The sequence below is a fragment of the Vicia villosa genome, linkage group LG5, assembly GCF_029867415.1.
Source record: "Vicia villosa cultivar HV-30 ecotype Madison, WI linkage group LG5, Vvil1.0, whole genome shotgun sequence".
Classification (NCBI taxonomy): Eukaryota; Viridiplantae; Streptophyta; class Magnoliopsida; order Fabales; family Fabaceae; genus Vicia; species Vicia villosa.
Window position 1 is genome coordinate 80,272,529 of NC_081184.1, and position 144,179 is coordinate 80,416,707.

The window sequence follows — 144,179 nt, forward strand, 5'->3', positions numbered from 1 at the left end:
TTATACACACATTATCAACATTATAATTATATTGTCACAACATCACCACTGGACCAAAATGAACAATGTCATCATCAATAACTCACCAAAACCAACACCGAATGATATATTCGATTTCAACACCATCCACAATTATATCACACATAATTATATCGACATGTATTCAATTCTATCATCATCATTATTCAATTACATCACATATATTCATGTCAAAACAACACCCAAATCAAAATGAAATCCAAGTGGCTACACCACCTCAATAACACATTGTTACATTCCCACATATATGTACACAATGCATTAGTCCATTCATTAAATTAAATCAACATTTAAAATAAAATAGGGTCACTTCCCATTTCATCAATTCGTCACATAAAGCTCTAAATTAGCTTTGCAACGCTCAAAACGGCACTCAAAACGGATATACGGTTTGAAAGTTATGCCCCTCAGAAAATTTGTCAAAAATTGGAAGCTATGCGTCGACGCAAACCCCCTTCAGGTTGACGCATTGAATTTTCTGTCTCCCTCGGGTATGCGCATGCTGACCCTATAGGTCGACGCATTCTGTCACCCAGGTCGACGCAAACTGATACTTAGGTCGACGCATCTGACGCTTAGGTCGACGCATTCTTCGCGGATGCAGAACTTTTCTGCGATTTTAACATATTTCTTCTCCCAATCTCATCCAAATCGCACCAAAACGGTCTCATACCAAAAACTCATCAATTAGAATAACATAATACAAATATAACACGTTTTAGAAGTCATCTATCACCAAACCATTCATCAAATTCATCAATTGCATCAAATCAACATAAACAACCTAAATTCCTCAAAACCCCAAAAACCAAAACATGCAATCGAACCAAACAACAATCCCAATCAGTTCACTACCCCTGATTATATAATAATCACTAACCCGAAGAGTCCCCCCTTACCTTTGATTTAAATCTTCTAAGGTCCTCTTCTTTCTCTTCTTCTCCTTTTCAGGTATCTTCTCTATTCCTCAGACGTTGCCCTTTTGCTTCTAATTTCCCTTTTTCAAAATTCCTTTATTTTATGAAAACATGAAATAAATTATGTCGCGGGGAAAAATCGTTGTCTTTTTTTCGAGATGAGACACCTGATGCCTTCTTTGGGATCGAGTGCTCAAAAAATGATTTTTCTTTTGTTCCGACCAAACTTTTTATTATTTCCAAAGTAGGAAAAGGAAAAAAGCTGCAATAACCTAAAAGTGGGGGGAGAGATCTTGGGTAAGAGGGTTGGTTATACGAAGGGAAGGTATTAGCACCCAACGTATCTATAGTACTCTATAGGTTTCTTTGCTTTGTTTTTCATTCCATATTATTGAGAGGTTCTGGTGAAATAGGTGGGACCTAAGGTGTTTGTTTGATTATGCTCGCAAAGATCATCGCGATCCTCTGCATACATATCCCTTAGAGGGAATCAGAGCATCTGTAGCTCGGGGTCTACGGGTGCTAAGGTTTGAGTGGTTTTTTGTGTTTTGTTTTGTTTTGCTCGCCAAGGATCGACCTTGTGCCTACGTATTCTCAAAGGGATGTTGAGAAAGTCAGAGCAATCGTAGTTCCCACTTATGCTAGTGGAAGCAAAGGATAAGAGACAAATGTCATCTAAATGTTCGATGTATCTAATCTATATCATCACATACATCTGTTTGATTTTTGTTTGAAAATCTTTTCATTATAAGCCCTGGGCCATGCCACTTATGGCGCTTAGAATGATAAAGATGTTTTTGTTTGTTTAACCAGCCTTGTGGCAAAAACTTTCAATGAAGTCAGCCTTGTGACAAAAAGTTTTGATTAATCAGCCAGCCTTGTGGCAAAAGTTTCAATGAAGTCAGCCTTGTGACAAAAACTTTGATTAATCAGCCAGTATGGTGGCAAAACGGTTTGATTGATTAGCCAGCCTTGTGGCAAAAAGAAGTTTGATTGATTAGCCAGCCTTGTGGCAAAAAAGTTTGATTGATTGATTGTTTGTGATGATATAGAAGAGATACTCCTATCATAGAGATGAAAAATGTCTAATCTCCTAGGGTATTTGATTTGGATATTGGGGATGCTTATAAGAAGCCCGTGGGTCCTTGTACGAAGCCCAAGAGGAGGCTATCCGAGGGTCCTTGCATTGTAAGCCCAATAGGAGGCTATGGGAGGGACAATCCAGGGTCCTTGCATTGTAAGCCCAAGAGGAGGCTATGGGAGGGACGAGTCGTTTGTACAAAGCCCAAGGGGAGGCATGGTATAGTTGGTTTGAGCTCTTAGAGCGATTTCACCGGGAAACCATACTCTTTGTCCTAACCTAAACTAGGGAGATTCTTTGCACGAAGCCCAATAGGAGGCTATGGGGAACCTAGTGTTATACTAAGTTGAACAAGTATATAACACAATCACAAATATGAACAAGTACGAACAAATATGAACAAGTACATGAACAAATATGAACAGTTATACATATATGACAAAATGTGTGTATATAATGGAGTTTATGAAGGAAATATACCTGTAAGCATGATCCATTTGTATACACGGGGCTCGGGACTCATACTCGGGGAAAGGCCCTTTGAATTTATTCAAAGCTATGTAAACAGGTATTCACAAAGGGGCTTGGGACTTATACCTACATGGAGGCCCATGGTATTTTTGGGAAGATTTAAAGAAAACCTTCATTTTTGATTTGTTATTCAAGGTTAAAAAACAAACTGATCGAGGTATGTACAAAAAAGTGTATGTACAAAAAGGATGTACGATGAAATACCTAATTTCATGTACGGGAATGGGACTTATACCTATGTGGAGGCCCATGTTTTATTTTACAAAACATGGTTGATTGTTTTGTAAAGAGACACGAGGTTTCGTTGTTTGAAAACAGTTTGAAAGTTTGTTTTGAAAGAAGTTTTCTGTACAAAGGAAAACTGTATAAAAAAGGAAAGGGACTTATACTCTCTAATACTCGAGAGGCCCATGTTTTATTTTCATAAAACATGGTGGATGGTTTTGAAAAAAAGATGGTGAGGTTTGAAAAACTGTTTGAAAGTTTTGTTTTGAAAAAAGTTTTCTGTACAAAGAAGAACTGTACAAAGAAAGAGGAAAGGGACTTATACTCTCTAATATTCGAGAGGCCCACATCGCTTTGAAAATCAATTGATCAATTAAAAAGATTTAATCAATAGTTTTCTTTGAAAATCAAAAAGAAATGGTTTATCGTTTTTGAAAAGAATCGCGATCGCTTGTTTTAAAATGGTTTGAATTTTGAAAGGAGTCAAATTAATCAAGATAAACAAAAAGATTATCTTCAATTAACACTTAGATGATTAGGGTTTGCTCAAAAAATATTTACAAGTGATTAAGTTTGAAAATCAAATGAAAAATAATATTTAAAAGTATTAAAAATACTTAAAAACAAGTCATTTTAAACCTATTTAAAAATGTATCAAATAAATATTTTTTTGATGATTTTTTTTGATATTCTTAAAATATACCTATTAAATAAGAAGTGTAAAAAAAAAGGAGTGAAAATAATGAATTTTGATTGGTTAAATAATTAATTGAAGTTGTGAAGAAAAAAGAAGGTTTTTAGTGATAAAAAGAAGATTTTGACCTTGGAATGGTTTGAACCCATGACTTGAGTTTGAAAGGTGAAAAATAAAACCACTGGGCCACCTGCGTAGCTCAATTATATTATACCTTCATTTGTTTTTATTTTGAAAAAAGTTTGTAATAACAGTTTTTGAAAAAACAAGTGAAAATGAGAGTTTTGAGAAAATATTGAAAAAAATGGTCCCAAGGGGACTCAAACCTGGGACCTTGAGGCGAGTGAGAGTCTTAGAGGCAAGCTGGCAACCGCTGGGGCGGTGATACATCCATTATCCTAACTCATTTCATTTTATTATATAATAAACAGAAATTTTGAATCTTTGAAATTCCCACTTCATCTTCAACCTCAAGACAAACATCCATGGTTGATTTCGGGTTTCTTTGTTTCTCAACCAATTTGAAAAATATAAAAAGCAAACTTGTTCAAATTTTCACCACGAATTCAACCATGTCAATTATTATAATTATAAATCAAAGATGAAGGAGAATTTTGAGAAATCCCAATTGAAAACCTAACTAAAAAAACTCATGTATCTCATGGCACGATTGATTTTAATTGGAATTGAGGATTCAGAATGCTTGAGTAACATGATATCTACATCTTCCTTTTCAAAATTTATGTTAAAGAGACATGTATTAGGATATCAAAGATTTGAAAACTTACCTCTTTATGTGAAAAACCAGTTCGTGTTTGAGGACTTCCAGGTTCAAAGTAACGATCAAAAAAGCTTACCTGGACCTCACTGAGTGTGCTCCAACTCTTGGCTTGCTTCGAAACTCTTTGATTCGCTCCAACCAAGTCAAGTTGCAGCCACTGTTTTTTTTAATGGAGGATGAAGATAATGATGTTACAGTAGTTATTATAAGGTTTTTTTCAACTCTAATTGATGTATGGAAGGTGTTGGAAGTGTTAGTTTTGGCTATGCAAGAGTGGTTTTTGGTTTTGGAAGTTAAGGCTCAATTTTATGCAACAATGGAGTTTTTGTGAGGATTTCGGTTTGGGCTGTGTTTATGATGATTCAAGGATTCAAACAACTTCTAAATGGTGTTTAGAAAGTGCTTGAATGACACCAAGAGTTAGAGCTTCAAAGGTTTGGAAGTTGGAGCTCTAACTCCCTTGAAAAAAGAAGAAAACTTGCAAAAAATGAGTGAATGAGAGAAAGCAAGTCTTGGCAAGCTTTTGGTGTAAGTTTTAAGTGAAATAGAAACCTCTATTTATAGGCAAATATTCTGATAAGGTGAGAGCAAGGAATGGCTTGGATGGTTTGCAACTTGAAAATGCCATGATGAATTTTGTGGAAAAAGATGGCATGGAATATTTTTTCAATGATTACAAAGCTTAACCATGGTTAAGGAACTCAAGTGCCATAATATTCTCTCCAATCTGATCTTTTATGATAAGAATCTTGCCCTTTGGAGTTGCAAGAGGTCATTGTATGGATCATAGACTATATAGTGTTGAAACTTGGTGAAAATGGTGTGTAACTTTAAGCATAATGACCTCTAATGACAAAATTCAAAACCATAGCTCCACTCAATATTTTTTCATGCTCTTGGACATTTTGGAAAGCTCATATTAGACACTTCAAAACCCTAGTTGAAAGTTTCTTCAAGACCTTTAAGGAAATGGGTGAAAAAAATCCATGAACTTTGAAGAAAATGAAGTTTTAAGTGAAATTTTCAAAAGATACCAACTTTGAAGCTCCATATCTCTTAAATGGTTGATCTTATGGAAAAAAATTATATGTGTCAAAGTTGTTCATTGGATCAAAATCTACAACTTTCATGTTGGAAGTTTTTTTCAGTTTGTAGGTGAAATTTTGAGTTATTCCCTTCCAAAGTTTTGGAAAAAACCATTGAAAAACACTTAGAATTTTTCTAAGTATGGAAAGTCAAACTTTTGACTTTTTGATTCTTGATTGATTTTCTTGATTTTTCTTGATCAAATGACTTCATATATCATATATTGATTATTTAAAACTTCAAAAGTCATGGTTGACCAAAAAACCCCAAAAGTCAATGGTGATCTTGTACAGTTGACTTTTTCAAACGAATCGCGTTTCTGGAGATTTCAAATGAAACAGGCTATCCTCACCAAATGAATGTTATGAATGGATCTCATTGAAGCATTAGAGGATATTGAGTCATGGTTTGAGTTGTGGCATCATGTCCTGATTAAAAAGTCAGTGGTTCAGTGAATTAGTTCAAAAAACCCTAATTGTCGACCTGATGAAATTGATGACTGTGGATCTTGAATTGAGACACAATTTCCATTGTATATTGTCATAGGGATTATTTGAAGATGATTGAAACCTTTGATTGAATTCCTGGGGATTTTTAGGGTTTCCCAAATGTGATCCCTGGTTTCAGTCCCTAATAGTTCAAAACCCTAATTTGATGATTTGAAATTTCACTGTTGATCAATCCTTGTGTAGGAGATGTCATGAGCCAATAGATTAGGTCAAAATGATGTACTTGGGGTCTTGAGGTCATGTCCCAAGTCATTAGGTCAAATCCTGAGCAAAAATCAGGGGTATACTATCTTCAGTCAAAACCCTAATTTGGTTGATTCAAAGCCTTTGAGCTTGTTGAAATGAATCTCTGAGGACCAAATGTTGATTGTTGATGAAGATGATTCATTTGAGATGAAGGGAGAACAAAACCCTAATTGATTGTTACTTGTACTGATGAGTGATTTCCTGATTAAACTCTGCTGAGTCACAAGTAGCAAACACAAACTATGCAATTTGTTAGAGATGCAAATGATGCATATGCAAATGATATGAGGTGGTATCTTAGGTCAAAAATTGGGGTATGACAAATTAGTAATGGGCTCACTCACTTAGCACCCCCACATTACTAACACAACCATTTGGCTCAACGACTAACATTTTATAATTTCCCAATAATTCCAATAAAAATACCACTAATCCAAGAATTAATTTAAACTCCAATTAAATTAATAAATGTAAAATATGGGGTGTTACAACTCTCCCCCACTAAAAGAGTTTTCGTCCTCGAAAACATACTTGCAGTGAAAAGTTACGGATAGGAGTCCTTCATCTGACTCTCCAGTTTCCAAGTAACATTTTCCTAGTCGATCCTCAAAATTCATTTGACATAACCAACATAAAGCATGCCTCATGCATTTAATCTCTTCCCTTACGTCGCATTCGACCAATCCAAAGGTGTACCACTCACTATATCTCCAAAAAGGTTAACAATAATAGAACATTGAGGTACAACCCTTACAATGCACCCAATTACCGAATAATATAATTACAAAACCATGGTATGATCACACCTGATCAACACTGCAGTAATGTATTCCATCTAATGAACGCACCACCCTTAGACACACTTTTCTATCTGAACGGTAAAATAATACTTACACTTATCGCCAATTGCTTCCTTCAAGAAACTAAATAATGATATTCTTATACCATTGAATTTCAACTATCTAACTCCTCTCAAGTCACACTAGCAATTACCCAACACATTTACATTTAGCTTTTGCTGCACTATTCTGATTTCTCGTTACAACCATCATTACCAATTAGATTTCTGAGTTTTACCCAATTATGGCTCTCTCTACTCATTCATTCAAGAATCATTCTTTACCACCCATGGTACTAATTTACCACTCAGTACCGCTTACTCGCATTCAAAAACAAATCCTGGATTTACTTCCTCCATTTAAACATCCCAACCATCAGAACGAGTACACATAAGTAATCATAATCACATTCATCGACCTCAATATACCATTGCTTACAAAATAGCTCAAACTGAGTTCCACTCTTCTCGAAGAATTAAATCAACTTCGTCCTTCATAGAGTATGCTTCATCATTATATCTGGAATCTAAAATAACACCTTACAACAACACAAAATTATTATAGCATCATATAGTATCAACTCATAGTCTGAACTTCGCCGAATACATACTCGTTAACTACATACAACCACAATAACATATTCATCATCACGACAATTGTTCAAAAGGTTTCTCAGTCTCTGGTACAACACCCTTACATCCAGTAGATCCTAAATCCAACACATAGATTAATACATGCTCTCTACGTTGGCTCCTGACATATTAATTCCTCACTGCCCACGAGTAGTACTCATAACACTACTCCACATCACACTTTCGATGTGCGACTCTGATTACCCGTATTAAGTCATTTGTCCATCATGTTGCAATCTCTCATATTCACCTCTTCATAAGTTTGTACAACATGGCGAGCGATTATTCTCACGGTTTAATATTCATCATTACTTATACCATTAAGGTAACAAACAATTTCATCCCATCCATATGATTTCGTCTACTATCAACAAGAGATTAAGGGTGATCAAGTCCTCAATTTGTCAATAGATAGCCGACAACCATATTTAAGCATAAATTGTCGTTACTACATAATAGTGTCCTTTCTGAGTTTGCACTCAAACTCATTAACATCGCCATAGTCCAATAATTCACTGCGGTGTCTTCCTATAGAATATTCTTTCAAAGCTCTAAAAACATCAGGAACACAAACCCGGTCACCAAAACACATTATACTATGCTCGTCGATTCTGAATTCACCGTCTTTACCTTGGTAATTCAAAGTCAACTTATCGATCGACTCAACATCAGTTGTCTGACCTTCTCTAATCTCGTCAAGAATACCACTAGTAAGCTTTAGCATACCCAATCTAACACATTTAGGAGTACCTTTGCATACCAACTCAAATATCAGAATTGTTCAATCAAATCCAATTCTCGCACTATTAGCATAGGCACGTGTAAGAACGTCTTGCTTAACGCATCAGCAACTACGTTCGCTGTACTCGGATGGTAATTTAGTTTAAAATCATAATCTAACAAAACTCTAACCATCTTTGTTTCCTCATATTAAGCCCTTTCTGATCAAAGAGGTACCTCAGACCCTTATGATCACCAAACACTTTGAATCTCAAACCAGACAAATAATGTCACCGCAACTTCAAAACAAAACCATGGCTGCCAACTCTAAATCATGAGTCGGATAATTCCTTTCATGCACTTTGAGTTGTCTTGACGAATAAGCTATTACTTGCTGACTTTGCATCAATACACCACTCCAACCCATCAGTGACGCATCACAAATACAACTTCAATCGTTCTAAAGTTTAATTCACCTTTACTACTAATTCAGTCCTCACTAAGATCTATCGGCACTCAAATCATCTTTATGACCGAACATCTCATCAACTTATTCATCATCAACATGTTCTTCTCAACTTTGTTTTGAACAATCGCAGTAGAAGGCATTCTTATTCAACAAATTTCACGCATCCATAATTGACTTCAGAATATCTACTCATAGGGTCACTCTACTGTATTTATAACTCTCCCATAAGGTAGAATATAACCTCTCCTCCTTGTAGGTTCAAACGGCACACTAATTCGACGCTCGGAACTCAAGATATGAATTTTCCAACATCGTCCGAAATGCAATATCGACATCATGCAGCAACACTCTATAAAATATCTCCAAAACTCCTCGAATGGTACATTTAATTCCTAAAATTTATTCTCAACCAACCTTTTAATTATTCCTTCAATCCGTTCAACTCTGACTCTGACATCCCGTACAGTACCAACAAACAAGTCTAGTTCTAAGAAAAAGCGTAACCGCGACTTCGCCTCTTTCCAACATCATCCTGTCACAATTAAATATGTTATAACTTCTGAAACCATTTTTATAACAAAGCTCATCTCTTTAGCTTTCCGACGCTTCAAACGGAACTCAAATCGGATGTCTAGAGCTCCAGTTATGAATTTTCGAAATTTAATAACGATTCAGTAATTTTCCTGCGCTTTGCTTACGGAAATTCTGCTCCAAAACTCATCCTCTTCAAATCAATCACATTCTAAACAGACCCTATCATATCTCTTCGCTTCCAAACTTCTATTAACTTGAGCAACACATCCCATCTCCGAAGTTCAATTTCTGCAACATCACTAAACCAAATTCATGTACGCCATCATCAACCTTCTTATCCTTGAGATCATACTCGTCTCTTCGCATTACTCGCGCTTCAAAATTTTCTCAACAACATCGATAACCTCTACCATCATCTCAATTACTTACTAGTAATCCTACGCCAAGGTCTACAACAATACTTTCTTTAATCACCGCTTCAACAACGACCTTTCACATAGGGCTACTCACACGACAACATCACAGTCCATCAGTAGCACTTGAAGCATCACAACTTCAAAATTCCATTATCCAGAAAGAACCATCATCTACTCTAAGACACTCCAACTGAAATAACAACCACAGTCTACAGCCCTCGTTACATTCACTTCAGAAGCATAGATTCTCCCCCACTAGTTTCAATCCCACTTCTGCAGGCAAACAATTAGAACACACTAAGTACCGACAGTGTTTCACACACATGACGCATACCGAAAGGAAAAATTAACAACAAGACTCTGGTCACAACGACCGACTATGCTCTGATACCACTATTGTAACACCCTCCTAAACCCCGCGACAATTAAATAAATATTTCAGAGTACATGAAACAAGGGTGCCACAATTCAATTTAAAAACAAACATCATATGTCATTGCCATGCATTCACTGAGGGAATTCAAAATAATTCATCATAACTCATAAAATAATCTCATGTCAACACAGCGGAAATCCAACATTCGGATGAGTATAACATCTTTAATACCACATCCCATAATACAACCAAAATCATAAAAATAGAGTTATTAAAACATGAACCCTAAGCTAACATTCCCCAGTGTTACAATTATCAGAGCATGATACTTGACGCTAAACTAACACACTGACTCATGAGCTAATCCTCACCAAGTCGAAAGCCGCTATCTCCAATATGAAAATGTCAACATGTAAGGGTGAGTCTTATTCGAATTAATAAGTATTATACGGTCATAAGTAATAAAACATCATAGCATTATCATTCACCCAATCAAAGCATGTATTCAGATTTATAACAACTGATCAAGCACCAAAAACAAACACATCACCAAGTATATTACACAATCGTTTGGTCATACTATATTATCATGCACATTGTCGCACGCTCGCGAAAAATGAACTGAGTCGCCACCAATATATTTATCCCATAAGGGAAAGGAATATCAGGAACCTAGCAAAGGAATGAACAAGGTTTTGCGACCAGAGAATCAAGGTACGGGAGTCAGTTACGCAAGGGGAAGGTATTAGCACCCCTCGCACCCATCGTACTCGATGGTATCCACCTATGTTTGTTTCTATCTAAAGGATGTGTACTATGTCTATGTCTATATGTGAATGCATGCAAAAGAAATACGAGGAAAAGAAGGAATATTTACAAATGTACTCGTTTAAGCCCCGCGACTTGATGCCTACGTATCCTTTTCAGGAATCAGAGCGTCGTAGTTTGGCTCACGATTTTCTGTTTGTTTTTGTGTTTTTTAGTTGGGCGGAGTTAACGCTCGCGCTCTTACATAAGGGGACAGCCTAGGATGCAATAGAGCGGAGATAACAATGCCCTTAAGAAAGGAGAGAAAGAGAGAGAGTTTGAGTGTTTCGAGGAAATCCCTTAAGCAAGGGAAACTCGAGTTACTCTTTGGTTGGTGTTTTTTAGAAGTTGGGAACTTACGCCTGAATGGGACCCTTAAGCAAGGGAGATCCAAGCACTCGAACATTCCCTTAAGCAAGGGATGTTTCAAGCTTCCATTCCCTTTTTAAGAATTTTCACTTTGATTATTAGTGTTTTAAGTATTTTCTTTGTATTTTTTAAAGGGGATTTTATTTGAATATTTTTAGATGTTTTAGTGTTGAAAAAAAAGGAAAAAGAATGAAAGTGGGGGACTAGCCTAATTTCTAAGCCTAGTGTTATTCTACTTCTAATAGAAATGAGGAAGAGGTTATTTTTGGTATTTCACAATACGTTGAAAAATATTCACAAAAGGAAAATAAATAAAGTCCAGATTATTCACAAAGATATTCACAAGCAAAGGTATTTTCATTTATGTGAGAAACTAATTGTGAATTAACACTAAGACTATTCATTTTTATGGTCTATCAATCAATTAAAAACCAAAGGAAACAACAACTAAAAATTCGATTAAAAGAAAATAAAATTTCAAAAAAATTAATTGAGTGAAAAATATTATTTGTCATTTTTGTTTAAAAGAAAAATGAATTAATTGCAAAAAGAAATAAAGGAAACAATTTCTATTATTTGTTTTTGTTATCAGCATAGGGGGGTAGCAGTAATTTCAGAATGAACTAAAATCAAATAGAATGGCAAACATGGGCCTAAACAGGGGGTGTGGGAATAGCAAGGCGCCCAGGCCTGATCCAATAACAGGTGGTGCATTAGCAAAACAGGGGTGTGGTCCTATAATCGTTATGGGGCCCAAGCGCATGAGGCCCAACGTTATCACTAACTACCTTTTCATCCATCTTTCATTTCCATCATTATTTCATTTTATTATACTATGATCTCCATTAAACGTGACACAATATTGAAAATAACAAGAATAGTGTATCAATGGGTCACATTATATTTAAGTGACTAAAGACAAAAGGAAAGCTCTAGCCAATCAGAACGTAACACCTCACCAGCCAATGATTTAATCATGTAAAACAAAATCCAAAAAAGGAAACTGTCAGCCAATAACCGGACGCCACGCAGGCAACCGGAATCAAAACAAACAAAATTAAACCCTGTCGTCGGAAATCTTCCGATCATCTTCTCCGACGGCTCCGCCGGAGCTCGCAACAAAATGCGCCCAAAAATTAACGAACCATATACAGTTCCGCTCGATTTTTCACGTGGATTATGAATCCGGACTTAGATTCCTCTGAATCTTCCTCTATCATGAAAATCAAAACGAAAACGAAAGCCCTAACTAGTAAGACTTCCATTAAAAGGTTATGCTTCTACCATCAATCATCATGACACATAGAAACCAGATGTGCAATTCAAATACTCATAAGAACATCATCTCATACAAACTGAAATCATCTCAAAAATCCAAAGAACGAATGCAAATACGTATGAACCTATGGCATGTTATCTACCATGCTGCAAAGGGATTCAACGAAGCTAACCTGTCAATCTTGAACCTATGCGATTATCCAGGAAATTCTACACTTCCGGTTTGGATCTTGACGCATCTGACGAACGTGAATCCATGGCGATGATGTTGAGCAATCCTTCTGCAACCTCGATCGGTATGAAACAGACTCACAGATCTCCTATAGCGAAGAACTAGATGTTGATCACGTAATCATTGCGAAAGAACCACGAGAAGGATACACACGTGAGGATTCTCGATGATGATGATGATAGTGACGGCACAATAAATATTGAAGAGGAAGGGATCTCTGAGAAATAAACCCAGAGATCCATGGTGATCTCGAAGCTAAGCTGAAGATGATGATTCCTTGCAATGGCAGAGACTTTGTTCCTTGAATGTGATGAAGATCGTGACTGGTTGTTGAAGAAGCTTTTGCGCTTGTACATGAAAGTTGAAGATGATTTAGTTGGTTATGGAAGTTAGAAAACAGTTAGGGTTGTTGGAAGAAGATGAAGTGAGAGAGAGGAGAGAGTGAGAAGAGAGAATGACGTGAGTGATGAGAGGAGAAAGAGAATGGGTAAGAGAGAATGTGAAACTGAAAAAATAAGAGTGAGCGTGGATTCATGGAGGTTGTGGCTGCTCCTATTTATATGGTTAGTGTGAGATGAATGGAGGTGATTTCTTGAATATGGGATTTGGAGCATAGGCTTGCAACGAGTTCTTTTAGTTTTTCTTGGTGTGGGACATGGCTTATGGTGTGGTTTTAAATGAATGAAGTGCTGCAACAAGTTCCTCTTCCTTTGCATGGATATGCATGGAGTTTTGGGAAGCAAACTGGCCCCATATACTCTCTTCATGCATAGATATCTCTTGCCATGGGTCATCAATGGACTTGTTCTTGGGCTCATTAAGAAGTGCACATGGAGTGGATGAGGTTTGATGTTGGGAGGATTGATAGACAAAGCCTATAACTCATTCAAAAGCTGCTGGCAAGATGATGAGATGCCCTTGAGTACTATCTGCGCGCATGCCTCATGCTTTTGGCGAAAGTGCAGTCTTGGTGGTGGAGTGACTTTACAGCTTTGTAATTTGCTCCACACATGTCCAAAATTAATGATACTGGGCTCAATAGATAGAGGACATGGCAAAGATTACCTCAATACCAAGCTCATGCAAAATGAAGACTTGTGGGGGAAGAAAAATGCCTTGAGATTTGGCACACCACGTGTTTGCTGAAATGCATGCTTGTGCCCTGGAAATCTGCCTTGGCTGCATGCAGGATTTGGTCAGTGTTGGGGCACAACTTTGGAAGCTTGCATCTCACTCAATATTTGTTCAATTGTCCCAATTCTTGTTTCAATGGATAGAGGAGATGGCAAAGAAGGGAATGATACCAAGTTTGCATTCATGGCACTTCTGTAGAGTTCTAAAAATGGCTGGAAATTTGGCATGCCATGTGTTTGTTGAAATTCCAGGTCATGACCTGACTTGTGACTTGGATCCTGACTTAAGTTGAATGGATTTTCAGGAACTTCACACCATTTTAACTCTTCATGCAAGCTTCAAATGAAAAAGTGTCCAACTACAAAGTTGTTCTCCTCCATGAGAGGAACAACTTTGATGTTGGAATTTTCTTCAAAAACTGCCATTTGCCACGTGTAATCTAGTGCTGAAGTGGACTGCTCGACAAGATTTAAAGCATCAAAAAATTTTCTAAGTGTTGAAAACTTGTCTTTTTGCTATTTTGGCAACTTTTTGTCGAACTCCCAATTTTGTCCATTCTTCGACTTTTCTTGATTAATTTTCCACCAAAAGTCAATATTCGAATAATTCTTCTGATTTTGACCCAAAAGTCAACTGTTCTGATTTTTCCGACTATGGACGAAATTCCCGATTAAATCTCCTCCAGTCAAATCCAGTCAAACAAACACATCCACATAGTCAGTATGAGAACTTTTTCACACATAGAAGCCATTCCTGATTGAATGTTGACTAGAAAGTCAACTGGTTGACTTTGGTCAAAGAAACCCTGATTTAAGGAACCAGATGATTTGCAAGCTTGTACCCTTCAATCAATACCTTGCCACAAAAGTTCTTTCCTACTGGTCTTTGGTTGATACCAATGATATGAATGCATGGGTATGGATTATGACCTATGTGATGTATGTACATGAATGCAAAGCCTAAGCCAGTTAGAAGTTGAAGGGTAGGACAAATTTGGGGTATGACAGCTGCCCCTATTTAATCGTCTTATACTCGAAGGTGAGATTGGCGCCAGCCTTTCGAACATTCGAAGTAAAAGAAGATTAAATACCGAACACCAGAAATTTGTCCCGAGGAGATGGAGTGGTCTTTATTCTTTTATTTTTGTTTTGATATCTGCTGGGGAAAGAGAATTTTTGTTTTTCTGATGGAAATATTTACACTGAGTCATTGGATGAATGGTGAGAGCTTGTAAGGTAGCCCAAGGTGCCAATACAAGGTTCTCAAAGGAAATGTTTACTACATGGAAGTGGTCGGAGCAGAAGTATGTCTGGTGGGAAGGTAAGATAAACAAGTGTTTTAAAGGAGATACAGACGAGTATCGACAGAATGACACATACGAGCATCCAAAGGGAGATACAGACGAGTATCGAAAGAATGACACATACGAGCATCAAAAAGAAGATACAGACGAGTACCAAAGGAACGACACATACGAGCATCAAAAGAAGATACAGACGAGTATCGAAAGAATGACACAGACGAGCATCAAAAGAAGATACAGACGAGTATCGAAAGAATGACACATACGAGCATTAAAAGGAGATGCAGACGAGTATCGAAAGAACGACACATACGAGCATCAAAAGGAGATACAGACGAGTATCGAAAGAATGACACATACGAGCATCAAAAGGAGAGATACAGACGAGTATTGAAAGAATGACACATACGAGCATCAAAAGGAGATACAGACGAGTATCGAAAGAATGACACATACGAGCATCAAAAGGAGATACAGACGAGTATCGAAAGAATGACACATACGAGCATCAAAAGGAGATACAGACGAGTATCGAAAGAATGACACATACGAGCATCAAAAGGAGATGCAGACGAGTATCGAAAGAATGACACATACGAGCATCAAAAGGAGATACAGACGAGTATCGAAAGAATGACACATACGAGCATCAAAAGGAGATACAGACGAGTATCAAAAGAATGACACATACGAGCATCAAAAGGAGATACATACGAGTATCGAAAGAATGACACATACGAGCATCAAAAGGAGATACAGACAATTATCGAAAGAATGACACATACGAGCATCAAAAGGAGAGATACAGACGAGTATCGAAAGAATGACACATACGAGTATCGAAAGAATGACACTTACGAGCATCAAAAGGAGATACAGACGAGTATCGAAAGAATGACACATACGAGCATCAAAAGGAGATACAGACGAGTATCGAAAGAATGACACATACGAGCATTAAAAGGAGATACAAACGAGTATCGAAAGAATGACACATACGAGCATCAAAAGGAGATACATACGAGTATCGAAAGAATGACATATACGAGCATCAAAAGGAGATACAGACGAGTATCGAAAGAATGACACATACGAGCATCAAAAGGAGATACAGACGAGTATCGAAAGAATGACACATACGAGCATCAAAAGGAGATACAGACGAGTATCGAAAGAATGACACATACGAGCATCAAAAGGGAGATACAGACGAGTAACGATAGAATGACAGAGACGAGTGTTTGAGAAGCTTGGTAGATGGACTAACTGGGGATTGGGATTTAGTCTTGAAATGATTTGCCAGGATGGAAGGCAAAGGATACGCAACACGGGGGTTGGATCTGAAAAATTTTCCCGTACGAGAGAAGGAATCACGGAGACTAGCGACGACTAGGCTCGCCAATAAGATGACAGTAACCACGGGGGATTACGGGGATATTGATGCTTACGAAGCATAAGAATTACATTAATCCCTCAGGCCAAAGGCGGGGTGTAATTCTTCAAGAGTGGCAATCGTTCGAATCGCCACACACCAAGTATGATTATTCAAACGATTGAAAAATGAAATGGGTTGAATGCCCACCCTCATTCGCACTCTAATTTTTGCGCGGCACACGGGAAATAACCATGACAAGACTAGAGACGACTAGACTCGACAAGAAGGCGATAGTAACCACTCGGGATTACGGGAATATGGATGCTTACGAAGCATAAGAACTACATTAATCCCTCAGGCCAAAAGGCGGGGTGTAGCTCTTCAAGAGTGGCAATCGTTCGAATTGCCACACACCAAGTATGGTTATTCAAACGGTTGAAAAATGAGATGGGTTGAATGCCCACCCTCATTCACGCTCTAATCTGCACGCAGCACATGGGAAATAACCTCGGAGACAACGATTCTGACGAAGAAAGACATTGCATCCGATCCATATTGGAGAGAGAAAACGAGACTTCTTTTGGGGATTAAGGATACCAGGTATCGGCACCGTGGCTTGAGGAGATTTGTAATGTATTAGCAGATATCAATCAGAGTTTGTAAGGACAACTTTTTATGTGGGGAAGTATCATTGTCTCGATTGAATGTTGATTTGTATTATCTGGCTTATGCTTTGTATGCATGTTTGAATTTTTCTATGGCGTAATGATCCGCTTTGACGGATATGCTACGCTTTTGAGGATGCAATGTTATATGCAGTGAACACTATATGCAAAATGCCAAATAAAGGCATTAATGAGGTAAACACCAGGGAGAATCCCCTTAGTGTTAAGGACCATGTGGAGGTGCCAATAGATATTGGACTTTGATTTGTAAGATGCACCTTCTTTGTCTTGAAGAACAATTTCTGACTTCTCACCATGTGCCACTGCTTGGAGGATCTTCAGCTTGAGGAGATTCCCTCGATTCACCATATTGGGGATGAGAAATCCAGAAAAGAAGCCCAGATGGGGGAGTAGGACAACTCCTAGGAGAAAATAAACTCCTATGCTTGAGAAATGGAACAAACTCTCGGGAGAAATAAACTTCGTGCTTGGGGAGAGACCAAGTTTCCAGGAGAAATAAACTCCTATGGTTGGGGAGAGAACAAAATAGCTCAAAAGATTATGCCCCAAGCTTCACGACCCATGAAGGAAATTGCCCTAGTGGATCATTGGAGAGATTTGTCAAATCTCGACGTGATTGCCCCAGATATGCTGAATTTGAGAGAGATTCCTCGACCTGATTGTCCCATATTGAGCAAAGCTTGAAGAGATTTATCGACATGATTGCCCCAGATTGATGGAATTTGAAGTCAAACAAACATGGAAACAACTTTACCACGCTCAACGGAGTCTTCAAACTCTTCCCCTCAGGGTACTCAAAGAAAGCATCAACTATTCATGCCCAACGGATTTCTTTAGAGAAACTGCCCCTTGATGGTCAACATTTGAAATGATTAGCTTTTACTCCTCGGAGTTCTCAAGTCTCTTGTACTTTGACATGGTTAAGTTGCTCACTGATTCTCATCATGGTAACTTCCTTGATGTTAAGCACATATTTTGCATGCAAAAGAATGTTAATTCTAAGAATGATGATTCTAATGCAAAGCCTATGTTAGTCTTGAAGTTGTAAAACGTTTTTATGAAATGAGGTTGCGACCTCTCATGACCGAATCACTAGTTGACACAACCTCGATTTTTGCATATGGAAGATAAATCAAGCATACGATACCAACATGGATATGTGTCTCGCTTCATTGGGAGTCAGTTAAACACTATCTCTTTGGAATGCGCTTTCAAAATAAACCCTACTTCAATTAGGACTTTTAAGGGTTGTAACTTGGCCAGGTTCACGGTTTTTGGAAACAAAGGATTTTTAGGCTCAAAATTATTTGTACCCACCCCCTTCGTGATGTTCTCCATTCCTATGTTCAGTTAACTCGACACGAGTGTTCATCCCTCACAAGGAATTTGAAATGGTTGAGGAATCAATGAGGTTCTTTGGACATGGTGGTCGCTCACCTTTTATTCTTCTGATTCATTGTCACACGACTTTGTTCTTGCTTGGCAATTTCATCGTCTTTTTTCTTTTTCCATTTTCTTTTCATTTTTTTTTATTTTCATTATTTTTCGCCATTTTTTTTTGCTCTCATTTTTTTGAACAAGTCGTGTGACCTCGCATAGTCTTTGATTCGTTGGAGGTGATTGCGACTGCCTCACTCCTTTGATTTGATGAAGGATTACCATTGTGGTATCGTTATCTCTTGATATCTTGATGAAATAAGGATAATCATTGCGGTTTTGACATTCCTCAACCTTTTGAAGGATAACCATTGTTGTATCCTTAGATGCATACCCTTTTGGTGAGTTTTGAACACTCGATCAAGTCAAATGACCACTACCCTGCCCCAAGGTCAAAATAAGGGTTTTAATGATTAGAAAAGAAACTCCTACTTCAAGGCTCAAAGGGGTTGACGAGGGTCTATCTCCCTTATATCTCCGGTGTTTGGGGATTTGAAACAATGTCTGTACATCCTCAGTAGGGTTTTATTCAAAAACACACGATTAGAGATTTTGCATTTTTATTTTTCATCATTCTCCCTCCACTCTTTGCCTAAGCAAGTGAGTAGTAAAGTTGGTATCGTAATGCCAAAAACATTTTTATGAGTGAAAACGAATGGGTTTCTTCAAGACAAACATAAACAATGTATTGTGATTTTCAGTCAGAAATTAACAAGCTTTTACATGCTAGCAATGCTTAAACAAACAATGAAATGTGACAAATGAGAATGCAATAAAGAAACTAAATGAATGCCATTGTTGAGGAGACTTGACTCCGTCTAGACTTATTGATCTTGAATACTTTTTGCAGTTCTTTCCAAACACTTCAGATTACTCCAAAAGAGAACTCCAACGAAGTCACCCATGAGTCGTAAACTTTTGCCTTGCTTTAGGGATTCGAGCAATGCGAGTGATGCAATGCTCAAGATAAAAGTACGTCTTGCTTATCCCTCGTGCGGGAGCCCCAAGCATAGTTGCTAGAGTAGTAATCTCCATCATAAATGGAAAGAATCTTGCATGGTAATCAAGCTCAAGAGAGCTACTTGTGGTGAAGAAGACCCAATATTCGAATCTTAACCAATTGAAGTTCCGACGGATAGGGAAGCGAATGGGCATAAGGCGATAAAACCACATCAATTTATTTCTCATCATCATTTTTTTATCTCTGTTAACAAGCGGAGGCCACTGAGAAGGAAATCCTGAGAAGAGACAACTGAGATATGAAGTGAAACCTTGAGAAAGAGAAGCATTGTGTAGAATACTCTTGATTACCATTTGGAAGAAGATTCTGACGAAATCACCTAGGAATTTGTAGTGCTTTAAGGGATTCGAGCAATGCGAATGATGCAATGCTCAAGATAAGAGTACGTCTTGCTTATCCCTCGATCGGGAGCCCCAAGCAACTTCCACACATGTACAAGAGATGATTACCTTTTTAGCTTCAATATCCAAACCATTCGGAGTGAGAGTAAATGACCCTTGGAATTCTTGATATCAGGCACTAGGCTCAAACCAACAAAGTATAAGTCGATGGAGTCACGACCTCTTATGACTTTCAACCTTTTCTTCAAGAGGTGGAATCTTTTTTTCGACTTCAATAATCAGGAACTTGAAGACTTCCATGATGTGAACTCTCTTTACCAAGAATAGGAATGTCAACAATGAATTTGGCATTTAAGGAACTTTCCTTAATTCTTCTTGTCTAAGAGAAAACACTTGAATAACCTCCATATATTGATTCATGTCAGTCTACATTTTTGTTCTTATCCCATTTAAAAACCCACAGAGTTGTTCCAATATCAACATTTGAGCATGTAACGGTGAGAAGTCAATTGTGTTGATGAAGTCAGAATTTGAATAGAAAAGGCCCCCACAAGTTGCTGATAGAACCATGAAATGCGTGATAGTATGAATGCATGTTTCATTTATGGTGAATCCTAAAGTCTTTCCACACACTTTCCTTTTTCTTTTTTCTTTTGGAATCCAAGCTTTGTTTTATATAGAATATCTTTTCTTTTCTTTTTTCTGATTTTCTATTTCCTTTTTTCTTTTTCTCTTTTTTTTTTGGAAATAAACTTTAGGATCCCCCACAAATGAAGTGGATAAAGCAATGATGTTATGCAATGCAAAATCATGGGATCAAGGTCCATATAATTTTAGTAACCACTGCACAATCCTCTGAATAACTGATGTGAAACCTCTGTACAGGCTAAATGTCACAGGATCAAAGGTTCGACGCCTTTTTTGAATACCCGAATAACAAGCACCATGAGAACAGACCAAATAAAGGTCTGACCTCAACTATGATGAAATAATGGTATGTAGTAGTCAAGGTTTCTTGTCCCACCCCAATCTCACAGGTATGTAGTCTAGACACGGACAGGTGGTCCCTAATGGTCACTAGGGTCTACAGTTCCCATGGGGTACAAAGTGTTTGAGGCAACAAGCGTGCCAGACACAGTGTTCCATGAAAAAACCTCGCCCAGTTGTGGTACCTCATGTTGAACTCGATCGTAGCAAGAGCCACGGGAGTCAACATGAGCATCCACGCTAATCATATGTGTCACTTGGCCTGGGTAGTGGGCCTTTTACCTCAAAAACCCCCACCTACAAAACAAAGCAGAAAAATATGTGGCCCCCACGGGGACCCATAATATAGTCCAGATGCATGATGTGCAAGCAGAAATAAACATGATATGCAAGCAGAAAATAAACATGCAAACATATATACAAGGTATAGACATAAAAAAACAAATAAACACCCAATAGAATAAAACAACCAAAGGCTAGGATCGACTCGCTTAGGTATTCCCCAGCAGAGTCGCCAGCTGTCGCACGCTCGCGAAAAATGAACAGAGTCGCCACCAATATATTTATCCCATAAGGGAAAGGAATATCAGGAACCTAGCAAAGGAAGGAACAAGGTCTTGCGACCAGAGAATCAAGGTACGTGAGTCAGTTACGCAAGGGGAAGGTATTAGCACCCCTCGCGCCCATCGTACTCGATGGTATCCACCTATGTTTGTTTCTATCTAAAGGGTGTGTACTATGTCTATGTCTATATGTGAATGCATGCAAAAGAAATACGGGGAAAAGAAGGAATATTTACAAATGTGCTCGTTCAAGCCCCGCGACTTGTGGCCTACGTATCCTTTTCAGGAATCAGAGCGTCGTAGTTTGGCTCACGATTTTCTGTTTGTTTTTGTGTTTTTTAGTTGGGCGGAGTTAACGCTCGCGCTCTTGCATAAGGGGACAGCCTAGGATGCAATAGAGCGGAGATAACAATGCCCTTAAGAAAGGAGAGAAAGAGAGAGAGTTAGAGTGTTTCGAGCAAATCCCTTAAGCAAGGGAGACTCGAGTTACTCTTGCATAAGGGGACAGCCTAGGATGCAATAGAGCGGAGATAACAATGCCCTTAAGAAAGGGGAGAAAGAGAGAGAGTTTGAGTGTTTCGAGGAAATCCCTTAAGCAAGGGAAACTCGAGTTACTCTTTGGTTGGTGTTTTTTAGAAGTTGGGAACTTACGCCTGAATGGGACCCTTAAGCAAGGGAGATCCAAGTACTCGAACATTCCCTTAAGCAAGGGATGTTTCAAGCTTCCATTCCCTTTTTAAGAATTTTCACTTTGATTATTAGTGTTTTAAGTATTTTCTTTGTATTTTTTAAAGGGGATTTTATTTGAATATTTTTAGATGTGTTAGAGTTGAAAAAAAAGGAAAAAGAATGAAAGTGGGGGACTAGCCTAATTTCTAAGCCTAGTATTATTCTACTTCTAATAGAAATGAGGAAGAGGTTACTTTTGGTATTTCACAATACGTTGAAAAATATTAACAAAAGGAAAAGAAATAAAGTCCAGATTATTCACAAAGATATTCACAAGCAAAGGTATTTTCATTTATGTGAGAAACTAATTGTGAATTAACACTAAGACTATTCATTTTTATGGTCTATCAATGAATTAAAAACCAAAGGAAACAACAACTAAAAATTCAATTAAAAGAAAATAAAATTTCAAAAAAATTAATTGAGTGAAAAATATTTTTTGTCATTTTTGTTTAAAAGAATAATGAATTAATTGCAAAAAGAAATAAAGGAAACAATTTCTATTATTTGTTTTTGTTATCAGCATAGGGGGGTAGCAGTAATTTCAGAATGAACTAAAATCAAATAGAATGGCAAACATGGGCCTAAACAGGGGGTGTGGGAATAGCAAGGCGCCCAGGCCTGATCCAATAACAGGTGGTGCATTAGCAAAACAGGGGTGTGGTCCTATAATCGTTATGGGGCCCAAGCGCATGAGGCCCAACGCTATCACTAACTACCTTTTCATCCATCTTTCATTTCCATCATTATTTCATTTTATTATACTATGATCTCCATTAAACGTGACACAATATTGAAAATAACAAGAATAGTGTATCAATGGGTCACATTATATTTAAGTGACTAAAGACAAAAGGAAAGCTCTAGCCAATCAGAACGTAACACCTCACCAGCCAATGATTTATTCATGTAAAACAAAATCCAAAAAAGGAAACTGTCAGCCAATAACCGGACGCCACGCAGGCAACCGGAATCAAAACAAACAAAATTAAACCCTGCCGTCAAAAATCTTCCGATCATCTTCTCCGACGGCTCCGCCGGAGCTCGCAACAAAATGCGCCCAGAAATTAACGAACCATATACAGTTCCGCTCGATTTGTCACGTGGATTATGAATCCGGACTTAGATTCCTCTGAATCTTCCTCTATCATGAAAACCGAAACGAAAACGAAAGCCCTAACTAGTAAGACTTCCATTAAAAGGTTATGCTTCTACCATCAATCATCATGACACATAGAAACCAGATGTGCAATTTAAATACTCATAAGAACATCATCTCATACAAACTGGAATCATCTCAAAAATCCAAAGAACGAATGCAAATACGTATGAACCTATGGCATGTTATCTACCATGCGGCAAAGGGATTCAACGAAGCTAACCTGTCAATCTTGAACCTATGCGATTATCCAGGAAACTCTACACTTCCGGTTTGGATCTTGACGCATCTGACGAACGTGAATCCATGGCGATGATGTTGAGCAATCCTTCTGCAACCTCGATCGGTATGAAACAGACTCACAGATCTCCTATAGCGAAGAACTAGATGTTGATCACGTAATCATTGCGAAAGAACCACGAGAAGGATACACACGTGAGGATTCTCGATGATGATGATGATAGTGACGGCACAATAAAGATTGAAGAGGAAGGGATCTCTGAGAAATAAACTCAGAGATCCATGGTGATCTTAAAGCTAAGTTGAAGATGATGATTCCTTGCAATGGCAGAGACTTTGTTCCTTGAATGTGATGAAGATCGTGACTGGTTGTTGAAGAGGCTTTTGCGCTTGTACATGAAAGTTGAAGATGATTTAGTTGGTTATGGAAGTTAGAAAACGGTTAGGGTTGTTGGAAGAAGATGAAGTGAGAGAGAGGAGGGAGTGAGAAGAGAGAATGACGTGAGTGATGAGAGGAGAAAGAGAATGGGGAAGAGAGAATGTGAAACTGAAAAAATAAGAGTGAGCGTGGATTCATGGAGGTTGTGGCTGCTCCTATTTATATGGTTAGTGTGAGATGAATGGAGGTGATTTCTTGAATATGGGATTTGGAGCATAGGCTTGCAACGAGTTCTTTTAGTTTTTCTTGGTGTGGGACATGGCTTATGGTGTGGTTTTAAATGAATGAAGTGCTGCAACAAGTTCCTCTTCCTTTGCATGGATATGCATGGAGTTTTGGGAAGCAAACTGGCCCCATATACTCTCTTCATGCATAGATATCTCTTGCCATGGGTCATCAATGGACTTGTTCTTGGGCTCATTAAGAAGTGCACATGGAGTGGATGAGGTTTGATGTTGGGAGGATTGATAGACAAAGCCTATAACTCATTCAAAAGCTGCTGGCAAGATGATGAGATGCCCTTGAGTACTATCTGCGCGCATGCCTCATGCTTTTGGCGAAAGTGCAGTCTTGGTGGTGGAGTGACTTTACAGCTTTGTAATTTGCTCCACACATGTCCAAAATTAATGATACTAGGCTCAATAGATAGAGGACATGGCAAAGAGTACCTCAATACCAAGCTCATGCAAAATGAAGACTTGTGGGGGAAGAAAAATGCCTTGAGATTTGGCACACCATGTGTTTGCTGAAATGCATGCGTGTGCCCTGGAAATCTGCCTTGGCTGCATGCAGGATTTGGTCAGTGTTGGGGCACAACTTTGGAAGCTTGCATCTCACTCAATATTTGTTCAATTGTCCCAATTCTTGTTTCAATGGATAGAGGAGATGGCAAAGAAGGGAATGATACCAAGTTTGCATTCATGGCACTTCTGTAGAGTTCTAAAAATGGCTGGAGATTTGGCATGCCATGTGTTTGTTGAAATGCCAGGTCATGACCTGACTTGTGACTTGGATCCTGACTTAAGCTGAATGGATTTTCAGGAACTTCACACCATTTTAACTCTTCATGCAAGCTTCAAATGAAAAAGTGTCCAACTACAAAGTTGTTCTCCTCCATGAGAGGAACAACTTTGATGTTGGAATTATCTTCAAAAACTGTCATTTGCCACGTGTAATCTAGTGCTGAAGTGGACTGCTCGACAAGATTTAAAGCATCAAAAAAATTTCCAAGTGTTGAAAACTTGTCTTTTTGCTATTTTGGCAACTTTTTGTCGAACTCCCGATTTTGTCCATTCTTCGACTTTTCTTGATTAATTTTCCACCAAAAGTCAATATTCGAATAATTCTTCTGATTTTGACCCAAAAGTGAACTGTTCTGATTTTTCAGACTATTGACGAAATTCCCGATTAAATCTCCTCCAGTCAAATCCAGTCAAACAAACACATCCACATAGTCAGTATGAGAACTTTTTCACACATAGAAGCCATTCCTGATTGAATGTTGACCAGAAAGTCAACTGGTTGACTTTGGTCAAAGAAACCCTGATTTAAGGAACCAGATGATTTGCAAGCTTGTACCCTTCAATCAATACCTTGCCACAAAAGTTCTTTCCTGCTGGTCTTTGGTTGATACCAATGATATGCATGCATGGGTATGGATTATGACCTAAGTGATGTATGTACATGAATGCAAAGCCTAAGCCAGTTAGAAGTTAAAGGGTAGGACAAATTTGGGGTATGACACACATGAATGACCGACACTATGCATGTGGTACCATACATGGGCTAAACCCATCCAACTGATCTTTTCCTCATCAAGATACAGTCCAACCGACACAAATTCCACACAATGGGAATTATGCCCACCATTTGATCCACAACATCACCGGGATCCATCACCAAAATGCGTATGAATGAATGCACACATATGACATACTTACAACATCACCGATCCGATGAATAACTTTGTCTCACATAACTCCACATAGTTATCACCAACAAGTATATACATGTATTATGCATGATTCAAAACAAATCAATCATCATCATACGATCAAAACAATCACCACATGTTCATGTTATACACACATCATCAACATTATAATCATGTTGTCACAACATCACCACTGGACCAAAATGAACAATGTCATCATCAATAACTCACCAAAACCAACACCGAATGATATATTCGATTTCAACACCATCCACAATTATATCACACATAATTATATCGACATGTATTCAATTCTATCATCATCATTATTCAATTACATCACATATATTCATGTCAAAACAACACCCAAATCAAAATGAAATCCAAGTGGCTACACCACCTCAACAACACATTGTTACATTCCCACATATATGTACACAATGCATTAGTCCATTCATTAAATTAAATCAACATTTAAAATAAAATAGGGCCACTGCCCATTTCATCAATTCGTCACATAAAGCTTTAAATTAGCTTCGTAACACTCAAAACGGCACTCTAAACGGATATACGGTTTAAAAGTTATGCCCCTCAGAAAATTTGTCGAAAATTGGAAGCTATGCGTTGACGCAAACCCCCTTCAGGTCGACGCATTGAATTTTCTGTCTCCCTCGGGTATGCGCACGCTGACCCTATAGGTCGACGCATGTTGTCACCTAGGTCGACGCAAACTGATACTTAGGTCGACGCATCTGATGCTTAGGTGGACGCACTCTTCGCAGATGCATAATTTTTCTGCGATTTTAACATATTTCTTCTCCCAATCTCATCCAAATCGCACCAAAATGGTCTCATACAAAAAAATCATCAATTAGAATAACATAATACAAATATAACATGTTTTAGAAGTCATCTATCACCAAACCATTCATCAAATTCATCAATTGCATCAAATCAACATAAACAACCTAAATTCCTCAAAACCCCAAAAACCAAAACATGCAATCGAACCAAACAACAATCCCAATCAGTTCACTACCCCTGATTATATAATAATCACTAACCCGAAGAGTCCCCCCTTACCTTTGATTTAAATCTTCGAAGGTCCTCTTCTTCCTCTTCTTCTCCTTTTCACGTATCTTCTCTGTTCCTCAGACTTTGCCCTTTTGCTTCTAATTTCCCTTTTTCAAAATTCCTTTATTTTATGAAAACATAAAATAAATTAGTAATGGGCACACTCACTTAGCACCCCCACATTACTAGCACCACCATTTGGCCCAACGACTAACATTTTATAATTTCCCAATAATTCCAATAAAAATACCAATAATCCAAGAATTAATTTAAACTCCAATTAAATTAATAAATGTAAAATATGGGGTGTTACACTTGCTATCCGCAACATTTCTTTAAAGTCAGTTCTCCCACCGTGTTACAAGGAGTATCTAAGAATTTCCTTGATCTGGTGCAATCATAAAAATGCAAGGTCGGACGTTAAGTTAACGTAAAAGTGTTGAAAAATAAAGTCGGGATCTCACTGGGGTTTTCTAACTTCTCCATATGTAGAACTTTTGCAGGTTCAAGGACGCCATCATGACAGGAACTCACTGGGGCTCCCCGCCCTATCTACAATAAGATACTCCCAAATTCAAGGGGTGGAACTAGTCGAGAACCAATTGGGGCTCTGATTCGGAGTCTCCGACCTCTGCATAGATAATTCTTCAACCTTATGGGTCTCGAGATCGTGGGACTTGTACATATCCTATAATTATTTGGACCGGGTGCCCAAGTCGGATGTGCCGAGCAACGCTAAGAAGTAGTAGCAGTCGACCGGCTACTAAAGCGTCTAGAAGTCGGAAATTGGGATGACAACCCAGAGTTATCGTGGCCGGTTCAGAAACAGAGGAATCAATGGTCATAAGACTTTACAATCCATTGATTGAGTCGGTTACATATGATTAATAAGGACGTTACAAGTATTTATGGACCGTTACAAGCGTTACAAAGCTAATTAATGGTCATTAGACCATGGACTTCACTATAAAAAGGTTTCCCGACCGAGGGATAAGCAAGACACATTCTATCTTGAGCTTGCACCATTTGCATTGTGTTGCTACCGCAAAAAAAAAAATAACAGAGTCACCATTAATATATTCATCTCTCGAAGAGAAAGGAATATCAGAAAATCCAACTAGAACAAGAAAACGGTCTTACGACCAAAGAAAAGGGTATGGGAGTCGGTTACGCAAGAGGAAGGTATTAGCACCCCTCACGTATGTTGTACTCGACGTGATCCGCCTTTGTTTGTTTTCAAATCAAATGGTGTATCTGCTTAACTTCTTACTTGCTAAAGGGGGAATGCAATGCATGAATAAACTAAGGTGTTTTAATAATTATTGTGCTCTCTAGAGTTTCCTGAACTCTATGCCTATGTACCTCCATATTGAAGTGGAGAAGTCATTGCACCGTAGTTCTGCTCATTATTTTCTCTGTTTTTTATTGTCTGTTGTGTGCTTTTTAGTTGAACATTTACATTCGTATCTTATAAGAAGCTCGACCTTTAGAGAATTATGCAGGGGAGATAGGAAGGAAATAACATGCTCTTAAGCGCTGTAAGGCAAAAGAAAAGAAAGAGTGTGGTTTGTGTTTTTATTGGAAAAATACACTCAAGTGACTCCCTTAAACAAGCGAGACTTGAGCTTCTCTTCCCTTTTTATGAGTTTCAACATTTATTAGGCATTTTATTAAGGATTAGAGATTTAGTTTTTATATGCACATTGGGGAACATACAAAATAAGGGGATCTCTTTCCTAGTGTTATCATACAATGATCCCTGCCTTGTCCAATTGCTTATTGTACCAAACAATGTCCTTGGCAACATGTCCCATTATTCTATCAACCCATCTCGATGTGTCCTTAGTATCAACTAAAGCACCACGATTGGGAAGATGTGATTTGAACCATTGTCACAACAGGGGAGCACAACATATGACCAACCCTCCTTTCTGGTTTTTCTTGTGATGGGCATAATGATAAACATCGCCCTAAAGTGTAGGTGTAGCTCGGTGAACTGACTTTTATATTTTGCAAACAAATTTTGTGGTGAGCAAGAGTCGCCACCGACTTTTATTTTGTCCAATTTTAGGAAAGGTAAAAAGTACAGAAAAAGACCTTTTAAAAAGAAAACAGGCTCGGGGGGTAAGTTATGAAAAGGGAAGGTGTAATCACCCTTTTCATCTGTAGTTATCTGCGGGCTCTTAGTTTGCTTAGCTCATGTTTGTTTTCTTTTGTTTGAAAAGATTTTTTTGAATAAAAGGACTTTAGCTTAAAAGCGTAGCCTTTGTTTTTTTGAAAGGAGTGTGAAAATAGTTTTGTATTTGAGCAAGCAATCTAAGAGTACTACCCTGAAAGTTGGTCTTTTTCTATGCTTTTTAAAGTTCCTAGGACTATCCATACTATATAGAAGTAGGTAGTCCTTGTTTATATTGGACATGCGGGTCATCGAAAGGGCATTGTATGGTCGTTGAAGGCAACAAGTAGAGGTACCTTTAGCAATTTCGAATGGAGGATCGTCACTTTTTCGTAGGCAACAGTCGCGGGTCATCGAGGGACTTAGTGACGATTTTATATTGAGGGACATTTGTTAATGGGCACCTCTACATTTCGAGGGACACGACCTTATAATCGAAGGCAACCAAGAGGGGCGTACCCTAAGGGCGAGTGAGTGCAAGTGTGTTGGATTCGATTATTTAATCTTGAAATTAGCGAGCTAACGTTCAGTTACTTTATCTTTCCATACACACCCTAATTAGCATACATCTAAGCAGTTAAGTGGTGCAGAAAGTAAAAGCGGAAAGTAAAAATCCTAAGCTATTACATGGCTTTGGGAGCGATACATAATAAGGAGGTGCGGAAATTAAAAGTCCTAGTTAAAACTATTACATCCCATGAGCAAGTACATAAAGTAATAAAATGCGAAAAATAATAAAGTATATACGAATTAAAATGTCCACGAGAAAGTCTGAAGGCCTCAAGATAGTACCTCAAAAAAGAGAAAATGTTAGTAACAATGTATAAACAATAGACGACAAAAGTATTAACTAAAATTGACGAAAGAAAGTCTAGAAATTCAAATTAAATTCTAACAAATTTTTTGGGTATTTTTTATATAAAAAATTAAACTAATTAATCTAATATTATATATATATATATATATATATATATATATATATATATATATATATATATATATATATATATATATATATATATATTTTAGTTTTTTTTTAATAGGGAAAGTGCAATCTAAATATAAACATCTAATAAATTTATTTTATTGTTATTGTTATTATAAGAAATAAAACTAAACAGAGCTAGACATAAACTAAATTAAATGGGCTAAAAAAGTAAAATGGGGTGCAGTTAGGAATCTGGGCGTTGGGCCATCTAATTGACAATGGGGTGCAGTTAGGAATCTGGGCGTTGGGCCATCTAATTGACAACAGGCCCAAAATAATTTAAACAAACAGGCACAGGGGGGAGACAATTCGTTACTGGGTGGTGCAAAAGAGAATTAAATGGGCTGAATTCTGTACCATGGCCCAAGTAAAAGAAAAAAAAACTAAACATGGGAGAGTGTGGTCTGCCTCCCTCCTTCTCAAACTCAATCCGCCTCTTCCTCTGTATCATTCAGGTTCTTCCATGATTTCAAACTCAAACACAAGAACGTATTAAATCTCAGCATCATCACCGAACCAGTCCAAGCAAGAGGATAACAACAAAATCAAAACTAATGATACACATCAATGAGGACAAATTCCCATGGCATATGAAGATACTACAAACACTCAGTTCGAAAACAATAGTGAAGAGCAGAGAAAGTTACCGATCTGAAAGGAAATCACCGCCGTGGAGACAAGCTCGATTCCGATCTCGTTCGTTGCTGCTCCTTCCTTCCTTCGCGATTCAATCAGTGCGCTGCTCCCTTTTTCGTTGCATCGATGTTGGAAGGCGGATGAGATCCTGGGGAGGCCAGAAAGGAAACACGGTTGTGCGATTTGTTAAAGATCTGGATCGGATCTGCTATTGCGTCGGTATTTTCAACTAGTTTCAATTCTCATCTTCTTTGTTTCTGCAAGAGAAATAAACATTAAAAATGAATCAGACATGAAGTTTGCTACTGATGAAGGTCATTGGTTTACAAATCGGTTTCCATGGCGCGAGTTTGCAAATTGGATTTGAATTCATTCATCTCTTTTTTCTATATCTGTAATCAATGAAAAAACAACAAGCACTATATTATTTTTTGTTTTGAACTTTCTCAGATTCATGAATTTTAATGTCCAATGTGTGTTCTTAATGTAATTATTATTTAGTGTATGTACAATGAAAAAATTGTATGGAAGGAATTATTGGAAGAAAATCTAAACTAGTATATGTTATGTAGAAAAAAGTTCATGTTATGGTAAGAAAAAAAAATGACAATAAAAAAGGGACACGGTAATATTAGAGAAGTCAGTACAAATTAATATTTTTTGAAAAAAAGTTATGTTTTATATCGTTTAGAATAAAACATAGAGAGCCTCATCCTTATTTATTTATTTTGTTTGTTTTTGGTTAGAAATTGATCTAGAAATTCATTGTCCAAAACAAAGTTTTAAAAACCGTAGAAAGTGTTTGTGAAAAGCTTTTTAAAAAAAAATTTGAATGAGATTGTGAGAAATTGTAAAATTATGGATGATTGTTAGAAGATTGTTGATCAATTGTTAGTGAAGAATGAGGATGAGAGGTGCCCTATTTATAGACTGAGAATTAGGTTAAAACCATTCCTAAAAAGGAAATGATCCAACCCAAAAGCCCATGGACCTTCCTTGGTGACCAAGATTAAGAACCTGAACGTACTTGTGTCCAGGTGCGTCCGGGTGCAAAAAAAGATAAAAAATAGTTAAAAAAACATAGAAATGTACCAAGCGGGAATTGAATCCGTGACCTTCTGTTTATAAGCCTTTCATTCTTACCAATTGTGCTATGTTATTGATTTGAAATAAAAATCCAATTGAAAGTATATGAAGCATCGACCATCATTTTCTATTTATTAAAATATAAGCAATTTAAGAGTAAACTACAATATTTTTAAAATAGACTTTAAATTGAATATTTATAAAATTCAGGATGTCAATGTAAATGAACCCGAGATTTTATAAAATCCAATTCTTGAAATAGTTTTGAAAATTTGAAAAGTGTGGGCAAATTTTGGGGTACAATAGTAGGCACTGGATTTTTCATGATGAAGATGTGGATGACGCTCATATCAATGAAATCCACAATATTTGGAAACATCACTATGCCATAGACCCCCAAAGCCAAGAGAGATCTATATTTGTCTCATTCGTCATCTTTAGCAGCGGAGCACGCCTTTTCAATCAAGAATTTCAGATGAAAACCAAAACATTTCCCTTTCTCAGCAATGTTAGCTTCCACCACATATTTGCTCAAATAAAGAGCAGTTGAAATCTCAAGAGAGGTAGGAGCCTTCAAGGTGCCATAATAGGGTATCTCATCCTTAATAGAGATGTCTAGGAAAGCATAATACACTTCCAGGGTAGGAACCAAGTGGTATTCAGGGAAAGTGAAGCAATGAAGAGAAGAATTGTAGAGTGGGAGCAAAGTATGGACTTTATCCCACTTTTAATTGGAGCAAAGTTTGTCTATCCCTTTTGATTCCTTCATTTTTAATTGTTGAGCATGTGAGTAGGCAGACAACAACCTCAGAAGGGGTTTTGGAAGAGGCATCAATCATAGGACCAATGATAGAATTCTTTTCTTTCCATCTTTGCCAATTTCTATTATGATTATCTTTGTGATGAGAGGAGTGTCTTGGAAAGCCATAAAATCTGAAGCAAAAGGGTTTGATATGACCATACTTTCCACAGAAATGACACTTCCACAATCTGGACTTAATTCTAGTTTGACCTTTTTGTGGCTGGGCAGGATGTTGGAACATTTGGTCTGACATTGTTGATTAATCCTTCTTTTTAATAAAGGTATCTTTTGTCACACATGTTCTCCTTTTATTATTTAAGGACTGGTAGTTAAAACTTATACCAATGAATTTTCTACCTCTTTCTCCAGTTTGAGAAACTTTATCTAACATTCCACATTTACTAGTTATGCTTTCAAGTTTGGAAGATAGAAGATTTACCATATCATAAATCTCAATATTTGTGGCTAGGAGTTTTTCTTTTTCCTCTTGAAGTTGAGTCAAGTCCTTTTTTTATGTTTCACTTATCTTGCAAACTTCTTTAGTTTTATCACAAAGATCTTTGTAGGAGATAGCTAACTCTTAATAATATAGGTCTTTATTACAAGAGTCTTCATCAGATTCATACCTCCCTGTTAGGGCTATGGCCTTTTTTGCAACTTCTCTATTATTTTTTTAGAGGATTATATGTTGTGACTCTTCCTTGATCAGTATTGTCCCTTATGATGTTTTATACATTTGGTCTAGTCTTTACTTTATTTAATAGTTGATTGAGCTCATTTCCTAAAAGTACAATAGCTATTGACAATCCTTCATCAGTGTTCATGTCATATTGATATTTTTTCATTTTTAGTTTCGGAAGTTCTAAAGCTATTATCTTTCTCCTTTTCAGTTCTCTCAATTATTATCATTTCAAAGGTGTGAAGTGACCTAATAATTTCATTAACTCTCATGTTGTTAATGTCTTGAGCTTCTTCAATGGAAGTTACCTTCATGTCAAACCTCTTAGGTAAATACCAGAGAATTTTTCTGACAAGTTTTACTTCAGACATATTTTCTCCCAAGGCGCTAGATATATTTGCATTTTCAAGAATATTCATATGAAAGTCCTGAATGCTTTGATCATCATTCATCTTTTGGTTCTCAAATTTGGAGGTGAAAAGTTGAAGTTTAGACATCTTAACTTTTGATGTACCTTCATTAGTTGTTCTGAGGATATCCCAAGCATCTTTAGCTATAGTACATGTATTAATTAATTTGAAAACATTCTTGTATACTCCATTGAATAGAGCATTCAAAGCTTTGGAATTTCCAAGATCTAGTTTATCATCCTCATCAGACCAATCTTCCTCTGATTTTAATGACACATTCCCATCTTTGTCCTTTATAATGGGATGTGTTAGAACAAGATTTGTTCTGATCAATATCCTTGTTTTGATGATAACAATGTATATGAATTTTGTATAAGACAATGTGGTACTCTAATCCTTTGCATTTTCCATTTCAGGAAAATATATAAAGAGTATGCACAATTTAGTGCTAAGAAGCACTGACTCATAAGGTTCAGGATTGCAACATCAGAACATGCTCTCGCAAGACATCAGAAGATGGTCAAGCAGAATCAGAACATGGTCTATGAAGCATTAGAAGAACATGAGATCATAAGCAGAAGCACTGAAGTTCTTATGGTATCACGCTCAAGCACTTCAAATTCAAAAGACAAGAAGATGCTCTGCACCAAGCTGTGACTCTGATTATTCAAACGTTGTATTCACAAATCTGAGATCAGAAGTTAGTACTAGATGACAGGCTATTAAGTCCAATCTCTAACTGACAAAAGGAACGTTATAAGCTACAAAAGGCAAAGTCAGTAAAAGCAGGAAAAGCATGGCTCGAGGTAGTTGACAAAACAGTGAATGCATTAAATGCAAAGCTGTACTATTCACGAAATAAATTAAATGAAACTCAACGGTCATCTTCTCAAACGCCTATAAATATGAAGTTCTGATCAGAAGCAGTAACAACAACTCTTGCAAAAATACTAAAACGCTGTTGAATTCAAAACTTACGAACTTCATTTTCAACCTCACAAACTATTGTAATATTTAGTGAGTGTTAAGCTTAGAACTTCAGAGAAATATCACAGTTGTGATTATAGCTTTTTAAGAAGCAACTCGTACTCTTGTAAAATTTTATTTTTACATTGATTGTAAAAGGTTCCTAGAGTGATTAGTAAGATCAGTAGACTCTAGAAGACTTAGAAGTTTCTAAGTGGTGATTTCCTAGAGTGATCAAGTTGTGATCGGTATACTCTAAAAGACTTAGAGGGTATCTATGTGGAAAACCATTGTAATCAAGAATGATTAGTGGATTAAATCCTCAGTTGAGGTAAATCACTTTAAGGGGGTGGACTGGAGTAGTTTCGTTAACAACGAACCAGGATAAAAATAATTGTGTTCATTGTTTTTATCTTAAGAGTTTTTAAAGTCACACTTATTCAAACCTCCCCCCCCCCCTTTCTAAGTGTTTTTCTATCCTTCAATTGGCATCAGAGCACCGGTTCTAGGTGCAAGCACTTTACCATGTTAGAAAAATATTTAGGGAGAAAAACACTAAATCAATATGGTTGATCCATCAACAGTTGCATCAACTGCTACACCTATTTCTAATGATAAAAGCAACAATGGAAATGGAAATGGATATTCTAGACCACCAGTATTTGATGGTGAAAACTTTGAATACTGGAAAGATAGATTGGAAAGTTACTTTCTTGGTCTAGATGGTGATTTACGGGATTTACTTGTGGATGGTTACAGACATCCTGTAAATGCTAGTGGAGCAAAGATGTCATGACAAGAAATAAGTGATGATCAAAAGAAACAATTCAAAAATCATCACAAGTCAAGGACTATTTTGCTGAATGCTATTTTTCATGCTGAATATGAGAAGATATCAAACAGAGAAACTGCCCATGACATCTTTGAATCCTTGAAGATGACTCACGAAGGAAATGCCTAAGTCAAGGAGACAAAAGCTCTTGCATTAATCCATAAGTATGAAGCCTTCAAGATGGAGGATGATGAAAACATTGAAACAATGTTCTCATGATTTCAAACTCTAACTGCTGGATTAAGAGTGCTTGACAAGGGATATACAAAGGCTGATCACGTCAAGAAGATCATCAGTAACTTGCCCAGAAGATGGGGCCCAATGGTGACTGCATTCAAGATTGCAAAGAAATTGAATGAAGTCTCTTTGGAAGAGCTGATCAGCGCCTTGAGGAGTCATGAAATAGAGCTGGATTCTAATGAACCTCAAAAGAAAGGTAAGTCTATTGCTTTAAAATCTTTGAATAAAAAACGCATTGACGCTTTTCAGGCGGAAGAAGAAGATTCTGAAGAGTCAGAATCAGAAGAAGAAGAAGAAGATGAACTGTCCATGATCTCCTGAAGGGTAAACCAACTCTGGAAGAGTAAACAAAGGAAGTTCAAGAACTTCAGAAGTTCCAAAAAGCCTGAAAGAGGAGAATCTTCTAGACTCAGAAGATCTGACAAAAAGAAGGTCACGTGCTTTGAGTGCAAGGAGCCAGGACATTACAAGAGTGAGTGTCCAAAGCTTTAGAGGGAAAAGCCCAAGAAGAATTTTCGAAAGAAGAAAGGCCTTATGGAAACTTGGGACGATTCAGATTCATCAGAATCAGAATCAGAATCAGACTCTGAAGATGAGCGGGCAAACATTACGCTCATGGCCACTGTTGTTGATGAATTAGAATCTACATTAGAATCAGACTCAAGCTCTGATGAGTTATTTTCTGAACTATCTAGAGATGAGCTATTTTCCAGTTTAACTGAAATTATGGAAATCAAGGCTAAGCTTAGTATCAAATACAAAAAGCTGAGAAAGCTCTTTGCATCTGAAACTAAGAAGCTTGAATTAGAAAATTCTGAACTCAAAGAAATTTTTTTAAAACTATCCAAATATGTTGAGTCATCTTCTAGTTTAGAAAAGTCTATTCCAAGCATGAATAATATTCTTAAGGAATATGACTTGAGTTTCAGGAAGTTCTTATCTAGAGGTATTGGAAGAAGTCAACTTTCCTCTATGATATATGCAGCTAGTGGAAACATGAAAGCTAGCATAGTGTCATACCCTAATTTTGACCCCCTTGAGATGTTACACTTCCAGTTTTTTTTCTTTCATTAACCCAAGACAAGTACTCAGGGCAGTCACTTGTTACTCAACTGGAGATGTGCAAGTACAAAAGAGTTCAGGCCAAGGACCAATCAGTATGGTATTAATCTATGATGCAATCACAAGGTTCAAATGATTCATTCATTCACATATGATTGATTAGACACTAGTCATCAAGACTCAAGTTTGCTCGGATCACCAGACTAAGGTTTTGAGCCCCTCAAGGACTAAAATCAGGGATCACATTTGGGAAACCCTAAAAAGCCCCAGGGCATCACTCAAAGGATTCAATCATCTTAAAATGATCCATATGGCAATATCCACTGGGCATTACACTTCAATTCAAGATCTACAGTCATCAATTTCATCTGGTCGACAATTAGCGTTGTTTGACCTAGTTCACCTGGGCAGTTGACTTTTAATCAGGACATGGATCCAAAACTCAAAATATGACTCAAGAACTTCTATTACCTCAATATAATCCATTCATATCACTCATTAGAGGAGAAGGACTTGATTCATTACCAAAGTCCAAGGTTTCAATTCCTCAAGAAAAAGTCAACTATACAAGATCATCTTTGACTTTTGGGATTTTTTGTCAAACCATGACTTTTGAAAGTCAATATCATCAACATATGATTATTGAAGTCACTTGACCAAATAAAATCAAGAAAATTCATCAAGAATCAAAAAGTCAACAAAAAGTCAAACTAGTGCATTTTTGACCTAGTTCATGGATCTCAAAATTTCACCTACACAACTCAAAAAACTTCCAACATGAAAGTTGTAGATCTCATAAAATAAAACAACTCCTTACATAGCAATTTTTTTCAAGAGATCAATCATTTGAGAGATTTAGGATTTGGAAGTTATAGGTCATAAAAACTTAGAAAAAATTCTAAGTGTTTTTGACCTAGTTTTCTTCCAACTTTAGGCCCATTTTTCACAAATTTCCCAAAGGATTCTGAAGGAACCCAAAACTAATGAATTGAAGTATATGTTAAGGGCTTTCCAAATTATTCTCAACCTTATTAAAATTCATTTTGAGCTAGGAGTTATGCTTGTTCAAAGTTGGCCTCATGAAGTAAAATTATAGGTCATGTGCAATTTGAAACTTTGCAAACTTTGTACCAATGCCTATACCAATTGATGCTACATGACCCATAATACATCTTCAAACATACCATGCATTCATTTTCACCATGGCATAAGAATTGAAGAAGATTCCCAAAACAAGAACATGTGATTATGTAATGATTACATTTGAGAAATTTATGGCAAATGGATGAATCATCAAAGGAATCTTCTCACAAACCAATTAGAGCTCATTCTGCATCAGAAATGTTCCCTAAGATCATATGGAATAAATGGATAGGGAGCTAAACTCGTTTTGGCCATCATTGCATTTTGGATATTCCTTGAATTCCTTCATGGCCAAGAAACCAAAACTCCCTCATTAAGCAAGCTCACTCCCTCAATCTGTACAGAGCCATTTGCCTATAAATATAAGTGCTATCCTTCATATTAATCACACCAAAGAAACTCAATTCCTTGCTTTCTCCTTCTCTCTCCCATGCTTATGGTTTTTCAAAGTTCTTTGGCAAGAAGAATCGTTTTCTTCAAACCAGAGCTCTTCTTTGGAAAGTAAGCATTCTAACATCTCAAGGGGGTTAATTTGAGGTGATCCAAGCACCTGGATCACTTCTGGAAGAGGAGGAACACCATTGTTGTTTTCATTTTGGAGCTCGTGCAGTTGGAGGTCCATAGAGCAATTCAGAAGGTGTCAAGCAAATCCAAGTATCCAAACATGTTCCTTAGGGTGTGGTGAAGCTATCCAGATGGTCGCAGCTCATCTGTAACTACAAATCCATCATCCTCCATGTTCACTTGAAGCTCAATTTGAAGGAGTCGAGTTGGGAAATTCAGAAGGATTCAAGTCACAATAAGTATTCAGTCAGCATCACTGAGTCCCCAGGAAGCTTTTAGGATCACTCACACAAGCCCAGGTGTTCCTCATCATCCTCACGACCTCCATTTTTAGAGGTATTTTTTCAGACTCTAACCTACTTATTCAAGTACTCTTTCTCATATATCTCGATACCAGTTTGTTCAGCATCACTAGAGGATCAAAAACCCTCTACTCTCATGCAATTATTCATCATCATCATTATTTAATTTTATTTTTGAATTTTAGGGTTCTTCACGTATTTTGTTTAATTAAGTAGATATAGTTAATATAAATTCATGTTAGTTATATATCTGGAATCGTGAGTGAATTTAGAACAAGTTTACTCTTTACATCTCTGAAAATGGTTGAGATTTGAGAGAGTTGGAAATTCAAAAATGGTGGAGCTTGAGGTTGAAGACGAAGATGGTGAAGCGCGCCATTTTCAAATTCTCAGGGAAGAGTTTAAAACATACTTATTGCAAGGTGTATCCTAAACGAATACATCGTTTAGCTCACTTGGTCACATGCGCTTCTTGCCTCTCTTGCCACAAAGTCCGGGGTTCGATCCCCCCCTCAGACCTTTTGTTTTTATTTTCCATTTTAACACGCGTGTTTCACATATAACCAAATGGAGTCCCTCTTTAGTCACACTGAGCGTGTAGCTCAGTTGGCTTTGTTTTGTGTGGTAACCATAAGAGCGTGGGTTCAAGCCTTGGTGGAGACAAATCCTTATTTTTTATCACTTTTCTCACTTATTTTCTTCACTACTTCAACTAATTAATTCACCCCTCAAATTAAACCATTTTTGTTTCATTTTTCACACACTTATCACTTAACATATCTATTTTATGAATAACCCAAAAAATCACAAAAAAATATTATTTATTTGACATATTTTTTAGGTTTAAAATAACATATTTTTAAGTATTTTAAAATACTTTAAATATAATTTTCTCTTGATTTTCCAAACCTAATCTCTTATAAATATTTTTTGTGATAAAATCCTAATCATGTAGGTCTTAATTAGGTATAGATTTTGTCTTTTCCCTAATTAAGTTGACTTTTGTCAATTTTCAAAACTATTTTCAATCTCTGATCAAACAGACAATCTTGGTTTTCAGACAACAAAACCTTGTATCATTTCAAATCATTTTCAAACAACTGTTTCTTATAAACAGTAAATCATTTCTTTGGGCCTCTAATAGAGTGTAAGTCCCAACCCCTTTTTATTTTATACAGACAATAAAACTGTTTACCACAACAGTATATCATTTTCAAACAACTGTTTCTTATAAACAGTAAATCATTTCTTTGGGCCTCTAATAGAGTGTAAGTTGTCGCACGCTCGCGAAAAATGAACAGAGTCGCCACCAATATATTTATCCCATAAGGGAAAGGAATATCAGAAAACCTAGCAAAGGAAGGAACAAGGTCTTACGACCAGAGAATCAAGGTACGGGAGTCGGTTACGCAAGGGGAAGGTATTAGCACCCCTCGCGCCCATCGTACTTGATGGTATCCACCTATGTTTGTTTCTATCTAAAGGGTGTGTACTATGTCTAAGTCTATATGCGAATGAATGCAAAAGAAATACGGGGAAAAGAAGGAATATTTACAAATGTGCTCGTTCAACCCCCGCGACTTGATGCCTACGTATCCTTTTCAGGAATCAGAGCGTCGTAGTTCGGCTCAAGATTTTCTGTTTGTTTTTGTGTTTTTTAGTTGGGCGGAGTTAACGCTCGCGCTCTTGCATAAGGGATCGACCTAGGATGCAATAGAGCGGAGATAACAATGCCCTTAAGAAAGGAGAGAAGAGAGAGAGTTTGAGTGTTTCGAGGAAATCCTTAAAGCAAGGGAAACTCGAGTTACTCTTTGGTTTGTGTCTTTTAGAATTTGGGAACTTATGCCCGAATGGAACCCTAAAGCAAGGGAGATCCAAGCACTCGAATGATTCCCTAAAGCAAGGGAGATCCAAGCTTCCATTCCCTTTTTAATGATTTTCACTTTTTATTAATGTTTTTTAGGTGTTTTCTTTGTATTTTTTATGGGGATTTTATTTTGAATATTTTTAGATGTTTTAGGTTGCAAAAGAAAAAGAGAAACTAGCCTAAGTATGAAGGAAATTTCTACCTAATGTTATCGTGGTCTCTACCTAAGGTTAGTAATAGAAGAACATGGAAATTAAAGTCACATCATGAGCAAAATTGAGTAAGGATACAATGGTACAAACTTATACACAAGCATGAAGTAGCAAGTCAAAACATAGTGCAAAAATGAATTAAAAATACTACTATTTTTATTGGTTTTTATGGTAGAGAAAATGAGTTCTAATTTGAACAAAAGAAATTAAAATGATTAGTCTAAAAACTAATATTTTTTATGAGTTTTGTGGAAAATTAATGTCAACAATTACCTAAAAGAAGTAGCAAAAAAACCAAGTAGGAAAACCTAAACTATCTATTAAATGTGAATCAGAGGGGGGTGTGAACTGTAATGAAGGGTGCAGATAGTGATTGGGCGCCTCGGGCCTATGAAGATGGCCCAACAACATGTTTTTGTTTCAGATTCTATGCCAAAAAGTGGCGTGATTGGGCCAGTGGGGGTGTATGATGCAATTCGGTGGCCCAGGGAGACTATGGATCACATTCAAGTTTTATTCAATTAATCACCAATTATTCAGACTAATGACAGTTAGTATTTGATTTTATCTAATTGATCCTAATTAAATCTAATAAAATGTCGATTAACAAATCTTATGCTAATTAATTAAACATCAAATTGAAGAAAATAAAAGGGGATTAGGGTTGAGTTTTATGACCTTTCGCCTTCCACAGATTCGACTCCCTCACTCTCGCTCTCTTTCTCTCGCTCCCTCCGACGGCGGCGCGGTGGTGGTACGGCGAAGAAGTTCGTCTTCTCTGACTGAAATCTTGGTTTCTCATCTCCGATTCAAATTCGTTCGATCCTCACGGTTAGAGATACTTCGGCGTTGCTTCACCGACGCAAATGGAGAGAAAATAACAGAGATGGAGCTCCGGCTAGCTTGGCGAAATAAACGCGCATTCTTTAGGTAAATTTCAACCGCTTCAATCTTCGCTCGTGTTCTTCCTTCCTCTTCTTCTTTGAATTTTCTGTTACTGTGAGCGTTGAAGCGATGATGATGACGTTGATTGTTTGCTGTTGAAAATGCAGAGGCGATGAATGTTGATGGAGAATTCGTTCAGAGATGAGTTGTTGCGTTTCTGCAGAGAAAGCGTAGAAGATTGAAGGAATGGAACGTGAGGATACATTTGCTGGAGACCGTTGCGATGGAGATGATGAAATCGTCGTGACGAATTTCTCAGGTTGCGCAGGTTCTCTTTTGCTGATCTTTTCCTCTCTATTTTCTTCTTCTTCTTCTGAACCTCTCTTTTTTGGTTTCTGTTAGATTCAATCGGGGAAGAAGCAAGGACATGGAGTGTTGAAGGATGGGAAGTCATCAATGGTAGAAGAAGATGAAGGTAAGTGAAGGAGCGTTGAGGTTTGATGAATGATGAAGGTTTGAGAGTGTGAGAAGTGAGGTGAAGATGGTGATGAGAGAATGGAGAAGGTGAAGAGAAGGAACTGAGATGGAAGAACCGTTCTTTGTGAAGTGGTGATGGTAATGAAGCGGTGAAGAAATGGAGAAGGTGAAGAGAAGGATTGAAGAAGCTCAAGTTATATAGAGGTTCAAGGAGAGTCCAGGTTCATTCTAATTCTCTTCTTCTGCTTTTTCTGTTATGGTCTGTTAGATGTGTAACTGAATGTTAGGTTAGTTATGGATTGAGTTTGGTTCTGTTAGTTATGTTAGTTGTAGGTGGTTAGAAGCTGTTAGGTGGTTATTGACAGTTAGCTGAGCTGGATTTTAGTTAGAGATGGTTTTCAAATTCTGTTAGTTTGTTATGAGGTAGTTATAGGTTGCTTGGGTTCTATTTTGGTTATGGACTGTAAGTTAAAATTCTGTTAGGTGTTATTGTTGAACCGGACTATCTCCTTTTTAATAAGATGTGAATTGATGAATGTATTGTATGTACTGAGTCTGAATGAGACTGAAGTTTGCTTCATGTATGTGGGATTGACTGCATGTGCATTGACCTGAGCTAGTGTAAATAGATGGCATCGTAATGTGAATTTTACACAAATTTTCTGCTTAATTTCTCTGCCTTGGATTCACCTTGATCTGTCCATGAGCATAAACTGATGTCGGTTTTCCTTTTTTGAATGTGCTGCAGACTTTGTGATATAGAATTTGACTGCTGCAAGGTTACCACAAGTCGATTAAGGCTTGTCGTGTGGCTGTTAATGATGGCGGATTCCCACGAGCTGATGTGCTGCATTAACTTGGAGTTTGGATTAAGTTTTGACAGGTTGGAATCCATTGATTAAAAGATGAATTAGTGATAGGTTTTTAGATTCCAAGGTTTGCAGAAGAGATCATTCAAATATAGGTTCAGTGCCTTGACTGACATTCTCAGCCCAACTTGAATCTACAGCAGGAACTCTCTTGGCAGTTATAGCTAGATTTTGCTCTTGTTTATTTTTCTTTGTATCTTGATGGTGAATGTATGGAGTCAAGTGAGTGTATGTGTATGTATTTGTGGTTGTGAATGGAACTGTTATGAATTGTTAGAAACTTGTTTTCTCTTTCTGTTTTTTCGTTAATGAACCGGATTGGTTTTGCTGATTCCGTTTGTTAACCGTTAGCTTGAATCGGTTTTGTGAGATGGTTTCTGAACCAGTTTATTTGGGTTAATATGCAGGTCATGGTCAAGGTTAGCAAATACATGGTTTTGTTCTTTTGGTGCAAGGCTCTTAGCATGGAATTTGCTCGAAGCAAAATGGAAGCAAAATGATCGAGCACAAAATTGGCATGGAGAGTTAGGTTCAGGGGTCAAAGGGTCATGGGTCAGTTTGACTTTGGTTGACTCTTTGACCAAAAGGTCAACAGTTGACCAAAAGTCAACTATAAGTCAAATGTATCTCCCTTTTTTTTTGCATTATTTTTTTTATGTACAAATGTAATTCCACTTTGTATGGGCACACTCCTTTTGTAAATCCATTTTCCAATTGACTGAACTTGTAATACGCTATTTGTATAGAATTAAAGTTAAGATGTAACTTGTATTCTCCTTGAACTCAACGAAAAATTCATGATCTTCAACGGGTGATGGTTTTTTCTGTTTGTTGCCTTAACCTCAAGACTCATCCATTAATTTGGATACCCATCTTTAAGAACTTACAAAGGAGAGCAAGCAACCCGCATCGATAAAGAAAAGACCTTTTGATCAGTAGCTTGTAATGAACCCCCACAGTTCAAAGTGAACCACAACCAAATTAGTGAGCACAAACTTTGAAGGTTGATTTGAACCTTAGACCCTTGAAACCTCTGAGTACCAAGTTCTTAGGGGAATAAACCCTAGATCAAGAACCTCGATCCCATGCCAAATTATTAGTTGATGATGCATGATTTATGTTAATGACCTAATGAAGGTATGTACATGAGATGAGAAGTCTAAGCCAGTTAAGGGGTAGGACAAATTTGGGGTATGACATAAGTCCCAACCCCTCTTTTATTTTTTCACAACAGTAATCATTTCAAATTGCAAATCTTTATAAACTGTTTTCATAACTGTCAACCAGTACTGTAAAGTACTGGGCCTCTATTAGAGTGTAAGACCCAACACCTATTTATTTTCATAGTTTGTTTTCCAAAACTGTATTTACAAAATCTTCTCTCTGTTTTCAAAACATTCTTCTGGTATTTGAAGGGCATTATTCCCGGTGAAACTCTTCAGATACTTATGTGACCTTTGTCCATCTTCACTTCTTCTATTTTCAAAAACCTTTTAACTGTTTATTAGAAATATTCAACTGTTATCAATAAAATTGCTAGTAAGGCTTTGTACATACTCCTTCAGAGGCCTCCACTCCATCCAGGTTAGGCTTTACAAGCTTTCAATTTACAGTCTTTATTTAAATTACTGTCAAATATAGAACTGTTTATATATTATTTAGAACTGCGTTTGAGTGTAAACCCTAGGACAGTTAAACTATATATATTATAGGAATATGGCCTAGGAATGAGAATGTCTTCTCGGTGAAGGCTCTTTCCTAATTAGAGATTTGTAGTTCAAACCCTCAAGATGATTTATTCCCGGTGAAACATCTTGAAAAAGCCTTAGAATAAAAATAGGACACATCCACCCAAAGAGGAATTATTCCCGGTGAAACCTCTTACCCATTTTCTTAAAGCCAAAATAAGTTTAAAACCACATAGCTTTCTCTTGTGCTATAACAAGGACCCTCGATGACCCTCGATTAGCCCCCTCTTGGGCTTTGTACAAGGACCCCCAGGCTTCTTAAAAGCATTTCCAGCTTCCTCTTGAGCTTGTATACAAGTACCCATCAGGTTTATTATAAACATAGGAACGGGTCTTTAGTCACCTTTTAGCCTATCCTGGTGAGTTTCTTCCACTTTAAACCAGAATTTAAACAAGCTAAGATTGTCTCAATCTTATATTGTGTAAACCTTTTGGAACGAGAGACATGGACAGTCTCTGTCACCCTTATCTTCATTAATTCCCTTAGCAAAGTCTAGGATCTATGGTTATCTATCCTCAGTCAGTGTCAGCTTTCATCTTGGGCTTTAAAACAAGAAGTCTCAATAAGATAAAAATTTCTGTTGAGTCAAAACCCCTGGAAACGGTCAGCCTTCAATCATTCCTTCATTTTAACAAAACCCTTGGAAAGGGTCAGCCTCCAAAATCATTCCTTTAAATCCAAAATCCTTGGAAAGGGTTAGCATCCAAAGATCAGTCTTTTAATAAACCATTTCACCAGCTGAGTCTAAAATCCCTGGAAAGGGTTAGCCTCCAAAAACAATCAGTCTTTTTATAGATAAATCCTCCAACAGAATAAAACTCCCCAAAGAGTCAGCCTCAACCTTGGGCTTTATACAAGGCATGAACCAATAACTTCCCTGTTAAGAGTCAGCCACAACCTTAGGCTTCATACAAGGCACAAAATAGAGTCTCCCTAAGTAGAGTCAGCCACAATTCTGGGCTTTGTACAGAACACCAAATATCCATCAAATAAATGCTCTCCAGCTAGAGTCAGCCTCAATTCTGGGATTTGTACAGAACACTAAAACTCTTTAGTTTAAATCCATCCCTAGTGGAGTTATCTCCCAGAGTCATTAAATCAATCAAAAGCCTCAAGCTTGGGCCTCATTCAAGCCAGCTAAAAATCAAATCTTTCAAACAGTATATAGACATAGCTCATCTTCATAGGTAGGTATTTCTCCTATCTCACCACAAACAAACAATCATTTCAAACAATCATTTCAAACAAATCACCATTTCAAACATTCTCCCATTTATGACTCGTGAAAGGCATGCTCTAGCCAAATCCCAAACTTGTACAACCCTTTCCCTAATTTGGTTGAGAATCTTTCATTTAAGAGGCATGTTGGATGTCATACTTGATCAACCAAGTAGGCTCCCTCTCTTAATGAAACATTTTAGCTTTTCTGTCACTTTAAAAATGTTTGTGGTGGAATAGTAGAAATACCTCTCTGTAAAGATGATTTCATGTCTCTTTACTATAAACAGAGATTTAATTCAAGCTTCAACCTTGAGCTTCAAGCAAGGCACCAAAAATCATTAAAATCCCTAATTAGTTCCCCGAACTACATTAAGCTCTGACTTCCATTAGGGATATGTAGGTATATGAGGTTCACAAGGAATCTCAGCGAGCTAACAAAATACCAAAAATAGTCAGTTTGTCTGTCTTTCTTTTAAATCAATTTCAATTCTCTCTCCTAACACAAAGGAGAAACTTTCCCAATAACAAGCAACAAACACAATCACAATGGCACAGAGAAGGTTCCCGTAGAGTACTACGGATATGTAGGGTGCTTAAACTCTTCCCTATGTATAATCGACCCCCCGGACTCCATAATTTCTAGTCTAGGTGAATCCCCACACTTAGAAAACTCCTAGGGTTTATTTGAGATCTTTTTCCCCTTTCCTACTCGTTAGGCTAATTAAAAAGTTCGTGTGATATAGTAGGAAGAACTGAAACAAAATTCATCCCGCCACGGGCGGATTCTCCTTCCAAATTTCGCGTAAGGTCTAACGTGCCGTCCTCCCAAGTGAAAAGGGGAGGTAAAGAAAACAACACCACAAGATAGAAAACAATTTTATTTTTGTTTTTGGCAGAATTCTTGTTGCTGGGTTTTTCGTTTGTTTTTTTTTCTTTTTGCTGTGCTAAATGCCTCATCATATACCCAAGCGTTAGGGTTTGTAAAGTGAAATCTGAAGAGTTTTTGAAATGAATTTGGAATCAGTTTCATGGACCTTCTTGCAAGCTTTTGTGCTTGTCCATTTTGGTGCAATTCTTGGCATGTTTTGAACAGCGGGTTGCAGAGTGTTTTTGGACATATTTGCTTGTTTTGAGATAGCAGGGATTTGTGCAGAGTTTTGGACTGTGGTGTTTGGCATGGTTTAAACCAATTGCTTGAAGTAGAAAACGTGAGAAGAAGGACCAGCTTAGACTAAAAAGAAGAAATGGGCCATACACCATAATAGATTCTATTCAATTTTCTATTTGTATAAAATAAAATAATAAAATATAATAATACTACTAAATAGACAAAATAAAACTAAATTATTAAAACATAATTATTCTTTTTTTGATATTTTTTTATTAAAAAAACTATGGAGTCTAAAAAACAAAAACTCTGAAATAATGATAAAAATATGAAATGCAAGCTATTTTTGCCGTCTTTAATAAAAAAGTCAATTTTTGAATATGAATGTGGCATGCCTAAACGAACGAAATGCGTAGGGCAAAAATTGGGGTGCGACAGATGCCCCTATTTAATTATCTTGAGCCTGACGTCAATGGCAGAAAGTAATTAAATACAAAAGGATCCAAATTTTTGTCCTTCATATGCAAATGAAATGCAATGCATGGACTTTTTTTTTTGTTATTTTGAATGCAATATTATATGGGATGGACGTTGAACTCGGTGGGGAATATAGCGCCACAAGAGACTAACTGTTGACGGAGAAACTTGGAAAAGGGGGATAAAACTCTCGGTAAGAAAAGATAGTAGGAACGTCTAAGGGTGGCATTAGACGACATCAATAATCAGATAAATTCGAGAGTGGTATTGAGGTGAAAACACTTTACTAGGGATTGTAACATCCAATTACTCAATTTTGGATGACAAAAAAATGACATGACATCTGATGACTGGCTTTGGATGGCGGTGAAAGATTATGACATCCGATAACAGGCTTCGGATGACAATGAAAGATTATGACATCCGATAACAGGCTTTGGATGGCAATGAAAGATTATGACATCCGATAACAGGCTTTGGATGGCAATAAAAAATTATGACATCTGATAACAGGCTTTGGATGGCAATGAAAGATTATGACATCCAATAACAGGCTTTGGACGACAATGAAAGATTATGAAATCCGATAACAGACTTTGGATGGCAATGGAAGATTATGACATCCGATGACTGGCTTTGGATGGCAATGAAAGGTTATGACATCCGATAACAGGCTTTGGATGGCAATGAAAGATTATGACATCCGATAACTTGCTTTGGATGGCAACGAAAGATTATGACATCCGATGACTTGCTTTGGATGGCAATGAAAGATTGAGACATCCGATGACTGGCTTTGGATGAAAGAAAGAATCAAAACGTCCATAGAATAGCATTGGACAGAAAGGTGGTCAGACGGATATACATCTGCTTTGGTAGGTTCCAAGTGAGTTGGACTTAGATCTCAAGGTAAGATGTTGATAACAACGGGACCTCGAAAGAATGTAAATGAGTATGAATTTTGCATGATATTGAATTTTCTATGCATGATATGTGAATGATCAATGTAATGCAATCGGTTACGACAACTGAAGTAGACTCTTTTGTGAGGGAAGATTGGAACACTGATTCCTCAACACGAGAACATCGCCAACTCTGTTATGTCACACTGATGATCCCTTTGAGAAAGACTGATAAACCTCTTAGGGATCGCTGAAGAAAATTGCCCCTGATTGACTGCTTATTAACTGATCCTTGCTTCAGTTCTTGAAATGAATGTTGGTAATACTTGCCCCCGGTATAACTTTTGAATAACAGGATCTTGAAGTAACGTGCCCCTGATAAGATCACTGATCAAGTTTCTCAACTGTTTCAACTTCCTTGAAAGATGAGTGCTTACTTGCAAATAAAATGTTCATTCAAAAATGGAAATTTTAATGCAATGCTCAAAGCATATTTTGAAATCAAAATAATTTATTGGAACGATGTTATCGTAAAGCAAATGAATCAAAGATCCAAACAGAATGTTCTAGAGATTCAAAGCGAGGGATGGAGAAAAAGGTATGGTAAATCAAACAATTTGCAAAAGTCTTTAGGAGTCAGGTTAACGCAACCTTGTTGTAGTATGCTTTCAACATAAACCTTGCTTCAATTAGGTCTTTTGAGGGTTGTAACGTGGCTTGGTTCACGGTTTTAGAAACAAAGGATATAGGCTCAAAGTATATCTATACCCACCCCATTCTTCGTGATGATCTTCCAATCCTACGTTCAGTTAATTCAAATTATGCATTCAGGTTCCAAGAGGCTTTCGAAATTGCACCTATACATGTGATGATGACTTATAAGTCAAGGGAATTTTTGAGATGGCAGTCAGTTCTTCCTTTTGATAGTCACAACGTTTTATTTTCGTCAAGGAATTTATTGACTTCTCTTTTTTGATTTCTATTATACCTAACTTTTGCCTGAACTGTCTTTATTTGAATATTACAGTCAGTGGGATGCCCCAATTTTGCCTAAGTCTCCTTCGTAGGTTTTGACTTAGCGGGATTTTTCTTTGATTTTTTTTTTGATATTGGAAAGATATTGACTGCCTTGATAATTATTAATGATAACCATCTTCGTCAATTTTGATTGAAATCCTTGTTAGAAGGTGTATTTAATGATTCTCTTGAAATTGAATGCATAAATAAATTAACTGAGAACTACCCTGCCCCAGATTAAAATTGCGGGTTTTTCATACAGAAAGAAACACCAACTTCTAAGCTCAAAGGGGCTGACTAGGGATTAACTTCCTTATTTCTCCAGTGTTTGGGGATTGAAACAATGCCTGTACCTCATCAACAAAGTTCTATTTGAAAGCATACAATTCAACAATTTGGGTATTTTGTTTTCATCATCCTCCCTCCAAACTTTGCATAAACAAAAGTTGATAAAGAAAATGAACAAGGGATATATTTTTGTTTTATTTTTAAAGATAAAGCATAAAGATAAACATAATGGATGTAAATGAATTGACTGAAATATGTAATGCTCATTTCATTAAAATTAACATTCAAGAACAACCAAAGTACAAATGCAGTACACAAAATAAGGAAATTGCAAACAAAAGGAAAACAAGGCCTAGTGACTAATTAGTGACAAGGAGGAGCTACCCTGTCTGAAACACTTGGCTTTAGGAAGGTAGCTTGTCAATCTTTGTCTTCAGCCACTCTTGTCATGCTCGGGAAAAGGGTTCTTGACAACATTGGGATTGATATCCTTGAAATAAAGCATCTTGGTTCTCATTAATTCCTGTACTCTAGCCTTCAGTGCAAAACAATGTTCCAAATCGTGACCAGCTGTGTAACACTCCATTTATTTTCATAATTTAATTTAATTAAATTAATTGAATTATGAGGAATTAAGCAATTGGGCTGGAGTTGTGGTTAGTAAGGGAGGGGGTGCATTGGTAGGCCCTATTACTAATTAAAATAATTTTATTTTATTCTTAATAAAATAGAAGGAGTGGTAGAATAGAGAAGGTTACAGTATTGGGAAAAGAAGTTTGAACGTGAAAAGAGAAGAGGAACGGAGAAGTGCGACCGAGGAAGAACGAAGAATCAACCTTCAAGTAAGGGGGGACTCTTCCGTTTATCTTCTATTATGGGATTATAGATAATATGATAGAATTGATCGTGTTATCCGTACCAATTGGGTTGTGCTTAGGTTGTAGAAATGTTAGGTTTTGGGAGGATTTACACGTAATGAATATGCTGATTCGTGTAATGATGTTATTTGGATGGTTTGAATGTATTATAATGTGCTATAATATGTGTTTGTTGTACTGTATGCGAAATCTGATTGGAATGGGTTGAATTGGTAATGATTTGGTGAAGGAAGGGTAAAATCGCAGGCTGTTTTCTGCTATTCGGAGCGCTGGGATTCGCCAGTTCGCGCCGCGTCCAGGAGTTGGCGCCGCGAACAGCTTGGCAGAAGGCCAGGAAGCTTTGTTGCGCTCAGTACGCGCCGCGAGCATATGACCGCGCCGCGAGGGCGTAGTTTTTATTCGTTCCGCGCCGCGAACCTTTGTTTGCGCCGCGAAGGCGTAGTTCCTATTCGTTCCGCGCCGCGAACCGTGTGTGGCGCCGCGTGCTGTTAGTTGTTGCGACTGTCCATTTTGAAAAGTTTTAAAGAGGTGTAACTTTTAAACCGTAAACCGGATTTTGGTGCCGTTTCGAGTACAGTGAAGCTAATCAAATAATTTATATACTCAAATGGTATTTTGAGTTGTGGCTTGAATTATTTTTAAACACTCGATCTTATTTGTTTGTGGTGGGATATGTTTATAGGTACACTAATGAATGTTTACCTGTATGATGTTGTGGTTGTAACTGGTGTTTATTGTACATGTATTGTTGGTATGAAATATGTGTCTTATTGATGATTATGACATTAATCTATGTATGTGGGTGATGAGCATGTTATGGTTGATGCATGCATTCATAATCATTATGTGGCTGATCCTTGACGATGGTGGATCAGTGGTAGCTAATTCCCATTGTGTGGAATTAGTGAGTGGGTGTTACCGTATCCTTGACGATGGTGGGTCGGTGAGTTGGGTTATCCCAGATTTTGGTACCACATGCATGTAGTTGCATTGCATTAGGCTGTTTTGCTATTATAACATGAATGGAAGATTGTCCAATGTTATAATATGTGTTAATCTGGTTATTTGCTTACTGATTGTATGGTTTGAATCTGATCATAACTGTGATTGGGTGTATGGCATGTGAAATGATATTTTATTATCTATATCTTATAACATTAGTTAAATGTGAATGAGACTCACCCTTACTGTTGTTATTTTTCAGATTGAGGAGTAGCTCTCGTACTTGGTGAGGATTAACTCGTCAAGTAGTTCGTTAGAGTCAGTTGGGTCCGTGTCATGCTCTGGTCGTGTAACACTGGGGGCGTCGTTTAGAATTATTTGTTGAACTTTTTATTTTGGATGGATTGTTATGTTGATGTTTTAAGTCTGTGACTTGGCTGTTTGTTATTCAGATGTTAAAGATAATTCCGCTGTGTTAAACATGATGATCTGAATAAATTTGGTTGACGTTCTCTTTTATGGCATGACATGAGTATTATTGTTAATTATTTGGAAGTTGTAATGCCCTTTTCATGTTTACTCTGATTATTGTGTATTATTTATGCGGGGTATTAGAAGGGTGTTACAATAGTGGTATCAGAGCATTGTCGGTCGTTTGAGTCAGAGTCTTAGTGTCGGTTAATCCCTCGTATGCGATTAGTGTAAGGTGGACACTGTCGATACTTCTTGTTCTAATAGATATTGTTTGATATTTAGCAGAACAATGGCTGGAAGAGGAGGAAGAAACGATGATGCTATCGCTGAGGCTCTGGGCATGATTGCTGGTGTGCTGGGAGGGAATGCCAATGGAGCTGGAATTGGTGCTGACAGGCAGCTGAATAGTTTTCAGAGGAACAACCCTCCGTTGTTCAAAGGCACTCACGATCCCGAAGGCGCCCAGAAGTGGCTGAAAGAGATTGAAAGAATCTTCCGGGTGATTGATTGTGACGAAAATCTGAAGGTGAGATATGGGACTCACATGCTGTCTGAAGAAGCTGATGATTGGTGGATGGCTAGTAGGGACGAACTGCAAGCTGCAGGTGTTGCAATCACTTGGGCTGTGTTCAAGAGAGAATTCTTGCGGAGGTACTTTCCTGAGGATGTTAGAGGCAGGAAAGAGATTGAATTTTTGGAGCTGACACAAGGTAACATGACTGTGCCAGAGTATGCGTCCAAGTTTGTGGAGCTAGCAAAGTATTATGTCCACTACAATAATGATGAGGCTAGTGAGTTCTCGAAGTGTGTTAAGTTTGAGAATGGTCTCCGCGATGAGATTAAACAGGGTATCAGATACCAGAGGATTCGCAGGTTTGTCGATTTGGTTGAATGCAGCCGAATCTTTGAAGAGGACAATATTAAACTGAAGTCGTCGCACTCTCGCGAGTTAGTCGACAGGAAAGGGAAAAAGCATATGGATCGTGGTAAGCCTTATGGTAAGGGTAACCAGAAAGCTGGAGGCTGGAAGAAGCCTAGTGGGGGAGACTCTAGTGCCCCTATTAAGTGCTTCAAGTGTGGAGAACCTGGACATCGCATTCACGAATGCAAAAGTGAGGAAAAGAAGTGCTATAGATGTGGAAAGGCAGGTCACATTGCTATTGAGTGCAAAGGGAACACTGTAACTTGTTTCAACTGCGGGGAAGGAGGTCATATCAGTCCTAAGTGTCCTAAGCCGAGGAAGAATCAAGCTGGTGGTAAGGTGTTCGCCTTATCTGGTTCAGAGACTACTCCAGAGGATCGGTTAATTAAAGGTACGTGTTTTATCCATGGCACTCCTTTAATTGCAATAATAGATACTGGGGCAACTCACTCGTTTATTTCATTGGATTGTGCTAAACGACTGAATTTGGAAATATCTGAGATTAATGGAAGTATGGTCATTGACACTCCTGCGTCGGGTTCAGTGACTACTTCGTTCGCTTGTTTGAACTGTCCAATTGATATTTTTGGTAGAGAATTCGGAATGGACTTAGTGTGCCTTCCGTTGGAACAACTTGATGTTATCTTGGGTATGAATTGGTTGCAATTTAATCGGGTTCATATCAATTGTTTCACGAAGACGGTTATTTTTCCTGAAGATGTCAGTGTTAAGGATTTAGCGATGACGGCTAGACAAGTGGATGAAGCAATGAAGGACGGGGCTGTCGTGTTCATGTTAATTGCATCCATGGAAGTGAAAAAGAAAGCGGTGAGTAGTGACTTACCGGTAGTATGTGAATTTCCAGAAGTCTTTCCAGAAGATGTAAGAGAATTGCCGCCAGAGAGGGAGGTAGAATTTGCTATTGAACTAATTCCTGGAACTAATCCTGTGTCGATGGCACCTTATCGTATGTCGGCATCGGAATTGAATGAGTTGAAGAATCAATTGGAAGATTTACTTGAGAAGAAATTTATTCGTCCTAGTGTCTCACCGTGGGGTGCACCGGTGTTACTAGTGAAGAAGAAAGAAGGTTCAATGAGGTTGTGTGTGGATTACAGACAACTCAACAAGGTTACTATCAAGAATCGGTATCCCTTGCCGAGGATTGATGACTTGATGGATCAACTAGTTGGAGCATGTGTGTTCAGCAAAATTGACTTGAGGTCGGGATATCATCAGATTCGGGTGAAGACGGACGATATTCAGAAAACAGCATTTAGAACGAGGTATGGTCATTACGAATATACAGTGATGCCATTTGGAGTAACCAATGCGCCGGGGGTTTTCATGGAGTATATGAATAGGATCTTCCATCCTTTTCTGGATCAGTTCGTAGTAGTATTTATTGATGATATTTTAATATATTCTAAGAATGAAAAAGAGCATGCGGATCATCTTAGAGTGGTATTGGAACTATTGAAGGAAAAGAAACTTTTTGCAAAACTGTCAAAGTGTGAGTTCTGGTTAAACGAAGTGAGCTTTCTTGGGCATGTAATTTCTAAGGATGGTATTGCCGTTGACCCAACGAAAGTAGAAGCAGTGTCTCAGTGGGAAGCTCCGAGGTCAGTTTCCGAAATCCGTAGTTTCCTTGGTCTGGCGGGTTACTATAGAAAGTTCATTGAAGGTTTTTCAAAGTTAGCATTACCGTTAACTAAGTTGACTAGGAAGGGTCAAGCGTTTGTTTGGGATTCGAAATGTGAAGAAGGATTCCAAGAGTTGAAGAAGAGGTTGACTAGTGCGCCGATCTTGATTTTGCCGAATCCGGCGGAATCTTTTGTTGTTTATTGTGATGCTTCGTTGTCAGGATTAGGAGGTGTACTGATGCAGAATCAACAGGTAGTCGCTTATGCGTCGAGACAACTCAAGGTGCATGAGAGAAACTATCCGACTCATGACTTAGAGTTGGCAGCAGTGGTATTTGTGTTGAAGTTGTGGAGGCATTACCTATATGGTTCAAGGTTTGAAGTATTTAGTGATCACAAGAGTTTGAAGTACCTCTTTGACCAAAAAGAGTTGAATATGAGACAAAGAAGATGGTTAGAATTTCTCAAGGATTATGATTTTGAACTGAATTATCATCCGGGTAAAGCAAATGTTGTTGCCGATGCATTGAGTAGGAAGTCCTTGCATATGTCTATGCTTATGGTGAGAGAATTGGATTTAATTGAGCAATTCCGAGATTTGAGTTTAGTATGTGAAGACACTCCTACCAGTGTTAAATTGGGTATGCTGAAGCTGACTAGTAGTATTCTTGAGGAAATTCGAGAAGGTCAGAAGACTGATGTAGAGTTGGTTGATAAGTTGACTCTGATTAATCAAGATAAAGGAGGTGAATTCAGAATCGACGAGAATGGTATAATGAGGTTTGGTAATCGTGTTTGTGTTCCTGATGTTGCCGAATTGAGGAAGAGTATTCTTGAAGAAGGACATCGTAGCGGATTGAGTATTCATCCTGGTGCTACCAAGATGTATCATGACTTAAAGAAGCTGTTTTGGTGGCCTGGAATGAAAAAGGAAATAGCTGAATTTGTCTATGCTTGTCTGACTTGCCAGAAGTCGAAGATTGAGCATCAGAAACCGTATGGATCTATGCAACCGTTATTTATTCCAGAATGGAAGTGGGATAGTATATCTATGGATTTTGTTTCAGGTTTGCCGAGGACGGTGAAGAATTGTGAAGCTATTTGGGTTATTGTAGACAGGTTGACAAAGTCTGCTCACTTTATACCAATGAGAATGGATTACCCAATGGAGAAGCTGGCTCAATTGTATATTGACAGGATAGTGAGTTTACATGGTATTCCTTCGAGTATCGTGTCAGATAGAGATCCAAGGTTTACATCCAGATTCTGGGAAGGTTTGCAGAGGGCTTTGGGTACTAAGCTGAGATTGAGTTCTGCTTATCATCCGCAGACGGATGGACAGACGGAAAGAACTATTCAATCACTAGAAGATTTGTTGCGTGCTTGTGTGTTGGAAAGAGGCGGTGTTTGGGATAGTTATCTACCCTTGATCGAATTTACTTACAATAATAGTTTTCACTCGAGCATTGGTATGGCTCTGTTTGAAGCTTTGTATGGTCGGAGGTGTAGAACGCCTTTATGCTGGTATGAATCTGGCGAAAGTGCCGTGATTGGACCAGAAATTGTTCAGGAAACGACAGAAAGGATCAAGATGATTCAGGAGAAGATGAAGACTTCTCAGAGTCGTCAGAAGAGTTATCATGATAAAAGGAGGAGGACACTTGAATTTCAAGCAGGAGATCATGTGTTCTTGAGGGTGACCCCCACAACTGGTGTTGGTAGAGCACTGAAATCAAGGAAGTTGACTCCGCGATTCATTGGTCCGTTCCAGATTACGGAGAGGGTGGGAGAAGTGGCGTATCGTATTGCGTTGCCACCGACGCTTGCGAATCTGCATGATGTATTCCACGTATCACAGTTGAGGAAATACATTGCTGATCCATCTCATGTGATCCAAGTCGATGATGTACAGGTAAAGGACAATCTGACAGTTGAAACTTTGCCTATGAGGATTGAAGACCGAAGGCTGAAACAATTGCGTGGCAAGGAGATAGCACTGGTCAAAGTAGCTTGGGGAGGACCAGCAGGTGGGAATGTGACTTGGGAATTGGAGAGTCAGATGAAGGATTCCTATCCAGAGTTATTTGCCTAAGGTATGTTTTCGAGGACGAAAACTATTTAGTGGGGGAGAGTTGTAACACTCCATTTATTTTCATAATTTAATTTAATTAAATTAATTGAATTATGAGGAATTAAGCAATTGGGCTGGAGTTGTGGTTAGTAAGGGAGGGGGTGCATTGGTAGGCCCTATTACTAATTAAAATAATTTTATTTTATTCTTAATAAAATAGAAGGAGTGGTAGAATAGAGAAGGTTACAGTATTGGGAAAAGAAGTTTGAACGTGAAAAGAGAAGAGGAACGGAGAAGTGCGACCGAGGAAGAACGAAGAATCAACCTTCAGGTAAGGGGGGACTCTTCCGTTTATCTTCTATTATGGGATTATAGATAATATGATAGAATTGATCGTGTTATCCGTACCAATTGGGTTGTGCTTAGGTTGTAGAAATGTTAGGTTTTGGGAGGATTTACACGTAATGAATATGCTGATTCGTGTAATGATGTTATTTGGATGGTTTGAATGTATTATAATGTGCTATAATATGTGTTTGTTGTACTGTATGCGAAATCTGATTGGAATGGGTTGAATTGGTAATGATTTGGTGAAGGAAGGGTAAAATCGCAGGCTGTTTTCTGCTATTCGGAGCGCTGGGATTCGCCAGTTCGCGCCGCGTCCAGGAGTTGGCGCCGCGAACAGCTTGGCAGAAGGCCAGGAAGCTTTGTTGCGCTCAGTACGCGCCGCGAGCATATGACCGCGCCGCGAGGGCGTAGTTTTTATTCGTTCCGCGCCGCGAACCTTTGTTTGCGCCGCGAAGGCGTAGTTCCTATTCGTTCCGCGCCGCGAACCGTGTGTGGCGCCGCGTGCTGTTAGTTGTTGCGACTGTCCATTTTGAAAAGTTTTAAAGAGGTGTAACTTTTAAACCGTAAACCGGATTTTGGTGTCGTTTCGAGTACAGTGAAGCTAATCAAATAATTTATATACTCAAATGGTATTTTGAGTTGTGGCTTGAATTATTTTTAAACACTCGATCTTATTTGTTTGTGGTGGGATATGTTTATAGGTACACTAATGAATGTTTACCTGTATGATGTTGTGGTTGTAACTGGTGTTTATTGTACATGTATTGTTGGTATGAAATATGTGTCTTATTGATGATTATGACATTAATCTATGTATGTGGGTGATGAGCATGTTATGGTTGATGCATGCATTCATAATCATTATGTGGCTGATCCTTGACGATGGTGGATCAGTGGTAGCTAATTCCCATTGTGTGGAATTAGTGAGTGGGTGTTACCGTATCCTTGACGATGGTGGGTCGGTGAGTTGGGTTATCCCAGATTTTGGTACCACATGCATGTAGTTGCATTGCATTAGGCTGTTTTGCTATTATAACATGAATGGAAGATTGTCCAATGTTATAATATGTGTTAATCTGGTTATTTGCTTACTGATTGTATGGTTTGAATCTGATCATAACTGTGATTGGGTGTATGGCATGTGAAATGATATTTTATTATCTATATCTTATAACATTAGTTAAATGTGAATGAGACTCACCCTTACTGTTGTTATTTTTCAGATTGAGGAGTAGCTCTCGTACTTGGTGAGGATTAACTCGTCAAGTAGTTCGTTAGAGTCAGTTGGGTCCGTGTCATGCTCTGGTCGTGTAACACTGGGGGCGTCGTTTAGAATTATTTGTTGAACTTTTTATTTTGGATGGATTGTTATGTTGATGTTTTAAGTCTGTGACTTGGCTGTTTGTTATTCAGATGTTAAAGATAATTCCGCTGTGTTAAACATGATGATCTGAATAAATTTGGTTGACGTTCTCTTTTATGGCATGACATGAGTATTATTGTTAATTATTTGGAAGATGTAATGCCCTTTTCATGTTTACTCTGATTATTGTGTATTATTTATGCGGGGTATTAGAAGGGTGTTACAAGCTGCACCTTGATGGAAAGGGCAATGAAGATCAGATCTAAAACCTTCTGGGAGAGGATTTCGAGGAGTGAAAGCTCTTGTTGTAATCAGACCTCTCTGGAACATTACATGATATAGCTCAGTGTAAGTCATAGGAATAGGATCATAGTTAATCCTATTGCGATTTTGATTTTGGTTAGCAGCTTGAGGTTTAGGAGCTTCAACATGCATCATTGGAGTTGGATCAAAACGGCGAGGCCTTGCATGATTTTCAAATCATCATTCAACTGTTTTTCATAAACAGTAAATCATTTTCAATGGGCCTCTAATAGAGTGTAAGTCCCAGCACCTTTTTCTTTTCTTACTTTGTTTTCAAATACTTTATTTACAAAATCTTCTTTCTGTTTTAAAAAATTCTTCTGGTATTTGAAGGGAATTATTCCCGGTGAAACTCTTCAGATACATATGTGATCTATGTCCATCTTCACTTCTTCTGCTTTCAAAAACCTTTAATTGTTTATCATAAATATTCAACTGTCATCAATAAAATAACAAAAACGCTGGTAAGGCTTTGTACATACATCTTCAAAGGCCTCCACTCCATCCAGGTTAGGCCTTTATAGCTTTCAATTTACAGTCTTTATTTAAATTACTGTCAAATATAAATTGTTTATATATTGTTTAGAACTACGTCTGAGTGTAAACCTTAGGACAGTTAAACTATACATATATTATAGGACTTTGGCCCAGGATTGAGAATGTCTTCCCGGTGGAGGTTCTTTCCTAATTAGAGATCCTTAGTTCAAACCCTCAAGATGAATTATTACCGGTGAAACATATTTGAAAAATCCTTAGAACCCAAACTAGGACACATCCACCCAAGAGGAATTATTCCCGGTGAAACCTCTTACCCATTTGCTTAGAGCCAAAATAAGTTCAAAACCACATAGCTTTCTCTTGTGCTATAACAAGGACCCTCGATTAGCCTCCTCTTGGGCTTTGTACAAGGACCCACAGGCTTCTTAAAAGCATTCCCATCTTCCTCTTGAGCTTGTATACAAGGACCCATAAGGTTTCTTATAAACATAGGAACAGGTCTTTAATCACCTCTTAGCCTACCTTGGTGAGTTTCTTCTACTCTTGAAACCAGACTTTAAACAAGCTAAGAATATCTCAATCTGAGTATTGAGTACACCTTTTGGAATGAGAGACATGGACAGTCTCTGTCACCCTTATCTTCCATAATTTTTCCTTAGCAGAGTCTAGGATCCATATTTGTTTATTTTCAGTTAGTGTCATCCTTAATTTTGGGCTTTAAACAAGAAGTCTCAACTAGATAACCTTTCTGCCATAAAATTCCCTGGAAAGGGTTAGCCTCCAAGATCAATCCTCTAAAGTCATAATTCCCTGGAAAGGGTTAGCCTCCAAGATCAGTTCTCTAAAGTCATAATTCCTTGGAAAGAGTTAGCTTCCAAAAATTCAATTCTTAAAAAGATAATCTCACCAGTCTCAGTCAGTAAAAGATAAAATCACCGGTAGAGTTCACTTTAGGCCAACCACTCAAACAAGTCACCAATAGAGTCAATCTTCGAACCTGGGTCTTTCATTCATCAATTCCTGTTAACAAAAGCACAATTCCTCAGTAGGGTTAACCTTTAGGATAATCCTCAACAAAGTCAAAATCCTCTCTGAGTCAAAGATCCCACACTGGTAGATCTTTCCTTTTTTAAGAGTCAGCCTCAACGTTGGGCTTTGTACAAGGCACATACTTCCCCTTTGAGTCAAAACCCTTATAGGTATTCCCCTATCTATAGTCCTCCAAAACCTTGGGCTTTGTACAAGGAAGAAAATAGTGTCTCCCCTAGGGAGTCAGCCACAACCGTGGGCTTTGTACAAGGCAGATAATAGAGTCTCCACTGTGAGTCATTCCCCATCAAGTAGCCACAACCTTGGGCTTTGTACAAGGTAGATAAACATCACTTCTTGTTTCAAAATATTTCTAACCTTTAGGATCTTTTCCCCACTGAGTCAGCCACAACCTTGGGCTTTGTACAAGGCACAAAATAGAGTCATCCATAGTCTTCAAACTCATTTTCCTCAGCAGTCAGCCACAACCTTGGGCTTTGTACAAGGCAAAAAACAGAGTCTCCCTAGCTAGAGTCAGCCTCAATTATGGGCTTTGTACATAACACAAATTTCTTCAGTTAATTCCCAATAAAGTCATTTTCTAGAGTCAATAAAATCAATTAAAAGCTTTAAGCTTAGGCCTCATACAAGCCAGCTAAAAATCAAATCTTTCAAACAGTAGATAGACATAGTTCATATCTATAGATAGATATTTCTCCTATCTCACCACATTCAAACAAACAAACATTTCAATTTCAATTTCAATTTCAAATTTAAACATTCTCCCATTTAGGACTTTGAAAGGCATTCTTCGAGGCAAACAAACCCAGACTTGTACACTTTCCCTAATTTGGATGAGAATCCCTCTTTCATTCAAGAGATACGTGACTGGCATACTTGCAAACACACAAGTAAGGTCCCTCTCTTTAATTAAATGAATTCAGCTTTTCTGTAACTCTTTCAAAATGTTTGTGGTGGAATAGTAGAAACACCTCTATGTAAAGATGATTTAATGTCTCTTTACTATAAACAAAGATTTAATTCAAGCTTCAACTTTGAGCTTCAAGCAAGGCACCAAAAATAATTAATTTCCCTAATTAGTTCTCCGAACTACAAAAAGCTCTGACTTCCATTAGGGATATGTAGGCATGAGGTTCACAAGGAATCTCTGCGAGCTAATAAAAAACCAAAAAATAGTCAGTCAATCTGTCTTGTTTTTAATTCAATTCAATTCTTTCTCCTAACACAAAGGAGAAACTTTCCCAATCAATCAGCAACAAACACAAACACATAGACACAGAGAAGGTTCCCGTAGAGTACTACGGATATGTAGGGTGCTTAAAATCTTCCCTATGTATAACCGACCTCCCGGACTATAGAATTTCTAGTCTAGGTGAATCCCCACACTAACGAACGTTTTAAACTTCATAGAAAGAGAGAAACGGAGAAAGGACTTAAGGATCTATGCCATGGATTACGGAAGAAAGAGAGCTAGGAAATACACTTTCAAAATTCCTAAGGTCGAGGAATTGGAAAAGCTTGGAAAACAGGTGGTCAACCCCCAGGCTTTCAAGGAGAAGTATGGAAAACTTCTGCCTCTTCTCAATACCAACATTGTGGATGGGGTCCTTCCCACATTGGTACAGTTTTACGATCCAACGTATCACTGTTTTACCTTTCCAAATTATTAACTCATGTCTATGTTAGAGGAGTATTCTCGTCTGATTGGAATACCCGTGTACGCGCAAGATCCGTACTCCGGTTTGGAAAAGAATCTTGACGATATCATCATTGCTGCAACTACTCACTTAAACGTAGTCGACATCATAACTCATATGGTGAGTAAAGGAGGAATTCAAGGATTGCCCTCCAAATTCCTATTGGATCAAGCTCGGTACTTCGTCAGCATCTAAGATATGAGCGCTTTTGAGGAAATGTCGTCAATACGGCTATCCCATGAAAAATATACCAAGTAGTATTCAATTGGGGGGTCTCTTCTTCAAGAAGATCGACGATCATGGTAACATGCTGAAGAAGGAAATTGTCCAAGCCTGGCGTCTTGTTCACACAAAAGGGAAAAGATTGTTAGGAAAACATCTTTGCATCTCCCTGGATCCTTATCTTCAATGGGTACGCGTCAGGGAATTCTGTAATACCCCAAATTCTATAATAAACAAATAGGGCATATATTTGCGTAAATCAGAGTAGAGAAGCATGCATCTCACGAGGGCGTTACACATAATTCAAAATAAAACAAACATTTTATCTTTAAACATGCAATGGTTATTTCCAAATAACACGGGATTTAAAACAACATGCAAAACCACAACGAAATAATCATCTCATCAAATAAATGGAAAAATAGGATGATTCCCATACATCATCCACCATGTCTCAACATCTTGGCTCAAGGCCACACATTAACCAAAATAACATATTCAAATACCAATACAATATGAGTAAACAAATATCTCATAATATCGAGTCATAAACCATAAAACCCAACTCCCATGTGTTACATATGACCAGAGCACAAGTGACTACTTAGTCACGACACCCTACTAGAGATCTTAATCTCGACGCTAAGCCTCCTTTGAAGCATCACTATCCACGAAAATTGCACGTTACCAACAAAGGATAACATTCAAACAGAAGGGTGAGAATTAAACTTCTTATAGAAAATATAATAATGGGAAATGTAAAATACAATAAGAATACATTTCAAGAATTCATCACTCTTCTCATAAACATGCATCATATGCAACTAATCAATATTCACATATTCATGTCATACAACCTAACTCATTCAATTCCATGTAATCATACATGATTCCTAAACAATGTACATAATCATATTTCAACAACATATGGATTCTAAGTACATATAATTTCACATCTACATCACATATGTTTCAAATCACATATATCACAATTATAACACAATAATCATTCATATCAAATGAATCACCAAATTCACTTATCACATCTTATACACACATAACTATCACATAATTGCATACGTTCAAACATCACATAACACCAATGTGACTCAATGCAAAACATGTGACTCTATGCATGTGGTACCCAATGTGAAGCCAACGTCTCACCGCTTTCGATTCAATATCTAGAATCCAAGCCACGCTCCCGATCCGAACAAGATCAAAGCCTACACGCCTATTTCCAATTAAGGATCACGTCTTCTACGCCTGTTCCCATTCAAGGATCAACGTCTCTTACCATGTGAACCCAAGTTTCACCACTTCCACTATAAAGTCTACCATGCTATGAATGTATGTACAATTACCAACAATTTATGCAATTAAGATTATCTCATCAATCTTAACTTACCGCATACCACAATAATCCAACTCTATGAATTATCCGTCAATTGTACATAACATTCACAACACAATTAACAATTACAACAAGGCATAACAACCATCATATATCCAGTCACAATCATCATGAATATATTACCACACATCTTACCAATAGTTGTTATTCATCACATACCAAAACGTAACGCACATAAAAGTATTTACATGTATTCAATCCACATCTCAATACATACACAATTAAATGATCATTATCTACAAGGCACATTCAAATAGTATATATATATATATATATATATATATATATATATATCCCAACACATCATAGATATCACATCACTTAACACATCTATGAATATTAGTCACAAGTAATTAATTCATAATGCACACATAAGTAATCACATGTTATCCATATATTAACATAAAATTTAAACCATTCCACATCAACTAGCCTTTAGCAACCAATCACTTAATTCACGGTTATCATCTCACATAATACATCCATGAACATTGATCATGCATAATTCATCTATAACATACACATATAATTAAATATTATTCCAAATTATCATCATAATTAATCAAACAAGTGCCAATCCATTCTATTATATCATATAGACAATTATTTAAGCTTCAATATGCTTCAAACGATACCTAAAAAGTAGTTACGGATCAAAAGTTATGATATTTTAAAGTTTGGAAAATTCTGCCTACAACAGGGTCCGCTCAGCGGCCATCTAGCGGGCTTAACAGTAACTTTCAATCTTCGCAGCTCCGCTCAACGGCTGGGGTCCGCTTAGCGGCCGTGCGATTATGCAGAAAAACTCAACAACATACAGAACTGCGAAATCACACACCCACCACTCCAAATCACTTCCAAACATCAATAAACCTCAAATACAACCAGTATTCATCATTATTGAACAACATATATCATCAAAATCATGTTTAAGAAATCTACAATTCCTCTTCTCTTGTTCTTTCTCCTCTCTTCTCTTCTTTCTCTTCTTTTCCCCAAATTGTGTTATCTCTAAAACTCTAGTTTTCTCTTCTTACTATCTTTCTCTTAATGGGCTTAGTTATGTTATTACTTACCCATCCAATTATTAATTAGGCCCAATACATAGTATACTACTAATATCCTAATTATATCATAAAACATAAATATGCATATAATTCGATATTTCAATTAATTAGTAATTCCACATAATAATTGAATAAACAAATAATTAACAAAACACATAAATAAGCTAATAAATAAAATATCTAATAAAATCGGGTTGTTACACATACAAGCTCAGGATTCCATATCAGCGTCAAGAACCTATTCCCCTAAGGGAACCAATCTTCCTTTTCTCCACCGATGTTGAGAAACTGCAAGCGGCATTAATCAAGGTATGCCAAGAAAGGAATGCTTGGAGAAACAAGTATCGAATCGTCAACACGGAAAACGTTGAGATTTAGAACATCCTAAGAAGGAAGGATGAGTTACTTGAAGTGCTCGATTGACAAGTGACACAATCGTCACTTTCTCATCATATCCCTCCTGCTTCCTGGATCATCGATCATCTCACGTCAGAGAATGCTCAGCTCAAGAAACAGAAGAAAATGTTAGAACGTGAAGTCGGCTCTTCGTCAAAGTTTTAGAGTCCTTTCTCTCCGTTTCTCTGTATTTCCCTTTTCAAAGTGTGTAAAAAACGGCATTTTCGCTTAATTAATAAAATTTTTGATGTTTCATAACGTAATTATGGTGTTTCCTTGAAAATATTAACTTAATTGCACATCATGCTTTGCTTTAGTCGTACGCACTGACACGAGAATTGTCGCGGGTCTAATCGTCATTTTCCTTTCTCCAGAAAGAGAGGAGGAGAAGGAGTTGATCAAAGACATTCAAGCTGTCTCATTCATACAACACTCATTCAGGTCGCAAGAAAAGAATGGACGACTTAGAGCAAGAGAATGGAGAACTCATAGAAGAGCTTACTGCTCTCAAAGATGTTGTTGAAAGGCTCAATAGTATGGTAGAAGCCTTGGTGGTTGCACAGAACTGACCAACGCTAGAAGAACCACAAAGGACTGTGGTTTCCGAGATGGTTTCTACTCCTATTCTTCAGTATACCATGCCACCCAACCAACCTTGGGGCATGCCGTATAACTTTATTCCTGACAGGTACATATCCCCAGTTTCTGAAGTTCCAAGAGTTACAACGGATATGCATCCACCGGAGGGTTACAGACCTCTAGAAATTAAAGTTCCAAGAGCAACGACAATAGGTTACGCACAACAGAATACTGAGATACCAAGATCTGCTGTCATGGCTTCTCCACAGCCCATTATGCATACGTTTCCTCCACCGGGTGGACAAGTATATCATCACGCTCCCAGTGAGGACGCTGGCGTGTATGAAAGATTAAACGAGTTCCAGGAACAGTTTCTGCAAATGCAAAAGGAACTCAAGACTCTTCGAGGATAAGATCTATTTGGAAAGAATGTTGCAGACCTCTGTCTGGTTCCAAATGTTAAGATTCATTACAAATTAAAAGTACCAGATTTCGAGAAGTACAAAGGGAATTCATGCCCACAAAGTCACCTCGTGATGTACGCTCGAAGGATGTCAACTCAGACTGATAATTAACACTTACTCATTCATTATTTTCAAGACAGCCTGACTGGTGCTGCACTCAAATGGTACATGAACTTGGACAGTTCAGAGATTCGTACTTTTCAAGACCTCGGAGAGGCCTTCGTCAAACAATATAAGTACAATCTGGATATGGCACCCGACAGAGATCAACTCCGGGCCATGACTCTAAAGGATAGAGAAAGCTTCAAGGAATGCGCTCAGAGATGGCGTGAAGTTGCTGCTCAAATTTGTCCACCACTTAAAGAGAAAGAAATGATAAAAATCTATCTCAAGACTTTGAGTCCATTCTACTACGGACGAATGGTTATAAGTGCTCCCAGTGACTTTACCGAAATGGAAAACATGGGCGTACATTTAGAAGAAGCAGTTCGAGAAGGACGCTTGAACAAAGAACCAGAATCTTCTATTGGTCCTAGGAAGTATGGAAGTTCTTTCCAAAAGAAAAAGGATCAAGACGTTAGCAATGTCTTGCACAAAGCAAAGAATAAATTTCAACCTCAAGTTGCTACAATAACCCCGGTTGTTAACTCAGCGCCAGCTTATCAACCCCAGGTTTCGCAACAACCATTTCAGCAAAGGTCACAACAACCTTAGCAGCAGGTTCGACCTCCAAATTACAACAATCAGGCACAAAGGTATCCTCCCTTTGACCCTATACCAATGCGGTATGCGGAATTATTTCCAAAACTACTGGCAAAAGGACTCATTCAGACAAAGAGTCCTCCAAATCCTGCATATGAATCATCACCTTGGTTCAAGGCTGACCGATCTTTTCCCTATCATCTGGGAGCACCAGGTCACAACATTGAGAACTGCTTTAGTTTCAAGGCCGACGTTCAAATATTAGTGAAGAGTGGAATGCTATCCTTCAAAGATAATAATCCTAACGTCCAAGCAAATCCTTTGCCGTAGCATAAATAAGCTTCAATGAATCTGATAGACCAACACCCCAACGTCATTCAAATCTACGTACGACATTCATCAGATAGGGGAAAATCTCGTCAAAATGCACGCTAGACAAGCTGGGTACGGCCATGTACCACCTCACAACTACTTCACATGTGAAATTTGTCTAAATAATAATCAAGGATGTGCTGAAGTTCAAGCTGCATTACGAGAACAAATGGACTTAGGATGGATTCAACACATCCGAGTCAAAACTGAGTACGACGTCAACATGGTTCAAGGATGTTTAGGAGAATACAAGATCTACAAAGTTGAAGATCTCGAAGGATCAGTAGTCAGGTTCCATAAGACTTTAAATGGACTTGCCTACCTTGGAACGGATTTCCATCCTTATAGTAGATGCAAAATTTGTCGACAAAATTCACAAGGATGTTTGCCCGTTCGCAACGACATTCAGGAACTGATGGATGAAAATATCATTACGGTTGTTGCCAATAGAGAAGATGATGAAGTCTTTACCGTATCTCCTCAAATTAATCAAGTTGAACCAATGCAAGTCAAGTATGACAGCAGGAAGACAGCAATTTCTCTGTTAGTCATCCACTTACCAGGTCCTGTACCGTATGAGTCCAGTAAGGCTATACCATACAAATACAACGCTGCATTCATTGAAAATGGTAAGGAAACACCATTACCGTCTGTTGTCAACATTGCTGACGTTAGTCGAGTCACTAGAAGTGGACGAGTGTTCAACAGAACAATAAAAAATGTGGAGAAACCTTCGAAAGAAGCACCACATAGGCAAGACAATCATCCGACCAATGCTGTTCAAGTGAAAGAAAATGATGAAATCTTGAAATTAATCCAGAGGAGTGAATACAACATCGTAGACCAGCTGCTACATACTCCGTCTAGGATGTTTGTTCTCTCCCTACTACTGAGTTCTCAAGCTCATAGGGAAGCTCTACAGAAAGTTTTGGAACAAGCTTTCGTAGAACCAAGTGTTACCGTGGGGCAATTCAACAACATCATTGCCAACATCTCCGAAGGAACTAACCTGAGTTTCTGTGACGAAGATCTTCCTGAAGAAGGAGTGGACAATAACCTTCCACTTCACATCTCAGTTGGCTGCATGAATGATACACTCACAGGAGTCCTAATAGACAATGGATCCTCTCTCAACGTCATGCCGAAATCAACATTGTCAAGATGATCCTTCAAAGATTACCTGCTAAGGGACAGTCACGTCATCGTCAAAGCATTTGATGGATCAAGGAAGTCAGTTTTTGGAGAAGTAGATCTTCCCATAACTATTGGACCTCAGACCTTCTAAATCACTTTCCAAGTTATGGATAACCCGGCACAATAGAGTTGTTTGTTAGGTCGCCCATGGATTCATGAGGATGGGGCAATTACTACAACACTTCATCAGAAATTGAAGTTCATAAGAAATGACAAATTGGTAACCGTATATGGAGACCGAGCTCTGATCGTCAGCAATCAGTCATCATTCTCTGACATAGAACCAAAAGAAGTCGCCGGAACTAAATTCCAATCACTTTCCTTGGACAAGGAAAAAGGAAAGGAGAAATCAGCGTCAATCTCTTCCTACAAAGATGCAATCCAAGTTGTAAAGGATGGCGCTACCAGTGGTTGGGGGCACATTGATATTCCTACCAACAACTAGAACAGAACAAGAGTTGGATTCTTTCCGACATCATCAAAGGCTATTCTAGGAATTGAGGTAGTTCTTCCAATTCAAGAAACTTTCCACAGTGGAGGTTTTCTTCAACCTGTTCAACAAACATTCAATACCATCGGTACAGAAATCACCGATGAAGAGGAATGGCTATCCTACCTTCACAAAGTAGGATACGTCTCCCTACTAGAGTCTGATTCACCTTGCTGTTATCCAACTAGAGGATCTGAAAGTAAGACTCAACCAAGCAGTGACGAAGTTACTAACAGCTTCGCCACCAGAAGTCATGGTTCATCAGGAGAAGTTCCTACAATCCCCGAAGAAACTAGGGATACATTGGGAGAACCAAGCGGAAAGTTCGACTACATGGTGAAATACTCCGCTCCTAAAAGTTCAAAAATTTCTCTTGAAGATATTGTTCCGACTGGATGGAACATTGATTATGAGTAACTTACTCAGCCAAAAGAGATATATAACCCTTGCTATTCATCATCATCGACTGGTGAAGTCATCATTGAGGATTATATCCCCAAGTCACCCACAGAGGCTACAGATTTAGAGTTTACATACCTAGTCAATGCCATCTTGGGAGAAGAGCAAGACCAAAATAAAGAGGAGGATGATCTCAAAAGTGTCTTCGACAACGAGTCTCTCCATTCAGAAGATTGGAAGTTTCCTCAAAAGAAAAACCGAAATACTCCACTTGCAAATGGGTATTCTCACACCGCTCAGTCCGTTGAAGTAGAAGAAGATCGTCTGAGTGTTGCAAAGACAGTGGTTGGTAAATCAAGATCTACCACAGGCCAACTTAAGCCTAAGGTGCCAGATTACCTAGTGCACAATGGGGCTCACCACTATTGGACAGATGTTGAAGTTTTGACTGTTGTTCGCACTCCTAAGTAGGAACTATCACCATTATTTTGTCCTCTCACCATAGCCCAGGGTGAAGAGATGTTTCATAGGGCTTTGCATTTTACTATTTCTTAGGAAAATGTCCCTCTTTGCTTCGCCCAAAGCAATAGAGTTTTGTTTTATAGGGTCTTTGTTTCATGAAATGACCGTCGATAAATAAAAATGTCATTTAGTTCCTTCGTTAGTTTTTCCCTTTTCTTTTTTTCGGAAATTGGTAATCCTAAAAAACACCCTTAAAAAACATCAAAACATTCCATTAAATGCATACACCGAGTCTTCCCTCGTTGTCTAAATAAAACTTATCACACATATGCAGATTAATCATAAAACACCCCGTTGAAACGTACGATCGTATGACTTCTCCAAGCTTTGGGTTTCCTATATTCGAGGCAGAGGAAGAAGACAAAGAAATATCAAAGGAAATTTCTCGGTTACTTCAACAAAAGGAAGAGACCATTCAGCCATACAATGAGCCTCTAGAGATTATTAACCTTGGTTCCGATGGAAACAGAAAAGAGGTTAAGATTGAAGCTTCGCTCAGTTCAGAGATCAGAAAGAGTTTGATACAGCTACTCAAAAAATTCTCAGATGTCTTCGCTTGGTCGTATCAAGATATACTAGGGTTAGATACCATTATATTGTAGTATCACTTACCATTAAAACCAGAATTCCCTCCGGTCATGCAAAAATTGAGAAGAACTCATCCGGAGATGGCCATGAAAATCAAAGAGGAAGTTCAAAAGCAAATCAACGCTGGTTTCCTCGTCACTTCAGAATACCCTCAATGGTTAGCTAACATTGTTTTCGTTCCTAAGAAAGACGGAAAAGTCCGCATGTGCGTCGACTACAGAGATTTGAACAAAGCTATCCCTAAGGATGACTTTCCTTTACCACATATTGACATGTTGGTTGACAGTACAGCAAAATCCAAAGTTTTCTCATTCTTGGACGGATTTTTGGGATACAACCAGATCAAAATGGCACCTGAAGACATGGAGAAAACAGCTTTCATCACCCCCTAGGGCATGTTCTGCTACCGCATTATGCCTTTTGGAATAAAGAACGCAGGGGCAACATATCAAAGAGCCATGAATACACTTTTCCACGACATGATGCATAAGGAAGTGGAAGTCTATGTGGACGATATGATTTCCATATCAGAAGATGAGGAAGTTCACATACAGAATGTGACAAAGTTATTTCAATGCTTACAGAAGTTTCAGCTTCGCCTGAACCCCAACAGGTGTACCTTTGGTGTCTATTCAGGAAACTCCTTGGTTTCATCGTCAGCAAACGAGGAATTGAAGTGGATCCAGACAAAGTCAAGGCAATTCAAGAAATGATTTCACCCAGAACCGAGAAACAAGTTAGAGGATTTCTTGGACTTTTGAATTACATCTCGAGATTCATATATCTCATGATTGCAACTTGTGCTCCAATTTTCAAACTTCTACGGAATATCTTCTCGAACCACTCATCTTGTCTCCTCCACTGGAAGGAAGACCTTTGATAATGTACTTAACCGTCTTAGAAGATTCCATGGGTCGTGTCCTTGGACAGCAAGACGAGACAAGAAGAAAAGAGCATGCCATCTACTACCTGAGCAAGAAATTCACTGACTGTGAATCCCGCTACTCCATGCTTGAAAAAACCTGTTATGCTTTGGCCTGGGCTGCCAAACGTCTCCGCCAGTACATGATTCGACATACTACTTGTTTGATCTCCTATATGGATCCAATCAAGTACATCTTTAAGAAGCCTGCCTTAACTGGGAGAATTGCCCGTTGGTAGATGTTGTTATCAGAATATGACATTGAGTATCATGCTCAGAAAGCCGTGAAAGGAAGCATCCTAGCTAAGCACCTGGCTCACCATCCATTTAATGGTCATGAATCAACCAATTTTTACTTTCCGGACGAGGACGTCATGTACCTCAAGATGAAAGATTGTGACGAGCCACTACCAGACGAAGGACCTGAGATAGGATCCCAGTGGGGCTTAATTTTTGACGGAGATGTTAATGCTTATGGACGAGGAATTGGGGCAATCATTGTTACCCCTCGAGGTACCCATATTTTATTTACCGCCAGATTAACTTTCAAATGCACAAACAATGAGGCCGAATATGAAGCTTGCATCATGGGTCTCGAAGAAGCCGTGGATCTAAGAATTAAACACTTGGATGTATACGGAGATTCTACTTTGGTCATCAATCAAATCAAAGGAGAATGGGAAACACGCCAAACTAGGCTAATCCTTTACAAAGACTAGGCGAGAAGATTGTTACCATTCTTCGACAGGGTAGATTTTTATCATATTCCTCGTGAGGAAAATAACTTGGCTGATGCATTAGCCACACTTTCTTCCATGATCAGGATAAATCATTGGAATGACACTCCTGGGATCGATGTTATGCGCCTGGATAGGCCCGCTCATGTTTTCACTGTAGAAGCAATCATCGACGACAAACCGTGGTATCACGACATCAAAAAATTTCTTCAAAGGCAATAGTTCCCTCTTGGGACATCAAAGAAAGATATTTTGTACAAGAGAAAGTTAGCTGTCAGATTCTTCCTGAATGAAGATTTTTTGTACAAGAGAAATTTCGACATGGTTCTGCTTAGATGCATTGACAAGAAAGAAGCAGAAACACTCATGAGAGAAATACATGAAGGTTCCTTTAGTACTCACACCAATGGACACACCATGACAAGGAAAATAATGAGAGCAGGATATTATTGGCTGACGATGGAGTCAGATTGCTACCAGTATGCAAAGAGGTGTCACAAATGTCAGATCTACACCGATAGAATTCATGTGCCACCATCTCTTCTCAACATACTCTCTTCCCCTTGGCCTTTCTCCATGTGGGGAATCGACATGATTGGAATGATCAAGCCAAAATCTTCCAACGAACATCGCTTCATCTTGGTAGCTATAGACTATTTCACCAAGTGGGTTAAAGAAACTTCATATACAAACGTTACAAGACAAGTTGTCGTCAGTTTTATCAAGAATCACATCATCTGTCGCTACGGTATTCCTAGCAATATAATCACTGACAATGGGTCAAATTTGAATAACAAAATGATGAAGGAGCTTTGTGAAGAATTCAAGATTGAACATCACAACTCATCTCCTTACAGACCAAAGATGAATGGAGCTGTAGAAGCAGCTAACAAAAACATCAAGAAAATCATTCAGAAAATGGTCATCACTTACAAAGATTGGCATGAAATGCTCCCATTTGCTCTTCATGGTTACCGTACATCTGTACGTACTTCGACTGGAGCAATTCCTTTCTCCCTTGTATATGGCATGGAAGCAGTCCTACCCATAGAGGTTGAGATCCCATCAATGAGAGTCTTGATGGAGGCAAAACTAACAGAAGCCGAGTGGTGTCAGAGCAGATTCGATGAGTTGAACTTAATCGAAGAAAAGCGCATGACTGCTTTGTGCCATGGACAACTATATCAACAAATAATGAAGAAAGATTTCGACAAAAAGGTTCGACCTCACACAATCAAGGAGGGCGACCTTATGCTAAAAAAGATTCAATCTTTCCTAACAGATTCTAGGGGCAAATGGACTCCCAAATATGACGGCCCATACGTGGTCAAGAGAGTTTTCTTAGGAGGAGCCTTAATTCTCGTGACTATGGATGGAGAAGAATTCACCCGGCATGTGAATGTCGACGCAGTCAATAAATACTTCGCCTAAATAAATAAAAGAACAGCTCGCTAAGTTGAAAACTCGCAAAGAGCGACTTAGGCAAAAAAGAGCGTCTTGGTGAATCGAAAACCCGAAAGGGCAATTCAGGCAAAAGTTAGAGACATAAAAAATATATATAATAAATCCCGGTAGACTTAAAACCCGAAAGGGGTAGTCTACGCAAAAGTTAGGGATATATGGCAAGTAACTGTGTTCAAGACAAACTTGATCATCCAGAAAATCCATAGCAGAGTATTCATCATCAGTAGGTCATCTTCTACGAAGCATGAATACAAAACAATTCAGAGTGGAAGGGAAAGATAATGGTCGTCACGTTTCATCGTAGCCCTTTTCCTGAAAATTACCAATTTCCAACTTTGTAAATACTCCATGGAATCAAGCATTTGGCTGATTACCATTCCATAAATAATAATTTGAGCCTTGTGCCTTTTCTTTGCAATCGAGTCTTACTCAATTTCTTAAAATGCATTTTTAGGACTGATAGTCATTTTTCTTGAAACAAACGTTTTCAAAAATGAATTTACTTGCAAAATAAAGGTGAAAATTTCTTTCTGAGGCTTACAAACAATAGGAAGAATGCAAACAGTTGCTCCAAGAATGGTTGAGACTCCGGGGATAAATTTCCCCATGAGGTTGCTTTGCGAACATCTCCCAATAACGAATCTTCACTTCAAGTCTTGTCACTTCAAACAGTGGACAACCAGTAACCCGATACCCCCAACGGAGTGCAAACTTACAAGAAGAGGACATCTTCTGATCAACAAAATTTAAGTCGTATCATAGGATTTCACATCCGCGACAATTCTATTCACATTCATTTTACCTTTTATAATCTTCATAACATTCATACATTCTTTACGGATCATATCACATGACTGCATAATTAGCATAGTCTAGTTAGGCTTTGATCCTACTATCGCTCGAGTCACTTGGACATCTGCTCAAGTTTCCCCTGCGAGTCGTGAAAGAACATTCTTCTTCATGATGACGGTTCATACACTAGGATTCTCCAGCAAGTCAGCAAGCGGTAATCTCCCTCAAAGAAATTGTTTGTTCTCTATTGTTGATTGTTCCCAAGCAAGGTCGACAAATGGTAATCTTACTCATGAAGATAGTTTGTCCACTTTTGGGATTCCCCAACTGGGATGCTATGACAAGTTGATAGTTGGCAATCTTCTCCGGAAGATAGTTTGTACGCCTTCGAATTTCCTCACAAAAGTCAGCAAATGGAAGTCTCTTTCAACAGAAGACAATTTGCTCACTTTCTCCCAAGCGGAGGTAACGGATGGCAGTCTTCTTCAAGAAGATAGTTCGTTTTAAGGATCTTTATTTAAAGTCAGCAAATGGCAGTCTCTTTCAGCAGAAGATAGTTTGCTCACTTTCTCCCAAGCGGAGGTAACGGATGGCAGTCTTCTACATGAAGACAGTTCGTTTCAAGGATCTTTATTTAAAGTCAGCAAATGGCAGTCTCGTTTAGCAGAAGACAGTTTGCTCACTTTCTCCCAAGCGGAGGTAACGGATGGCAGTCTTCTTCACGAAGACAGTTTGTTTTAAGGATCTTTATTTAAAGTCGGCAAATGGTAGTCTCTTTCAGTAGAAGACAATTTGCTCACTTTCTCCCAAGCGGAGGTAACGGATGGCAGTCTTCTTCACGAAGATAGTTCGTTTCAAGATTCTTTATTAAAGTTGAGCAAATGGCAGTCTCTTTCAACAGAAGAAAGTTTGCTCCCTTTCTCCCAAGCGGAGGTAACGAAAGGCAGTCTTCTTCACGAATACAGTTCGTTTCAGTATTCTTTATTAAAGTTGAGCGAATGGCAGTCTCTTTCAGCAGAAGACAATTTGCTCACCTTTTTCCTAAGTAGAGTCAACGAGTGGCAACCTTCTTCACGAAGACAATTCGCTTTGTTTAGGAATTCATCAGCAAAGTTGACAAATGGCAGTCTCTTTCAACAGAAGACAGTTTGTTCACTTTTAAACTTCCCGGCAAGATCAACAAATGGCAGTCTCTTTCAGCAAAAGACAGTTTGTTCCCCTAGCGATTGACAAATGGCAGTCCTTCTCAAGAAAGACAGTTTGGCTGTTTAGTACCCAAGGATTAGGCAAATGGCAGTTCCTTTGCAAGAAACAGTTTGCCTGCTTCCAGGATGTTTCATCCCCACCAAAGTTGACAAATGGCAGTTTTTCTCCTGAAAAATAGTTTGTTAACTCCCCAGCAAAGTCAATGAATGGCAGTCTTCGTCAAGAAGATAGTTCCGACTCCTCCAGCATAAGTCGACAAATGGCAGTCTTTCCTAAAGAAAGACAGTTTGTCTTTTGATTAAAATACCCAAAGAATAGATGAATGGTAGTTCCTTTTACAAGGAGCAATTTGTCTAATTATAGGACGTTAATCCCCGTCAGAGTCGACGAATGGCAGTCTTCCTCCTGGAAAACAGTTTATGAACTTTCCAACATAAGTCGATGAACGACAGTTTTTGTTTCGAAGACAGTTCATCCGCTTTCAAGTAGAGTCATTAGCTCCTCAAAAAGACGCAAGATCTTATGGCTTTCTTTGAAGATATCACATTAAAGGAAAGTATGATGAAGTTTCTTATCATCCATCAAATGGCATCTCTCCGACAGACATAGGCGAGAAGTTTGATGAGGAAACAAATCCTTGGAGATTTTATCTTTATCTGAGATATTGTCCAAAATTTACAAGCAGAATCCAGTTTTGCGTTTAAAACATCCAGAGCTAGAGGAGTTTGTTTACCTTTTTCTAAGTAGTAAACACTTAGTTGAAGAAGATGAATCGCACATTTTACATTGCCATCCATTCACCAGAGTTCGCATGAAACATTTCTACAGGAGTTTGCCTCCTCATCCCCCTCAAAGTGTATCGAAGGGATCAAGTCATGGGCGAACGTTTCATTACCATTGCAACATCTCAAGAACGCCCAAAATTCGGGCATTCTTTGGTATTTAAGTCTCTTTCACACAGGAGAAATCAAGATATTAATCTTTCTGCCTCCAGATGAAAGGAACTTAAATAAGGGCATCTGTCATACCTTAATTGTGACCCCCCTTGAAATGTTACACTTCCAGTTTTTTTTCTATCATTAACCCAAGACAAGTACTCAGGGCAGTCACTTGTTACCCAACTGGAGATGTGCAAGAACAAAAGAGTTCAGGCCAAGGACCATTCAGTATGGGATTAATCTATGATGCAATCACAAGGTTCAAATGATTCATTCATTCACATATGATTGATTAGACACTAGTCATCAATACTCAGGTTTGCTCAGATCACCAGACTAGGGTTTTGAGCCCCTCAAGGACTAAAATCAGGGATCACATTTGGGAAACCCTAAAAAGCCCCAGGGAATCACTCATAGGATTCAATCATCTTCAAATGATCCATATGGAAATATCCACTGGGCATTACACTTCAATTCAAGATCTACAATCATCAATTTCATCTAGTCGACAATTAGGGTTTTTTGACCTAGTTCACCTGGGCAGTTGACTTTTAATCAGGACATGGATCCAAAACTCAAAAAATGACTCAAGAACTTCTATTACCTCAATATAATCCATTCATATCACTCATTTGAGGAGAAGTACTTGATTCATTATCAAAGTCCAAGGTTTCACTTCATCAAGAAAAAGTCAACTGTACAAGATCATCTTTGACTTTTGGAATTTTTTGTCAAACCATGACTTTTGAAGGTCAATATCATCAACATATGATTATTGAAGTCATTTGACCAAAGAAAATCAAGAAAAATCATCATGAATAAAAAAGTCAACAAAAAGTCAAACTACTGCATTTTTGACCTAGTTCATGGATCTCTAAATTTCACCTACATAACTCAAAAAACTTCTAACATGAAAGTTGTAGATCTCATCAAATAAAACAACTCCTTACATAGCAACTTTTTTCAAGAGATCAATCATTTGAGAGATTTAGTCTTTGGAAGTTATAGGTCATAAAAACTTGGAAAAAATTCTAATTGTTTTTGACCTAGTTTTCTTCCAACTTTAGGCCCATTTTTCATAAAATTCCCAAATGATTTTGAAGAAAGTCCAAACTAACAAATTGAAGTATATGTTAAGGGCTTTCCAAATTATGCTCAACCTTCTTCAAATTCATTTTGAGCTAGGAGTTATTCTTGTTCAAAGTTGGCCTCAAAAAAGAAAATTATAGGTCATGTCCACATTTGAATTTTTGCAAACTTTGTACCAATGCCTGTACCAATTGATGCATACTTTTACATGATATATCATAAGGGATTTAGAGGAATCAAATGCATTATCTCATCAATTTTGGCCAAGTTGCAAGAATTCAATGCCATGTGATTAAGTAATCATTACAAAATGGAATATTGGTGAATCAAGAGGAATCAAGAGGAATTAAATTAAATCGAGGGCTAGGGCTTGGGATCAAGAGGAATCAAATTGTCATCATTGCATTTTGAATATTTCTTTGAATTCTTTCATAGCCAAGAAACCAAGTTAACCACACTAAGCAAGCTCACTCTATTCAATTGTACTGAGCTGTTTTCCTATATATAGAAGAGCCTTCATCAGCATTGATCACACCAAAGAAAACATAACTTCTTGCTTTCTTCATTTCTCCCTCTTGCTTATAGTTTTCAAAAGTTCTTTGGCAAGAAGAATCGAATTCTTCAAACCAGAGCTTTTCTTTTGAAAGTAAGCCTTCTAACATCTTAAGGAGGTTCATTGGAGTTGATCCAGACATCTGGATCACTTTTGTAAGTGGGGGAACACCATTGTTTCTTTCATTTTGAAGCTCGTGCAGTTGGAGGTCTATAGAGCAATTCAGAAGGTGTCAAGCAAGTCCAAGCATCCAAACAGGTTCCTTAGGGTGTGGTGAAGCTATCCAGATGGTCGCAGCTCATCTGTAAGTTCAGAATCCTCAACCTCCATGTTCACTTGAAGCTCAAATAGAAGGAGTTGAGCAGGACAATTCTGAAGCATTTAAGTTACAATAAGCATTCAGTTAGCATCACTGAGTCCCCAGGAAGCTTTTAGGATCATTCAGCCATAGCCAGAAGTTCTCCACCATAGACATCGACCTCCATTTTCAGAGGTATTTTTTCAAACTCTAACACTCATATTTAAGTTTTCTTCTTGATATATCTCAACACTATTTCATTCAGTATCATCAGAGGATTGAAAACCCTCTATCATCATCTATTTATCTTATAGTATAGCCATTTAATTTAATTTTCAGTTTTTTAGTGTTCTTCACGTCTTTTATATAATTCGTTAGTTATAGTTAATTATAGCTTATGTTAGTTACATATTTGAAACCGTGAGAGAATTTAGAACAAGTTTGATGTTTACATCTTTGCAAATGGTTGAGAATTGAGAGAGTTCAGAAATTCAAAAATGTTTGAGCTAGAGGTTGAAGACGAAGATGGTGATGGCGCCATTCTTTTGAATATCAGGGTTTAAGTTTAAAATATATTTAATTGAATCCGTTTACTAAACAAATTCATTGTTTGCCCTAGTGGCCTCACATGCGCTCTTAGTCTCCTCATGCCTCTAGTCTGGGGTTCGAATCCCCCTCGCCCCAGACTTTTTTGATTCTTTTATTTTTCAAACATTTCTAACTTATTTTGAAACAAAACCAACTGCGTGCATGTTATAGTCACCAACTGAGGCTTGGCCCAGTGGTATTATTTTGAACGTGTGACCATAAGGGCGTGGGTTCAAGCCTTGGTGGAGACAAACCTTATTTTTTATCACTAAATTCCTTTATTTTCTTCACAACTTCACACAATTAATTCACCTATCAAATTAAGTCATTTTACCTTTATTTTTCACACACTTCTTATTTAATATATTTATTTTGAGAATATACCAAAAAATCATAAAAAATATATTATTTTAATATGTTTTAGTTAGGTTTAAAATCACATATTTTAAGTATGTTTTAATACTTTAAAAAATATAAATTTCACTTGATTTTTCAAAACCTAATCTCTTGTAAATATTTTAATTTAAAACCCTAATCATTTAGGTTTTAATTAGGAATAAACTTTGTCCTTATCCTAATTAAGTTGACTTTTGTCAATGATTTAAACTTTTTTCAAATCTCCTATTGACCAGACGATCAAGATTTTCAGACAACAAAACCTTGCATGATTTCAAATCATCATTCAACTGTTTTTGATAAACAGTAAATCATTTTCAATGGGCCTCTAATAGAGTGTAAGTCCCAACACCTTTTTCTTTTCTTAGTTTGTTTTCAAAAACTGTATTTACAAAATCATCTTTCTGTTTTCAAAACATTATTCTGGTATTTGAAGGGCATTATTCCCGGTGAAACTCTTCAAATACCTATGTGACCTATGTCCATCTTCACTTCTTCTGTTTTCAAAAACCTTTAACTGTTTATCATAAATATTCAACTGTCATCAATAAAACAACAAAAATGTTGGTAAGGCTTTGTACATACATCTTCAAAGGCCTCCACTCCATCCAGGTTAGGCCTTTATAGCTTTCAATTTACAGTCTTTATTTAAATTACTGTCAAATATAAAATGTTTATATATTGTTTAGAACTACGTCTGAGTGTAAACCTTAGGACAGTTAAACTATACATATATTATATGACTTTGGCCTAGGATTGAGAATGTCTTCCCGGTGAAGGCTCTTTCCTAATTAGAGATCCTTAGTTCAAACCCTCAAGATAAATTATTCCTGGTGAAACATCTTGAAAAAAGCCTTAGAACCCAAACTAGGACACATCCACCCAAGAGGAATTATTCCCGGCGAAACCTCTTACCCATTTGCTTAGAGCCAAAATAAGTTCAAAACCACATAGCTTTCTCTTGTACTATAACAAGGACCCTCGATGACCCTCGATTAGCCTCCTCTTGGGCTTTGTACAAGGACCCACAGGCTTCTTAAAAGCATTCCCAACTTCATCTTGAGCTTGTATACAAGGACCCATAAGGTTTATTATAAACATAGTAATAGGTCATTAATCACGTCTTAGCCTACCTTGGTGAGTTTCTTCTACTCTTGAAACCAGACTTTAAACAAGCTAAGAATATCTCAATCTCAGTATTGAGTACACCTTTTGGAATGAGAGACATGGACAGTCTCTGTCACCCTTATCTTCCATAATTTTTCCTTAGCAGAGTCTAGGATCCATATTTGTGTATTTTCAGTCAGTGTCAGCCTCAATCTTGGGCTTTAAACAAGAAGTCTCAACTAGATAATCTTTCTGCCATAAAATTCCCTGGAAAGGGTTAGCCTCCAAGATCAGTCCTCTAAAGTCATAATTCCCTAGAAAGGGTTAGCCTCCAAGATCAGTCCTCTAAATTCATAATTCCCTGGAAAGGGTTAGCTTCCAAAAATTCAATTCTTACAAAGATAATCTCACCAGTCTCAGTCAGTAAAAGAAAAAATCCCCGGTAGAGTCCACTTTAGGACAACCACTCAAACAAGTCACCAGTAGAGTCAATCTTCAAACCTGGGTCTTTCATTCATTAATTCCTGTTAACAAAAGCATAGTTCCTCAGTAGAGTCAACCTTTAGGATAATCCTTAACAGAGTCAAAATCCCCTCTGAGTCAAAGATCCCACACTGGTAGATCTTTCCTTTTTTAAGAGTCAGCCTCAACCTTGGGCTTTGTACAAGGCACGTACTTCCCCTTTGAGTCAAAAACCTTATAGGTATTCCCCTATCTAGAGTCTGCCACAACCTTGGGCTTTGTACAAGGCATAAAATAGTGTCTCCCCTAGAGAGTCAGCCACAACCTTGGGCTTTGTACAAGGCAGATAATAGAGTCTCCATAGTGAGTCATTCCCCATCAAGTAGCCACAACCTTGGGTTTCATACAAGGTAGATAAACATCACTTCCTGTGTCAAAAGATTTCTAACCTTTAGGATCTTTTCCCCACTGAGTCAGCCACAACCTGGGCTTTGTACAAGGCACAAAATAGAGTCATCCATAGTCTTCAAACTCATTTTCCTCAACAGTTTGCCACAACTTTGGGCTTTGTACAAGGCAGAAAACAGAATCTCCCTAGCTAGAGTCAGCCTCAATTCTGGGCTTTGTACATAACACAAATTTCTTCAGTTAATTCCCAATAAAGTCATTTTCTACAGTCAATAAAATTAATCAAAAGCCTCAAGCCTGGGCCTCATACAAGCCAGCTAAAAATCAAATATTTCAAACAGTAGATAGACATAGTTCATCTCTATAGATAGATATTTCTCCTATCTCACCAAATTCAAACAAACAAACATTTCAATTTCAATTTCAATTTCAAATTTAAACATTCTCCCATTTAGGACTTTGAAAGGCATGCTCTGAGGCAAACAAACCCAGACTTGTACACTTTCCCTAATTTGGATGAGAATCCTTCTTTCATTCAAGAGATATGTGACTGGCATACTTGCAAACACACAAGTAAGGTCCCTCTCTTTAATTAAATAAATTCATCTTTTCTGTCACTCTTTCAAAATGTTTGTGGTGGAATAGTAGAAATACCTCTCTGTAAAGATGATTTCATGTTTCTTTACTATAAACAGTGATTTAATTCAAGCTTCAACCTTGAGCTTAAAACATGGGACCAAAAATAATTAATTTCCCTAATTAGTTCTCCGAACTACAAAAAGCTCTGACTTCCATTAGGGATATGTAGGCATGAGGTTCACAAGGAATCTTAGCGAGCTAATAAAAATTCAAAAATAGTCAGTCAGTCTGTCTTCTTTTTAATTCAATTCAATTCTTTCTCCTAACACAAAGGAGACACTTTCCCAATCAATCAGCAGCAAACACAAACACATAGACACAGAGAAGGTTCCCGTAGAGTACTACGGATATGTAGGGTGCTTAAACTCTTCCCTATGTATAACCGACCTCCCAGACTCTAGAATTTTTAGTCTAGGTGAATCCCCACACTTAGAAAACTCCTAGGGTTTTTTTGAGATCTTTTTCCCCTTTCCTACTCATAGGATAATTAAAAAGTTCGTGTGATATCGTAGGAAGAACTGAAATAAAATTCATCCCGCCCCAGGCGCTTTCTCCTTTCAAATTCCGCGAGAAGGGTCTAGCGTGCCGTCCTCCCAAGTGAAACGGGGAGGTAAAAAAAATGACACCACTAAAAAATGGCGACTCTGCTGGGGATAGTAATAACCTTGGTTTTATATCCAAACTAATGGTTGACCTGTGCTGGTCCAGCCCCCTATGAGGAATTAGGGATGCCAAATTCCCCCTCAAACAAGAGAGGTCCTGCCTAACCTCTGTGTCATTTCATGTGTTTGCTGCATTTATACTTGTTTATATTATTATGTTCTGTATCGGGAAAGGGCATGATTCCCCCTTGAGGTGAGAAATCCTATACCCGGACGTGAGTGCAACATTAGATAGGATGGAGAATGTCTTCTCGATGAAGGCCCTCTAATCTTGGTTCCCAAATATATTCTTGGGATTTGCCTGGCTGGTTGTGATTAACTGCGCCAATGCATTCCGAGACTGATTTGTACCAGGAGGACCTAGAAACACATTAACCCCACTTAAATCCTTTTGAGGACGTAGAGCGGTGATTACGAAAGTAATTGTCACGCAGATACTACACTCAGAGAAAACTCTCTTATAGATACCAATCAACGTATCTTTAAGATTGAGCAAAAGCTCTGAGAACCCCTAGAATTCGTTCTATAGGTACAAAAATCCTTATCCTTAGTTTAGCCTGGGGCGAGGTTTGCGTTGTGACTCATGACCACTATACCCTTCTACGCCATGTTTGGTTAAAAAATCTTGTGTGTGCATTCATGCATTCATGCATTCATCATAATAATTAAAAACAAAAGAGTCTTTTTCATGTCGTTTTTCAAGGAAACTAAATAACGAACGTTTTGAACTTCATAGAATGAGAGAAACGGAGAAAGGACTTAAGGATCTATACCATGGATTACGGAAGAAAGAGAGCTAGGAAATACACCTTCAAAATTCCTAAGGTCGAGGAATTGGAAAAGCTTGGAAAACTGGTGGTCAACCCCCAGGCTTTCAAGGAGAAGTATGGAAAACTTCTGCCTCTTCTCAATACCAACATTGTGGATGGGGTCCTTCCCACATTGGTACAGTTTTACGATCCAACGTATCACTGTTTTACCTTTCCAGATTATCAACGCATGCCTACGTTAAAGGAGTATTCTCGTCTGATTGGAATACCCGTGTACGCGCAAGATCCGCACTCCGAATTGGAAAAGAATCCTGACGACATCATCATTGCTGCAACTACTCACTTAAACGTAGTCGACATCAAAACTCATATGGTGAGTAAAGGAGGAATTCAAGGATTGCCCTCCAAATTCCTATTGGATCAAGCTCGGTACTTCGTCAGCATCCAAGATATGAGCGCATTTGAGGAAATCTTGGCATTGCTTATCTACGGATTGTTTTTGTTCCCCAACATTGACATCTTCATTGACATCAATGCAATTAAGATCTTCTTAATTATAAATCCAGTTCCAACCTTGCTTGCGGATGCTTATCACTCTGTGCATTCAAGAAACCTGCAGCGAGGAGGATGAATCACATGCTGCGTAACGCTGTTATACGAATGGTTCGTCTCGCACCTGCCAAAGTCTAGCACTTTCTGGAACATTTGGGATGGCCTTTAGCAGTCATAGAAAATCATGTCTCTCACTCATTCAGAAATTGAGTGGTGTAGTCCTAACAACGACGAGAACAAGATCATCTTCAGTTGTGGAAGTTGTCCCAACGTACCCCTTATTGGATCTAAGGGAGGAATCAGTTATAATCCAGCTTTAGCCCATTGTCAATACGGCTATCCCATGAAAAATATACCAAGTAGTATTCAATTGGAGGGTATGTTCTTCAAGAACATCAACGATCATGGTAACATGCTGAAGAAGGAAATGGTCCAAGCCTGGCGTCTTGTTCACACAAAAGGGAGAAGATTATTAGGAAAACATCTTTGCATCTCCATGGATCCTTACCTACAATGGGTACGCGTCAGGGCATTCAAGCTCAGGATTCCATATCAGCGTCAAGAACCTATTCCCCGAAGGGAACCAATCTTCCTTTTCTCCACCGATGTTGAGAAACTGCGAGCGGCATTAAACAAGGTATGCCAAGAAAGGAATGCTTGGAGCAACAAGTATCGAATCGTCAACACAAAAAACGTTAAGATTCAGATCATCCTAAGAAGGAAGGATGAGTTACTTGAAATGCTCGATCGACAAGTGACAAAATTGTCACTTTCTCATCATATCCCTCCTGCTTCCTGGATCATCGATCAACTCATGTCAGAGAATGCTCAGCTCAAGAAACAAAAGAAAATGCTAGAGTCCGCCACAATCTTGGGCTTTGTACAAGGCAGAAAATAGTGTCTCCCCTAGAGAGTCAGCCACAACCTCGGGCTTTGTATATGGCATATAATAAAGTCTCCACAGTGAGTCATTCCCCATCAAGTAGCCACAACCTTGGGCTTTGTACAAGGTAGATAAACATCACTTCCCATGTCAAAAGATTTCTAACCTTTAGGATCTTTTCCCCACTGAGTCAGCCACAACCTTGGGCTTTGTACAAGGCATAAAATAGAGTCATCCATAGTCTTCAAACTCATTTTCCTCAGCAGTCAGCCACAACCTTGGGCTTTGTACAAGGCAGAAAACAGAGTCTCCCTAGCTAGAGTTAGACTCAATTCTGGGCTTTGTACAGCACACAAATTTCTTCAGTTAATTCCCAATAAAGTTATTTTCTAGAGTCAATAAAATCAATCAAAAGCCTCAAGCTTGGGCCTCATACAAGCCAGCTAAAACTAAAATCATTCAAACAGTAGATACACATAGTTCATCTCTATAGATAGATCTTTCTCCTATCTCACCACATTCAAATAAACAAACATTTCAATTTCAATTTCAATTTCAATTTCAAATTCTGACATTCTCCCATTTAGGACTTTGAAAGGCATGCTCTGAGGCAAACAAACCCAGACTTGTACACTTTCCCTAATTTGGAAGAGAATCCTTCTTTCATTCAAGAGATACGTGACTAGCATACTTGCAAACACACAAGTAGGGTCCCTCTCTTTAATGAAATGAATTCAGCTTTGCTGTCACTCTTTCAAAATTTTTGTGGTGGAATAGTAGAAATACCTCTCTTTAAAGATGATTTTATGTCTCTTTACTGTAAACAGAGAATTAATTAAAGCTTCAACCTTGAGCTTCAAGCAAGGCACCAAAAATAATTAATTTCCCTAATTAGTTCTCCGAACTACAAAAAGCTCTGACTACCATTAGGGATATGTAGGAATGAGGTAAACAAGAAATCTCAGCGAGCTAATAAAAAACCAAAAATAGTCAGTCAGTCTGTCTTCTTTTTAATTCAATTCAATTCTTTCTCCTAACACAAAGGAGAAACTTTCCCAATCAATCAACAACAAACACAAACACATAGACACTGAGAAGGTTCCCGTAGAGTACTACGAATATGTAGGGTGCTTAAACTCTTCCCTATGTATAACCGACCTCCCGGACTCCATAATTTCTAGTCTAGGTGAATCCCCACACTTAGCAAAATCCTAGGGTTTATTTGAGATCTTTTTCCCCTTTCCTACTCGTAGGATAATTAAAAAGTTCGTGTGATATTGTAGGAAGAACTGAAATAAAATTCATCCCGCACCGGGAGCATTCTCCTTCCAAATTCCGCGTGAAGGGTCTAGCGTACCGTCCTCCCAAGTGAAATGGAGAGGTATGAGGGTGAAACCCCATACAAACTTGAACCTATAGAGGACATGAAAATCACATACAGGCCCTTGTATAATCAGTTCAAGTATGGCCACTCCCATGATATTAGGCTCACATCACATGCTATGAGTTTTCACATTACACACACTGAGAAGCATGTGACACAAAATAGAAAATATCATGTCGCTCAAACTAAGGAATATCATGTTGTACCTCCTGTTAATTATCATGCTAAACCCAAGTTCAATCAGAACTTGAGGAGAACTAACAAGAAAGGACCCAAGAAAATGTGGGTACCATGTGAACCCAAGTTTCACCGCTTCCACTATAAAGCCGACCATGCTATGAATGTATGTACAATTACCAACTATTTATGCAATTAAGATTATCTCATCAATCTTAACTTACCACATACCACAATAATCCAACTCAATGAACTATCCGTCAATTGTACACAACATTCACAACACAATTAACAATTACAACAAGGCATAACAACCATCATATATCCAGTCACAATCATCATGAATATATTACCACACATCTTACCAATAGTTGTTATTCATCACATACCAAAACGTAACACACATAAAAGCATTTACATGCATTCAATCCACATCTCAATACATACACATTTAAATGATCATTATCTACAAGGCACATTCAAATAGTATATATATATATATATATATATATATATATATATTTATCCCAACACATCATAGATATCACATCACTTAACACATCTATGAATATTAGTCACAAGTCATTAATTCATAATGCACACGTAAGTAATCACATGTTATCCACACATTAACCGAAATACATATTCAAATACCAATACAATATGAGTAAACAAATATCTCATAATATCGAGTCATAAAACATAAAACCCAACTCCCATGTGTTACATATGACCAGAGCACAAGTGACTACTTAGTCACGACACCCTACTAGAGATCTTAATTTCGACGCTAAGCCTCCTTCGAAGCATCACTATCCACGAAAATTGCACGTTACCAACAAAGGATAACATTCAAACAGAAGGGTGAGAATTAAACTTCTTATAGAAAATATAATAATGGGAAATGTAAAATACAATAAGAATACATTTCAAGAATTCATCATTCTTCCCATAAACATGCATCATATGCAACTAATCAATATTCACATATTCATGTCATACAACCTAACTCATTCAATTCCACATAATCATACATGATTCCTAAACAATGTACATAATCATATTTCAACAACATATGGATTCTAAGTACATATAATTTCACATCTACATCACATATGTTTCAAATCACATATATCACAATTATAACACAACAATCATTCATATCAAATGAATCACCAAATTCACTTATCACATCTTATACACACATAACAATCACATAATTGCATACGTTCAAACATCACATAACCCCAATGTGACTCAATGCAAAACATGTGACTCTATGCATGTGGTACCCAATGTGAAGCCAACGTTTCACCGCTTTCGGTTCAATATCTAGAATCCAAGCCACGCTCCCGATCCGGACAAGATCAAAGCCAACACGCCTATTTCCAATTAAGGATCACGTCTGCTACGCCTGTTTCCATTCAAGGATCAACGTCTGTTACCATGTGAACCCAAGTTTCACCGCTTCCACTATAAAGTCGACCATTCTATGAATGTATGTACAATTACCAACAATTTATGCAATTAAGATTATCTCATCAATCTTAACTTACCGCATACCACAATAATCCAACTCTATGAATTATCCATCAATTGTACACAACATTCACAACACAATTAACAATTACCACAAGGCATAGCAACCATCATATATCCAGTCACAATCATCATGAATATATTACCACACATCTTACCAATAGTTGTTATTCATCACATACCAAAACGTAATGCACATAAAAGCATTTACATGTATTCAATCCACATCTCAAAACATACACATTTAAATGATCATTATCTAAGAGGCAAATTCAAATAGTATATATATATATATATATATATATATATATATATATATCCCAACACATCATAGATATCACATCACTTAACACATCTATGAATATTAGTCACAAGTCATTAATTCATAATGCACACATAAGTAATCACATGTTATCCATATATTAACATAAAATTTAAGCCATTCCACATCAACTAGCCTTTAGAAACCAATAACTTAATTCACGGTTATCATCTCACATAATACATCCATGAACATTGATCATGCATAATTCATCTACAACATACACATATAATTAAATATTATTCCAAATTATCATCATAATTAATCAAACAAGTTCCAATCCATTCTATTATATCATATAGACAATTATTTAAGCTTCAATATGCTTCAAACAACACCTAAAAAGGAGTTACGGATCAAAAGTTATGATATTTTAAAGTTTGGAAAATTCTGCCTACAGCAGGGTCCGCTCAGCGGCCATCTAGCGGGCTTAACAGTAACTTTCAGTCTTCGCAGCTCCGCTTAGCGGCCGTGCGATTATGCAGAAAAACTCAGCAACATACAGAACTGCGAAATGACACACCCACCACTCCAAATCACTTCCAAACATCAATAAACATCAAATACAACCAGTATTCATCATTATTGAACAACATATATCATCAAAATCATGTTTAATCATGTAAATCCATAGAAAATAACATAAACCCTAAATTTTCTATGTGTTCATGAAATTGCAAAGATGAAGAGATAATCACAACAAAACACATTACCCAATCATATAGTCTATAAGAACTTGTATTCAAACCCTTACCTCTAACTCTTAAATCCACCCTCTTCAAGAAATCTACAATTCCTCTTCTCTTGTTCTTTCTCCTCTCTTCTCTTCTTTCTCTTCTTTTCCCCAAATTGTGTTATCTCTAAAACTCTAGTTTTCTCTTCTTACTATCTTTCTCTTAATGGGCTTAGTTATGTTATTACCCACCCATCCAATTATTAATTAGGCCCAATACATAGTATACTACTAATATCCTAATTATATCATAAAACATAAATATGCATATAATTCGATATTTCAATTAATTAGTAATTCCACATAATAATTGAATAAACAAATAATTAACAAAACACACAAATAAGCTATTAAATAAAATATCTAATAAAATCGGGTTGTTACACATACAAGCTCAGGATTCCATATCAGCGTCAAGAACCTATTCCCCTAAGGGAACCAATCTTCCTTTTCTCCACCGATGTTGAGAAACTGCAAGCGGCATTAAACAAGGTATGCCAAGAAAGGAATGCTTGGAGAAACAAGTATCCAATCGTCAACACGGAAAACGTTGAGATTCAGAACATCCTAAGAAGGAAGGATGAGTTACTTGAAGTGCTCGATCGACAAGTGACACAATCGTCACTTTCTCATCATATCCCTCCTGCTTCCTGGATCATTGATCAACTCACGTCAGAGAATGCTCAGCTCAAGAAACAGAAGAAAATGTTAGAACGTGAAGTCGACTCTTCGTCAAAGTTTTAGAGTCCTTTCTCTCCACTTCTCTGTATTTCCCTTTTCAAAGTGTGTAAAAAATGGCGTTTTCGCTTAATTAATAAAAAGTTTGATGTTTCATAATGTAATTATGGTGTTTCCTTCGAAAATATTAACTTAATTGCACATCATGCATTGCTTTAGTCGTACACACTGACACGAGAATTGTCGCGGATCTAATCGTCACTTTCCTTTCTCCAGAAAGAGAGGAGGAGAAGGAGGTGATCAAAGACATTCAAGCTGTCTCATTCATACAACACTCGTTCAGGTCGCAAGAAAAGAATGGACGACTTAGAGCTAGAGAATGGAGAACTCATAGAAGAGGTTACTACTCTCAAAGATGTTGTTGAAAGGCTCAATAGTATGGTAGAAGCCCAGGTGGTTGCACATAATCGACCAATGCTAGAAGAACCACAAAGGATTGTGGTTTCCGAGATGGTTTCTACTCCTATTCCTCTGTATACCATGCCACCCAACCAACCTTGGGGCATGCCGTATAACTTTATTCCAGACAGGTACATACCCCCAGTTTCTGAAGTTCCAAGAGTTACAACGGATATGCATCCACCGGAGGGTTACAGACCTCTGGAAATTAAAGTTCCAAGAGCAACGACAATAGGTTACGCACAACAGAATGGTGAGATACCAAGATCTGCTGTCATGGCTTCTCCACAGCCCATCATGCATACTTTTCCTCCACCGGGCGGACAAGTATATCATCACGCTCCCAGTGAGGACGCTGGCGTGTATGAAAGATTAGACGAGTTCCAGGAACAGTTTCTGCAAATGCAGAAGGAACTCAAGACTCTCCGAGGACAAGATCTATTTGGAAAGAATGCTGCAGACCTCTGTCTAGTTCCAAATGTTAAGATTCCTAACAAACTCAAAGTACCAGATTTCGATAAGTACAAAGGGAATTCATGCCCACAAAGCCACCTCATGATGTACGCTCGAAGTTGTCAACTCAGACTGATAATTAACAGTTACTCATTCTATATTTTCAAGACAGCCTGACTGGTGTTGCACTCAAATGGTACATGAACTTGGACAGTTCAGAGATTCATACTTTTCGAGACCTCGAGAGGCCTTTGTCAAACAATATAAGTACAATCTAGATATGGCACCCAACAGAGATCAACTCCGGGCCATGACTCAAAAGGATAGAGAAAGCTTCAAGGAATGCGCTCAGAGATGGCGTGAAGTTGCTGCTCAAATTTGTCCACCACTTAAAGATAAAGAAATGACAAAAATCTATCTCAATACTTTGAGTCCATTCTACTACCGACGAATGGTTGCAAGTGAATCATCACCTTGGTTCTAGGCTGACCGATCTTTTCCCTATCATTTGGGGGCACCAGGTCACAACATTGAGAACTGCTTTAGTTTCAAGGCCGATGTTCAAAGATTAGTGAAGAGTGTAATGCTATCCTTCAAAGATAATAATCCTAACGTCCAAGCAAATCCTTTGTCGTAGCACAAAGAAGCTTCAATGAATTTGATAGACCAACACCCTAACGTCATTCAAATCTACGACATTCGTCAGATAGGGGAAAATCTCGTCAAAATGCACGCTAGACAAGCTGGGTACGACCATGTACCACCTCACAACTACTTCACATGTGAAATTTGTCTAAATAATAATCAAGGATGTGCTGAAGTTCAAGCTGCATTACAAGAACAAATGGACTTAGGATGGATTCAACACATCCGAGTTAAAACTGAGTACGACGTCAACATGGTTCAAGGATGTCCAGGAGAATACAAGATCTACAAAGTTGAAGATCTCGAAGGATCAGTAGTCAGGTTCCATAAGACTTTAAATGGACTTTCCTACCTTGGAACGGATTTCCATCCTTACAGTAGATGCAAAATTTGTCGAGGAAATTCACGAGGATGTTTGCCCGTTCGCAACGACATTCAAAAACTGATGGATGAAAATACCATTACGGTTCTTGTTAACAGAGAAGATGACGAATTCTTTACCGTATCTCCTCAAATTAATCAAGTTGAACCAATGCAAGTCAAGTATGACAGCAGGAAGACAACAATTTCTCCGTTAGTCATCCACTTACCAGGTCCTGTACCGTATGAGTCCAGTAAGGCTATACCATACAAATACAACGCTACATTCATTGAAAATGGTAAGGAAATACCATTACAGTCTGTTGTCAACATTGTTGAGGTTAGTCGAGTCACTAGAAGTGGACGAGTCTTCAACAGAACAACCAAAAATGTGGAGAAACCTTCGAAAGAAGCACCACATAGGCAAGACAATCATCCGACCAATGCTGTTCAAGTGAAAGAAAATGATGAGATCTTGAAATTAATCCAGAGGAGTGAATACAACATCGTAGACCAGCTGCTACATACTCCGTCTAGGATATTTTTTCTCTCCCTACTACTGAGTTCTCAAGCTCATAGGGAAGCTCTACAGAAAGTTTTGGAACAAGCTTTCGTAGAACCAAGCGTTACCGTGGGGCAATTCAACAACATCGTTGCCAATATCTCCGCAAGAACTAACTTGATTTTCTGTGACGAAGATCTTCCTGAAGAAGGAGTGGACAATAACCTTCCACTTCACATCTCAGTTGGCTGCATGAATGATACACTCACAGGAGTCCTAATAGACAATGGATCCTCTCTCAACGTCATGCCGAAATCAACATTGTCAAGATTATCCTTCAAAGATGACCTGCTAAGGGACAATCACGTCATCGTCAAAGCATTTGATGAATCAAGGAAGTCAGTTTTTGGAGAAGTAGATCTTCCCAATTCTATTAGACCTCAGACCTTCTAAATCACTTTCCAAGTTATGGATATCCTGACACAATACAGTTGTTTGCTAGGTCGCCCATGGATTCATGAGGTTGGGGTAATTACTTCAACACTTCATCAGAAACTGAAGTTCATAAGAAATGACAAAATGGTAACCGTATATGGAGAACAAGCTCTGATCGTCAGCAACCTGTCATCATTTTCTGACATAGAACCAAAAGAAGTCGCCGGAACTAAATTCCAATCACTTTCCTTGGACAAGGAAAAAGGAAAGGAGAAAGAAGCGTCAATCTCTTCCTAAAAAGATGCAATCCGAGTTGTAAAGGATGGCGCTACCAGTGGTTGGGGGCACATTGATATTCCTACCAACAACAAGAACAGAACAGGAGTTGGATTCTTTCCGACATAATCAAAGGCTATTCCAGGAAATTAGGTAGTTCTGCCAATTCAAGAAACTTTCTGCAGTGGATGTTTTTTTCAACCTGTTTAACAAACAGTCAATACCATCGGTACGGAAAACACCGATGAAGAGGAATGGCTATCCTATCTTCACAAAGCAGGATACGTCTCCCTACTAGAGTCTGATTCACCTTGCTGTTATCCAACTAAAGGATCTGAAAGTAAGACTCAACCAAGAAGTGACGAAGTTACTAACAGCTTCGCCACCAGAAGTCATGGTTCATCAGAAGAAGTTCCTCCTATCCCCGAAGAAACTTGGGATACATTGGGAGAACCAAGCGGAAAGTTCGACTACATGGTGAAATACTCCGCTCCAAAAAATTCAAAAATTTCTCTTGAAGACATTGTTCCGACTGGATGGAACATTGATTATGAGTAACTTACTCATCCAAAAGAGATATATAACCCTTGCTATTCATCATCATCGACTGGTGAAGTCATCATTGAGGATTATATCCCCAAGTCACCCACAGAGGCTACGGATTTAGAGTTTACATACCTAGTCAATGCCATCTTGGGAGAAGAGCAAGACCAAAATATAGAGGAGGATGATCTCGAAAGTTTCTCCGACAACAAGTCTCTCCATTCAAAAAATTGGAAGTTTCCTCAAAAAAAAAAATCGACATACTCCACGTTGAAATGGGTATTCTCACACTGCTCAGTCCGCTGAAGTAGAAGAAGATCGTCTGAATGTTGCAAAGACAGTGGTTGGTAAATCAAGATCTACCACAGGCCAACTTAAGCCTAAGGTGCCAGATTACCTAGTGCACAATGGGGTTCGCCACTATTGGACATATGTTGAAGTTTTGACTGTTGTTCGCACTCCTAAGTAGGAACTTTCACCGTGATTTTGTCCTCTCACCATAGCCCAGGGTGAAGAGATGTTTCATAGGGCTTTGCATTTTACTATTTCTTAGGAAAATGTCCCTCTTTGGTTCTCCCAAAGCAATAGAGTTTTGTTTTATAGGGTCTTTGTTTCAAGAAATGACTGTCGATAAATAAAAATGTCATTTTGTTCCTTCGTTAGTTTTTCCTTTTTCTTTTTTTCAGAAATTGGTAATTCTAAAAAACACCCTTAAAAAACATCAAAACATTCCATTAAATGCATACACCGAGTCTTCCCTCGTTGTCTAAATAAAACTTATCACACATATGCAGATTAATCATAAAACACCCCGTTGAAACGTACGATCGTATGACTTCTCCAAGCTTTGGGTTTCCTCTATTCGAGGCAGAGGAAGAAGAAGACGAAGAAATATCAAAGGAAATTTCTCGGTTACTTCAACAAAAGGAAGAGACCATTCAGCCATAAAATGAGCCTCTAGAGATCATTAACCTTGGTTCCGATGGTAACAGAAAAGAGGTTAAGATTGGAGCTTCGCTCAGTTCAGAGATCAGAAAGAGTTTGATACAGCTACTCAAAAAATTCTCAGATGTCTTCGCTTGGTCTTATCAAGATATACCAGGGTTGGATACCAGTATAGTTGAGTATCACTTACCATTAAAACCAGAATGCCCTCCGGTCATGCAAAAATTGAGAAGAACTCATCCGGAGATGGCCATGAAAATCAAAGAGGAAGTTAAAAAGAAAATCAACGCTGGTTTCCTCGTCACTTCAGATTACCCTCAGTGGTTAGCTAAAATTGTTCCCGTTCCTAAGAAAGACGGAAAAGTCCGCATGTGCGTCGACTACAGAGATTTGAACAAAGCTATCCCTAAGGATGACTTTCCTTTACCACATATTGACATGTTGGTTGACAGTACAGCAAAATCCAAAGTTTTCTCATTCTTGGACGGATTTTCGGGATACAACCAGATCAAAATGGCACTTGAAGACATGGAGAAAACAGCTTTCATCACCCCCTGGGCACGTTTTGCTACCGCATTATGCCTTTTGGAATAAAGAACGTAGGGGTAACATATCAAAGAGCCATGACTACACTTTTCCACGACATGATGCATAAGGAAATGGAAGTCTATGTGGACGATATGATTGCCATATCAGAAAATGAGGAAGTTCACATACAGAATCTGACAAAGTTATTTCAATGCTTACAGAAGTTTCAGCTTCGCTTGAACCCCAACAGGTGTACCTTTGGTGTCTATTCAGGAAACTCCTTGGTTTCATCGTCAGCAAACGAGGAATTGAAGTGGATCCAGACAAAGTCAAGGCAATTCAAGAAATGATTTCACCCATAACCGAGAAACAAGTTAGAGGATTTCTTGAACTTCTGAATTACATCTCGAGATTCGTATATCTCATGATTGCAACTTGTGCTCCAATTTTCAAACTTCTATGGAAAAATAAAAGTTGCGTATGGACAGACGATTGTCATAAAGCGTTCGACAGAATTAAGGAATATCTGCTCGAACCACCCATCTTGTCTCCTCCACTAGAAGGAAGACCTTTGATAATGTACTTAACCATCTTAGAAGATTCCATGGGTTGTGTCCTTGGAAAGCAAGACGAGACAAGAAGAAAAGAGCATGCCATCTACTACCTAAGCAAGAAATTCACTAATCCCGCTACTCCATGCTCGAAAAAACCTGTTGTGCTTTGGCCTGGGCTGCCAAACGTCTCCGCCAGTACATGATTCGACATACTACTTGTTTGATCTCCCATATGGATCCAATCAAGTACATCTTTGAGAAGCCTGCCTTAACCGGGAGAATTGCCCGTTGGCAGATGTTGTTATCAGAATATGTAATTGAGTATCACGCTCAGAAAGCCGTGAAAGGAAGCATCCTAGCTGAGCACCTGGCTCACCATCCACTCAATGGTCATGAATCAACCAGTTTTGACTTTTCGGACGAGGACGTCATGTACCTCAAGATGAAATATTGTGACAAGCCACTACCAGACGAAGGACCTGAGATAGGATCCCAGTGGGGCTTAATTTTTTAAGGAGCTGTGAATGCTTATGGACGAGGAATTGGGGCAATCATTGTTACCCCCCGAGGTACCCATATTCCATTTACCGCCAGATTAACTTTCAAATGCACAAACAATGAGGCCGAATATGAAGCTTGCATCATGGGTCTCGAAGAAGCCATGGATCTTAGAATAAAACACTAGGATGTATACGGAGATTCTACTTTGGTCATCAATCAAATCAAAGGAGAATGGGAAACTCGCCAAACTGGGCTAATCCTTTACAAAGACTATGCCAGAAGATTGTTACCATTATTCGACAGGGTAGATTTTTATCATATTCCCTGTGAGGAAAATAACTTGGCTGATGCATTAGCCACACTTTCTTCCATGATTAGGATAAATCATTGGAATGATACTCGTGGGATCGATGTTATGCGCCTGGATAGGCCCGCTCATGTTTTCATTGTAGAAGTAATCATCGATGACAAACCGTGGTATCACGACATCAAAAACTTTCTTCAAAGGCAATAGTACCCTCTTAAGACATCAAAGAAAGATAGAAAAACTTTGAGAAAGTTAGCTGGCAGATTCTTCCTGAATGAAGATGTTCTATACAAGAGAAATTTCGACATGGTTCTGCTTAGATGCGTTGACAAGAAAGAAGAAAAAACACTCATGAGAGAAATACATGAAGGTTCCTTTGGTACTCACACCAATGGACACACCATGACAAGGAAAATACTGAGAGCAGGATATTATTGGCTGACGATGGAGTTAGATTGCTACCAGTATGCAAAGAGGTGTCACAAATGTTAGATCTACGCCGATAGAATTCATGTGCCACCATCTCTTCTCAACATACTCTCTTCCCCTTGGCCTTTCTCCATGTGGGGAATCGACATGATTGGAATGATCGAGCCAAAATATTCCAACGGACATCGCTTCATCTTGGTAGCTATATACTATTTCACCAAGTGGGTTGAAGCAGCTTCATATACCAACGTTACAAGACAAGTTGTCGTCAAGTTTATCAAGAATCACATCATCTGTCGCTACGGTATTCCTAGCAATATAATCACTGACAATGGGTCAAATTTGAATAACAAAATGATGAAGGAGCTTTGTGAAGAATTCAAGATTGAACATCACAACTCATCTCCTTACAGACCAAAGATGAATGGAGCTGTAGAAGCAACTAACAAAATCATCAAGAAAATCATTCAGAAAATGGTCATCACTTACAAAGATTGGCATGAAATGCTCCCGTTTAATCTTCATGGTTACCGTACATCTGTACATACTTCAACTGGAGCAACTCCTTTCTCCCTTGTATATGGCATTGAAGCAGTCCTACCCATAGAGGTTGAGATCCCATCAATGAGAGTCTTGATGGAGGCAAAATTAACAGAAGCCGAGTGGTGTCAGAGCAGATTCGATGATTTGAACTTAATCGAAGAAAAGCGCATGACAGCTTTGTGCCACGGAAAGCTATATCAACAAAGAATGAAGAAAGATTTCGACAAAAAGGTTCGACCTCGCACAATCAAAGAGGGCGACCTTGTGCTAAAAAAGATTCAATCTTTTTTAACAGATTCCAGGGGCAAATTGACTCCCAATTATGACGGCCCATACGTGGTCAAGAGAGTTTTCTTAGGAGGAGCCTTAATTCTCGCGGCTATGAATGGAGAAGAATTCACCCGTCCTGTGAACGTCGACGCAGTCAAGAAATACTTCGCCTAAATAAATAAAAGAACAGCTCGCTAAGTTGAAAACTCGCAAAGAGTGACTTAGGCAAAAAAGAGCGTCTTGGTGAATCGAAAACCCGAAAGGGCAATTCAGGCAAAAGTTAGAGACATAAAAAATATATATAATCAATCTCGGTAGACTTAAAACCCGAAAGGCGTAGTCTATGCAAAAGTTAGGGATATATAGCAAGTAACTGTGTTCAGGACAAACTTGATCATCCAGAAAATCCATAGCAAAGTATTCATCATCAGTAGGTCATGTTCTACGAAGCACAAATACAAAACAATTCAGAGTGGAAGGGAAAGATAACGGCCGTCACGTTTCATCGTAGCCCTTTTCCCGAAAATTACCAATTTCCAACTTTGTAAATAGTCCGTGGAATCAAGCATTTGGCTGATTACCATTCCATAAATAATAATTTGAGCCTTGTGCCTTTTCTTTGCAATCGAGTCTTATTCAATTTCTTAAAATGCATTTTTAGGACTGATAGTCATTTTTCTTGAAATAAACGTTTTCAAAAATGAATTTACTTTCAAAATAACGGTGAAAATTTCTTTCAGAGGTTTACAAACAATAGGAAGAATGCAAACAGATGCTCCAAGAACGGTTGAGACTTCGAGGATAAATTTCCCCATGAGGTCGCTTTGCGAACATCTCCCGATAACGGATCTTTACTTCAAGTCATGTCACTTCAAACAGTGGACAACCAGTAACCCGGTACCCCCAATGGAGTGCAAACTTACAAAAAGAGGACATCTTCTGATCAACAAAATTCAAGTCGTATCATAGGATTTCACATCCGCGACAATTCTATTCACATTCACTTTACATTTTATAATCTTCATACCATTCATACATTCTTTACGGATCATATCACATGACTGCATAGTTAGCATAGTCTAGTTAGGCTTTGATCCTACTATTGCTCGAGTCACTTGGACATCTACTCAAGTTTCCCCTGCGAGTCGTGAAAGAACATTCTTCTTCATGATGACGGTTCATACACTAGGATTCTCCAGCAAGTCAGCAAGCGGTAATATCCCTCAAAGAAATTGTTTGTTCACTACTGTTGATTGTTCCCAAGCAAGGTCGACAAATGGTAATCTTACTCATGAAGATAGTTTGTCCACTTTTGGGATTTCCCAACTAGGATTCTATGACAAGTTGATAGTTTGCAATCTTCACCAGAAGATAGTTTGTACGCCTTCGAATTTCCTCACAAAAGTCAGCAAATGGCAGTCTCTTTCAACAGAAGACATTCTGCTCACTTTCTTCCAAGCGGAGGTAACGGATGGCAGTCTTCTTCATGAAGACAGTTCATTTTAAGGATCTTTATGTAAAGTTAGCAAATGGCAGTCTCTTTCAGCAGAAGACAGTTTGCTCACTTTCTCCCAAGCGGAGGTAACGGATGGCAGTCTTCTACACGAAGACAGTTCGTTTCAAGGATCTTTATTTAAAGTTAGCAAATGGCAGTCTCTTTCAGCAGAAGACAGTTTGCTCACTTTCTCCCAAGAGGAGGTAACGGATGGCAGTCTTCTTCACGAAGACAGTTCGTTTTAAGGATCTTTATTTAAAGTCAGCAAATGGCAGTCTCTTTCAATAGAAGACAATTTGCTCACTTTCTCCCAAGCGGAGGTAACGGATGGCAGTCTTCTTCCTGAAGACAGTTCGTTTCAAGATTCTTTATTAAAGTTGAGCGAATGGCAGTCTCTTTCAGCAGAAGACAGTTTGCACACTTTCCCCCAAGCGGAGGTAACTAATGGCAGTCTTCTTCACGAAGACAGTTTGTTTCAATAATCTTTATTAAAGTTGAGCGAATGACAATCTCTTTCAGCAGAAGACAGTTTGCTCACCTTTTTCCTAAGTAGAGTCAACGAATGGCAGCCTTCTTCACGAAGACAATTCGTTTTGTTTAGGAATTCATCAGCAAAGTTGACAAATGGCAGTCTCTTTCAACAGAAGACAGTTTGTTCACTTTTATACTTCCCGGCAAGATCAACAAATGGCAGTCTCTTTCAGCAAAAGACAATTTGTTCCCTTAGCGATTGACAAATGGCAGTCCTTCTCAAGAAAGACAGTTTGTTTGTTTAGTACCCAAGGAATAGGCAAATGGCAGTTCCTTTGCAAGAAACAGTTTGCCTACTTCCAGGATGTTTCATCCCCACCAAAGTTGACAAATGGCAGTTTTTCTCCTGAAAAACAGTTTGTTAACTCCCCAGCGAAGTCAATGAATGGCAGTCTTCGTCAAGAAGATAGTTCAGACTCCTCCAGCATAAGTCAACAAATGGCAGTCTTTCCCAAAGAAAGACAGTTTGTCTTTTGATTAAAATTCCCAAAGAATAGATGAATGGCAGTTCCTTTTACAAGGAGCAGTTTGTCTAATTACAGGACGTTAATCCCCGTCAGAGTCGACGAATGGCAGTCTTCCTCCTGGAAAACAGTTTATGAACTCTCCAACATAAGTCGATGAATGGAAGTTTTCGTTCCGAAGACAGTTCATCCGCTTTCATGTAGAGTCATTAACTCCTCAAAAAGACGCAAGATCTTATGGGTTTCTTTGAAGAAATCACATTAAAGGAAAGTATGATGAAGTTTCTTATCATCCATCAAATGGCATCTCTCCGACAGACATAGGCGAGAAGTTTGATGAGGAAAGAAATTCTTGGAGATTTTATCTTTATCTGAGGTATTGTCCAAAATTTACAAGCAGAATCCAGTTTCGCGTTTAAAACATCCGGAGCTAGAAGAGTTTGTTTACCTTTTTCTATGTAGTAAACACTTAGTTGAAGAAGATGGATTGCACATTCTACATTGCCATCCATTTACCAGAGTTTGCATGACACATTTCTACAAGAGTTTTCCTCTTTGTCCCCCTAAAAGTGCATCGAAGGGATCAAGTCATGGGCGAACGTTTCATTCCCATTGCAACATCTCAAGAACGCCCAAAATTCGGGCATTCTTTGGTATTTAAGTCTCTTTCACACAGGAGAGATCAAGATATTAATCTTTCTGCCTCCAGATGAAAGAAACTTAAATAGGGGCATCTGTCATACCCTAATTTTGACCCCCCTTGAGATGTTACACTTCCAGTTTTTTTTCTTTCATTAACCCAAGACAAGTACTCAGGGCAGTCACCTGTTACCCAACTGGAGATGTGCAAGAACAAAAGAGTTCAGGCCAAGGACCAATCAGTATGGGATTAATCTATGATGCAATCACAAGGTTCAAATGATTCATTCATTCACATATAATTGATTAGACACCAGTCATCAATACTCAGATTTGCTCAAATCACCAGACTAGGGTTTTGAGCCACTCAAGGACTAAAATCAGGGATCACATTTGGGAAACCCTAAAGAGCCCCAGGGCATCACTTAAAGGATTCAATCATCTTCAAATGATCCATATGGCAATATCCACGGGGCATTACACTTCAATTCAAGATCTACAGTCATCAATTTCATCTAGTCGACAATTAGGGTTTTTTGACCTAGTTCACCTGGGCAGTTGACTTTTAATCAGGACATGGATCCAAAACTCAAAAAATGACTCAAGAACTTCTATTACCTCAATATAATCCATTCATATCACTCATTTGAGGAGAAGGACTTGATTCATTACCAAAGTCCAAGGTTTCACTTCATCAAGAAAAAGTCAACTGTACAAGATCATCTTTGACTTTTGGGATTTTTTGTCAAACCATGACTTTTGAAGGTTAATATCATCAACATATGATTATTGAAGTCATTTGACCATAGAAAATCAAGAAAATTCATCAAGAATAAAAAAGTCAACAAAAAGTCAAACAAGTGCATTTTTGACCTAATTCACGGATCTCAAAATTTCACCTACACAACTCAAAAAACTTCCAACATGAAAGTTGTATATCTCATCAAATAAAACAACTCCTTTCATAGCAACTTTTTTCAAGAGATTAATCATTTGAGAGATTTAGGCTTTGGAAGTTATAGGTCATAAAAACTTAGAAAAAATTCTAAGTGTTTTTGACCTAGTTTTCTTCCATCTTTAGGTCCATTTTTCATAAAATTCCCAAATGATTTTGAAGAAAGTCCAAACTAATGAATTGAAGTATATGTTAAGGGCTTTCCAAATTGTGCTCAACCTTCTTCAAATTCATTTTGAGCTAGGAGTTATTCTTGTTCAAAGTTGGCCTCATAAAAGAAAATTATAGGTCATGTCCACATTTGAATTTTTGCAAACTTTGTACCAATGCCTATACTAATTGATGCATCCTTTTAGATGATATATCAGAGGGGATTTAGAGGAATCAAATGCATTATCTCATCATTTTTGGCCAAGTTGCAAGAATTCAATGCCATGTGATTAAGTAATCATTACAAAATGGAATATTGGTGAATCATCAAGGAATCTTATCCTAAGCCAATTAGAGGCTTCTCTGCGTCAGAAATGATCCCTAAAGATCAGATTAAATCAAGGGCTAGGGCTTGGGATCAAGAGGAATCAAATTTTCATCATTGCATTTTGAATATTTCTTTGAATTCTTTCATAGCCAAGAAACCAAGTTAACCACACTAAGCAAGCTCACTCTCTTCAATTATACTGAGCTCTTTGCCTATATATAGAATATCCTTCATCAGCATTGATCACACCAAAGCAAACATAACTTCTTGATTTCTTCATTTCTCCCTCTTGCTTATAGTTTTCAAAAGTTCTTTGGCAAGAAGAATCGAATTCTTCAAACCAGAGCTTTTCTTTTGAAAGTAAGCCTTCTAACATCTTAAGGAGGTTCATTGGAGTTGATCCAAACATCTGGATCACTTTTGTAAGTGGGGGAACACCATTGTTTCTTTCATTTTGAAGCTCGTGCAGTTGGAGGTCTATAGAGCAATTCAGAAGGTATCAAGCAAGTCCAAGCATCCAAACAGGTTCCTTAGGGTGTGGTGAAGCTATCCAGATGGTCGCAACTCATCTGTAAGTTCAGAATCCTCAACCTCCATGTTCACTTGAAGCTCAAATAGAAGGAGTCGAGCAGGACAATTCTGAAGAATTTAAGTTACAATAAGCATTTAGTTAGCATCACTGAGTCCCCAGGAAGTTTTTAGGATCATTCAGCCATAGCCAGAAGTTCTCCACCATAGATATCGACCACCATTTTCAGAGGTAATTTTTCAAACTCTAACACTCATATTTAAGTGTTCTTATTGATATATCTCAACACTATTTCATTCAGCATCATCAGAGGATTGAAAACACTCTATCATCATCTATTTATCTTATAGTATAGCCATTTAATTTAATTTTCAATTTTTTAGGGTTCTTCACGTCTTTTATATAATTCGTTAGTTATAGTTAATTATAGCTTATGTTAGTTACATATTTGAAACCGTGAGAGAATTTAGAACAAGTTTGATGTTTACATCTTTGCAAATGGTTGAGAATTGAGAGAGTTCAGAAATTCAAAAATGTTTGAGCTAGAGGTTGAAGACGAAGATGGTGATGGCGCCATTCTTTTGAATATCAGGGTTAAAGTTTAAAATATATTTAGTTGAATCAGTTTACTAAATGAAATCATCATTTTCCCTAGTGGCCTCACATGCGCTCCTAGTCTCCTCATGCCTCTAGTCTGGGCTTCGAATCCCCCTCGCCCCAGACTTTTTAATTTTTATTTTTCAAACATTTCTAACTTATTTTGAAACAAAACCAACTGCGCGTGTGTTATAGTCACCAACTGAGGCTTGGCCCAGTGGTATTATTTTGAACGTGTGACCATAAGGGCGTGGGTTCAAGCCTTGGTGGAGACAAACCTTATTTTTAATCACTAAATTCCTTTATTTTCTTCACAACTTAACACAATTAATTCGCCTATCAAATTAAGTCATTTTAACTTTATTTTTCACACACTTCTTATTTAATATATTTATTTTGAGAATATACCAAAAAATCATAAAAAATATATTATTTTAATATGTTTTAGTTAGGTTTAAAATCACATATTTTAAGTATGTTTTAATACTTTAAAAAATATAAATTTCACTTGATTTTTCAAAACCTAATCTCTTGTAAATATTTTGATTTAAAACCCTAATCATTTAGGTTTTAATTAGGTATAAACTTTGTCATTATCTTAATTAAGTTGACTTTTGTCAATGATTTAAACTGTTTTCAAATATCCTATTGACCAGACGATCAAGATTTTCAGACAACAAAACCTTGCATGATTTCAAATCATCATTCAACTGTTTTTGATAAACAGTAAATCATTTTCAATGGGCCTCTAATAGAGTGTAAGTCCCAGTACCTTTTTCTTTTCTTAGTTTGTTTTCAAAAACTGTATTTACAAAATCATCTTTCTGTTTTCAAAACATTCTTCTGGTATTTGAAGGGCATTATTCCCGGTGAAACTCTTCAAATACCTATGTGACCTACGTCCATCTTCACTTCTTCTGTTTTCAAAAACCTTTAACTGTTTATCATAAATATTCAACTGTGATCAATAAAACAACAAAAATGATGGTAAGGCTTTGTACATACATCTTCAAAGGCCTCCACTCTATCCATGTTAGTCCTTTATAGCTTTCAATTTACAATATTTATTTAAATTACTGTCAAATATAAGATGTTTATATATTGTTTAGAACTACGTCTGAGTGTAAACCTTAGGACAGTTAAACTATACATATATTATAGGACTTTGGCCTAGGATTGAGAATGTCTTCCCGGTGAAGGCTCTTTCCTAATTAGAGATCCTTAGTTCAAACCCTCAAGATGAATTATTCCCGGTGAAACATCTTGAAAAAAGCCTTAGAACCCAAACTAGGACACATCCACCCAAGAGGAATTATTCCTGGCGAAACCTCTTACCCATTTGCTTAGAGCCAAAATAAGTTCAAAACCACATAGCTTTCTCTTGTGCTATAACAAGTACCCTCGATGACCCTCGATTAGCCTCCTCTTGGGCTTTGCACAAGGACCCACAGGCTTCTTAAAAGCATTCCCAGGTTCCTCTTGAGCTTGTATACAAGGACCCATAAGGTTTCTTATAAACATAGGAATAGGTCTTTAATCACCTCTTAGCCTACCTTGCTGAGTTTCTTATACTCTTGAAACCAGACTTTAAACAAGCTAAGAATATCTCAATCTCAGTATTGAGTACACCTTTTGGAATGAGGGACATGGACAGTCTCTGTCACCCTTATCTTCCATAATTTTTCCTTAGCAGAGTCTAGGATCCATATTTGTTTATTTTAAGTCAGTGTCAGCCTTAATCTTGGGCTTTAAACAAGAAGTCTCAACTAGATAATCTTTCTGCCATAAAATTCCCTGGAAAGGGTTAGCCTCCAAGATCAGTCCTCTAAACTCATAATTTCCTAGAAAGGGTTAGCCTCCAAGATCAGTCCTCTAAATTCATAATTCCCTGGAAAGGGTTAGCTACCAAAAATTCAATTCTTACAAAGATAATCTCACCAGTCTCAGTCAGTAAAAGACAAAATCCTCGGTAGAGTCCACTTTAGGTCAACCACTCAAACAAGTCACCAGTAGAGTCAATTTTCAAACCTGTGTCTTTCATTCATTAATTCCTGTTAACAAAAGCATAATTCCTCAGTAGAGTCAACCTTTAGGATAATCCTCAATAGAATCAAAATCCCCTCTGAGTCAAAGATCCCACACTGGTAGATCTTTCCTTTTTTAAGAGTCAACCTCAACCTTGGGCTTTGTACAAGGCACATACTTCCCCTTTGAGTCAAAACCCTTATAGGTATTCCCCTATCTAGAGTCCGCCACAACCTTGGGCTTTGTACAAGGCAGAAAAGAGTGTCTCCCCTAGAGAGTCAGCCACAACCTTGGGCTTTGTACAAGGCAGATAATAGAGTCTCCATAGTGAGTCATTCCCCATCAAGTAGCCACAACCTTGGGTTTCATACAAGGTAGATAAACATCACTTCCTCTGTCAAAAGATTTCTAACCTTTATGATCTTTTCCCCACTGAGTAAACCACAACCTAGGCTTTGTATAAGGCACAAAATAGAGTCATCCATAGTCTTCAAACTCATTTTCCTCAGCAGTCAGCCACAACTTTGGGCTTTGTACAAAGCAGAAAACAAAATCTCCCTAGCTAGAGTCAACCTCAATTCTGGGCTTTGTACAAAACACAAATTTATTCAGTTAATTCCCAATAAAGTCATTTTCTAGAGTCAATAAAATCAATCAAAAGCCTCAAACCTGGGCCTCAAACAAGCCAACTAAAAATCAAATCTTTCAAACAGCAGATAGACATAGTTCATCTCTATAGATAGATATTTCTCCTATCTCACCACATTCAAACAAACAAACATTTCAATTTCAATTTCAATTTCAAATTCAAACATTCTCCCATTTAGGACTTTGAAAGGCATGCTGTAAGGCAAACAAACCCAGACTTGTACACTTTCCCTAATTTGGATGAAATTCCTTCTTTCATTCAAGAGATACGTGACTGGCATACTTGCAAACACACAAGTAAGGTCCCTCTCTTTAATGAAATGAATTCAACTTTTCTGTCACTCTTTCAAAATGTTTGTGGTGGAATAGTAGAAATACCTCTCTGTAAAGTACTACGGATATGTAGGGTGCTTAAACTCTTCCCTATGTATAACCGACCTTCTGGACTCCAGAATTTCTAGTCTAGGTGAATCCCCACACTTTGAAAACTCCTAGGGTTTATTTGAGATCTTTTTCCCCTTTCCTACTCGTAGGATAATTAAAAAGTTCGTGTGATATCGTAGGAAGAAATGAAATAAAATTCATCCCGCCCCGGGTGCATTCTCCTTCCAAACTCCACGAGAAGGGTCTAGCGTGCCGTCCTCCCAAGTGAAACGAGGAGGTAATAAAAACGACACCATATAAAAATGGCGACTCTGCTGGGGATAGTAATAACCTTGGTTTTATATCCAAACCAATGGTTGACCTGTGCTGGTCCAGCCCCCAATGAGGAATTAGGGATGCCAAATTCCCCCTCAAACAAGAGAGGTCCTGCCTAACCTCTGTGCCATTTCATGTGTTTGCTGCATTTATACTTTTTTATATTATTATGTTCTGTATCAGGAAAGGGCATGATTCCCCCTTGAGGTGAGAAATCCTATACCTCGGTGAAGGCCCTCTAATCTTGGTTCCCAAATATATTCTTGGGATTTGCCTAGCTGGTTATGATTAACTGCGCCAATGCATTCCGAGACTGATTTGTTCCAGGAGGGCCTAGAAACAAATTAACCCCACTTAAAGCCTTTTTAGGACGTAGAGCGGCGATTACGAAAGTAATTGTCACGCAGATACTACACTCAGAGAAAACTCTCTTATTAGATACCAATCAACGTATCTTTAAGATTGAGCAAAAGCTCTAAGAACCCCTAGAATTCGTTCTACAGGTACAAAAATCCTTATCCTTAGTTTAGCCTGGGGCGAGGTTTGCATTGTGAATCCATGACAATTATACCCTTCTACGCCATGTTTGTTTAAAAACTCTTGTGTGTGCATTCATGCATTCATCATAATTAAAAACAAAAGAGTCTTTTTCATGTCGTTTTTCAAGGAAACTAAATAACGAACGTTTAGAAAGAGAGAAATGGAGAAAGGACTTAAGGATCTATACCATGGATTACGGAAGAAAGAGAGCTAGGAAATACACCTTCAAAATTCCTAAGGTCGAGGAATTGGAAAAACTTGGAAAACATGTGGTCAACCCCCAGGCTTTCAAGGAGAAGTATGGAAAACTTCTGCCTCTTCTCAATACCAACATTGTGGATGGGGTCCTTCCCACATTGGTACAGTTTTACGATCCAACGTATCACTATTTTACCTTTCCAGATTATCAACTCATGCCTACGTTAGAGGAGTATTCTCGTCTGATTGGAATACCCGTGTACGCGCAACATCCGTACTCCGGTTTGGAAAAGAATCCTGACGACATCATCATTGCTGCAACTACTCACTTAAACGTAGTCGACATCAAAACTCATATGGTGAGTAAAGGAGGAATTCAAGGATTTCCCTCCAAATTCCTATTGGATCAAGCTCGGTACTTCGTCAGCATCCAAGATATGAGCGCTTTTGAGGAATTCTTGGCATTGCTTATCTATGGATTGTTTTTGTTCCCCAACATTGATAACTTCGTCGACATCAATGCAATTAAGATCTTCTTAATTTTAAATCCAGTTCCAACCTTGCATGCGGATGCTTGTCACTCTGTGCATTCAAGAAACCTGCAGCGAGGAGGATTAATCACATGATGTGTAACGCTGTTATATGAATGGTTCGTCCGCACCTGCCAAAGTCTAGCACTTTCTGGAACATTTGGGATGGCCTTTACTGGTCACAGAAAATCATGTCTCTCACTCATTCGGAAATTGAGTGTTGTAGTCCTAACAACGACGAGACCAAAATCATCTTCAGCTGTGGAAGTTGTCCCAACGTACCCCTTATTGGAACTAAGGGAGGAATCAGTTATAATCCAGCTTTAGCCTGTCGTCAATACGGCTATCCCATGAAAAATATACCAATTAGTATTCAATTGGAGGGTCTGTTATTCAAGAACATCGACGATCATGGTAACATGCTGAAGAAGGAAATTGTCCAAGCCTGGCGTCTTATTCACACAAAAGGGAGAAGATTGTTAGGAAAACATCTTTGCATCTCCCTGGATCCTTACCTACAATGGGTACGCGTCAGGGCAATTAAGCTCAAGATTCCATATCAGCGTCAAGAACCTATTCCCCTAAGGGAACCAATCTTCCTTTTCTCCACCGATGTTGAGAAACTGCGAGCGGCATTAAACAAGGTATGCCAAGAAAGGAATGCTTGGAGAAACAAGTATCGAATCGTCAACACGGAAAATGTTAAGATTCAGAACATCCTAAGAATGAAGGATGAGTTACTTGAAGTGCTCGATTGACAAGTGACAAAATTGTCACTTTCTCATCATATCCCTCCTGCTTCCTGGATCATCGATCAACTCACGTTAGAGAATGCTCAGCTCAAGAAACAGAAGAAAATGCTAGAGTCCGCCACAACCTTGGGCTTTGTACAAGGCAGAAAATAGTGTCTCCCCTAGAGAGTCAGCCACAACCTTGCGCTTTGTACAAGGCATATAATAGAGTCTCCACAGTTAGTCATTCCCCATCAAGTAGCCACAACCTTGGGCTTTGTACAAGGTAGATAAACATCACTTCCTGTGTCAAAATATTTCTAACCTTTAGGATATTTTCCCCACTGAGTCAGCCACAACCTTGAGCTTTGTACAAGGCATAAAATAGAGTCATCCATAGTCTTCAAACTCATTTTCCTCAGCAGTCAGCCACAACCTTGGGCTTTGTACAAGGCAGAAAATAGAGTCTCCCTAGCTAGAGTCACCCTCAATTATGGGCTTTGTACAGAACACAAATTTCTTCAGTTAATTCCCAATAAAGTTATTTTCTAGAGTCAATAAAATCAATCAAAAGCCCCAAGCTTGGGCCTCATACAAGCCAGCTAAAAATCAAATCTTTCAAACAATAGATAGACATAGTGCATCTCTATAGATAGATATTTCTCCTATCTCACCACATTCAAATAAACAAACATTTCAATTTCAATTTCAATTTCAGACATTCTCCCATTTAGGACTTTGAAAGGCATGCTCTGAGGCAAACAAACCCATACATGTACATTTTCCCTAATTTGGATGAGAATCCTTCTTTCATTCAAGAGATACGTGACTAGCATACTTGAAAACACACAAGTAAGGTCCCTCTCTCTAATGAAATGAATTCAGCTTTTCTGTCACTCTTTCAAAATTTTTGTGGTGGAATAGTAGATATACCTCTCTATAAAGATTATTTCATGTCTCTTTACTGTAAACAGAGATTTAATTAAAGCTTCAACCTTGAGCTTTAAGCAAGACACCAAAAATAATTAATTTCCCTAATTAGTTCTCCGAACTACAAAAAGCTCTGACTACCATTAGGGATATGTAGGAATGAGGTTCACAAGGAATCTCAGCGAGCTAATAAAAAACCAAAAATAGTCAGTCTGTCAGTCTTCTTTTTAATTAAATTCAATTCTTTCTCCTAACACAAAGGGGAAACCTTCCTAATCAATCAATAACAAACACAAACACATAGACACTAAGAAGGTTCCCGTAGAGTACTACGGATATGTAAGGTGCTTAAACTCTTCCCTATGTATAACCGACTTCTAGAACTTCAGAATTTCTAGTCTAGGTGAATCCCCACAATTAGCAAACTCCTAGGGTTTATTTGAGATCTTTTTCCCCTTTCCTACTCGTAGGATAATTAAAAAGTTTGTGTGATATCGTTGGAAGAACTGAAATAAAATTCATCACGCACCGGGCGTATTCTCCTTCCAAATTCCGCGTGAAGGGTCTAGCGTACCGTCCTCCCAAGTGAAATAGAGAGGTATGAGGGTGAAACCCTGTACAAACTTGAACCTGTAGATGATATGAAAATCACATACAAGCCCTTGTATGATCAGTTCAAGTATGGCCACTCCCATGATATTAGGCTCACATCATATGCTAAGAGTTTTCACATTACACACACTAAGAAGCATGTGACATAAAATAGAAAATATCATGTTGCTCAAACTAAGGAATATCATGTTGTACCTCCTGTTAATTATCATGCTAAACCCAAGTTCAATCAGAACTTAAGGAGAACTAACAAGAAAGGACCCAAGAAAATGTGGGTACCAAAGGAGAAGATAATTTATGTTGCAGATATCCTTGGAAGCAAAGAAGACAAAGCAAAACATGTCATGATACCTGGACTCTGGGTGCTCGCGGCACATGATGGGAAAAAGGTCTATGTTCCAAGACTGGGTGCTTAAATCTGCTGGAGAAGTAAAGTTTGGAGGGAATCAGAAGGGAAAGATAATTGGCTCTGGAACCATAAGCATTGGTAACTCTCCTTCCATAACTAATGTACTTCTTGTAGATGGATTAGCTAATAACTTATTGTCCGTAAGTCAATTAAGTGACAATGGTTATTACATAATCTTCAATCAAAAGTCTTGCAAAGCTGTAAGTCAGAAGGATGGCTCAATCCTATTTACAGGCAAGAGAAAGAACAACATTTACAAGATTGATCTTCATGATCTTAAGAATCAGAAGGTAACTTGTCTTATGTTTGTTAGTGAAGAGCAATGGGTATGGCACAGAAGATTAGGCCATGCTAGTTTGAGAAAGATTTCTCATATTAACAAACTTAATCTGGTTAGAGGACTCCCTAATCTGAAATATAAATCAGATGCTCTTTGCGAAGCATGTTATAAAGGGAAGTTTTCCAAACCTGCATTCAAGTCTAAGAATGTTGTTTCTTCCTCTAGGCCGCTAGAACTTCTGCACATTGATCTGTTTAGCCCGGTCAAAACAGCATTTGTCAGATGGAAGAAATATGGATTAGTCATCGTAGATGATTATAGCAGATGGACATGGGTAAAGTTCTTGAAACCCAAGGATGTGTCTCATATAGTGTTCTTTGACTTCCGCACTTAGATCAAATCTGAGAAAGAGTGTAAAATCATAAAGGTCAGAAGTGATCATGGTGGCGAATTTGAGAACAGATTCTTTGAGATTTATTTCAAAGAAAATGGTATTGCCCATGATTTCTCTTGCCCTAGAACTCCACAGCAAAATGGAGTTGTAGAGCGAAAGAATAGGAATCTAAAAGAAATGGCCAGAACCATGATCATTGAAACCAATATGGCTAAGCATTTCTGGTCAGAAGCAATAAATACTGCATATTATATTCAAAATAGAATCTCTATAAGACTTATTCTTAATACGACTCCTTATGAATTGTGGAAGAACAGAAAGCCCAACATTTCTTATTTCCATCCATTTGGATGTGTATGTTATATTCTGAACACTAAAGATCATCTGCATAAGTTTGATTCTAAGGCACAAAAGTGTTTTCTTCTCGGATATTCTGAATGCTCAAAAGGCTATAAAGTATACAATACTGAAACATTGATTGTTGAAGAATCAATCAATATCATATTTGATGATAAGCTTGGTCTTGAAAAGCCAATGCAGTTTGAGAATTTTGCAGATATTGAAATCTCTAACTCAGAAGCTGAAGAACCCAGAAGCAAAGTGTCAGAAGATCAAGTTGCTGCCTCATTAGAGAATCTCAGAATTTCTGAAGAGCCAACTATCGGAAGATCTTCTAGACTCAACTCTGCTTACTCAGAAGATGTTATCATTGGGAAGAAAGAAGATCCTATCAGAACAAGAGCATTCCTTAAGAACAATGCAGAATTTCAATTTGGTCTAGTATCTCTTATTGAGCCAACTCCTGTTGATCAAGCTTTGGAGGATGCTGACTGGATAATTTCCATGCAAGAAGAACTCAATCAGATTACAAGGAATGATGTATGGGATCTTGTTCCAAGACCCAAAGGATTCAACATCATTGGAACCAAGTGGGTCTTCAGAAACAAGCTAAGCGAAAAAGGAGAAGTTGTAAGAAACAAAGCTAGACTGGTTGCTCAAGGCTATAGTCAGCAAGAAGGTATTGACTATACTGAAACCTTTGCACCAGTGGCCAGGAGTTTGCTAAGTCTATTCAGGCTGAGTTTGAAATGAGCATGATGGGAGAACTCAAGTACTTTCTTGGGATCCAGATCAATCAAACTTCTGATGGAACCTATGTTCTTCAAACCAAGTATGTGAAAGAACTGATGAAAAAGTTTAATCTTTCACAAAGCAAAGAAGCAAAAACTCCTATGCATCAACGTGTGTTCTAGGTACGGATGAGGTAAGTAAGAAGGTAGATCAAAAGCTCTACAGAGGTATGATTGGATCTCTTCTATATCTTACTGCTTTTAGACCTGATATTTTATTCAGTGTTTGTCTGTGTGCAAGATTCCAATCAGATCCTAGAGAATCTCACTTAATAGTTGTTAAGAGAATTCTGAGGTATCTGAAAGGTGCTACTAATGTTGGTTTAGTCTACAGAAGATATGTAGAATACAACTTAGTAGGATTTTGTGATGCTGATTACGCTGGAGATATAGTTGAAAGGAAAAGTACTTCTGGAAGTTGTAAATTTCTTGGAAGTCACCTGATCTCCTGGTACAGCAAGAAGCAAGCTACAATTGCCCTCTCTACAGTAGAAGCAAAATATGTTGTTGCTACTGGATGTAGTACACAGATGCTTTGAATGAAGAGTCAGCTAGAAGATTATCAGATATATGAGAGTAACATTCCTATCTTCTGTGATAATACTTCTGCTATATGCCTATATGTTTATCTAAGAATCCAATCTTACATTCCAAAGCTAAACATATTGAGATTAAACATCATTTCATTAGGGATTATGTTCAAAAGGGTGTTCTATGTAACACCCCTTTTCTAACCCCAAATGTATCATACAATCAAACAGAGTAAGCATGCATAAAGGAAAAAGGGCGCCACATGTTGATTTTCACCAAATAAAAATCTCAAAATAACATACATACAACATCCATAATACGCAAAGATCATATTGTAACACAAAATGTAATCTCATGTTCTCATACATTATGCATAAACGCTTGCGGAAAACAATTCGAATTGCTATTAAAGATTTCAATGAATATATCCCATACTATATTCATCTCCCAAATTCAAATAACATCAATATCTTTGTTACTTGAACATTACAATTCTAGACTACAATGGCCTTTAATCACATATCCAAAAGTCGTCACATACACTCAATATTCAACAAAGCATAAGAAATAGCAATATTCAAACATGAACATAAGTCTAAGAAAACCCCCAAGTGTTACATGATCAGAGCATATGATTCTCTACATAATCAAAACGAAACCTCGGAATTCTCCGGCTAAGCCACGAATCAAGCAACTACTCTTCTAAACCTGCACGTTACCAATCAAGGGTAACATTCAAACAGAAGGGTAAGAATTCAAATTCTAAATAGAAAATATAATAATGGGAAATGCAACACAAATAAGCATACATTTCACAATTCTTTACTCTTCTCAAAACATGCATTCATCTCCAATATAAAGTTAACAAGTTCAATACAATTAAGCATCACAATTAATTCACAACCTCATATATTGATGATTTACATATATACACATATATCACTCATACATACATATATATATATATATATATATATATATATATATATATATATATATATATACACTCCACATTTTACATCAAATATGTATTAATCACATATATCTCATTTTCATCATATTCTCTAATTCATATCAAATGATTCATCATTCCACATATATGCATATCAATCAAATTCACATCCACACATTCATACCACATAACCACACATAATAACATTTCACACCGACACGTGCGACTCAAGTGTGACTCTATGCGATATGCATGTGGATCCCTCTATTTTTATTTTTGGTCATGCCGATTACCACTCTCTACGGACCAGATAACCACCTCAAAGCCCCATACTCGTTAAGCTTTCAAACTCCATACTCGTTAGGTTTGGGACAATTAAATAACCTTCCCGAGATTACCCAACATTTCCACTTTCAAAGACTCATGCTTGTGTACGTGTGCAACAAAACAAGACTCATGCATTTAAGACGATCTCTCTATCTCTTAAACTACACAATCACGTCTTTACAACTTTTCACAACATTATACAACATGACTTTCAATCCAATATCACACATCTGTTAGCATTTATCAATCAATCACATAGTTCATGACATTAACATCTCACAAGGCCTCTATGAACAGTGGTCATACAAGATTCATCCATAACATACACATATAATTACATGTTATTTTCAATTAACATCATAATCAAATTAAAAAATGCCAATCAACCCTACTATATCATATAGAAAATCTCATTAGCTTCCCAACGCTTCGAACGGTGCATAAAACGGAGTTACGGATCAAAAGTTATGGTATTTACAAAATCTGCTCAAAATTGAACCTCTAGGTCGACGCAAACTCATTTAGGTCGACTCATAACTCCTCTAGGTCGACGTAACTGAAGGAAAAATAGATTTTTGGCTTTCTGGACTGTTTAGGTCGACTCAGATTCTGCATAGGTCGACCCAGGCAGCGTGAAAACTCATATTTCAGCATTTTTCTCCCCTAATCCCCTTATACAACACCCATTAACCCATACACCATTCATACATCATTTGAAAGGAAATTTAGCACACATGTAAAGTTCCTAAACATGTTTCTAACCATGGGTCATTCATACAACACATTAAACATGAACAAACCACAAAATCCAATTGATTTCACATAAAGCCTATCATTTTCTAAATTCATGAAATTGAGAGAATATAAAGCATACACAACATTACCCAATCATAGTTTCTACAAGAACTTGTATTCAAACTCTTACCTCTTGAATTTCTCCTTCTAACTTCAAGAAATCTACAATCCTCTTCTCTTCTCTCTTTTACCCTTTTTCCTCTTTCCTCTTCTCTACTCTTCTTTCTATCTTTCTATCTAATTTAGGTTAACTCATAAAATTCTCTTCTAACTCTCATTATCTCATTGTGCTTAACCCATCCACTATTCTCATTTCTAATTCCCATTAAGCCCAATAGCTAATTCTAATAAAATTCTACCATTTATTAATTAGCTAAGTAATATATTACCACACAATCAAATAATTATTACTCAAACAATAATTAAATAAACACACAAACAACTATCAAATATCAAATAATCCTAATTAAATAAAATCTAATAAAAAATAGGGTGTTACGTTCTATCTTTAAACTTTGTTCATACAGACCATCAATGGGCTGATATCTTTACAAAACCCCTTGCTGAAGACAGGTTTAAGTTCATTCTGAAGAATATCAGTATGGATTTATGCCCAAAATGAAAGGATGAGAATTTCTGATATATGGATTAGATTTGAAATGATCATTTTCTTTTATATGAAGTTCTAATTGTGGATTAGTTAGATATTCTGATTCTGTTATTACTAACGTTTCATATGTCTAAGTTGATTCAAAATCTCTTTTCAAGCAAAACAGCTGTCACCAGCTATTCCAAAAGATGAACACGTGTTCACTCTAATTGGACAAGCATGCGTGCACTTGATGAGACGCCGCCCTAGGTAACTGTGCAAATCATTTCAAATATCACGTTTTACCCTAACGTCACTCATCATTAAATGCTAACTGATTCAATCTCTGTAATCTTGTTCATTCAAAATCATATTGCATTACATTTTAAATCCGTTCCTATATAAACTCATCACCATAACATTTCATCTCTTTCCATTCTCTCTCTTTGTTCGTTGTCTATAATTGTTCATCTCTCTCGTTTTGCTTAAACCCTAGTTACTAAACCTTAATCTCAGTGTGTATCCATGGCTTCATCTTCGAATGTTCAACGCAAGGCATCATCGTCAAACTCACTCTCACATAAAGAACTCAGAAACGCGTCTCAAATCGAAAGGGAATTCAAAACCCTAGATCGCGACATTGGCACAATCAAGAACAAATCGAAACACGCTTGCTCAATTGGAATAGAGATATATGAAGATTGAATACGAATTCTTGGTCAGACGCAAGATTAAGCAGGGGATTGAGGGAACTTACCTGGATTGGAAGATACGCGTGTGATAACCAGAGATGAGGCTTGGCGAAATAAACGCGATTCTTCAGGTAATTTCTTGATTGTTCTTCGGTTTACGTTTCTCTTCTTCTTGCCCTTCTTCTTCGAATTTTCAGAACTTTCGTAGTTGTTGTGCGTGTAATAGTGATTCGGAGAGATTATTGAGAGTTGAACCGAGTGAGGTTGAAAGATTGAGTCTGTGAAGATGATCCGAGAGATTGAGATGAATTCTGGTGATGGAGTTTAGCTCTAATTCATTGAAGTTCAATGAGAACCTTCAATGGAGTTTTAGGTGGTGAGCGTGTAGTGGCGAGGGCGTGTGAGAGAAGAGTAGGAAGAAGATGAAGGTGATTGAGAGTGATGAAGATCAATGGAGAATGGGAAAAATGGTGGATGGTGCGTGTGGTTAATGAAGCATGTGGAAGGGGAGAGAATGGGCGTGTAGAGGGTGATGAACGTGAAAGGTGAGTGTTATGGTGCGTGAAGAAGTGTAGGAATGAATGGTTCAGTTATATAGAGATGGAGGTTTGAGAATTCAGTTAGAGGTAAGTGGATGAGAGCCCTTGGATTAAGGTATTATGTTATATGATCTGAGGGTGAGGATTGAGAGGTGATGATTCTGTTTTGACAGTTATGGGGTTTGTTATTTCTGTTTTGAGAGTTGAGGGATTCTGTTAGAAGAAGTTAGTGTTCAGTTAAGGGTGGTTTAGGTTGTTAGAAGAGTGAATGAAACAGTGATTGGCTTGAAACTGAAAGTTAGTTGAGGGTTAAGAAAAGTTAGTTACTTGTTTGGAATTCTGTTAGTTAGTTATGGTTTATATGAGAGTTAGTTGGGAGATTGTTTGATTGGCTGCTGTTAGTTAGTAACTTCTGATTCAGTTAACTAGGTCCTTATATCTGTTAATTGCTATTTGAATGAAATTTCTGTTATATCCTCTTCCTGAACAGAGTTAGTGGCAAGTCACTGAAGCTGATTTTTTTGTTTGTTCTTCTGGTACAATAGGTGATCAAATCGGCTACGCTACATTGGTTTTGAATTTTGAAGATAGACATTTGATATGGAACTGGTGTGGGTAGATTTATTGGATGATTGGCGAATTGGACTAAACTACCTATTGTGAAGCTTTTTCTTTTGTAGAAACTGTTAGTGAAAATTGGAAAGGTTAGAACTGTTTTAAAATGGTGGTTACAGGTTAGGGAATTGGTTAAGGGTTGTTAGTTATATATTGTTTTGACAGTTGCATAGAATTGAAATTTGTTATGAGGTGAATGGTTGTATGTATGCTGAACCGAATGCGTATTGTATTGATGCAGGATTTGTTAGCTTGGAGTCACATGGATGGCTCATGACTGTGTGTATTCTGAACTGGTATGGAATTATTCACTTGTCTCTTTTCTGAAATTGGATAATGTGAAAGGATTTTGTATGACCATTTCTGATTTTCGCATGATGATGAGGATATATGTTGATTTTAAATAGAACGAATGCTGATGTAGATCCCGTATGATGCAGGTTGCAAAGGCTATTGGAAAACCTGTTAGAAACAATGGGAGTATAGTGCAACAACTAGGTTAGGAATTTGAATTGTTTTTGCTTGTTGAATTATGCAGGGTTGGAATTGGCAGTAGGTTTTCTCTTATCTTTCCGTTTGGTGAAATGTAAGGGGTGGTTTGATTTCAAGTGTAGCATGGTTCGGTTTCATTCGATTTTTATGGAACTGTTTGGTTCGGTTAACTCCTCCTCTGCTGCGGTTTTGATTTTGCAGGGTGGTTTCGATATAGCTGCAGAATTTTGTGGATTGTGGAGGGCTGTATGTAAAAACTGATTGTGATTATGAAGTATTTTTGACACAGGTTATGAGTAGTTTTATCATGGTTTTAACAATGGTGTGTGTTCATGTGTGTATGTATTTGGTTTTGTATTTTGATGCAGGGGCTGATTTGTATTGTTTTTTGGATTGGATTTTGAATGATGCAGGGATTTCTGAGACAGATTCAGAAGTAGCATGAGTGCCTCCTTTTGAATGTATGCTGGCTGAACTTGTATTTTTACGAACCAAGACTTATTTCAAATGTGTTTTGGAGTGTATGTGAATGTATATGTATTTTCTGATAAGTTTTTTTTATTTGTGCATGTTTCTGGAACTGTATTGAAGAGGTCATATGGTATAAATGTGAGGCAGCCATGGATGTATGCTAGGAGACAGTTCGTATCAAGATCCTATTGTGTCCATCTTGAAACAAAGGATATGAAGATTTTGAGAATATCTTAGAGTTATGGATCATGAGATTAAAGGGGCTCCACGTGTGGAAAGTATAGAGCAAGTCAGAGTCTTGGTCCAATGGGTCAATGGCCAACAGTTGACCGAAAGTCAACTGTTGATCAAAAAGTCAACTTTTGGTTTTTTCTTTTTTATGTATTACCAATTCCGATTTTTGTAATGTATACCATTTCCTTTGGACATTTGAATGGTTTTGTAGACTTGAAGGATGGTTGATGAATGATGTAGAACACTTGGACTTGTAGTATTAACTTTAGGATGAATGAGATTGACTTTTGAATTTGAATTTTGAGCTCTTAGAGGGATCTTTGATGTTTTAATGAAAATTGAGATCATGAATATAACCTTGAATGCAATTTAGATAACTTTCAATTATGCCTTATCCTTGTGACTTGAATTTCTAGGAACTAATCATGAATGAATCTCGCACGTGAAAACCCTCACTTTGTGTTCAAATCCAAACGATCTTTCTCTTGAAGCAGTCCCAACAAATGAATGGTAAAGACAATCTTAATCCTTCACATTAAACATCTTAAAGCAAGCTTTAACCAAGATAACACCATAAGAACGATATCTTTAAATTTCTTGGGAAGCATAGAGCAAGTAACGAGAAACCCTTAAATGACCTTGGTTAGGAAAATAAATCCTAATCCTTAGCCTCAGTGGATTTGGGTGAAGCATAACCCTTGTAATTGGAGGAGAAAGAACCCATAACGCCCATACTTCCAACTTAAATTCCATAGTCCAATACTTGAAGAATAGTTAGATGAATCGAGCTTGGATGAAGTAGAAGCCCCTAATTTCAAAGACCTTTGTTCCCAAGTCAAATTTATTGATTAATAATATATGATGTGTTAGATGACCTAATGGAAGGTATGCAGATGAAATGCAAAGCCTGAGCCAGTTAGAAATTAAAGGGTAGGACAAATTTGGGGTATGATAGGAAAAAATTAAATTGAATCGATCTTTGTTTTCTGAAAGAAATCACAAAGATTCTTTTTTAAAAAACCAAAACAAATATGCATTTGTCCTATACATTCCTTGATTTCTTGCGCCTGTAATGAGTATTTGAATATTCCAAATTCTCATATTTTTCAATCAAATCTTTCAAGGATAAAAAACCAATCTAAACTGTCAAGATGTTCTGGTGTAGGATGTCACAACATCTCACAGAACATCTATCAAAACACATAACAGCTAAACATGCTACGACAGTTGGTCAAGATGTTTCAACATCTTGCTAAACATCAATTAAGAACCATGTGTCATACCCCAAAATTTTCCCTCCATATTTCAATGTTCAAGCTTAACCGATCATCCATAGCTCAAGACATCTCAAGGATTGATTATGCAAATCTTCTCCGAATCCATGAGTCTCAAACTAGGGTTTTAGATTTCTTTAGGGAAATGGATGTATCAAGGACTCAAATGAGTTTCATATGGTCTATTATTATTGAAATTACCTCCATGACAAGTTTCAAGTTTTAGTTCATAAGTTTGCTCAGTCAAATGTTCAAATAGTCAACAGTCGATTAGTTTGACTTAAAAGTCAATTATGGTCAACATACAGTCAAAACTTATGATTATTGGTCAACATAAATATTTTTAAGTTACATCCATCATTTGATCAAGGGTTGATCATGATTCATCAAGTAAAGTTCATAAATCAACAAAAGTGAGTTTCTAAATTAGGGTTTTTGAACTAAAAGTCAACTGAACTTTGACCAGCCATAACTTTCACATGGTTCATTATAAATTTTCCAACCAAAGCTCATTTTGAAGGAAATTCAATTCTCTACAATTTTGTCTCTCAAAGAGCAAGGCCAAAAATGCTTCATTTGGGGGATATGAGCCAAAACATTACATGTCACTTTGGAAGTCAACCAAAAGCAGTTTTTGTCAAAGCCAATATCATCAATATGAAATCTCCAAATACCAAAAAGGTTCCAAAGGGACTTATAGAAGACATCTTGGGCTTTCCAAAAATACCTAGAACACCTTTATATGTTAAATATTGAATGAGTTATAACTTGTTGAAGTTGGCAAATTTTTGAAGAAACACATGAAGCAAATAAGGGCTAACATGAATTATCTTGCAAAAGGGTCCAATATTTTATGATACAATCTTGTTCCTCAAGTCATCAAAGAGATCAAATCCCAAGGCCACAAATTTTTGATGATTATTTGATCTTATATTGAATTTTATTCATTTAAAATATAATATAAATCAAATATTTAAGATAGTGAGCAAAGATTTAATTTGAGAGAGAATTCCAATCAGATTATCAATTAGGCAATATATTTGATAGAATTTTGTGCTCCTCAAGTTTGCAAAGATTGAGATCATATTTGGACAAATTTAGAAGGCTTTGAAGCCATATTCCAATCAATTTCCCAGTCATGGATTCAAAGAGATTCAGTCCAAAATTGTTACCCTAATTCATTCCTCTATAAGTACACAATTGATTCAGATGCTCAAGAGACGAATTTCTGGCCTCCAAGAACCCTAACCATTCTTTAAAAAACTAAAAGAAAGTCAAAGTGGTTTTTTAAGTTAGGGCTTGATTCAAGGCGTTTTGAGGATCCAAATACGTTCTTGAGACATCATTGAAGGAGTTCCAATCAGTCCTCAAGGCTGAAGCACTCAGAATCGCACACAGTTTGTCACAGTTTGTCACTTTCTATTTAGAATCGATTCGTATAATTTATGCATCATACATGTGTTTTGATTGCATATTTGTGTTTCTAATCACATTTGCAAGCTTTCTGGATAGTTTGGTGGAGTTTGAATGAAGGTACACGAATCCACCATTGTTAGGTTTTAAAGCTTCAATTTAGAGTTTTACGATTTAGCCAAAATTGGTTGTTTGTGATTTGCAGGTGTTGTAGCTATGAACAAATCCATAGGTAAAGGGCTAGAGGCAAAGGAGACCGGCGCAAGGTAGGAGACGACGTTGTGGCGCTTCGTGATTGGCCCGATTCAAAAACGTTAGCGCGTGTGTTTCCTTAATGATCAGGTGCTTCTCGCTTACGGATGTACGACGCACCCTTGTTCTCCAGTCGTCTGATCATCCACTCACTAGATCCAACGTTCCTGGATACGCAGGTGCACCGAGGTCCATCAGAAGCGTGCCACATAGGATCACGCGCCAGGTTTTCCAAATTTTTTTATTTTTATTTATATAAACCTTTTTCTTTTTGTTTTCTTTTTTTACTACACATATTTTTTTATTTAGGTTTTAACTTAGATTTAATTTAGGTTTTTATTTTATAATTTTAATTTAGGTTTTTATTTAATAATTTAAATTAGGTTAATTAATTTAATAATAATCAATTAATTTTAGGTTAAATAATTAGGTTTATAATTTTAATTAGGTTAATTAATTTAATAATTTAGTAATTAAATATTTAGGTTTAATTTATTCAGGATTAGGTTTTTCACTGACTTAATTAATTAGATTTCTAATCAATAATTAATTAATTTTAGGTGTACAATTAGGTTTAGCCTTAACTTCAAAAACCATATAAAATCCTAGAAACCCTAAGGCGTGTGTTAGGTAGGTGTTGCCCATTAACTGTTTTTAGGTTTTTACCCACTAGGGTTTTTTACTAAACTTAATTAATTAGGTTTCTAACCAATAATTAATTGTGTTTATTTATGATTTGCAATATAGGTTTTTTCTTTAACCCTTTTATTTTTATTTTCTATTCTCTCCTCCTTCATATTTACTTCTCGATTCCTTGAGTTTATCCTGTCTTATTTTTGTATCTGTTCAGAGGTTGTAATAATAATTCGAATTATTTTTTGCGCAATTTCTATTATGTAACTGCCCCAAAGCCTTGTAATAGTTGTAGGTTTATTTTCTGCTGATATAACTTTTAGAAGTTAATAGGATTGTATGGCAAGACTAAAATCAACCTAGAATAACCCTAATTTTCAAGATTAAATTAATCAATCAATTTTTGCTCACACACTCACCTTTAAGGTAATATCTCTTATGCTGCCTTTCGATTAAATAGTCAAGTCCCTCGAAAGTAGGGATACCTCAGCCTGTTGCCTTCGATTCAAAAATCATCATAAACATCATAGTCCCTTCGAGTTGCCTACGATATAAATGATCTTGTCCCTCGATAACTGTTGATAGTCCCTTCGATTGCTAAGGTATCCTTACTTGTTTCCTGTATGACTATTCTCATCCAATGCATAAAATTCCTACCCTCTTTATGGTATGGAAAGCCCTATGACCATGCGATGACCCTCGATGTCCCGAATACATCCAATGAAAGGACTTCCCACTAACTAATGGTGTGGATAGTCTCTTTCCTTAACGAAAGACTTAAAGAACAAGAAATACATTAAACTTAGGGTAGGTAGCTCTTAATTGCTTGCTCACAAGCAATTCAAACAAAATGATTTTCACACCTCCTTTTCAAAACTATTTTTAAAGACTATACTTGTATACATCCGTACAAAGATCATTACAAAGTTAAAGCTCTTTTCAAAATGTGTTTTTTAAATACACATCGGGCTTTCAAACAATTTAAAACAAATCAAAGTGAGATAAGCAATTAAGAGCCCATGGATACAAAGGGTGCTTACACCTTCCCTTTGTATAACCTACCCCTGAAATCAAAAAATTTCAAAGGTCTTTCCTGTTCATTTTGCCTTTCCTAAGTGGATAAAATAAAAGTCGGTGGCAACTCTTGCTATCCGCACATTTTAAAAGTCAGTTCTCCCACCGTATTACAGAACTGGCGACTCTACCGGGGAATATTTAAATGAGGGGTTACCTTAGAGCTTAGTTCACTTTAATACTAATTTGTTTGTTTTGATTGTTTTACCTTTCAAGATTGTTTTAGGCATTTGAATGGAAGATGAATCCTATACGCGGATTCGAGTGCACCTTAAGATAGGAAGTGGCATAGTCATGGTGACCTCCCTCGTGCATGCCTGGGATCGGTCAATATGAGAGTTCACGCTTAAGTTAGGCCTCTATGGTTATGTGCGTACTTCTCTTGCATGAGAGAGGTTTATGTATATACCTTGGGTGAGTCGGAGCTTAAGGGCCTTGAGTTACCCTTTAACCCATCTTGGATTTTAGGAACGTAGTGGGAGGATTACTCTTGATGCATGTTGAGTTATAGTCGTGACCCGATACTACAACTCAGATAGGTTCTCACGTAAGGTATCATTGCATGGTATGAATGTATCATGTTCAAGGGTACCTTTAGAGGGGCTGACAATTCTGAGTAACTTTTTAGAACCTAGTTACTAATTTCATCTTTATCTTTAGAAGTACCTTTGGGAAGGGTAGTCACCTGATCAGACTTCATGCAAGCCTTTAAACCTAAGGATATTTGTGTGACTTGATTGTTATCTAACCACTTGATTTCTTCTCATGTTTTGTTTGTAGGACTTACTTGTCCATACTACCTTATGCTTTTTGCCTAACGCATAACATTTGCATAACATCATGTCATCATAACATAGCATGTTAACTAACCCTTCCAAGGATCTTAGGAATTTAGGGCGCACAATTTCAGGTGCCATTATCAAGGACTGAATTCCTATCAAGAGGAAAGAGGATTTGTTTTCCTCTAGCCAGATGTCTTCCAGTTCAGAAGTACGGTACCTATCAAGGGGCAAGAGGAATTATTTTCCCCTAGCCATATGCCCTCAAATTCAGAGGCTATGACCCACTTGACATGGTGAGCTTGATTATTATAGAAGGACGTCCAAAAATGAAAGCTAAAGTCTTCAACAAAGCTTCAACTACATTTCAATGTCGCAAACTAAATTTCTTAAGGATCCTTGAAAACATTGCATATGCATATCATAACATAGCATAACTTGTTTCCGCAACAGGTTTCTCATCTTCTCTCACTGTTTATTTCAGCAAAAATGGATCTCGAACAATCGGTCAAAGACCTTCAGGCTCAGAATGCCCAGTTCCAACCTTTGATTCTGAATTTATCCAAGGGGCAAGACGAGCTGAAAATCCTATTAACCAAGAAGGATAAGAAGCCTAGAAGACCTGTGGATGTTCTCAACATAGGGAAAGATTCAGAGGCCCAACTAGAAAACCAAAGACGTTGAGATCCCTGAGGACAATGACAATGAACAAGATGATGATGCTAGTATCAAAATTAATGTGAAAAGTAACCATGATTTTGTTAAGTCCTTTGAGAAAGAAGAGGATTACTACTATGAGGATGAATATCCTGATGACAAATACAAGTTGCTGGAAGAACGCATTAAAGCTATGGAGATTCAGAAAGTACCTAGCGTGGATTTTGAGGAAATGGGACTCATCTCAGGGGTTGTAATCCCTCCCAAATTCAAAACTCCAACCTTTGCTAAATATGATGGTGTGTTTTATCCTAAGATGCATCTGAGATCCTATGTGAGGAAGTTTCAACCTCACACTACTGACAAGAAGCTCTGGATCCATTTCTTTCAAGAAAGTCTGAGAGGAATGCAACTGGAATGGTACTATCAACTAGAAGGTACCAACATTCATACCTGGGAAAATTTGGCAGCTTCTTTCTACAAGCAATACCAATACAATGTTGATCTCGCACCAACCCGCATGCAACTACAAAGCCTGTCAATGGGACCGAAAGAAAGCTTCAAGGAGTACGCTTAGAAGTGGAAAGACTTGGCTGGCAGAGTTCAACCTCATTTGGCTGACAGAGAGTTGGTAGATATGTTTATGAGTACACTGACTGGTCCATTTTATAGTCATTTGCTGGGGAGTTCTTCATTTGGTTTCACTGACCTAATATTGACTAGGGAACGTGTTGAAAGTGGTATCCGAAGTGGGAAGATTCAAGTGGTTACATCTTCTAATACCCAAAAAAAGGTGTACAATGGGAAGAATAAACCCAACATTGTTGGAGCAGTCTTGGTCTCTAATCAAGCGCCGATACAACAACAAGGCAGTCAGCGTAAGCAGGAGGTACCCCGAAGATAATTCACAAAGATCAATATGCCACTGGCTCAGGCATTACAGCATCTGTTGAAGGCAGAGTTGATTACTCTGAGGGACCCTCCTAAGAATCCTAACACCTCTGCTCTTAGTTATAAACCCAATGTGAGGTGCGCGTACCATTCCAACAGTCCTGGACATGATACAAATAATTTTTGGCCGTTGAAGAACAAGATCTAGGATATGATTGATGCTGGAGAAATTGAGTTTAACTCTCCTGCGACCCCTAACGTGATCACTTCTCCCATGCCTAATCACAATAAGATTGCTAATATTGTGGATGCCTAGAAGGATGGACTTTTGGATCATTATATTTACTTTCATTTGAAATTTCTGTTTTGTTTGTTTAAACATTTGACTTATGATAGACATTAATTTTTTTAATAATCATCACTAATGCATTGCATATGTTTGTCTGGAATTATTTCTTCTCTTTTTGTTAAAAATTTGCTTTTACTTTGTTTTTTTGATATTCGACTCCTGCTAAGCGGTATGCCTTTTGAGGGAGGATGACGAAACTGATACCGCAACCTCATACAGTATGCTTTTGAATAGACTGTGCTGACGATGTACATACATTGTTTCAATTCCTAAGCAGTGGAGATAAAAGGATGTTAATCCCTCGTCAACCCCTTTAAGCCTAAGAAGTAGGAGTTTTCCTTCTCATACAAATTTAAACCTTTGAACATAACCAGGGGCAGGGTAGTTACTCAATTAACTCAGCCATATCACCTTGTTCTCACATAATCGTGGATGGTTCTTCGTAATCGTCAAGACAGGCAGTCAGTCACTACCTTGCAAAAAAAAAAGGAAAAAACATAGTAAAGAAACAATAAAAACCCGCTAAGTCAAAACCTATGAAGGAGACTTAAGTGGAACTGGGGTATCGCGCTGACTGTAATCTCAAAATAAACAGTTCAGGAAAAAGTTAGGGATAACAAAACCAAAAAAAAGTGGTCACTATAAATCCTCAGTAAAAAATATTACAAAAGGGATGACCACCTGTCTAAATAAACTTCTGGTGCTTTAACTATCACCAAATGTCGGTGTAACGACTTCAAGCTCTACTAGGACTTAAACGTAAAGTTAACTGAGCATAGGACCGAAGAATATCACGGAGATTGGGTTGGGTACAAATATACTTCGAGCCAATATCCTTTGTTTCTTAAACCATGAACTAGACCATGTTACAATCCTTAAAAGTCCTAATTGAAGCATGGTTAGTCCGAAAGCATATTGTTACCTAAAAGGTATCCTGACTCCTTAAGGTTTACCATAAATGATGAGTTGATATCACGTTTTTACAAATGTCACGCTCTTAAACCTCTTGTTCTATTAAAGTGTTTTTCAAAACTTCAAGACAGACATATGCATCGCATCTCATGATTTTCATTATTAAAACAAGTTCTTCTACATACTTTCAAATGTTTAGCATTAGAAAGAATCTGCACAGGGTATGACTAATGACTAAGAGTTCTTCCGGCAGACAAAACCACTTCATAAGTAGTATCTCCTACACCTGACTCAATTGGTTAGAAGCCAATGTATATAAGGGGCATGACATGTTTTGTCCAATTGATCCGGGGCAATCAGGTCAAGATTCGAATAATCTCTCCAAAGCATCGAACAATCAGGGGCATTCACTCAAATATGTCTGAAAATACTTCCCAATCAATCAGGGGCAGTATTACTAAAGTGGATGATACTGGGGTAAGTCACCCATAGTATATATCTCAGAAGGTCCTCACGAGGCGAATATCTTCAAAAGTCCATACTGGCTGGGGCAAAGCTATGCAGAGACACTCTCTCAGGAAACCAGTTATTAAAATAAATGAGATAATGCTCGGGTCATCAATCCCCATAGAGTAATCCTCAAGAAGCTATATTCGAATAATCTCTTCCCAACAGAGACCTAATCCCCCAACGGTACTTACATCTCCAAGATCACCGATACTTTTTGTCATACCCCAAAATTTGCCCTCATACATTTGCAAATGTCATTTTATTTCGAATAAGTGACGTAGCACAGTTGGTAAGGATTTGAGGTTAAAAGGTACATGAGCGAGAAGTCCCGGGCTTGAATCTCACTTCTAACATTTCTCCTTTTATATTTGTTTTCTAATTTTAATTCTAACTTTATTTCCATTATTCAAAAATCATAAAAATTGCATTTTTTTAATTATTTTAATGTAATTTTTGCACTAATTAAATAGGCATTTTTTAAAATAGTCAATTTTCACTTTTATGCATTTTTTAGTCAAAAAAATTACCAAAAATCATAAAATATTCAAAAAATCCAAAAAAGGAAGTTTTTTAATTTTATTTGTTCTATTTTTAACACTTTCACAACTTGGGTAACAAGTAAAGATCTTTTAAAGATAATACTAGTTAATCATTTAAAAGATCACAATCAAATTATTTTTTATTTAAGCTTTTAATAAATAGTTAATATTTGAGTTTTTTTTATTCCATATTTGTTGACCTAAGTTACACTATAAATATCACTAATTTTTACACATTAGGCATTCACAACAACTTTCTAACCCTTATTCTCACTCTCTCTTCTCACAAACACAAAAATTATTTTCTCCTCCTTCTCTCTAAGATCAAACATCCCTGTCTCATGAATACCATAACAACTTCATACCTTGTTCAAGAACATCAAGAACACTTTCAAAAAGAAACTCAAGAACTGACATCTTCCTCTGACCGTAGAACCGAGTGGTTCAACGTGCATCTTTCCTCCACAAACCGCCATCGAAGCCCTCAGGTGGTGTTGTTTATTTTTTATTTTTGTTAGCTTTTTATTGGTTCAATTTATGGCCATGATTGTTGTTCTGAAAGTGTTGTTTTCTTTTGATTTGATTTTGTTTGTGTGAATGGAGAATAGAGAATACATATGGGGAAGAATATGAAATCACATAGAAAATAATCTACCAAAGACGTAGAAGAGGAAAACAAAAGAGAAGTGGAACTCAGTCAGAACCACTGAATCAACCGGATCCGCATCACTCTTTCACGCCTTAACCGCCGGCGATCCGTCCACTAACACCAAAAGCACGATGGCACAGCTGGTGGCATACAAGCGCCAATCACCTTCCTAACTCGGGTTCGACCCCAAGGTTTACCCTTTCTTTTTGTCAAATTTTTTTCTTTCTTCTTTCTCTACAATTTTCTTTATTTAACCACATAATTAAAATCAACCCATAACTAAGTAGGACTAGGATTAGGGTTTAGACTATTTATTTTTTCTTTCACCTTTTTGTTTAATTCATTTAATTTCCATAAAATCATAAAATCACAAAAAACATTTAGTTTTAATAGTTAATTTGATTTGATTGTCTTAACATTTATTTCAGTTGACTATAATTAGGATTAGATTAGATTTTTTAATTAAGACTAAATTTCTATTTAAAATTCAATTATATTAGATTTAATTTGATTTGATTTAATAATTAGATAAATTCTTCAATAATTGATTAGATTTAGGATATTCATAATTTAATTTAGGATTCAATTAACATTAACTTAAAATATTTTTCTAAACATCAAATCTTTTTCATCCTCTTCTTCAAATATTTTCTCGATTTCTCAATTCGTCCGCTATTTACTTTCTCATGTAATTTGTTTTATAATTTATGTAACTGCTCCTGGTTTGTAATAGTAATTAGGATTTTTATTCCCATATTTTATTTCTTCATAGTTTTTCATAATTTGTAACTGCTAAGGGTTGTAATAATAATTAGGCTTATTTTCCGCATATTTTATTAATTATTATGTAACTTCCCTAAAGCCTTGTAATAGCTGTAGGTTTATTTTCTGCATTTATTTTCTGTCTCTTCCGTTTTGGTTATGTAACTCCCCTCCCCGAAGCCTTGTAATAGCGTAGGAACTTTTAATTTCCGCACTTTATTTTTCTGCATGATATTAATTGCGTGGTTAGTAATAATAGGGAATGGCAAGACTATAACTGAATCTAGATCACTAATTTACAAGATAATGTAATTGAATCAGAATTACATAATTGTTGCACCCACACACCTTTGAGGTAACCCTTCTTATGCTTCTTATTGCCTTTTAATTATGATTCTAAAATAGTCAAGTCCCTCGAATACGAGGATACCTAAGCAAAACAAATGTTACTCTCAGTTCATCATCATAAGATCACAGCCCCTTCAAAGTTGCCTTAACAGTAAATGATCTTGTCCCTCGATGTTGCCTCGGTAATGACGATTGTCCCAATTGCTAAGGTATCCTCGCGGGTTGCCTAATGATTAAATGACTATTCTATCCTTCCCCGGGACTACCTACCCTCTATATGGTAGGGACGGTTTAATGGCGAACGATAATTTCTCGATGACCCTTAACATCCAATGAAAGGACCTACCCTCTCGTGGTATGGATAGCCTTTTCAAACCGAAAAGCTAAAAGAACATTTTTTCTGACTTAAGGTAGGTGCTCCTGATTGCTTACTCTTTCCAAATTCAAAACTCTTTTTCCCACTCATTTTCAAATACTTTCAAAAACAAGGCTACGCTTATTTACAAGCTAAAGTCCTTAACAAAGTTTTTACTATTCACACACTACACTTCAATCATTTTGAAAAATAAAAGTGAGCTAAGCAATTAAGAGCCCATGGATAACCATGGATACAAAGGGTGCTTACACCTTCCCTTTGTATAACCTACCCCCCGAACTCAAAATCTTTTTAAAAGGTCTTTTCCTGTTCTTTTAGACTTTCTATATATTGGATAAAATAAAAGTCGGTGGCGACTCTTGCTATCCGCAACATTTAAAAAAGTAAGTTCTCCCACCGCATTACAGAACTGGCGACTCTGCTGGGGATTTTGATTAAAAAAGAGAGGTTACCTTAAATTTTAGGATCACTTTAATGTTTTCAACTGTTTGTTTTGCTTGCTTTAATTTAAAGGTTGCTTGGAAATTAAATGAAGGACGAATCCTATACCCGGATTCAAGTACACTTGAGATTGGAGCGGCATAGTCATGGAGACCTCCCTTGTGCATGCTTGGGATTGGTCAATATGAGAGTTCGCGCTTGAGTTAGGCCTTCACTAGTTATTATGTACCTCTTTTGCATGAGAGAGGTTTACGTATGTATCTTTGGGTGCGTTGGAGCTCAAGGACCTTTAGTCACCTTTAACCCGTCCTGACTTTTAAAAACGTAGTGGGAGGGCTATTGTTGATGCATGTCAAGTTATGGTCGCGACCCGACACTACAACTCAGATAGGTTTTCTCTTAAATTATCATTGCGTGGTATGCATGTACCATGTTCGAGGGTGCTTTAGAGGGGCTGACAATTCTGAGTAACTGGTAGAACCCGCTGCTGAAATCACTCTTATCCTTAGAAGTACCTATTGGGGAAGGGTAGTCTCCTGGTCAAACTTCACGCAAGCCTTTAAACCTAAGGACACTTGTGTGATTTGTTTGTGTTTGCTACTAACCCTTTGATTTCCTTGCAGGATTTGTTTTTAGGAGTCATCCGTCCTTACTACCTTATGCTTTTGCTTAATGCAGAACATTTGCATGACACCATGACATCATGAGCATAGCATGTTAACTAACCCTTTTAAGGATCTTAGGGATTTAGGGCGCACAATTTCAGGTGATCTTATCAAGGATTAAATTGCTATCAAGGGGCAAGAGGATTTGTTTTCCTCTGGCCACATACCTTCCAATTCAGAGACTCAGTACCTATCAAGGGGCAAGCAGATTTATTTTCCTCTGGCCACATACCTTCCAATTCAAAGACTCAGTACCTATCAAGGGGCAAGCGGGTTTATTTTCCTCTAGCCATATACCTTCAAATTCAGAAGTATCCCGAATCAGAGGCTATGACCCACTAGATATGGTGAGTTTTATTCTCATAGAAGGACGTTTAGAGACCAAAAATGAAAGTTCTTCAACAAAGCTACAATTACAATGTCGCAAACTAAATTCTTTAAAGATCCTTGAAAACATTGCATTTGCATTCATAACATTGCATAACAGGTTTCCGCCATAGATCTCTCATCCTCTCTCGCTGTTTATTTCAGCACAAATGGATCTCGAGCAATCTGTCAGAAATCTCCAGGCTCAGAATAACCAGATCCAAAAGATGATCCTTAACTTGGCCAAGGGGCAAGAAGAATTGAAGGCACTTCTGATCTAGAAGGAGAAGGATCAACATAAGCATCAGGGTAGTCAAGGTAATCAGAAATCCAAACCTAAGCGATCATTTACTATGTGGCACATCCCGCTGTCTCAAGTTCTGCAACAACTGCTCAATCAAAACTTGATAACCCTATTGCCTCCATATTCATTTCCTACCAATCCTGCTCCTGGGTACAAGTATAATGCAAGATGTGCTTATCATTCAAACAGTCCTGGTCATGATACCGAAGATTATGGACCATTGAAGCCTAGGATTCAAGACTTAATTGAGGACAAGATCATTGATTTCAATTCACCTGAGGAACCTCATATGGCTGATGCTATACACAACCATGAAAGTCATAATGAACGCAACCAATCTGTTGGGGGAGTTCTGATCTCCACGCCAGCACTACAACAACAAAGTAAACATAGTGCGCCAAAAAGACAATTCACAAAGATCAACATTACTTTGGCTGAAGCGTTACAGCAATTGTTGAAAGAAGGGCTAATTACCTTGAGGGATCCTCCTCGAAATCCTAACACTTTGTCTCACCAATATAACCCTAATGCGAGATGTGCTTATCATTGCAACAGCATTAGACATGACACCAATAGTTGTTGGGCATTAAAGAATAAGATCCAAGACATGGTCGATGCTGGTGAAATTGAGTTCAATCCTCCTATGACCCCTATAGTGATCACTGCTCCCATGCCTAATCATGACAAGACTGATTAATATCTAGAAGGATAGACTATTGGCTCATTAGCTTTACTTTCATTTGTAACTTCTATTATGTTTGATTAAACATTCGACTTATGATAGACATTATCTGTTTTAATAATCATCATCCGTGCATTGCATATGTTTGTCTTGAATAAATTATATCGCTATCACTCATTTTAAACTGTGTCTTCACTTTGCATTTTGTTTGTGTTATTCAACTCCTGCTAAGCAATAAGCCTTTTGAGGGAGGATGACGAAAACGATACTGCAACCTTATACAGTAATGTTTTTGAACAGACTATGCTGACGATGTACAGGCATTATTTCAATTCCTAAACAGTGGAGATATAAGGATGTTAATCCTTCGTCAACCCCTTTGAGCCTGAGGATTAGAAGTTTTCTTTCTTGTGCAATTTAAAACCCTTAATCATAACCTAGGGAAGGGTAGTTACTCAGTTAATTCAATTATACTAGCCATTGTCAACAAAATTAATGATGGATTCCCGTAACCATTAAGTCAGGCAGTCAACATCTATCAAAAAGAAAAATTGTCTAGTCAAAACGTATGAAGGAGACTTATCAAAATCAAAACATCCTGATGACTGTAATATCAAAATAAACAGTTCAGGCAAAAGTTAGGGATAACAAAATCAAGGTCAAAAAGAGGTTGCTAAAAATCCTCGACAAAAGAAGATATTACAAAAAGAAAATATTACAGAAAGGGATGACCGCCTGTCCAAATAAACTTCCAGTACTTTAACCATCATCGAATGTCAATGTTACAGCTTCAAGACCTGCTAGAACTTAAATGCAAAGTTAACTAAGCATAGGATCGAAGAACATCACGAAGATTGGGATGGGTACAAGTAAACTTTGAGCCATTATCATTTGTTTCTTAAACCGCGAACCAAGCCACATTACAACCCTTGAAAGTCCTAACTGAAGCATGGTTAGTTCGAAAGCATACTGTCACCAAAAAGGTATCATGACTCCTTAAGGTTTACCACAAATGCTGAGTTGATATTTTGTTTTACAAACATCACATTTTTATAAACATCACGCTTTTACATACTACGCCAAATTTGTCTTTTAGCAGCATAGCTACGAAAGCGCTTTTAAGAAAAGCGTTGTTGTAGGCTTTCGCAAAAAACAAAATTAAAAAACATTAGAAGAAAGCGCTCTTAAAGGGGGGACTATGAGAGCGCTTTCCAAAAGCACTGCTAAAGGGAGGGTTATGAGAGCGCTTTTCAAAAGCGCTGCTAAAGGGGGGATTATGAGAGCGCTTTTTAAAGCGCTGCTATAGAGGTAATCTACGAAGGCGCTTTTGGGTAAAAAAACGCTGGTATAGGTTCCCTACAAAAGCGCTTTTGAAAAGCACTGGCATAGGTCATTTTAAAATTAAATTTTTAGAAACAAATTAAAACAAAAACCCATTTTGCTCAGTTCCTCAATTCCTCTTCTTCTTCTCTATCGACGCTGAAACCCCAAAATTTCTTCTTCTTCTCCGACGCTCTTCGACTCATGGGCATAGCCGTTCAGCTCCACTCCGTATTGCCTCCTACTCCATCATGCTTCCAAACTACAAATCGCATTGACACGATATGTATATTTTTCCCCTCTCAGTTCCTCTTCTTCTTCTCTGGCGCTGAAACCCTAGAAATATTTCTTATTCTTCTCCGACGCTCTTCAACTCAGGGGCATGGTTGTTAATCGGAGTACCAAAACGTTTTAGTCTTTTGTAAAATGTTGATTTCACAGTTCATGTTTTAGAATTGAATCATGGATACTATTTCACAGTTCATGATTAAATGTATATTATGGTGTTTATTTATTGTTCATAGACTAGCTTGAGGAATTGTTCTGGCAGCAGCAAAACTACATGGGACTGCATTTCAAGGATATTTTTCCCAGGTGATAGACTAGCTTGTTTTTCAGAAATTTATTGAAGGTTAATTATATATTGTTCATAGACTTCATTTGTAAATTGCTGAGATGATTGTTTGTGTGCGTGTGTGCAGATTTCTCCTTGAACTAAGAAAAGATTAAATGTGATATAGTTTTTTATTTTATTGTATATGTATCAAATTTAAATTTATCATCCATTTTCATTTTCTAAAAATTTATCATCCATTTGTAAGACATTAAGTATTCAATTATCTATTCAGATGACAATGGTATTGATATGTAATTATCATCAACTAATTATAATCATTTGTCATTCAAAAATATAAGTAATGATGTTGACATAGAAATGCACTCTTTCTATTCCTTTTCAGCTATGCTTCTATCCACTATTTCCGTTTCGTTTCTCAATCTTAACTTACACACATAAACTACTTCATTCTTCAATCTTAGCAAGATTCATATATTATTCAATTGTATTAAGTATCTAAGGTAGTAGTAATGTATTCTATTATACGATGACTTATGATTGTCTCTTTGTATCTGCAGATTCTGAATCTCTAGAAGAAAATTGCTTAACCTTGTTCCCAATATATCACCACTCTTCTTTCTCCTTAGTTCAAGTTTGTGCTCTTAACTATACTTAAGTATACTTAAGTTAGGTTGTTATGCTTCAGGTTTTGTTGACTTATTGGAACTATGTTTCGTGAGGTTTTATATAAAAGTATAAGTTTTGAAGTTCTACTATTATTTTGATTACATGAAAACTTTGGCATACTATTTAATGAAAGTATTCCAAATAAGCCACAAAATGTCGCCATCTTTTACAAGTAGAATAGTTAATCGGCCATGGGGTGGGATGTTGGAAATTTAATCGGCCATGGGGTGGGATGTTGGAAAGTTAATCGGCCATGCGTAGTTGCTGTCCCAGTTTTAAATTTAAACAGTTGAGAATCTCACGCATTTATCGGAGTTTTAGATAGGCTACAAAATATTTGTATAGTTGTGATTGTAAATTAAAAGGAAAGTTAGTATTTCAAATATTCTTGATGTCAATTTCGTTAATCGTTAAGTGATGAACTTACTAACTTTGTGAATTGAATTCGCTATAGGGGTTACTTGTGAAGAGTGAAAGTTTGATCATTTTTGTTTAGCTTAATTAAGACATGGATGAATTCAAACCGAATGTCGAAAGAGTACGAGAAAGGGGTATGGGAATTCGTTAAGTTTGCGGTTGCGCATAGCAAAGACCCGATTCGAATGGCGTGTCCTTGCATGGGTTGCTGTTATGGGGGTAAGGTTGACGGGAATCAGTTGGCATCGCATTTACTACGGTTTGGAATTGATAGAAGTTATATAGTTTGGAGTTTGCATGGTGAGAAAAGTAACGGGAATGTTGATTCGAGGTGTAATACGACGTATGCTTCAAACGACGATTGCACAGACACATACGATTATGATCGAGTCAAAGAGATTGCAGAAGCGCTTGAAGAAGATCTTGAGGATTGTCCCAAAATGTTCGAGAGGTTGGTAAGCGATGCAGAGAAACCGTTGTATGATGGTTGTTCAAAATTCACAAGATTGACTGCGGTGTTAAAGTTGTACAACTTAAAGGCGGACAATGGATGGTCGGATAAAAGTTTCACAGAGTTATTAGCCCTTAGGAAAGAAGATATGCTACCAGAGGATAATGTTCTTCCCAATCGAATGTATGAAGCCAAAAAGATGATGTTATCTATGCTAATTCCTGGGCCTAAACAACCAGGGAATGACATAGACGTATACTTGGCAGCCTTAATCGAAGATTTAAAGTTTTTATGGGAGAACGATGTGGAGGTTTACGATGGGTGTAGGAAAGAAAGTTTCAACTTGAGGGCGATGTTGTTTGGAACAATTAACGATTTTCCAGCATACTGAAATCTATCCGGGTACAGCAATAAAGGTCAAAAAGCATGTCCTGTTTGTGAAGATGAAACCGATACGACACGATTGGATCTTTGTCACAAGAATGTCTTTCTCGGCCATCGTAGATTCTTAAATTCTAATAATCACTACCGTGGGTGGAGAAAAGCAATCAATGGAAAGGCCGAACAACGTACAACCCCGCCTATTTTGACAGGTGATCAAATTTTTGAAAAGGTGAAAGATGTGAGCACTCAGTTTGGCAAGCCTTTTGTACATTCACTTGTCAAGGGTGGGTGGAAGAAGAAGTCAATTTTTTTTGAACTTCCATATTGGAAGTCGTTGTACGTAAGACATTTCCTCGATGTTATGCATATTGAAAAAAATGTATTTGACAGCGTTATAGGTACGTTACTCAATATACAAGGAAAGTCTAAGGATGGCCTTAACATAAGGAAGGACATGGTAAACATGGGAATGAGAACTGAATTGGGACCCGTGAGGAAAGGAAGACGAACATATCTTCCACCTGCTGTTTACACTCTATCTAGAAAGGAGAAGAAAACATTATGTAAGTTCCTCAGTGAAGTTAAAGTTTCAGAAGGCTACTCATCAGATATTAGAAGACTTGTGTCCATGAAAGACCTCAAGTTAAAGAGTTTGAAGACGCATGATTTCCATGTTATAATGGAACATTTTTTACCAATAGGTATACGTTCTATTCTGCCAGAAAAAAGTAAGAAGCGCAATAAATAAATTGTGTTTTTTCTTTGGGCTTATATTCTGTTGAAGATTTAGTTATATATGTATTTGTTAGTAAACATGAGATTATGCAGAGGACACGAATTTCGGGCTTATATTAATGGTGTATATCGTTTATTTTGGTATATAATGGTATTTTATCCATGGTATATATATTTTATTTTGGTATATAATGGTATTTTATCCATGGTATATATATTTTATTTTGGTATATAATGGTACTTTATCCATGGTATATAATGGTATTATATTGTCCTACATATGGTTGAAAATATTACAGGTTGAAAATATGTTACAGGTCGAAATATTACAGGTTGAAAATAAATTACAGGTCGAACTGAGAGGCTTAAATTACAGGTTGCACTTTAAAATGTTGCGCTTAGCAACGACAGCGCTTTTAAAAGCGCTCTTAAAGGCCCACCTAAGAAAGCGCTTTCTAACTAAAAGCGCTGCCTAAGATGAAAAAAACATAAAAAATAAAAAAAATGCGCAACCTACGAAAGCACTTCATGAAAAAGCGCTGCTATAGGGGGGGTACAAGAGCGCTTTCTGGAAAAAGCGCTGCTATAGGGGGATACGAGAGCGCTTTTCTGGATAAAAGCGCTGCTATAGGAGGGGCTACGAGAGCGCTTTGAAAAGCGTTGTTGTTACCTACGACAGCGCTGGCTTTGGGAGCGCTTTAGTAGCCCAAAAAAAGCGCTTTAGTAGCCCTTGACCGTTGTAGGAGTGTTTTAATGTTTTTCAAAAAAAAACTAGACAGACATATGCATTGCATCTCATGAATTTATTATTAAACATATTTTACTACATAACTTCAAATGTTAGCATCAGGAAGAATTTGCATAGGGTACAACTAATGACCAAAAGTTATCTCGATAGACGAAATCATTTCAGAAGTAACGTCTCCTATGTATACAAGGGGCATGACAAAGTTTATCCAATCGATTTGGGGCAATCAGGTCAAGATTCCGAGAATCTCTCAAGAATGCCAAATAATCAGGGGCATGCATCCAAGTGGGTATAAAGCTACTTCCCAATCGACATGGGGCATTGTCCTAAGTCTATGATTACTGGGGGCATTTCATCCATAATACACATCTCATAAAGTCCTCGCGAGAGAAATCTCTTCAAATTCCCTAATAGCTGGGGCAAAGCTATGCAAGGCCTATTTGACACTTCGATCAATACTCATTGCTGTGTCCCAATCAATACAAGTCCAGGAATGACAGTTACTATAACCACTTGGGGAAATGTTCAAGGCATCCACGTCCTCCCACACAGCCAGTGTCACAGGATCATATCCCCACAAAGTAATCTTCAAATAGATATCTTCAACCCCTCCTCCAACAGGGTCTATTCATCTCTCTTATCCCCAGTCAGGGTGCATCAAGGATCAATCATTCAAATGGCTCTAATGCCCAAGGAAATACCATAAATCCCCAGCTTAGTATCTTCAAAACAAGATCAGACATCAAAATCACAACAATATAGAGATTTATTTTCTCAATCAAGAAAAATAATTAATATACTCCAGATAGCATAAATCATGTTCATACATCATATATCATAAACATATTCATACATTGCATACAGTACCTCATAATAAATTCATACATAACATGCAAGTTTCTCATTTATTTTGAGAGACTCATCACATAATACATGCATCATGACATTGCATAAAAACTGCCTTTGCCTTTCAGGTCGACCAACCGGTCAGACAAATACCATCAACAAATCAATCTCTATCAGATATATACTCTAGAAAGCATATCCCTCTAGACATTTTGAAGACACCTTATCAGATATACATTCCGGAAGCTCGAGCCCCGGACATTCTGAAAGTTCCAATCAGATGAACATTCTGGAAGTTAGACCCCCAGACCTCTGAAACACTCCAATCAAATATACATTCCGGAAGATCGATCCCTGGACATTCTGAAAGTTCTAATCAGATGAACATTCTGGAAGTTTGACCCCTAGACTTCTAAAACATTCCAATTAGATATACATTCCGGAAGCTCGAACCCCAGACATTCTGAAAGTTCCAATCAGATGAACATTTTGGAAGCTTGACCTCCAGACTTCTGAAACATTCCAATCAGATATATAATCCGGAAGCTCGAACCCCGGACATTCTGAAAGTTCCAATCAGATGAACACTCTGGAAGTTTGACCCCCATACTTCTGAAACATTCCAATCAGATATACATTCCGGAAGCTCGAACCCCGGATATTCTGAAAGTTCCAATCAGATGAACATTCGGGAAGCTTGATCCCCAGACTTCTGAAACATTCTTATCAGATATACATTCCGGAAGCTCGAACCCCAGACATTATGAAAATTCCTATCAGGTGCATATTTTGAAAGCATCACCCTCTAGACTTCTGATAAATATCTCTTTCAGACGGTATCCACAAGCCCGTCTCCGACAAAGTCTTATCAAACTCACTTAATGGCATCTTTAAGACCATTCGTACACAAACATCATTCCAAGATCTAAATCAGTGGCTACACACGGTGCTGAGACGATCAACATTACAAGATCTAAATCAGTTACTACACAAGGTACTGAGACGATCGACATTACAAGATCTAAATTGGTTACCCCACAAGTTGCCGATGTTACAACAAGATTTGTTCTGATCAATATTCTTGTTTTGATGATAACAATGTATATGATTTTTTTATAAGATAATGTGGTACTCTAATCCTTTACATTTTCCAATTCAGGAATTATATGAGGATACGCACAATTAAGTGCCAGAACCACTGACTCAGAAGGTTCAAGATTGCATCATCAGAACATGCTCTCGCAAGACATCAGAAGATGGTCAAGCAGAATCAGAACATGGTCTATGAAGCATCAGAAGAACATGAGATCAGAAGCAGAAGCACTGAAGTTCTTATAGTATCACGCTAAAGCACTTCTAGATCAGAAGACAAGAAGATGCTCTGCACCAAGCTGTTCGACTCTGATTATTCAAACAATGTATCTACAAACATCAGATCAGAAGCAAGTACAAGATGGCAGGCTATACTGACTGAAAAAAGGAACGTTAGAAGCTACAAAAGGCAAAGTCAGTAGAAGCAGTAAAAGCAAGGCTCGAGGTAGTTGACAAAAGAGTGAAACATTAAATGCAGAGCTATACGGAACACGCAACGCATTAAATGCTCCCAATGGTCATCTTCTCAAGCGCCTATAAATAGAAGTTCTAATGAGAAGTTGAATACACAACTCTTGCGCAAAAATACAGAAATGTTGTCAAATTCAAAAGCTCTCAAACTTCATCTTCAACCTCACTTCACTTGAAATATCTTAGTGAGATTTAAGCTTAGAACTTAAGAGAGATATCACAGTTGTGATTATAGCTTTCTAAGAAGCATTTGAATACTCTTGTAAACATTTATTTGACATTGATTTGTAAAAAGTTTCTAGAGTGATCAGTGAGATTAGTAAACTCTAGAAGACTTAGAAGTTTCTAAGTGTTGATTTCCTAGAGTGATCAAGGTGTGATCAGTATACTCTATAAGACTTAGAGTGTTTCTAAGTGGAAAACCATTGTAATCAAGATTGATTAGTGGATTAAATTCTCAGTTGAGGTAAATCACTCTAAGGGGGTGGACTGGAGTAGTTTCGTTAACAACGAACCAGCATAAAAATAACTGTGTTATTTGTTTTTATCTTAAGAGTTTTTAAAGTCACTTATTCAACCCCCCCCCCTTCTAAGTGTTTTTCTATCCTTCAATTGGCATTAGAGCACCGATTCTAGGTGCAAGCACTTAACCTTGTTAGAAAAAGATTCAGGGTGAGAAAAACACTAAGTCAATATAGTTGATGCTATTACTCCTACTATTACATCTACTTCAAATGATCAACAAAATAATGGAAATGGAAATGGATATTCTAGACCACCATTATTTGATGGTGAAAACTTTGAATACTGGAAAGATAGATTGGAAAGTTACTTTCTTGGTCTAGATGGTGATTTATGGGATTTGCTTGTGGATGGTTACAAACATCCAGTAAATGCTAGTGGAGCAAAGATGTTAAGACAAGAAATGAGTGATGATCAAAAGAAACAATTCAAAAATCATCATAAGTCAAGGACTATTCTGTCAAACAGGAAAACTTCCCACGACATCTTTGAATCATTAAAGATGACTCACGAAGGAAATGCCCAAGTCAAAGAGACAGAAGCTCTTGCATTAATCCAGAAGTATGAAGCCTTCAAGATAGAGGACGATGAAAACATTGAAACAATGTTCTCAACATTTCAAACTCTAACTACTAGACTAAGAGTGCTTGACAATGGATATACAAAGGCTGATCACGTCAAGAAGATCATCATAAGCTATCCTAGAAGATGGGGCCCAATGGTGACTGCATTCAAGATTGCAAAGAATCTGAATGAAGTATCTTTGGAAGAGCTGATCAGTGCTTTGAGGAGTCATGAAATAGAGTTGGATGCTAATGAACCTCAAAAGAAAGGTAAGTCTATTTCTTTAAAATCTTTGAATAAAAATTGCAGTAACGCTTTTCATGCGGATGAAGAAGGTTCTGAAGAATCAGAATCAGAAGAAGAAGAAGAAGATGAACTGTCCATGATCTCCAGAAGGGTAAACCAACTCTAAAAGAGTAAGCAAAGGAAGTTCAAGAACTTCAGAAGTTCTAAAAAGCCTGAAAGAGGAGAATCTTCTGGTGTCAGAAAATCTGACAAAAAGAAGGTCACGTGCTTTGAGTGCAAGGAGCCAGGACATTACAAGAATAAGTGTCCAAAGCTTCAGAGGGAGAAACCTAAGAAGAAGTTCCAGAAGAAGAAAGGTCTTATGGCAACTTGGGATGATTCAGATTCATCAGAATCAGAATCAGACTCTGAAGACGAGCAAGCCAACATAGCGCTGATGGCTACTGTGGATGCTGAATCAGAATCTACATCGGAATCAGACTGTGACTCTGAAGAGGTATTTTCTGAACTATCTAGAGATGAGCTAGCTTCCATTTTAGCTGAAATTCTTGAAATCAAGGCTAAGCTTAGTATCAAATACAAAAAGCTGAAAGAGCTCTTTGTATCTGAAACAAAGAAGCTTGAATTAGAAAATTCGGAACTAAAAGAAAAAGTTTTAACACTATCCAAAGATGCTGAGTCATCTTCTGGTTCAGAAAAATCTATTCCAAGCTTGAACAATATTCTTAAAGAATGTGACTTGAGTTTCAGGAAGTTCTTATATAGAGGTATTGGTAGAAGTCAACTTGCCTCTATGTTATATGCTATAAGTGGAAACAAGATATTTGGCATAGGTTATGAGGGTGATACCCCATACAAACTTGAACCTGTAGATGATATGAAAATCACATACAAGCCATTGTATGATCAGTTCAAGTATGGCCACTCCCATGATATTAGGCTCACCTCACATGCTAAAAGCTTTCACATCACACACACTAAGAAGCATGTGACACGAAATAGAAAATATCATGTTGCTCAACCTAAGGAATATCATGTTGTACCTCCTGTTTTTTATCATGCTAAACCCAAATTCAATCAGAACTTGAGGAAAACTAACAAGAAAGGACCCAAGAAAATGTGGGTACCTAAGGAGAAGATAATTTTTGTTGTAGATATCCTTGGCAGCAAAGAAGACAAAGCAAAACATGTCATTGTACCTGGAATCTGGGCTCTCCTTCCATAACTAATGTACTTCTTGTAGATCGATTAGCCCATAACTTATTGTCCATAAGTCAATTAAGTGACAATGGTTATGACATAATCTTCAATCATAAGTCTTGCAAAGCAGTAAGTCAGAAGGATGGCTCAATCCTATTTACAGGAAAGAGAAAGAACAACATTTACAAGATTGATCTTCAAGATCTTAAGAATCAGAAGGTAACTTGTCTTATATTTGTTAGCGAAGAGCAATGGGTCTGGCACAGAAGATTAGGCCATGCTAGTTTGAGAAATATTTCTCAAATTAACAAACTAAATCTAGTTAGAGGACTCCCTAATCTGAAATATAAATCAGATGCTCTTTGTGAAGCATGTCAGAAAGGGAAGTTTTCCATACCTGCATTCAAGTCTAAGAATATTGTTTCTTCCTCTAGGCCGCTAGAACTTCTGCACATTGATATGTTTGGCCCAGTCAAAACAACATCTGTCAGAGGGAAGAAATATTGATTAGTCATCGTAGATGATTATAGTCGATGGACATGGGTAAAGTTCTTGAAACAAAAGGATGAGTCTCATACAATATTCTTTGACTTCTACCCTCAGATCCAATCTGAGAAAGTGTGTAAAATCATAAAGGTCAGAAGTGATCATGGTGGCGAATTTGAGAACCGATTCTTTGATATTTATTTCAAAGAAAATGGTATTGCCCATGATTTCTCATGCCCTAGAACTCCACAGAAAAATGGAGTTGTAGAGTGAAAGAATAGGATTCTACAAGAAATGGCCATAACCATGATCAAAGACACCAATATGGCTAAGCATTTCTGGGCAGAAGCAATAATATTGCATGTTATATTCAGAATAGATCTCTATTAGACCTATTTTTAATAAGACTCCTTATGAATTGTGGAAGAACAGAAAGCCCAACATTTCTTATTTTCATCCTTTTGGATGTATATGTAATATTATGAACACTAAGGATCATCTGAGTAAGTTTGATTCTAAGGCACATAAGTGTTTCCTTCTTGAATATTCTGAACGCTCAAAAGGCTACAGAGTATACAATACTGAAACATTGAGTGTTGAAGAATCAATCAATATCAGATTTGATGATAAGCTTGGTCTTGAAAAGTCAAAGTAGTTTGAGAATTTTGCAGATATTGAAATCTCTAACTCAAAAGCTGAAGAGCCCAGAAGCAAGGTATC